At 47.1% G+C, this 132735-nt stretch overlaps 2 protein-coding genes and 2 non-coding genes across 4 annotated transcripts; all 4 read right to left on the bottom strand.

Annotated features, from left to right (window-relative positions):
- Window positions 1-8023: 8023 nt before the first annotated feature.
- LOC133339059 (nuclear factor 7, brain-like) lies at window positions 8024-14079 on the bottom strand. Its single transcript, XM_061547180.1, has 5 exons — window positions 13519-14079; window positions 12608-12703; window positions 11552-11785; window positions 10424-10446; window positions 8024-8573 (listed from the first exon to the last, which is right to left on the bottom strand). The coding sequence occupies exons 1-5, from the start codon at window positions 14077-14079 to the stop codon at window positions 8024-8026; spliced, it is 1464 nt and encodes a 487-aa protein (XP_061403164.1).
- Window positions 14080-41943: 27864 nt separating this feature from the next.
- Window positions 41944-107833, bottom strand: LOC133339074 (E3 ubiquitin/ISG15 ligase TRIM25-like). The gene is made up of 8 exons (XM_061547196.1): window positions 107586-107833; window positions 107267-107465; window positions 74722-74817; window positions 70401-70505; window positions 66632-66865; window positions 65486-65508; window positions 64817-64911; window positions 41944-42494 (listed from the first exon to the last, which is right to left on the bottom strand). The coding sequence occupies exons 1-8, from the start codon at window positions 107831-107833 to the stop codon at window positions 41944-41946; spliced, it is 1551 nt and encodes a 516-aa protein (XP_061403180.1).
- On the bottom strand, window positions 67815-67886 carry TRNAA-AGC (transfer RNA alanine (anticodon AGC)). The gene has a single exon. It is a non-coding gene; the product is annotated as a tRNA-Ala (tRNA).
- TRNAA-UGC (transfer RNA alanine (anticodon UGC)) lies at window positions 70854-70925 on the bottom strand. Its single transcript has one exon. It is a non-coding gene; the product is annotated as a tRNA-Ala (tRNA).
- Window positions 107834-132735: the final 24902 nt, after the last annotated feature.

Here is a 132735-nt window from a genome sequence, read left to right as displayed (position 1 = left end):
GCTCGCGTTACCACGCCCCATCATCCCTGCGATTCACCATCATCACCCCCTCATCACTATTATCATCACCACCATCATCCCCATCAACACCCCCATCATTGTAATCACCAGTCATCACTACCTCCATCATCACCATCATCATTACCACCATCATGATCATCAGCATCATTGCCATTACTCCATTTTAATCACTATCATCACCACCACTCTATCATCATCAATATCATCACCAACATCATCAACATCATTATCCTCATCATCACTACGACCACGACCATAACCATCATGAACCACCATCACCACCAACACAATAAACACCATAATCATCACCATTATCACGTCCATCACTATCTATACCACCATCATCATCACTACCAACACTGCCACGATCATCACTACCATCATCGTTACCACCACCATGATCACCACCATCATCATCACAATCACCATCATTACCATCATCATCAACACCACAAAAACACCATAATAATCACCATTATCACATCCCCCATCACGACCATCATCATCACTATCATCACCGTAAAACCCACCATAACCGTCATCATTATCACCATCTCCCTCATTCCCATCACGACCACCACAATTATCATCACCACGACCATGATCAACACCATCGTCATCATCACCACCGACACCACCACCACCATTATCACCATCACACTTCTTACCATCACCATCACTGCAATCATTATTACAATAACCACCAATACCATCATCACCATTTCACCATTATTACCACCACTACCACCTTCATCACACTCATTACCATCACCATTACTATCATTGTCACTAACATCATCATCATTCCTCCTTCGCAAAACCCTTCTCTCCACAAGAAACATTAAAGACATAATACACACCACGTACTTTCTGCCCCCCCCCCTTCTCTCTCCCCCCCCTGCAGCCGATCTCTCAGATCTCTCCAAGTGCTGCCGCGGGGTCCACTTTCTGCCCAGCCCCCTCTCTCTCTCCCCCCGCCGCCTCTATCCCCCCCGCCCCCTCTCTCCCCCCACCTCCTCTCTCTCCCCCCACCTCTCTCCCCCCCGCCCCCTCTCTCCCCCCACCTCTCTCCCCCCCGCCCCCTCTCTCCCCCCGCCCCCTCTCTCCCCCCTATTGCCGAGGCCGATATAACCTCGTGCCACGGCAGGTCTCTCGCCTACTTCAGCAGTTTTTTTCTTGCCGTGGTTGTCCCACCTGATGACGGTTGCTTGTGTTGCGATCGAAACGTCGTGATCTATTATTTTTCTACCTACGTGACTTCAGCGAAAGAACTAAAGAGTATGGATTCCTGCAGTCACGAAAGCTTCAAATCAAGATTGACACCACGTATTGTTTTACTCATCCCGTCAGTCGCAGGCACGGCCTTCTGGGAGTGCCTAATTGAAGCGGCATTTGGTTCAATGCAAGCAACACTCTGGGCCAGTCAGTCGCGTGAAGCAATGTATGGATGTTGAACTTATTTCGCACCGTACGTAGCCAATGTACGTAGCCAATCGTACTAATCGGAGGTGCAATCTTGGCGAATTGCCCAGATGTTCATAGGCAAGGACAGGTTCTGACGTTCTGTTTCTCATCAGCAGAAGTCAGGCTTGGCTTACACCAAGGCTCACAAAGTATTTGCCGACTGGATTCCTGGCCGCCTGCCTGTATGTACTGTATGTATGTTGAGATTATATTGCAACGAATGTAGCCAGCTGGGCTAATCAGAGGTGCGGGGTAAAGGACAACAAACTAAGCACAAAAAACACACACAGGCACGGACAATCAGGTACAAAGGCCGTGCGGGTTGCTCGTGTTTGATTAGAAAATAAAAATGGTCAATAAAAATCGAAGGTAAAAAAGAACACAGCACGTGTCATTGTCTTGAGTATTACTGTTTATTTGAAGTGACTATAGAAAGCAATAAACGTACAGCGACACAGACTAATTTCACGTGAGTTTGTGTGTGACCAGACCAGTACTCGCTGTATCTGATTCAATACAAATCCTATTGTAGTGCTCGTTCTGTTTATCAACACAAATGTGCCAAGTCTACTGCACGGTGAAGGTGAAAGAGTTAATACATTAGCACTTTGATAGATTCACTCAGACCCATAGACTCACCACACAGAGACACAGACTCACTCAGAGACACAGACTCACGAACAGGGACCCATAGATTCCATCACACATAGACCCAAGACTCACAACTGAGATCCACACTCACACAGAGACCCATACACACCCACCGAACCAGACTCAGAGACCCATAGACTAAGACAGAGACCCATAGACTCACCACACAGAGACCCATAGACTCATGACACAGAGACCCATCGACTTACACAGAGACCCATAGACTCACACAGAGACCCACAGTCGGTTCTGCCTCCACTGCTGCTGTATTTGTTGTTAATGTGGTTGTTGATGTTGTTTATGTTGTTGATGTCATTCCACGGGGATGTTGGGGCCTCGGACCATCGTGGGTCAGGGCTGGAGACGGCTTCCCTGCACGCGTTGCTGGTGCTGTGGAGCACAGCAGAGGCACGGAAGCAGGGCCAGAGGGAGTGTCATTGGTGGTGGTGTACACGTGTCTGTGTGTGTACGCGTGTCTATGCATGCGTGTCTGTGTGTGTACGCGTGTCTGTGTGTGTACGCGTGTCTGTGTGTGCACGTGTCTGTGTGTGTACACGTGTCTGTACACGTGTCTGTGTGTACACGTGTCTATATGTGTGTCTGTAATGTAGTGGTTAGCGTGCTGCACTAAGAACCCGGTGACCCGAGTTTGATTCTCGCTCAAGGCCAACACTGATGACGATTATTTGGTCCTGAGGCTCACCTAGGTCGACTCAGCCTCAAATGAGTACCTGGTGCAGTGGTGTGTAGTGAACATCGCCACCGGGGAGACAAAGGCGGCCGGGCGTGGATCTGGCCACCCACTCTCTCGTGTGCCACAGGTGCTACAACTCGCGAACAGCACTTGCCCCTAGAGTCTATTGGAGGCTACACGGGGGAGCTTTGTCTGTCTCTACAATGTGACAAAGCTCCCCCGTGTAGCCCACCCAGGCTGGAGGAGCAAGAGCTGTTAGTAGCGAGCAGCAGCAGCGCCTGTGAAGGCCGCCACTGTGGCACACGAGGGGGTGGGTGGCCAGCACCACGCCCGGCCACCTTTGTCTCCCCAGCGCTGATTTTTACACACCGCACCAGGTTCTGATTTGAGTCCGAGTCGACCTAGGGGAGGCACAGGACCCGGTTCTGATTTCACTCGCCACTGATGTTGGTCGTGAGCCGCGACGCAGCGCGCGCAACCGCTCCCCACACAACCGCTCCCCACACTTACAAACTACAACCATTAACCACCATCTTCTTGGTTCTTTCGGTAAAGTCACGTAGAAGGGAAGTAATAAAATAATAAAAATAAAACATAATAAAACAAAAAAATAAAAACAATAAAATAGTGAGAATTGTTTTATTATGTTTTATTTTTATTATTTTATTACTTCCCTTCTACGTGACTTTACCGAAAGAACCAAGAAGATGAATCCCTGCAGTCACGAAAGCTTTAAATCGAAACATTAACCACCAATCACACTCACAGTGTGGGTCTCTATGGGTCTGTGTGGGTTACTATGGGACTTTGGGTCTCTATGGTTTTGTAGGTGTCTGCGAGTCTATATGGGTGTCTGTGGGTCTCTGTATGGGGCTTTGTGTTAGGGTCTCCGAGTATGGGTCTCTGTGGGTCTGCATGGATCCCCGAGTATGGGACTCTGTGGGTTTCTGTATGGGTCTCAATAGGTCTCTGTGGGTTTCTGTATGGGTCTCAATAGGTCTCTGTGGTTCGATGGATGGATCTGTGGGTCTCTATAGGACTCTGAGTATGGGTCTATGTATGGGTCTTTGTGGGTTTCTGTATGGTCTCTGTGTGGGTCTGTGAGCACCAGAATCTGTATTTATACTGCAGGAGGAATCCGAAAATCTCTGAGGCTCTTTCATCACAGATGTCCAGTCGTGGGCTACGGGGATCAGAACGTGACAACACACAACGCGCGCACAAGACACGACGGGAGGGGCAGCGTACAGGAGAGGTAAACAAATCACTCAACACATTCCTGCGGAGGGAGCTGGTAGGAACGTTGGGTTGCTCGGTCAATGGCCAGGGTCAACGGCGGCGTGGTGTATTCCGCAAATATGCCCGACTGTGAGGGCGGGCACAAGCCGGCGTGAGTAGGTTAAACGTTGAGTTTTATAAGGGCACCACGGGGTGACCAGCCCCTCCCCACTCCCCACCCAGCCCCACCCTCCCCACCCAGCCCCACCCTCCCCACCCCTCCCCACCCAGCCCCTCCCCATCCTTCCCCACCCCACCCTCCCGACCCAGCCCCTCCCAACCCTCCCCACCCAGCCCCAACCCTCCCCACCCAGCCCCACCCCTCCCCACCCTCCCCTCCATCCCCACCCAGCGCCTCCCTGCACGACGGACACAATAATCCCCTGTGGGCTGGTGTAACCAGGAGGTTCCTACCACTAACAGATTGTCTACAAACAGCAGCGAGCCGCTTAAACACCCCCACCTCTCACCACCACCAACTCGTCGTCGCGACTTAAAGACACAAATATAAACAGGAGTAGATATTAAATGAAACGTTATTAAAGTTGTTTTCAATTTCCCTCCCCACCGCCGCCTACCGCGCGTGACCGGCATCGGCCTAGGCCGGCCTACCGAGCACCTCGCGCCTCGGCCGGTACGGATTCTATCTGAGGGGCGGTGTCTCTCGCGGCCTCGCCTCAGGGGGTGGTTTAAACGCCTCGGCCTTTTGGCGGCGGGGGGGGGGGGGGCTTCTTTGCCTGTCGCTCTCTCTCTCGAGGGGGGGGGGGGCGTGATGAAGACAAAGACGCCTGAGAGGCAGGTGAGGGACTCACGGCGACGAGGATTCGCAGGAAGCGAGGCTGCTTCGTCAGAGCCATTTCCTGTACACCTTGGGATGCGACAGGGAGTCCTCTTGCTCCCACATTATTTAACATCTATTTTGACCACGTAGTTCGTGAAGCCTTCAATAGCTGTACCGGAAGAATTTCCATCTGGTACAGATATAATGGGAGGCTGATCGATGCCCGGGTGCGGTCAAGGGATGACTCCCTATTACTCAACCATGTTACGTATGCCAATGATCTGGTGAATGCTGCTCACTCAGAGGAGGAGTTGGAGGCGCTGCTGCTGAACCTGGAGCGTGCCACCAGGAGTTGGGGCCTTACCATCAGCCCCACCAAAACGAAGCACCTGCCTGGGTATTTTGTACCATCGGACACTCCTCCCCCACAACTCTCAATTGGTGATGGGGCAGTTGTGGAGAGAGTGTAGAGTTTCCTATACCTGGGCAGTGTGCTCATTAACAGCAGAGGTCTCACTCCGAATCAGTCAAGCGGCATTATCTTTTCATTGGTTGCGTAACGGTGTGTGGGAGCTAACTTCAGTTCAGTTCATTTATTAGGTATAGCCATGTGAGCCATTCGGCTCTTTAATCGGGTGCAACCGCAACAAACAACAACATGAAGAAGAAACATCTTAAAGTAATTACGCGCAACATAAAAATCTAGGGAAAAAACAGCAAAGTCTCCTAGATAAAGCACCGTATATCAATGCTGTGTGCAAGAATCCCAGTGGGATGCAAGTCAAACAAAAACAACAATAAGACAATTTAGATTATGAGTCTAACTCTGTACTACAACAAACAAATATGGCTAAACCAGAACCTTTTCGAAATCACCAAAATTAAGCTACAAAAACAATGTAACAGTGATCAAAGGAACTGTGATTCCAATTTAACAATAAACGATACACATAACATGTACGAGCAAACTTTGCAACCATAGCTGGCTGCATGAGTCACTGCATAACAGCAGGAGTATCAGTAGGAATATCAAACATTTTCAATGTATCTTTAAAGATTAGCACACTATAATCAAAACACAAGATGTTACTTTGCAGCGGCCATCCGTAGCGATACATTTGATTTCAGGCCACTGAATAGCAGTGGCAGCTAGGGTTGTACAACTCCTTTAGAGCAGTTATGAGTGAAGATCTCATAGGTAGTGATTCAAGTTGCAGTTAATTGGAAATAGCATTCCAGACCCTGGGGGCTTTAATAACAACGGCACTTGCTCCAGTATTTGTACGGCAATAGGGAATGTGAAGCTGGTTAATGAGCGAAGACCTTAGGTCAAATTTGTTCCTTGAAACAGAGAGGAGATCCAGCAGGTAGTCTGCGGATTTTTTGTCGTCGTATGCATCATGAGATGCGGCGTCTTTTCATAGACAAGCAGTACATTGCACACCATTGGGTGGCAAAAACGTCGTCTTCCTCATGCTCACATTTCCCTCATGATGCATATTACGACCAACGAAGGTGGCGTCTCTCGCTCCGCACGAAGCTTCAGGTCTTCTCGGCCACAGTCATTCCCTTCCTTCTCTACGCTTGCGAAACGTGGACCCCCCTGATGGAGCATCTTCGCCAATTGTAAATATTTAGCCTGGCCTGCCTACGATCCATCCTGGGTTTAACCAGGCTGGATTGTGTGAGGAGCTCACGAATCCTTGAAAGATCTGGACAAGGCCCCATCCGTGAGCTCCTCCGGCAGGCAAGGCTGCGTTAGCTGGGCCATGTAGACCGCCTGCCCAGTCACCGCATGCCTAAACAGCTTTTGTTCGGCCTGATCAAGGGGCTAAACGGGCGCGGCACGGGCTCGAGAAGAGATGGAGTGATGTGGTACAGGAGGACGTGGAGCTGAGTGGACTTGCTGATGACTGGAACCAGCGGTGTCAAGATCGGCCTCAGTGGAGGAGGCTCGTGAAGGACGCTGCTGGGCAGTTGGAGGCAGTCGTCCTCCAACAACAATGGAGGGCGGATGAGTGACGCTCACAACAACGAGCGGAGCGCCGGGTGGCTAAAGCACAAGTTGGCACAGTAGGGGGCACAGGTGGTGGTACATCAGCCAGTTGTCTCAGTCAGTCGACCCGTGGCACCTGCTGGGTCTGCCCCGTGACCTCCTGCCAGCGGGCGTTCGACACTTCACGTGGCCTCAACGTGCACATGGCCTGGCACAAGCGTCGTGCTGACGTCACCGCCACTTAGTGGCGAATTGCGGTTGTTGTTGTTGATAGTGATGATGATGGGGTGATGATGATGTTGGTGATGGTGACGATGGTGCTGATGGTGAATCGCAGGGATGAGGAGACGTGGTGACGTGAACGCGCACTGCAGGCAAAGGAGCGGTCACACGAACCTGCGATTTGTTCTGCACCGGCAACATTGCTCACGCACGCCAACCTGAACCTCACCCTCCCCCGTCACCCTACCCCTCCATGCTCACCTCTCCCTTCCCTCAATTTTCACCTCACCCTCCCCTCACCCTCACCTAACCTCACCCTCCGTTCCACCTTCCCCTCACCCTTGCTTCACCCTCTCCTCACCATCCCGCTTCTCCAACGTTGATTGGGTTACATGTTGTTTATGCCATTTATTGTGAAAATTCCGTCACAGTTCCTATGATCACTGTTTCATTGCTTTCATGGCTTTATTTTGGTGATTTCGAAAAGTATATTGGTTTGGCCATGTTTGTGTTGTTGTAGTACAGAGTTAGACTGATGGCGTTAATCTAAGTTGTATTGTGGTTGTTGTTGGTTGTTTAACTTGCATCCCACTGGGATTTTTGCACACAGCGTTGGTGTACGGTGATTTTTTTCTGCAATGTTTTGCTGTCTTTTCTTGGATTTCTATTTGCACTCAGTCACATATTCACATTAAGATGTTTTTTGTTCATGTTTAAGTTTTTTGTTTGTTGCGGTTGCACCCGATTCAAGAGCCGAATGGCTCACAGGGCTATACCTAATACATGAACTTGAACCTAACCTCACCCTCCGTTTCACCTTCCCCTCACCAAACTTCACGCTCTCCTCACCATCCCCCCTCTCCTCCGTTTCTTGGGTTTCTGTCTCGGTTTATTGGGTTTCTATCTCTCTTCATCCTCAGGATGCACGACTCAGATCCACGATCTTCAATGGTTCATTATAATACTGCACCCACATCCCAGGGTAGAGAGGCTGCAAGAATCTCTGCCGAACCTCGTGGATCACCTCCATGGAGTCTGCACAGTAAAACGCCAGGAGCCCCCCCTCCCAGTGCAGGTAAAGCCCGATTCTGCCGGGGGAGGGGGCCCCCCTCACCGACAGTGCAGTTTTCACTCCACCATGAACCACTGAGAAGCTGTCGTCACATTTCTCTAAACACCAGGACGCGTCGCTCCCTCCCAGCCACTGTGCAGCACCACCACGTCCTTTCCGTGGGATCGTCCCGTACGCGACTCCAACCCGCCACCACCGTGCGTCCCCCACGTCCACCTCCCAGTAGTGGTGGCCCGACGAGAAGCTCTCACAGCACAGGGCTTGTGCAAAGTGATCAAACCGGTGTGGGTGATCAGGGCGACCCTGGGAGGCACGGACTGCTGTCATCGTCCTGAGATTCGAGGAGATTTGGAGTTTATTTTGAGCTGAGTTTGTGTCCAGAGTTGGTGAGCATCTGTCTGTGACAACAGCGATGACAACATCACTACAGAACACCGTCATCACCATCACCACCATCAACACCACCAACCATCATATTCACCATCAACAATAACATCACAGACATCACCATCACCAACCATCCTCGCCATCAATTTCAATGACAACAACATAAACATCACCATCACCACCACCATCATCAACACCATAAACATCAACAACATCACTATCGCAATAAGCAACATCACAACCATCACCACCACTAGCACCATCACTACCATCACCACGGCCATCACCACTTATCACCATCACCACCATCTTCATCACTATCACCAGCATCACCAACACGACCAGGATCATAACCATCACAACAACCATCAAAACCATCATAACCACCATCAACTACCATGATCACCATAACCAATACCATCACTACTACCATCAGGGCCATCAGCAAAACCATCACAACCATCACCACCTATATTATCGCCAATGTCACCATCATTACCATCACCATGACCGTCACTGACATCACGACGACCAACACCATCACCAATCCCATCACCATTCCCATAACTCACATTATCACTAACAGCATCATTATCTTTTTCTAGATTTGAAGCTTTCGTGACTGCAAGGATTCATACTCTTAGGCATTTTCGGTAAAGTCACGTAAGTAAAAAATCATTATCACCATCCTCATCACGACCACTATCACCATCATTATAACCATTACTAACATCAGGAACTAATGAGGCTTAAACTGCCTAGCAGAGACCCAGGACTGGATCAGATATCACCTGCCACTGATGTTAGCCATGGCGGGTAATCAAACCCAGGGAACTGGGTTCGTAGTGCAGTGTGCTACTGCTCCCCTCACGCATACACATTCACAGGCACTCACTGCATCTCAACATCACAATTACCCATGACTCATGCTGTTTATTTACCCAAGAACACCACACTGAGTCTCGTGGTGTTGTTCAGTAGGGTCCTGGAATGGGATGTGAACAAAGACTAAGATCCCCTGTGTAACCTTCACAGACTATTGGGACAAGTGCTGTCCGTGAGCGTCTATGAAGGCTGGCAGGGCACACGAGGTGGGTGACCAGCACCACGCCCGACCACCTTTGTCTCACTCGTGGCGATTTTGTTTACACAACGCATCAGTTTCCAGGATGTAAACACAGAAATATCCCCCGTGTAGCCTTTACAGACTGTTGGGGCAAATCAGCAACGTTGAAGGCTGGCACGACATACAATGGGGTGGCCTGCGCTACACCTGGCCGCCTTTGTCTCCCTAGTGGTGATGTTTATACAACTCCAGGTAATTATTTGAAGGCTGAGTCGACCTCGTGCACACACACCGGGGTAATTTATTGTCAAGATGGCCCCATCACCCATGATTCACACTGAAGAACTCACACAGGAGTTTGACTGCAGGTGTCTCCAGGACTTTAAGTGAGACTTGGCTGGGAGCTGAGGGTAGAGTTGCTGTAGCCCTCCCTGCCCTGTGAAAGCAGAACAGACATGGCCACTGTTTCACATAGAGCATTGTCACTCGCAGTATCATCACAGCTCCATCACGTAGATACTCATCAAACAAAGCATCATCACTCATCTCACAATTGCAGCATCACCACTCAGAATTACTATTACTACACACAGCATCACCACACACAGCCTAATCACACAGAGCCTAATCACACACAGCATCATCACTACATAGCATCATCACACAGCATCACCATCACATGGAATCATCACACACAGCATCCCCATACACAGCCAATGTCTCACTGCCCACACCCCATACTCAGTCGCATGTTGTCGTGTGTCGAGTCGTGAGTGATCGTCGTCTTTTACCTGCGCGTCTCTTCCAGGTGCCCCTATGGGAGAGAGAGAGATGCGTTACTGTTACTCTACCTCCAATCCCTTGTGATCAGTGGAGTTCCCACTGCAACACCGTGGAATATAAATCCCAAAGTTTTGGCTTTTGACCCCATGATCACCAACACTGACTTACGGGGCAAATGTTTCAGAGTGAGACCGTTTGAAAGTCAACTATAAACTGTTTTATTTTTCCACGTAAGTCCCACGGAGCGATAGAGCTCTTTTTCAGAAGCGACTTGGCCACAAATGATAGCTCAATGAAGTGGTTCATCACATGGAAATGCATAGCAGCCGAATACAAATGGGGAGGGAAAAACTGGAGGACCGGAGAAAAATGCATGCGATCATGGAGAGAGACATGAAAACTCCAAATATATAGGGATGTCAGGTTTGGGATCAAATCCACGACCTCCGGTATACCAGGCGAGGTAGTTAACATCTCGTCACCCCCATGAGGACCAACACTGAATTGCAGGGCAAACATTTCAGAGTGAGACCGGTTGATATTGATCTGTGTTGAAAGTATCTTAGGATAGGTAATTTCGGGCCTTACTATTGCACACGAGGCAGGTCTTGTAGAAGTGGATATTATTAATAAGCGTATGAGACCTCGTATTTATTTTAGCTTCACGAATATGAACACTGAAGGTCGCGCATCCAATAGGAGTCCCACAAAGTAAGAAGCAGAGATGACATCGGCTCGTGAGCAGGCGCTGGTGGATTGTTGCATCGCAGCATCATGAAATGTGGTAATGGCTTCATCAATAAGTGGATAGAGCATGGCTGATGATGATCATGAATACCGTGCACATTGTTGTTGTAGGATTTATTTAAAAAGTGCAAATCCAATAACATTTAGTTTATATTCACAATGAAACAAACTTAATGGGAATATGTTAAAGGACGGGAGAGAGAATTCATTTAACTGAGAAAATATGAGCTGGGCTTCCACATGGCAGCTACTGAAGCTGCGATGCGAGTCCATGAGTGGAGCTGTGTTCTCAGGCCCAGTGGATGCGAGCTCTCATTTAGAAGCCTCCCTCTGCTGCTGCTGGTGAGAGGGCTCTGTGCCAATAGCGACACTGTAGACTCATTGCTCACCTGCAGGAATGCGAGCGAGTCCCTCTCCTGTGCTAGGGCCTGCAGGCGAGTGGCTGCTGCCTGGAGCTCGCTGATCTCGCGCTGGTAGTGAGCGATCTTCTTCTCGATCTGGGTCAGCAGCTTGCGCCCTTTCTGCTCCGCTTGCTCTAAAGCCGCCTTCTCCTCTGCATCCAACGCTGCTCTCGCTCTGACGAATCTGACCGAGATTGAGGCCTTTTCATCTGTCACGGATCCCTGCAAAGAAAAACAAATGCCACCTCTGTTCATTAAATGTCTGGTCCTTTGTGAACTGACATTCAGGTCGGTGTGACCCGAGTGCAACTCGGAAGGTGTCCAGACAGTGATTATGAGTCTGCAGCACTGAGGCCTCCTTCTTCTGATAACGCCACTGTGCATTTTCACTACAACACGATTCGCCATAACTGGCGGGGTCAATGAGGCAATGAAATCATCAAATACCATAATGAGTACATTTAGCATCCATGCCATTATCATTGTGCAAGGTTATCAGGACAATGCTTTGTTGACCTTCGCATGAAGGGAAGGGAAATCTGTAAAGAGCCTTAATGAAATGGGAAGTTAGGCCAATTCCTCTTTAAATGCATGTTTTGAATGTGAGAGAAAACCACATGCATGGATGAAGAGAGGGGATCATGAAACCACATGCTATACTGCCACCTGGCAACCCTAAAGCCTGACTGGTTTTAGTAAGATGGTGTACAACAGCCTGGGTGTGATCCACCAACTCTGCCACCACAGAATTGGATAAGAGGTACGTACCACCTCATCTGACCAATATAGTTAACAGTCGTTGAAGTGGTAAGTTGTATGGAGATATGGGAATGTGGAATTAACCCATGATTGCGTTTCTCAGTGGAGATGAGAACCACCACTTTGCTCGTCCTGATTATTGAGGTGCATTGACCGTTTTGTCTTTAGTCTCACGATGTGTTTAGAGCCAATGGAAGTCCACGTGAATGAATGGAGTTGTCCTCCATCACAAACCCTACTCAGGGTGGAGTCATGGGGTCACCGAGTCCGGCCCAGACGCGGTACCTGCACGTCCCTACGAGCGGCCTCCATCTGTTTCACGGACTCCTCCGCCTCCCTCATCTTCTCCTCCACCACCCGCGTCTCCTCTCCCACTTGTTTCTGTGAGAGACGTCACCAGGGAAGACTCCACTCACTCTCTGAGCATCCCCTTTCACCCCCACTCCGCACAAACCCCTCCACAGTGATGGGGGCAAATTCGGTGGAGAGCATCTTGATGAAAACATAAATACGGTCATAAAATACTTGGTCTGTCAAAATCACGTGACATTTCTGGAACACCACGTCCAGTGACCCGGTAGCTGCTGTAGGGTGCGGCGCTAAACTGGCACAGACCGGCACGAGGCTACCAAGCGGTGAGCACTGCAGCTCACGCAGTCCCAGTCGTTTTACATTTCGTTAACATTTTGGGGAATGCTTCTCTCTACCACAAACGACATTGTGTATACAAACCACAGTATATGCACTCACGTAATTTTGAGAAAACATTGTACACATTAAAGTCCTTCAGTTTTATCAAATATACTAAGAGCACATTTATAAATTTGCCAAACAACAGGATTGATAATAACTTTCGGTTGTATTATTTTTAAAATATAACCTCAGCATAAATTATGATTGAAAGCTTTCGTGACTGCAGGGATTCATATTCTTGGTTCTTTCGATGAAGTCACGTAGAAGGGAAATGTTTAATATTATTATTATTGTATTATTTCCCTTCTACGTGACTTTACCGAAAGAACCAAGAATATGAACCTCAGCATACTTTATAGTAAAACAAGCTTGTTCAAATATGAAGGAACAATGGGCAGCTGAGAGAGGAATGATATTTAGTTGGATGTTATTGTTCAGTTTATACTGGGAAATTATAACTTCATGCAGGAGAGGCTCCCGCTCACACACGCAGACCGTCTCACCTCCCGTGTCTTGTGCTCATCCTCCAGCGTAGCCACATCGTGACCCTTGTGGTCTCCTGCGATGGTGCAGGTTGTGCAGACCAAGCTCTCGTCCTGTCGGCAGTAAAACTCGAGCTCCTTTCTGTGCGTCTTGCACTTGCGTTCTTCAGGATTCGTGGCTGGAGCCACCAGAATGTGATCCCTGAACTTCGGGTTCTCCTGATGAGGCTTTACATGAGTCACACAGTAGGAGGTATCACACTTGAGGCAGGTCTTCGAGGCAGCGGTCGTGTCATCGTTGCAGAAGTCACACAAGACCACGGTGGCCATTTTCTCTGCGGCACTGCGCTGCTCCACCAGGTTGGCGAGTGTGAAGTTCTTGCTCAGCTTGGGCCTCTGTGGGAAGGTCACTCGACACTGTGGGCAGGAGAAGAACTCGGCCGCATCCCAGGCGCCCTCCACGCACTTGAGGCAGAACGAGTGGCCACAGCTGAGCGTGCAGGGGCAGTGGAAGGCGCCCAGGCAGATGGTGCAGGTCAACTCCCCTGGGGCATCGATACCACTGGGAGCCGCACTCGCCATGGCCCTGTGGCTCCACTCAGAGACGGGGGCTGGCTGTAGCTCAGGCAGTCTCTGGTTATAGCACAGACAGTATATGGCTGTAGCTCAGACAGTCTGTCTGTAGCTCAGGCAGTCTGTCTGTAGCTCAGACAGTCTGTCTGTTTCTCATGCAGTCACTGGCTGCGTCTGAGACGCTAAACGTGGAACAAGCCACGTAACTAGGTGACAAGGAAGCAGGAAGTCTTTCAGTTTGATTTGCATATCACGAGGCGTGCCCTGTAATGTGTTGACGTGTGAGTGAGTGCAGACGTCCCGACTCCAGGGGTGGCTTAAAAAATAAGACTCGGATCACCTCGTCTCAAATACTTATCCTCATCTTAACTCATCACAACTCAACTCACCTCTACTCACCTCATCGCAACTCACCTCAATTCACCTCACCCCATCGTAACTCACCTCAACTAACCTCATCTCACCTCACCTCATCTCACCTCAACTAAACTCACCTCAACTCACCTCAACTCACCTCATCTCACCTCAACTCACCTCAACTAAACTCACCAACTCACCTCACCTCAACTCGTATCAGCTAAACTGGCAGGGGAACGCTGCTAGTAAACTCGTTGCACCCTGCCGCTTTACTCCACGAGATTGTTATCTATGTCTTCCGGCTTCACTTTTTGTTTTACGTTTAACACTTTAAACTACTTCATGAAAATAATGTGTTCCTGTTTCAAAGTCGCGTTCCAGTAGTCGAGCTGTGAGACACCGGTGGGAGTTGCCGCGTTTAACTCGGTCACGTGGCTGGGGCTCAGGGCCCAGTTTGTGGAGCCACAAACCACCGGGCGAGGCCCTTTGCTGAACCCGGGACCGTTACCTGCTCATGTGCGCAGGGGGCAGGCGCCCCAGGGGGGTCCGGCCGTAACACATCAACATCAGCGCGTAAAAAAAATAGGACCTTTTAAAGTGTGAGAAAATAACAATGATAGGTAAAAAAAATTCTAGCAATAAAATTGTTGTGTTAAGATGTTAAAACATCAAACAGAAACTTTGCAAGGAATAATGTCTCCATTAACCACACACAGTACTTGTGGTGCATATGCAAACAAAACATGCTCTGATAATATATAGGTATTGTATTTGAAACGGACACAGCAGCCTTCTTTATGGCCTAGTCTCACCACCAATGTTAGTAGACCAGAGGACACGAAAAAAACGATCAGTACAAAGGCAAGAGAAAGCAGTAAGGATCCATTTTCTTTGCCCTGCAATTCTCACAAATTTTCGTATAGGGCACCAGCGCAGATTTTTCAACATTGCTTTTGTAGTGGTTTAAACATGCGCCACGCACAGGAGATTGTGAGCACGTTTGCGCAGAGTACAGTGGGGGCATGAGGATGAGCGTTGTTGCCAGGGCTCGAACGGGTAGGCCAGAGACGGGTTGGGGGTATTTAAGGACAAGGGACCGTGATTGGCTGGTGGTTGTTGTTGTCATGGACTGGCGCCGCGGAGTCTGGAAAAAGAGACAAGTGGTGGCAGGGGCTAGCGGCGAGGGGCGGCGAGGGGGTCGCCAACTAATTAATTGGGAGTTAATTTGGTTGGGCATAAATACAGGGGTGTTGGGAGCTGAGGGGAGTTTGTGCCTGGGAGTGGATGAAGACGGTCGGAGCCGAAGCACTGGAGCGAGGAAAGTATAAGGTAGCAGTGGAGCGAGAGAAGTATAGGGTAGCAGTGGAGTGAGGGACACATAGCGTAGCACTGGAGTGTGACGGAGAAGCCGACAGAAAGCGGCTGGAGTGTGATGGAGGAGCCGATATAAAGCGGCTGGAGTGTGGCGGAGAAGCCACGGGTGAGCGGCTGAACTGTGACAGAGAAGCAGAGCGAGCGAGGCCAGCAGAACGCGGCGAGCGAGGGAGAGCATGCTGAAACGATGTTGAATTATATTGTGTTAGAGAAATAAAGTGACGACGGAAAAGCAAGAAGCTGTCATGTGAAGTTCAGCACTACACTTTAATGGCGACAAAAACAAGGACAATAATTGGATCAGGAATACAAAGAAACTTAACAAGATTTGGAATTGATTAACAATGCCTCGATTCGTCATGCACTATTGAAACACTTTGCTCAAGGACGCGAATCAACTGTGGCAGATAATAATTTATTGATAACCAAGTGCAACCAACTCTTCAAAAGTCTCGGAAACAGTAACAGCGCACGTTTACATAACCCCGTAAGTCCACCGGCTTAACGTGGCGACCCCACAGCGCGTCGACGATCGCAGAACTCCGCGGCGACCGTTCGCACCACAACCCTGACGCGCGCTCCCCTCCCGGGAGACGAGGCAACGCGGCAGAAGCCCACCAGCTTGGTGCGCAACATTCACTCTCGAGGTCACGTGCAGCCTCGGGGATCACCCCCAGGACCCAATGGTAGTGCAGCACTCGCAGGATTCAATGCAGCATCAACCTCAACATTGGCTCTCACTCCCAACGGCTCCCTTTAATGTATCCACGTTGGTTGCTCTCAACAGCGCTCTGAGTGACTTCACTCACCAGCAGTCTCGGTCACTGCCACGCCCACACGGCAGCACCGCATGCAACTGCTCCATGCACCAGCTGCTCAGGGCACCGACTCGCCCATTACAGCAGCAGCAGCAGTGCCAGCAACGACCCATCACGACAACGGTCCCGGCCACCGACTCGCCCACACCGCAGCAGCCGCTCCACTGTAGGAGCCCCCCTCCGCCGCCCGGCCCCGGTGAACGACGACCACCCCAGCTCCTCGTGCAGTAGAACCCCTCCTCTGTGTAGACGTGTCTTGTGTAGTGTAGAGTATAGTAGTGTAGTGTATAGTAGTGTATAATGGTGTAATGTGTAGTTTATTGTATTGTAGTGTATAGTGGAGTGAATGGTGTAGTGTATAGTGTAGTGTATTGCATAGTGTATAGTTTCGTTTATGGTGTACTGTATAGTGTATTGTATAGTAGTGCAGGGTCGTCATAGTAGTTCAGTAGAACCCCTCTTAACGGTAATTGAAACCACGAAACCGGTAGTTAATTAATTTGGTCATTAAGGGAGTAAAGTAAATTCACGTTAAAGGCTTAATTAATTAATAGCATCAAAAGTGACCCTTTTTCACCCAAAAACGTATTTTATAGTATTTAAACAATGGATATTAAAACATGAAGATACTAACAACATTATTAACACATACCTACAACAGCCCGTCGTCATCAGGGGAAAGGTCGATTAGCGAACACATTGTACTCTATGGAGACCCGTCGTTAAGTGATTAGTCGTTAACAGAGGTGATAGTTAAGAGGGGTTATACACTACACTAATTTACACTACAGTACTATACACTACACTACTATACACTACACTCCTATATACTACACAATACACCACTATACATGACACTAATGTAATAAAGGACTCCTTCACACGATGTCACTCTCCGTTGGTCCTTTATTGATGTTCTTCTCCTCCGCACCCCGCTGGCTTCCTTCTCGAACCAGCGTCGTCTCTCACGCGCCCCGCGCACTCTGCAGCCACCCCGCTGCTCCGTGTGCTCCCGCACACTCTGCAGCCACTCTGCTGCCCGTGCACTCCGCATGCTCCGTGCAACCTCGCACGCTCCGCTAGGCCTCCGCTAGCCCCATGCAACCCGCACGGTCCCGCTAGCCACTCTGCTAGCTCCGTGCAACCTCGCACGCTCCGCTAGCACTCTTCTAGCCCCGTGCAACCCCGCACGGCTCCGCTCTCTCTCCGCACACCGCTAGCTGGTGGTGTGCCAGCCTGTCAGCCCTGTGGCTGCTGGCACGGCGGCCACCCAACGTGGTCTCGCCTCTTCACTCCCTCGACTCCCCACATCTCTTCCGGGCTCCCTCCTATAACCTCTCTCCCATGTGACCCTGACTCCTCCCTCTCGGATCGTCACATCCGGCCTTCCCATTTACGCTCGCATTACACTACTATACATTACACTACTTACGCTACACTACTATATTACACTACACTACTATACACTATATGCTACACTACTATACACTATACACTGCACTACTATACACTACACACTGCACTACTATACACTACACTATACACTACTATACACTATACACTACACTACTATACACTACACTATACACTACTATACACTGCACTACTATACACGGGTATCGCTCACTTAAATATGCTAATATGGTCCTGCCCTCGCAACCTCTGTCAACCAACTTGCATGGCGCTGCCTTGGCTTCTGGAGATGGGGGGTTGGTGGATTTTACCCGCCCCCGACCCTCTAACCCAGGGGTCCTCAAACTACGGCCCGCGGGCCACATGCGGCCCGCCGAGGACATTTATCCGGCCCGCCGGGTGTTTTTGCCGCCGCTGCCTGTCACTTTTTTTCTGCATGAGAAGGACGGTCATTGGTGGAAGAGGGAGAGGGGGCGGAGTTTCCCCCAATCAGACTGCATTGATGGGCAGTGCAGTCTGTATGTCTCTGTGTGGGCAAAGTTATTACTGGTATATTGTTTTTGTAGCGCTGTATATATATTGGTATTTTACTAATATCAATTTTGACTCCCTAGGAAACAATGATGTCAAGAAAGAGAAAAATTGACTCGGAGTGTAGGATATTCAAAGAACAGTGGACTTATGATTACTTTTTCATGCAGTACAAGGAAAGAGCTGTGTGTCTGATATGCCAGAATATAGTGTCTGTGTTCAAAGAATACAATTTACGTCAACACTATAAAACTCAACATAAAGATAAATATGCTTGTTTGGTCGGAGAAGTGAGAAAAGATAAAATATTAAAACTGAAAAATACATTAACTCAGCGAAATAGTTTTGTGAAGCAGAAGCAGCTAAATATTTCATCACTGCGAGCAAGTTTTCAAGTTTCCAAGCTAATAGCATGCACTGGCAGACCATTCGTGGAGGGAGAATTTGTTAAAGAATGCCTTCTTTCTGTTGCCAAAGAGATGTGTCCAGAGAAGGCCGATTTATTTAGTACAGTGAGTCTTTTAGGACCTACAATTACACGGAGGATTGAAGAAATGGGAGACAATTTGCATCAGCATTTGCAAAACTCCACAAAAAAACTTTCCTATTTTTCCTTGGCACTCGACGAAAGCAATGATGTTCGTGATTCTGCACAACTTCAAATTTTTATTCGTGCGACGAATGACTATTTCGATATCACAGAAGAGCTTGCTGCACTGCAAAGCATCAAAGGAACAACTACAGGAGAGGATATCTTTCGATTTAAAGCTTTCGTGACTGCAGGGATTCATCTTCTTGGTTCTTTCGGTAAAGTCACATAGAAGGGAAGTAATAAAATAATTCTCACGACGTTTCGGCCACAACGCAAGCAGCCGTCCTCAGGTGAAAACCAGGTCTGTTGGGGAGACAGCGTCTGAATGAAACAGCACACGAGCTTGGAGCATATATATAAGCTGGGTTGGAAGCGGGGGAAAGAGCGCCTTGACAAAATAATTTCAATATCAAGAGGAATTTAGCATATTTATGGGAAATGCAGGAATGTGATTAGTACTACATATGCCCGTGCTGCATATGTAGTACTAATAACATTCCTGCATGTCCCATAAATATGCTAAATTCCTCTTGATATGCAAATTATTTGTCAAGGCGCTCTTTCCCCCGTTTCCAACCCAGCTTATATATATGCTCCAAGCTCGTGTGCTGTTTCATTCAGACGCTGTCTCCCCGACAGACCTGGCTTTCACCTGAGGACGGCTGCTTGCGTTGTGGCCGAAACGTCGTGAGAATGATTTTATTATGTTTTATTTTTATTATTTTATCACTTCCCTTCTACGTGACTTTACCGAAAGAACCAAGAAGAGAGGATATCTATGAAAAGGTTTGCCAAACTGTGAATGGTTTGGAGCTGAACTGGGCTAAACTAGCCAGTGTGACAACTGATGGTGCTCCTAGCATGGTGGGGTCTAAGAAAGGAGTAATTGCTCGCATTAACCAAGAGATGGACAAACATAACCATTCTCATCCAATAGCCATACACTGCCTCATCCACCAACAAGCGCTGTGTAGTAAATCACTGAAGTGGGACTCGGTTATGAAATTTGTGGTATCTTGTGTTAACTTCATTAGAGCTCATGCACTAAACCACAGACAATTTCAAGCATTTCTGTCTGAGCTAAATGTTGACTATGAAGATGTTCTGTATCACACAGAAGTCCGTTGGCTGAGTCGAGGGAGAGTTTTGAATCGTTTCTATGACTTACTTCCGCAGATTACAGCTTTTCTGCTTTAAAAAAAACAAAGAAGTACCATAGCTCAATGATGCAGAATGGAAATGGCACCTTGCCTTTCTGACAGATGTAACAGAGCTTCTCAACAGTTCCAATGTGCAACTTCAAGGAAAGGGGAAGCTCATCTGTGATATGCAATCACATGTCAAAGCATTTGAAGTAATATTAGGCCTCCTCATCAAACAAGTGAAGGAGGAAAACTTCTGCCATCTCCCCACAACTCAAAATCTGTTAGCGGAAAAACCATTGGTTGCATTCCCAAACAAAACGTGTGGATTCACTGGAAAAATTGCAAAAGGAGTTCCAATTTGGATTTAAAGAGCTTCATCTCCATGAACAGGACATACAGCTTTTCCGTAACCCATTTTCTATTGACATTGAAAATGTGGATACAATTTACCAAATGGAACTGGCTGAACTGCAGAATTGTGACTCTCTGAAAGACGCATTCAAGTCAAGCAGCCTTCATAATTTTTATGCATCTCTCCCCTCTGAGACATATCCTCATCTCAGGAACCATGCACTCAAAATGGCAACCATCTTTGGCAGCACTTATGTCTGTGAACAGACTTTTTCCAGAATGAAACATTTGAAATCTCCAACCAGATCTAGACTAATAGATGCACACTTGCATCACTTGTTACGACTAGCAGTGACAAATATGGAACCGGACATTGACCATCTCATTAGCCAAAAGCAGGCCCATAGTTCCCATTGAAATACTGCCAAGTTTGTTGATTTAACTTTACTTGTTCTTCATTTTAAATATTGTATTTATTCCCGTTTTGTTTCTTCACTTCAAAATAAGATATGCAGTGTGCATAGGAATTTGTTCATAGTTTTTTTTAAACTATAGTCCGGCCCTCCAACGGTCTGAGGGACAGTGAACTGGCCCCCTGTTTAAAAAGTTTGAGGACCCCTGCTCTAACCGCTCAGCACTCCTTATCTCATGTAACTTCAGCGACCACACTGGCTCACCCCGGGGCGACAGCATTCGTCCACCCGTTACACTATACACTGCACTATTATACACTACGCTACAGTAAGGGAAAACGTATTTGATCCCCTGCTGATTTTATACGTTTTACCACTGACAAAGAAATGATCAGTCAATAATTTTAATGGTAGGTTAATTTGAACAGTGAGAGGCAGAATAACAACAACAAAATCCAGAAAAACGCATGTTAAAAATGTTATAAATTGATTTGCGTTTTAATGAGGGAAATAAATATTTGACCCCTCTGCAAAACATGACTTAGTACTTGGTGGAAAAACCCTTGTTGGCAATCACAGAGGTCAGACGTTTTTTGTAGTTGGCCACCAGGTTTGCACACATCTCAGAAGGGATTTTGTCCCACTCCTCTTTGCAGATCTTCTCCAAGTCATTAAGGTTTCGAGGCTGACGTTTGGCAACTCGAACCTTCAGCTCCCTCCACAGATTTTCTATGGGATTAAGGTCTGGAGACTGGCTAGGCCACTCCAAGACCTTAATGTGCTTCTTCGTGAGCCACTCCTTTGTTGCCTTGGCCGTGTGTTTTTGGTCATTGTCATGCTGAAATACCCATCTACGACCCATTTTCAATGCCCTGGCTGAGGGAAAGAGGTTCTCACCCAAAGTTTGACGGTACATGGCCCCGTCCATCGTCCCTTTGATGCGGTGAAGTTGTCCTGTCCCCTTAGCAGAAAAACACCTCCAAAGCATAATGTTTCCACCTCCATGTTTGACGGTGTGGATGGTGTTCTTGAGGTCATAGGCAGCATTCCTCCTCCTCCAAACAAGTTGAGTTGATGCCAAAGAGCTCCATTTTGGTCTCATTTGACCACAACATTTTCACCCAGTTGTTCTCTGAATCATTCAGATGTTCATTGGCAAACTTCAGACGTGCTTTCTTGAGCAGGGGGACCTTGCGGGCGCTGCAGGATTTCAGTCCTTCACGGCGTAGTGTGTTACCAACTGTTTTCTTGGTGACTATGGTCCCAGCTGCCTTGAGATCATTGACAATATCCTCCCGTGTAATTCTGGGCTGATTCCTCACCGTTCTCATGATCATTGCAACTCCACGAGGTGAGATCTTGCATGGATCCCCAGGCCGAGGGAGATTGACAATTATTTTGTGTTTCTCCATTTGCGAATAATCGCACCAACTGTGGTCACCTTCTCACCAAGCTGCTTGGCGATGGTCTTGTCGCCCATTCCAGCCTTGTGTAGGTCTACAATCTTGTCCCTGACATCCTTGGAGAGCTCTTTGATCTTGGCCATGGTGGAGAGTTTGGAATCTGATTGATTGATTGCTTCTGTGAACAGGTGTCTTTTATACAGGTGTAACGTCTTAAATACTGCAGGAGACGAGTTGACGGAGGCAGCACGTATTTATTTATAACACCCTACAGAACAGTCATCTATACAATCTAGGAACACAGCCTACGGTTACGCGTGCCTGACACCGGCTACGGTCTCAGGTCCTCCGGCTATGTCCTTCCTAAAGGAGGCTATCTGACCCGACCTAGCCAGGGTACGGGTCACAACCACTGGCTCATCAAACCCGGCCCTGATAAGGACGTCTGGCCGTGAGTACCCAGGGTTTCACCACTGAGCCACACAGAGTCCCGGCCCTGATAAGGGCAGCGGGGCTAGGGGTCCCAGGGTCCTATGTAGCTTGCTCCGTCTTCATTCTTCACTGGCTTCAACAACTCCCGAGCGCTCATGCACATCGCCTTATATAGCTCTCTGCTCCCGGAGAGGCGGGGCTAGTGTGGACGTCGGTGTAGCCACCCATGTGTGGACCGTGATGTAGACACCGGCTACTCGATGGCTCGCTACATCCCGGTACATACCACCTCTACACAGGTAACAAGCTGGGATTAGGAGCACTCCCTTTAAGAGTGTACTCCTAATCTCAGCTCGTTACCTGTATAATAGACACCTGGGAGCCAGAAATCTTTCTGATTGAGAGGGGGTCAAATACTTATTTCCCTCATTTAAATGCAAATCAATTTATAACATTTTTGACATGCGTTTTTCTGGACTTTGTTGTTGTTATTCTGTCTCTCACTGTTCAAATAAACCTACCATTAAAATTATAGACTGATCATTTCTTTGTCAGTGGGCAAACGTACAAAATCAGCAGGGGATCAAATACTTTTCTCCCTCACTGTATATACTTCACTATAAACTGCACTATTAACACTATGCGATACACTACACCACTAAACACTACGCTATACACTACACCACTATACCAATACCCGCCATTCACCACTAATTGAAGGTGAAATCGCCATGGCGCATGTGCCACGCTGATTGCACTTTGAGAGGATGTGAAGTGTCGAAGGCTAGCTTTCAGGAGGTCACAGGACAGACCCAGGTGCCATGGGCTGGCTGACTGAGATGACTGGCTGATTCACACCTGGAGACCCTACTGTGCAAACTTGCTGTATTTTAGCCACCCGATGCCCCGCTCAATGTTGTAAGCGCCGCTTTTGTGCCATCAGTTGTTGTTGGAACGAGACCTCAAATTTCCCAGTAGTAGCGTCCTTCATGAGCCTCCTCCATAGAGGCCAATCTTGATACCGCTGGTAACAGTCTTTAGCAAGGCCAATCAGCTCCACATCCTCTTGTACCACATCCATCTATTTCTTCTCCAGCCTATGTTGTGCCCGTTTAGCCACCACTATGAGGCCAAACAGAAGCTGATTGGCCATGCTGTGACTGAACATGCAGGCTCCATGACCGATCCAAAACAGGCTCACCTGCTGGAGGAGCTCACTGGTGGGAATGTGTCCAGATCTTTGAAGGATTTGTGAGCTCCTCACACAATCCAGCCTGGTTAAACCCAGGATGGATCGTAGGCAGGCCAGCCTGAATGTTTATAACAGGCACAAATGTTCCATTAGGGGTGTCTACGTTTCACAAGTATAGATAAGAGAGGAGATGACTGTCGCCAAGAAGACCTGCAACTTTGCATGGAGCGACAGACCAGGTACTTTCCACACAGCATTACGCAGCTGCTGAAAAGTTAATGCTACCCGGCTGATTCGAAGTGACACCTTTGCTGTCAAACCGGAGCTGGTTATGGGCACACTGCCCATGTATGGGAAACTCTCCACTCTCTCCACATCTGCTCATCACCAATGGGGAGCTGAGGGGTGGAGTGTTTGATGGCATAAAATAGCCAGGCAGTGGGGCTGATGGCACACTCCAGGTTCAGCAGCAGTGCCTCCAACTCATCCTCTGAGAGCAGCAATCAGCAGATCAGCAGAATACGTAACATGGTTGACCCATAGGGAGCCATCCCTTGACTACATCCGGGTTCAAATCAGCCTCCCATTGTATTTATACCAGATGGAAATTCATCCGGTACAGCCATGGAACACTTCTCAAACTACGTGGTCAAAAATGATGTGAAATAATGTGGGAGCCAGAGGACATCCCTGTCGCACCCCAAGGTGAACAGGGAATGACTCTGACTCCTGGACACCATCATGAAGGCCCTTAATGATTCTGAACAGAATCAGGGACTGAAAGCACAAATAACAGTCCAGAGCCATGGCCTGTTGATGGTATCATAGGTCTTGTGCTAATTCTCTAGACCTCTGCTGTAGCACACGGGCAGAGAACATGGCATCCGTGCAGGACCACCTTAGTCTAAAACCACATTGGGGCCCTACATCCGCTGGTCAATAATTATATAGTCCGGCAGATGTTCTTGCTTGGACCCGGCGTGCATCCATGATGTTGTGTGGATGTGCTGATACCGGAACACCGTGTTCATAATTACAAGTCCATACGTTGCACAGAAGTCTAGCAGCCTCCTACCGTACAATTGAGCTAGTCTGGCCCATGCGTTCCGATGACTCCAACCCAGGTGTCAGCTTCATGACCCACTCGGGCATTAAAGTCACCCAACAGGATGACTCTATCCTGAGGGGCCACTTTAGCTATCACCTGGGACAGCAGGTTATAGAAGGCGCTTGACTCAGCATTGTCTGCATTCCTCCACTGATGTTCATCTTCGGTGGGGGGGTAAGCGACCGCCACCACCATTCCTCGCCTCTTGTTGATGGGGAGGCAAGCCCACAGTAGCCTGGGCCTTACAGCTTCCCACACCTACTGCCACGCTCCCAAACCACCTTCATTTTGTTCAAAAGAAGTGCCACTCCCTGTTGTTTCCTGCCCCGAGTGGAGAACTGTCCACCCTTCATGATGACTGGAGCCAGAACCGGTCAACCGGACTTCCTGTATTCCACAGAGGTCCAGGCGTTACCGGTCCATCTCGCAGCAGTGCAATGGCAGCCTCTCTCCCACAAGGAGAGTCCGAACATTCCACATGGCCAATCGCAGTGTTCTCCTGCACCACACGCACTAATCTGGCTACATACACACCCCTCACTCACACCACCACAGCCCACACACACACAGCCTGCACCACACACACAAAGCATGCCCCACACTGCACACACTGTAGCGCACTACATGCTGTGCTCTGCAAGCTACAATGCACCAGAGACTACAGTACACCACACACTACAGTGCATCACGCTATCGAACACTGTACAGTAACCCAGACGAGTGTGTACCGCACACTACTGTATACAGTACACCACTTTAAAAAGGAAACCATGCACACATAAACACATAGACACACAAACACACAGACACACAACAACCGCCATTCGCCACAAAGTGGCGGTGAGGTCACCACGATGCTTGTGCCAGGCTATGTGCACGTTGAGGCCACGTGAAGTGTCGAACGCCCGCTGGCAGGAGGTCACGGGGCAGACCCAGATGCCAAAGGTCGACTGACTGAGACGACTGGCTGATGCACCACCTGTGCCCCCTACTGTGCCAACTTGATGTGATTTAGCCACCTGGCGCTACGCTCGTTGTTGTGAGTGTCTCTCCTCCGCCCTCCATTGTTATTGGAGGGTGACTGCCCAGTAGCGTCCTTCACGAGCCTCCTCCACAGAGGCCGATCTTTACACTGCTGGTACCAGTCATCTGCAAGTCCACCTAGCTCCACATCCTCCTGTACCACATTATTCCATCTCTTCTCTAGCCCTTGCCGTGCCCATTTAGCCCCCTCTATCTGGCCGAACAAAAGCTGTTTAGGCATGCGGTGACTGGGCATGCGGGCTACATGACCCAGCCAACGCAACATTGCCTGCCGGATGAGCTCACCGATGGGACTTTGCCCAGATCTTGCAAGGATTTGTGAGCTCCTCACACAATACAGCCTGGTTAAACCCAGGATGGATCGTAGGCAGGCCAGCCTAAATATTTCCAATCGGCGAAGATGCTCCATTAGGGGGGTCCACGTTTTGCAAGCATAGAGAAGGAAGGGAATGACCCTGGCCGAGAAGACTTCAAGCTTCGTGCGGAACGACAGACCAGGTAGCTTCCACATAGCGTTACGCAACCGATGAAAATATAATGCCACTCGACTGATTTTGAGTGAGACCTCTGCTATCAACCTGGAGCCGGTCATGAGCACACTGCCAAGGTATGGGAAACTCTCCACTCTCTCCACAACTGCCCCATCACCAATTGGGAGTAGTGGGGGTGGAGTTTCCGATGACACAAAATAACCAGGCAGGTGCTGAGTTTTGGTGGGGCAAGCTCCAGTTTCAGCAGCAGCGCCTCCAACTCCTTCTCTGAGTTAGCAGCAATTACCAGATAATCGGAATACATCACGTGGTTGACCAATAGGGAACCATCCCTTGAATGCACCCGGGCCTCGATCAGCCTCCCATTGTATCTGTACCAGATGGAAATTCCTCCGGTACAGCCATCGAAGGCTTCACGAACTACGTGGTCAAATTAGATGTTAAATAATGTGGGAGCCAGAGGATATCCCTATCACACTCCAAGGCGAACATGGAATGGCTCCGACTCCCGGCCCTGTAGTTTTACCTGGGCCCGCTTAATGATCGTGAACAGTGGGTCAAGGACTCAGAAAGCACGAAGAACAACCCAGAGCCCAGGCCTACTGATGGTATCATAGGTCATATAAAGCAGAGATGTAGGTCTTGTTGGAATTCCCTACACCTCTGCTGTAGCAGACAGACATAACATATGGCATCTGTACAGGACCGCCTTTTGTGAAACTGCACTGGGGCTCCGCAAGCCTCTCCTCAACCTGCATGGCAAGGCAATGTTGAATAATCCTTACCAGCACCGTTCATGGCACACTGAGGAGTAAGATGCCCCTGTAGTTGTTACAGTCTGTACGGTCCTCCTTCTAAAAGAGGGGGACCACCAGGGCATCCTTCCAATTTTGCGGAACCCGTCCAGTGGTCCAGACTGTTGTTATGATGTCATGTAGGGCAGTCTGGGCGCAAACGCCACCCTCCCTCAGCATTTCGCTTGGGAGATCATCTCTGCCGGTGCCATTCCTGGTCTCAGGCTCTGGATCGCCTTCAGTACTTCTTCAATAGATGGCACCTCAGCCAGCCACTCTCAGGGCGGGACGTCTTCTTCCAATATTTGAAGCACCGCAGCCTCAGCAGGGTTATCCCCACTTTGTCCATCGATGTTTTCCAGGCTGAGGGATTCCCCTCCCCCAGGACCTCACAGAAATGGTCAGAAAATCTGCAAACCTGTTCCTGGGGGTCGGAGATTGGATCACCGTTCTTTCCCCTAATGATGGTGATAGGTGCGGCACTGTAGGTTACTTTTTTGATGGAATGAAAGAGCGATTTGTGATCATGGGACATTGAGGCAGACTCCATCTCCTCAGCAACCCGCCACCACCAACCATTCTTGCAGCGCCTAACGGCTCTCCGAACCTCCAAGCGAAGGCTGCGGTAAGCCTCCTCATGCTCTGACGTGGGATGCTGTAGACGATGAGAGTGGGCCTGTCGTTTTTTTCTCAGCCAGCCTGAACACCTCCTCTGTCAGCCAGGGTCTCTGAGGAGGTCTGGACAGTGTACCCAAAGCTGGCATTGCAGTTGCAGAGCCACAGTCCTATAAACCTCGCCCATTTCCCCTCAACATCAGGAGGAGCGGGGATGATGGTAACCCCAGCTGCAAGCGATGATGAAATTCTCGCTTGCAACTTTCAATAACTAGCTGAGACCATGCCACTATGGATTTGAATGGGGTTCTGGGTGTACACCCACCACCGGATTGGAAGAATGGCAGGCGCATCATACAGATGACAAGTCGATGGTCAGTGGCCAGATCAGCTCCACGGTAGGTCCTGGCGTCAAGGACATTGGCCCGCATTCGCTGTTCCGTCACTATGTAGCCCAGCAGATATTCTTGCTTGGACCTGGCATGCATCCATGATCTTGCGTGGATGTGCCGATGCCGAAACAGCATGTTGGTAATTACAAGCCCATGGGCTGCACAAAAATCTAGCAGCCTCCTGCCGTTGTTATTTAGCTGATCTGGCCCACACACAAACACATGTACACACACACAGACACTTGTACACACACAGACACGTCTACACACACAGACACGTGTGTACACACAGACATGTCTACACACACAAACACGTCTACACACACGGACACGTCTACACACACGGACACGTGTACACACAGACACGTGTACACCACCACCATTGACACTTCCTCTGGCCCTGCTCCCGTGCCTCCGCTGTGCTCCACAGCACCAGCAATTCTTGCAAGGAAGCCGTCTCCAGCCCTGACCCACGATGGTCCGATGCCTCAACATCCCCGTGGAACGACATCAACAACATTAACAACATCAACAATAAATACAGCAGCAGTGGCGGCAGAACCGACTATTGGTCTTTGTTTGAGTGTATAGGTCTCTTTGTGAGTCTATGGGTCTCTGTGTGAGGCTATGGGTCTCTGTGTCATGAGTCTATGGGTCTCTTCTTCTTGGTTCTTTCGGTAAAGTCACGTAGAAGGGAAGTAATAAAATAATAAAAATAAAACATAATAATATAATAGTGAGAATTATTTTATTATGTTTTATTTTTATTATTGTATTACTTCCCTTCTACGTGACTTTACCGAAAGAACCAAGAAGATGAATCCCTGCAGTCATGAAAGCTTTAAATCGAAATCTATGGGTCTCTGTTTAAAGGAGTATATGGGTGCCTGTGAGTGAGTCTGTGTCTCTGTGTGAGTCTATGGTTCTCTGTGGGAGTCTTTGGGTCTCTGTGTGAGTCTATGGGTCTCTTTGTGAGTCTATCTGTCTGTGTGAGGCTATGGGTCTCTGTGTCATGGTTTTATGGGTCTCTGTGTAAGGGAGCCTATGGGTCTCTGTGTGGTGAGTCTATGGGTCTCTGTGTGAGTCGATGGGTCTCTGTGTGACAGAGTCTATGGGTGCCTGTGAGTGAGTCTGTGTCTCTGTGTGAGTGAGTCTATGGGTCTCTGTGTGGTGAGTCTACGGGTCTTTGTGTGGTGAGTCTATGGGTATCTGTGTGAGTGAGTATATAGGTCTCTGTGTGAGTGAGCCTATGGTTCTCTGTGTGAGGTCTATGGGTCTATGTGTGAGTGTGGGTCTGTGTGTGAGTGTGGGTCTCTGTGTGAGTGAGTCTATGTTTGAGTGAGTCTGTGTCTCTGTGAGTGAGTCTTCGTCTCTGTGTGAGTGAGTCTGTGTTTCTGTGTGGTGAGTCTATGGGTCTGAGTGAATCTATACAAATGCTAATGCATTAACGGTTTCACGTTCACCATGCAGCAGACTTGGCACATTTTGTTGATAGACAGAACGAGCACTACAATAGGACTTGTATTGAATCAGACACAGCGAGTACTGGTCTGGTCACACACAAACTCACGTTTAATTCGTCCGAGTCGCTTTACGTGTATTGCTTTCAATAGACTGTTGGTTAAAGTCACTTTGTATAAACAATAATACTCAATCTTGATTTGAAGCTTTCGTGACTGCAGGAATCCATACTCTTTGGTTCTTTCGGTAAAGTCACGTAGGTATAAATAAAATAAATCACGACGTTTTGGGCACAACACAAGCGTCTGTCATCAGGTGGGAAAGCATAGTCTGATGCAGAGGCAGACTGTTTTTAAAGGTTTGAAATGGGCGTAGCTCAAGGGTTATAAAGAAGTGGCCGGGGCTAGTGATGTTAATGTGAGAAATTAGCATGTAACTGTAATATAGAAGAGCGACCTCCTAAACGAGGGCACTACACCATAGGGCCCGTTGCATCTCCGACCAGCACCACCTATTCAGTGAGTTGGAGCACGTACACCAAGTCCTCAGGATGAACAGATACTCGGACCGTACAATCCGCAAAGCTGTCTCCCCAGCCATGCGGAGACAACTTTCTGAGGATCCGACCAAAACCATCACTTTACCGTACATAGCAGGGGTCACCAAAAAGATTTCCAAATTCTTAAACAAACACAAGATCCAGGTTCGTTTCAATACAGTACACAAAATCCGTGATTTAATCCCATCTGTAAAATATGTGATTCCTGACATGTAATACCCTGGTGTCTACAAACTGAGCTGTGGTTGCGGCAGCAGTTACATTGGGGAAACAAAACGACATGTGTCGGACCGCGTCCGTAAACACAAGGCAGATCTGAAACACGGTAGGACCAACACCCCTGCAGTTGATAATCATTGTTTTAACGCAGTGGGCTCACACGAAATAGATTTTTGCAAGACGAAGGTACTCTGCAAACCTACCGGCTACCTTCAGAGATTTGTTCATGAAGCCATCCAGATATATAAACACAGACACAACTTCAACCGAGAGGATGGGTACAAATTGGGCAATCATTGGAAGGATGTTATTAACCAGGTAAAGTCTTAACTGACTGTGATGTTTACATCCAACCTGCATATGTCAGCTTGTTATTTCGACTCTCTGTCTCTCTCTCTATGCCTCTCTCTTAGATCTCTCATGCTCACATGTCCGTTGCATTGCACTATCTTGGCTTTGGATTGCACTCTCATTATCTCGGCCTCGCTGTGCGCTGTGTTGCAACACTATCCGAGTAGTTAATCTCGCATCCAATACACCTTCAGAGCCAGGGTGAACATCCGACTCCAAACGTAATTTATTGAATTGAACGAGATAAAACTGATGGAAAAACACAGCACAGATACAGCATATGTTAATACTTGGAAATATCAATACAATGAATGAACACCACAGAATCATAACATTGTCTTAGATAACATGAAACTCAACAATACATCCTGGATGGACCAGGCACCTACATTAGTACTGAACAGCTATACAAGAGAACAAGCTCCTGTTAAATAAAGGCACATCGTGTAATCATCACACTGCACCCCAATGTACAGCACTACACACAACACTGAGCTGTGGATGAGGCATTTCGTCATCCTTGCTCTCAAGATCGCAATATAGTTACTTGGGCACAAGTTTGACTCGACTTATTCAATTACAAGTAACATTGACAATAAGGCAAGTTGCAGGCTCGTTGTTAACTAGGCCTCGTATTTATCATAACAATTTAACGGCATTATAAAGGCATTAACAGCAATATAACTGTCATTCTAACATAATAACAGCATTCCCAGTATTATAAGAACATAAACGAACTTACAGACAATGCTTCTTAAAGAGCCACAATGTACAGTTACAGCTGTCTTCACTGGGACGCGATTTGTGCCACCATTTTGAACTCTGTGTGTAATGGCTGACACCCGCGTGGTTGAGCGGGAATCTCAAATCGTAACTTCCTGGTCACGTGACCAAACTCAACCTCAAAACAGGAAACAGGAATACGTGCGCCTTTTGGCGTCATCTGGTCCAACACCACGTGAGACTAGGCTTAAAGGAAAGCTGTGGACCAATCAACTTCAAGGACAGTGCAAACATTATCAGTTATGTTTTTGTTTGCATTACGACTGCAGGTATTGTGGTCTATGCAAACATGACTACTTGTAAAAAAGGTGTCAGTTTTGTTGCCAGATAAAAGGGTAAAAAAACTATTATCAGGAAATTCCTGTTAACACACACCCCCCATCTGCCGTGAGGCAAAACACCTGCCGTGAGGCAGAACACTCATGCTCACATGTCTTTTGGATTGCACTCTCATACTCACAAGCCCTTCGTTTTACACCCGTTGGGTTGCACTCCCTCGTCGAGGAGGCGCACCTCTTCTTCTCTTCTACAGTTACATGCTTATTTCTCACTTTAACATCATGCTAATCCCTCACATTAACATAGCCACTTCCGTGCCCTCTAATTTCTCACTTTAACATCATGTTAATCCCTCACATTAACATAGCAACTTCCATCCAGCCAGCTTACTTTTACATGCTAATTTTTCACATTAACATAGACACTTCCGTGCCCTCTAATTTCTCACTTTAACATCATGCTAATCCCTCACATTAACATAGCCACTTCCATCCAGCCAGCTTACTTTTACATGTTAATTTTTCACATTAACATCATGCGAATCCCTTGCATTAACATAGCCACTTCCGTGCCCTCGTATAGGAGGTCGCTCTTCTATCTTACAGTTACATGCTAATTTATCACATTAACATCACTAGCCCCGGCCACTTCTTTATAACCCTTGCGTTACACCCATTTCAAACCTTTTAAAACAGTCTGCCTCAGCAGCAGACTACGCTTTCCCACGTTATGACGGATGCTTGTGTCGTGCCCGAAGCATCGTAATTTATTTTATTTATACCTACGTGACTTTACCGAAATAATTTTTAATTGAAAATTTTCATTTTCTAATCAAACACGAGCAGCCCGCACGGCCTTTGTACTTGACTGTCCGTCCCTCCATCTCTCCCTCCAGCCAGCAAACATTTATTTACCTAATGTAGTTTGCTAGTATGATGATCTGAGTATGATATGACAGCGTGATGACAGATCCCACTCATTTGCGTTTGATGCATGCCCCTGCGGTGAATGGTGGATTGGGAGGGAGGGGGAGGGAGGGTTGTGAAGTCACCACTCGCTCGCCCACCCATCCGCCAAGAAGCCAGGCAGGCAGCCAGGAATCCAGTCAGCGAAACTTATGAACATATACATAGAGTAACGGTTATAATCACATTGCAGGATTGAACAAAGATGGTCACCATATCGTGTGGCGCTGTTAGAGGTGCTGCTTCTGCGGTCGTCTGGAACGCTTTTCCTTAAGTTATTATGAAGCAACTGGAGCTTTTTACTTTTAAATCGTCTAAATTGACAAACTAATTTCTTTAGAACTGCTTTTTGTGTTTAGTTGTCCTTCCCCCGCACCTCCAATTAGCCCAGTTGGCTACATACGTTGCAATTTAATTTCAACATACATACAGTACATACAGGCAGACAGGCAGGAATCTAGTCGGCAAAACTTTGTGAGCCTTGGTTTAAGCAACGCCTGGCTCTGCTGCTGATGAGGCACTGAACATCTGAACTGGTCCTTGCCTATGAACATCTGGGCAGTTCGTCAGCATTGCACCTCCGATTAGCATGATTAGCTATGTATGTTGGTTACGTATGGTGCGAAATAAGTTCAACATTCATACATTTGTAGTGGTGATAACTACTCGCTGTTCGCAAGCTGTGAGAGAGCAGTTAGTAAACAAGGTTTTCCCGCTCAATCAAACGGTTAGGGTCAAATGGGTGAGGTAGGATCCAAACGCCAGATTGGGAAGGACCAATCGGAGGGGTCCACGAGGTGGCCAGGGATTGGTCAACCCGGCCACGAACAGGTATAAAAGCCGAAGCGCTGAGAGCTCTTGGCCATCTTCTTGCTTCTTTCGGTAAAGTCACGTGGAAGGGAAGTAATAAAATAATAAAAATAAAACATAATAAAATAATTCTCACGACGTTTCGGCCACAACACAAACAGCCGTCCTCAGGTGAAGACCAGGTCTGTCGAGGCGACAGCGTCTAAATGAAACACCACCACGCTTGGAGCGTCAAATTAAGCTGGGTTGGAAGGGGGGGAAATGCGCCTTGACAAAATAATCTGCATATCAAGAGGAATTTAGCATATTTATGGGAAATGCAGGAATGCGAATAGTGCTAATTTGTGAAATGCGTAGGAGGTGGGCGGGGGGTTTTCAAAGTCATATTATGCCTATGCATTATGCAGGATTAGCAGCATAAAATGGAGGGGGTAGGGGTAGCATTAATAAAGGGAAGGAAAGTTAATAGTATGTAGCTGCAGTAACTAAACAACCACGTTACAAGCTAAAGTATAAACTACATAGTATCATTAGTATGCTAAATATACTCTCAATAAGCTGAGCTACCAACCGTAAGCAATACATTACAATTCTAGGTCACAAAAAATATAATGTGCTTCCAGCTAAACTTTTTAAACTTTTTCTTACATCACACGGGTCTATCCTGTACTATATGCTGCCATAGACAAACCCAACATTAAATCGTATACTGTATTACTATACACTACCCTATGTCTTAGAATAATACATAGTGTAATATTACACTACGTATTATTCTACCCACCCAACTGTATACCACACTGCTGTATATTCACTATACAATTACGATACTATATATTACATTATACATTTGTATTAAACATTACACTTTAATACTATTTATTATTATACAATATGCTATACACTATACCATTGACCGTCGCGTGAAAGGTACTAAGAGGAAGCAACGAAATATGTCAATGGGAGAGTGATGGTGGGAAGCTTGCAGCGGAGCAAAGAATCCATTCCCTGCGGAGAATACAAGATATATAGTCAATGTCAGTGAGTGGAACGCGGTCTGAAAGTCACCGTAAACGTGGACACAATCAGTTAAGATCCGAAATGGTTTATTACGTCCTTCCAATGATTGCTAAGCCGGAATCCATCTTCTCGGTTGAAATTGTCTCTGTGTTTGTATATGTGGATCGTCTCATGAACGAATCTCTCATGGTAGCCAGATGGCCGGCCTGCTCTAGACCAATTTCTCGACCACATCAATTCCATACACTCAGCCATCAGCTTCACCATGGAAGTCGAAAAAGATGGCAAGCTACCCTTTTTGGATGTCCTAATTAAAAGGAGACCTGATGGTTCAATGAGCCACTGTCTACAGGAAAGCCACCCATACGGATGCTTACCTAAAACCGGATTCCCACCACCATCCATCCCAGAAGAATTCCCTCATCAAGACTCTATACCATAGAGCCCAATGCATTTCCGACCAGGAACACATTGCCAGTGAACTCAAACATGTACGCCAAGCTCTTAAGGCTAATGGTTACTCCGACTACACAATCCGCAAAGCCATCACTCCAACCATCAAGAAGGATCCTCTTGAGGAGCCTCTCAAGACCATCACCTTACCCTACATTGCTGGGGTCACAAAAAAAATCTCCAAAATCCTGATTAAACACAAGATCCAGGTCCGATTCAACACAGTACATAAAATCCGTGATCTGGTCCCGTCTGTAAAAGATGTGGTTCCAGACATACAGTACCCTGGCGTCTACAAACTAAGTTGCCTCTGTGGTAGCAGTTACATTGGAGAAACCAAACGACATGTCTCGGACCGCATCCGTGAACATAAAGCAGACTTGAAACACGGTAGGACAAACACCTCAGCTGTGGCAGATCACTGTTACAATTCAGTGGGTTCACATGATATTGACTTCTCCAAGACAGAGGTTCTCTGCAAGCCATATGGCTACCATGAGAGATTCGTTCATGAGGCGATCCACATATACAAACACAGAGACAATTTCAACCGAGAAGATGGATTCCGGCTTAGCAATCATTGGAAGGACGTATTAAACCATTTCGGATCTTAACTGATTGTGTCCACATTTACGGTGACTTTCAGACCGCGTTCCACTCACTGACATTGACTATATATCTGGTATTCTCCGCAAGGAATGGATTCTTTGCTCTGCTGCAAGCTTCCTATCACCACTCTCCCATTGACATATTTCGTTGCTTCCTCTTAGTACCTTTCACGTGACGGTCAATGGTATAGTGTATAGCATATTGTATAATAATAAATAGTAGTAAAGTGTAATGTTTAATAAAATGTATAAGGTAATATATAGTATCGTAATTGTATAGTGAATATACAGCAGTGTGGAATACAGTTGGGTGGGTAGAATAATACAGTGTAATATTACACTATGTATTATTTTAAGACATAAGGTAGTGTACAGTATACAATTTAATGTTGGGTTTGTCTATGGCAGCATATAGTACGGGATAGACCCGTGTGATGTAAGAAAAAGTTTAAAAGTTTAGCTGGAAGCACATTATATTTTTTGCGACCTAGAATTGTAATGTATTGCTTACGGTTGGTAGCTCAGCTTATTGAGAGTATATTCAGCATACTGATACTATGCAGTTTATACTTTAGCTTTTTACGTGGTTGTTTAGTTATTGCAGCTACATACTATTAACATTCCTTCCCTTTATTAATGCTACCCCTACCCCCTCCCTTTGATGCTGCTAATCCTGCATAATGCATAGGCATAATATGACTTTGAAAACCTCCCGCCCACCTCCTATGCATTTCACAAATTAGCACTATTCGCATTCCTGCATTTCCCATAAATATGCTAAATTCCTCTTGATATGCAGATTCTTTTGTCAAGGCGCATTTCCCCCCCCCCCCCCTTCCAACCCAGCTTAAATAGATGCTCCAAGCGTGGTGGTGTTTTATTTAGATGCTGTCGCCTCGACAGACCTGGTCTTCACCTGAGGACGGCTGCTTGTGTTGTGGCCGAAATGTCGTGAGAATTATTTTATTATGTTTTATTTTTATTATTGTATTACTTCCCTTCCACGTGACTTTACCGAAAGAACCAAGAAGATGAATCCCTGCAGTCACGAAAGCTTTAAATCGAAGCTCTTGGCCAGTTCTGCTACACGAAGACCCAAGTCGGCCGAAGACAGCTAGGACCCTGGACCAAGCCTTCCAGCCCATGTCAGGGCTGGGGCTTAGTGTAACCAGTGGTCAGGGGAGATAGGTCCTGGATAGGACCCTGGCTCCCAGCCTTCCCGCCCTTGTGAGGGCGAAGGTCTTGAGCGACCAGAGGTCGGGGACCCGCCGGGCCAGCGGCGGGTCAGTGTGCCTCCCCTAGGTCCCAGCCGGAGGACGCTAGGCTAGCGGGGAGATTAGATAGCCGGCAAGTCCGGAGGCTGTAGCTCCTTAGAATAGGAGCGAAGTGTGAGTGTGAGCTGTGCAGGGTCGGAGGCTGTACCTCCTCAGGTTAACGGGTAAGAGGACCTATCTTAACTTTGGAGCTTTCGTGACTGCAGGAATTATTCTTTGGTTCTTTCGGTAAAGTCACGTATAAAGAAAAAATAATAAATTAAATAATAGCATACGACGTTTCGATTGCAACACAAGCAATCATCATCAGGTATAATGAAATAGCGACATAAAATCTAACCAGAAAAAATTATAGACAGACATGTAAGCAGACAGATATCACCAAGATACACAGAGCGGGCAACACAGGTACAGAGAGGGGTGATCGTCTCTGTGGGGTGGCCTTAAATAGACAGAGGGGGGCGGAGGCAGCGAGAGGGAGGGGTTAGAGACAAAATTTACATGTCAATGAGTACAACAAAAAGAAGTGAGCAGGCTTATGGGGAGAAAGAGACACACTAAAATTAAATAACCTATCAAAGTATCGAAATGTTATGTAAAACGACACAGAGAGTCGGTCAACACACAATTAACGCCGCCCCCCTGTCTATTTAAGGCCACCCCACAGAGACGATCACCCCTCTCTGTACCTGTGTTGCCCGCTCTGTGTATCTTGGTGATATCTGTCTGCTTACATGTCTGTCTATAATTTTTTCTGGTTAGATTTTATGTCGCTATTTCATTATACCTGATGATGATTGCTTGTGTTGCAATCGAAACGTCGTATGCTATTATTTAATTTATTATTTTTTCTTTATACGTGACTTTACCGAAAGAACCAAAGAATAAAAGGGTAAGGGGACCGTATACCCCTTGTGTGTTAGGGACTGTGTAATTAAGACAATAAACTGTGTGTGCCATAAAGACGTTTATTAGTCCGTCCTTTACAACACTATACATTGCTTCATGCGAGACTGACTTTGCTGCTGATGAGACACTGAATGTTCGAAACCGGTCCAGAGTGTTGCTTGCGTTGAACCAAATGCCGCTTCAATTAGGCACTCCCAGAAGGCTGTGCCTGCGACTTATGGGATGAGTAACACGATACGTGGTTTTGATTATGTCTTCAATGTTTCAGGCACACTGCAGGTGAAGGAGTGGCCACACGGACTCTGAGGCAGCGCTGATTCTCCACTCAGATTTCATTCAAATCCCTCATACTTCCGCACCGGCAATTTGTACTGCACCGGCAAAATCGCTCACGCACACCAACCTGAACCTCACCTTCCCCCCTCACCCTCCCCTTCTCATGCTCACCCCTCAATTTTCACCTCAACCTCCCTTCACTCCACCCTCCCCTAACCGTCTCCTTAGGGGCCATCCATTTAGTATGTACGCAAAAATCTGTCAAAACTTGACCCGTCCCCCCTCCCTGTAAGCACGCGTACTTTTTACACCACCCACCACCTGCATATGTACGCTTGTTGCACCCCCCCACCGAATCCTATAGAACAGCCGATAGTTAATCCATGCAGAAACGATCAAGGATTAATCATATTAACGTGTTCTTGTTCACTAGCTTTACACACAGCATTGTACAACTAGTTATACTTGAGCGTGTTATCCATCCTGACTGGTTATTCAAAGACACGTCTATTATGATCTTAAAACACAATTTAAACTCGGTGAACTAGTCTCTATATAAAGTGTGTCAACTGAACATCTGCTGTGAGAGTAGACCGATGTACAGACCAGTGTTAGTACTGAAGTCCGGGTAGCAGCAGCACCAACAGAGCACTGCGGAAGTTAAAATCTTGAGCCAGCGGCAGTCTGCTGTGAGGCCAGATTGAAGGATGTGTAATCCATGGGGAAGGCCGCCAGACTATGTCAAACTCACTGCTGCGCTACGTGATAGCTAGCAGTCAGCTGTATGGTAGCATATGAGTGTAATGAGTGACTTCCACGACATGTCGTGTAGAGGGTTCTCTTCTTTATTCCACGTACGGGCACAGCGCAGGCCAACGGTATCGGCTTCCTCTCCAAGTACATACTTAGCTATTACGTTCTACAAACTACACACACGGTTGTACACACGGCGGGTTCCACCCGTCCGCTCCCGGTCTCGCCGCTGGCTGACGGCGTGCCAGCAAGGATGGTGGAGCTACACAGGAGATCCGCCATGTGGCCGAATGACGGGGAGAGATGACGGCGAGCAGCGATGCAGTCCAGACACAAGACTCCCCATACCAACTCCGAGTCCGGAGGGGGAGCCCGGGTAGGCTCCCCCTCCGGCCACGCCCTCTTGTGGAACTTTCTAGCCGGTCCTCGGAGTTTCTCGGCCGGCCCCACCCTTCACCTTTGGCCCAGATACCTCTACCTTTTGGGATTGGATAATGTTTATAGTGGTGCCTGTAACTGTGCTTCCCTTTTCCAACCAGTAGATGTCACTATCGCATCACACAAGTGACACCTCATACTCTTTGGTTGTTTTCTCGGTAAAGTCACGTAGGTAAAAAAATTATGAAATAAATTAAAACTAAATTAAATCACGACATTTCGGGCGCAACACAAGCGTCCGTCTTCAGGTGTGGACAACGCAGCGAAAGTACAACCGCTTAAGTGTGTCTAAGAGATGGCTGTGACGAGGCATTATATAGTTGTGGGGAAGTAGGGGGGGAGGGGGCATGGTGAGTGTGGGGGTGGGGTGTGGGCTGGGAGGTGACGCATGGAGTTCACGGAGTTCAAACTGAAGCTTTGTGATGCAGGGGCGGAAGTAGATAAGAAAGCTAAGTTAAGCCGTCCTTTGTTATGCTGCAGGAGGGTAAATAAGAGTTAAAACTTGCACATTAAAACAATGTGTGGCAAATCTTTCAAGTGATGGGAATAAGCTGGGCTTGGAGTCAAATTTCATAGAGATGGTAGTGTGTAAAGCTGTGAGTAAAAGACTGGAAATATGGATATGAATATGAAAATAAATATAAACTGGCTGCCTTGAAGTAAACTGAACGGCAGCTAAAGTTTAACTTGGTAAAATTTTCAAGTGATGGGAATAAGCCGGGCTTGGGAGAATTTAACATTGGAGTCTATGGGAGAATTTAACATTGGATTCTATTGGGAATTTAACATTGGCGTCTATGGGAGAATTTTAACATTGACGTCTATTGGATATTAACACTATGAGACCTCCTTTACTAGTGGCAAAGTATAGTAGTAGGTTTTTACCCTTTAAACTGGTACAAAACTGACACCTTTATACGCCTTTTGGCGTCATCTGGTCCAACACCAATGGAGACTAGGCTCTAAGGAAAGCTGTCTCGGGTGTGGACCAAACAACTTCAAGGACAGTGCATATAATTACCATTATCAGAGTTGTTTCTTTTTGTTTGCATTTTGACTGCTTGTGTTGCGGTTATTGCAAACATGATGCCTTGTATAAAGGTGTCAGTTTTGTACCAGTTTAAAGGGTAAAAACCTACTACTATGTCTATTGGATAATTTAACATTGGAGTCTATGTGAGAATTTAACATTATAGTCCATGGGAGAATTTAATATTGGCGTCTTTGGGAGAATTTAACATCGTAGTCTATGGGATAATATAACATTGGCGTCTATGGAATAATTTAACATTGGCTTATTTTCATCACTTGAAAAATGTGCCACACGTTGTTTCTAGCGCGCAAGTTTTAACTCTAATTTACTCTCCCTGCAGGATAACAAAGGACGGCTTAACTTAGCTTTATTATCTACTTCCGCCCCTGCATCACAAAGCTTTATTTTGAACTTCGTGAACTCCATGCATCACCTCCCAGCCCACACCCCACCCCCACACTCACCATGCCCCCTCCTTCCCCACAACTATATAATGCCTCGTCACAGCCATCTCTTAGACACACTTAAGCGATTGTACTAACGCTGCGTTGTCCACACCTGGAGACGGACGCTTGTGTTGCGCCCGAAACGTCGTGATTTAATTTAGTTGTTTTCATTTATTTCATTTATTTTTTACCGAAAAAAAAACAAAGAGTATGAATCCTTGCAGTCACGAAAACTTCAAATCTAGAAGTGACACCTCCCCCACAGTCCTACTTCTCTGACAGCTGAATAAACGGAGCTGTGGCTCATTTTAAGGCTAAATGTAGACAAATTATTATCGAGGCTTCACACCCCCCTCCCCTTTCCTATACGTACGTACATTGTCATAGACCCCCCCATATGCAAGCATATGCATTTGAGTTAACCCCCCTCCCCCCTCCATGTATACATACTAAATGGATGGCCCCTTACCTCACCCTCCTCTAAACCTCACTTTACCTCACCCTCCCCGAAAGCTCAACTTACCTCACCATCCATTCCACATTCCTTTCCCTCCTAAGCCCTCTCCATGGCCTCCCCTCTCCTCCTAAGCCCTCTCCATAGCCTGGCATCTCCTCCCCCTCCCTCTACCCCCTCCTTCCCATCCTCTCCTCGCCCTCTCCTCACACTCACCTTACCTCACCCTCCATTCCACCTTCCCCTCGCCCTCACTTCACCCTCTCCGTTTCTTGGGTTTCTGTCTCGGTTTCTTGGGGTTCTAGCTCTCCTCATCCTCAGGATTCACGACTCAGATCCACGATCTTCAATGGATCATTACAACATCCCACCAACATCCCAGGGTAGAGAGGCTGCAAGAATCTCTGCCGAACCTCATGGATCACCTCCATGGAGTCGGCGTGGTAAAACGCCAGGAGCCCCCCTTCCCAGTGCAGGTGAAGCCCGATTCTGCGGGGGGAGGGGGCCCCCCTCACCGACAGTGCAGTCGCCACTCCACCATGAAACACTGAGAAGCTGTTATACCATTTCTCTAAACACCAGGAGTCGCCGCTCTCTCCCAGCAGCTGTGCTTCACCACTTCCTTTCCGTGGGATCGTCCCGTACGCGACTCCAACCCGCCACCACTCCGCATCCCCCACGTCCACCTCCCAGTAGTGGTGGCCCGACGAGAAGCTCTCACGGCACAGGGCTTGTACACAGCCATCAAACCGGTGTGGGTGATCAGGGCGATCCTGGGAGGCACGGGTCAGCATCATCGTCCTGAGATCCGAGGAGATCTGGAGGTAGTTATGAGCTGATTTTGTGTCCAGAGTCGGTGAGCGTCCGTCTGTGACAACAGCGATGACAACATCACTACATTATCACCATCATCCACAATTACCACCATCAACATTACCATCACCAACCATCATCTTCACCATCAACAAGAACATCCCAAACATCACCATCACCAACCATCCTCGCAATCAATATCATCAATGACAACAACATAAACATCACCATCACCACCATCAACACTTTGAACATCAACAACATCACTCGCAATAAAAAAATATCACAACCATCATCACCACCACTAGCACCATCACAAACAATCACCACCGCCATCACTACCGTCACCACTATCCCTATCACTACCATCTTCATCACCAACATGACCAGCATCATAACCATTACAACGACCATCAAAAAACCATGATCACCACCATCACTACCATGACCACCATAACCAATATCATCGCTAATACCATCAGCAAAATCATCACCACCTATATTATCACGAATGTCACCATCATTACCATCACCACAACGGTCACTGCCATCACCACGACTAACATCATTACCAAACCCATCACCATTCCCATCACTCACATTATCACTAACATCAGCATCATTACCACCATCTTCATCACGACCACTATCACCATCATTATGACCATTACCAGTGTTGTAGATATAGGCCTTTTTCCAAAATTGATATTAAGAATAATTCTTCCAATATTTGTTTCATAATTGATCGGGGTGAGCATGGGACATGAAAGGGTGAGGCACATCAGCTGCCCTTCACTCCGACCAAGCCGGAGATAAGCCATACAAAGTAATAAAAAAAACCCAAAACAAAGAAAAGAGAGGGAGGGGGGATTTCTAATGAGATTCTGGGGAAATCTCGACATGGCTTCAAAAACACACACTAAGCTTTCACAGTTGCTTAAGAACTTGCGAATACAATTTACAAGTTTTTGAGAGTGAGTCCCAGCTCCCACGAGCAGCTGCAGCTCGAGTTGAACTGACGAGCAACGTCAAGCAATCAAACTCGAGAAAGGGCGGAAAGAGCCAAGCATCGTCCAAGCCAGCATCGCAGAGAACCAGCTGCACGCGCAATCGTGCGCTGCCAGAGAGCACGGAGCAGGAGAGCACGCAGCAGCGCCACCGAGCGCGACCGAGCAAAGAGTGTCAGCTGCCAGCGGACAAGCGACAAGCGTTGTGCCGACTCAGCTCATCCAGCAGGAGAAAGAGCCTGACCAGCCGCCCATGAGGAATAGGAGAGCGCCGGCGAGAGCGCCGTGGGTTCAACCCACACACACACCAACCAGCACCAGCTGGGAACCAAGACAAGAGTGAGGAATGGCGACCAGCAAACGAGCTGGTGCATCGCCAAAGAGCACGGGGCAGGAGAGAGCACGGGGCAAGAGAGAGCACGTGCAACCAGCTCCATCGAACAAGGGTGTCTGCCACCAGCGAACGAACTGCGAGCGCATCGTTCATCGCCAGAGAGCAAGGGGCAGGAGAGAGCACGTGCAACCAGCTCATCCAGCAGTGGAAGGTGTCTGTAGCTGCCAGCGGACGAGCGGCAAGAGCAAACGAGCATCTTCAAGGACAAGCATCGTGCCGACGCAGCTCATCCAGCAGTAAAAGGAGCCGGCAGCTGCCAGCAGACACGCCCCGAGCGAGAGGGAGCAACGAAGCCGTTTGTATGACACGCCCACCCTCACACGCTCACTGCTCCGCAGGGAACAAACTAAATTTTGGTACAAGGAATGCCCAACCTCGACGTCTGCTTAACGCAAATTCCAAAGAACACAGGATGAGATGTTACTATCCTTTGTGCAAGCACTTCCAAGAGTTCATGAACAGTGAGCCTGGTGAAATTTGGGGAGCGCATCGTCAGTAGTGACCCTTTGGTTCCTAGGGTGTTTCGGCCTTTCATACTATACACCCTCCCCAAAGGCGGCCAGCGACAGGGTGATCAATCCTACGCTTGCGTCCCATTCCCAATTAGTCATAGGAGTTGCCTTGTTGTTGGTAGCCAACATCCCATGGGACTATGCATGGCAGGGGCGTCCTCCTCCCTGAGTCAAGCATTGTTGACTGCATACCTCCTGGCCCTCTCACTTTGGGGCCCAGCTGGGGTCTTTCCTCTTCATCCAGAGCCACTGACTGCTGCCTTCTGCCGCCTCCGATACAGCTTTGATTGCCGAACGCTGGCTATGGCCCTTAATTGCCAGGTCTCTAAGCAGTCTGGTTGTAGATGTTGCCACAAAACCTCTGCAGCCCACCTCCACTGGTCGGACTTCTGTGTTCCAGCCATGATGCCGTGCTTCGGCAGCTAGATCGGCATAGCGCAGATGTTTTCGCTCATAAGCCTCATCTACTGAGTCCTCCCAGGGTACTGTGAGCTCAATGATGAAGACCTTCTTGAGCGAACGGGCCCAGAGCACCACGTCAGGTCTTAGGGTGGTGGTTGCGATCTCCGGAGGAAACACAAGTTGCCGGCCAATGTCAGCTAGCATTTTCCAGTCGCGGGCCAAGCGCAGCTGGTCTCGCTCTATTGGTGTAGAGTCGCTCTTCGGTGGTTTAGCCCCTTCGCGGACAAAGGTCGTCCGTAAGGGGTATGATGCTGCTGGGGGTGGTAGGGAGTTGGTGGCAGCCCGCTTGTCCTCCAGGGCGGATGCAAGGTTTTTAAGGACTTGGTTGTGACGCCAAGTGTAGCGTCCTTGGGTGAGGCTTGTTTTACACCCTGTGAGAATGTGCCTGAGGTTGGCTGGCATGGAACAGAGGGCACAGTCCGGATCTTCACCATACCATTGGTGAAGATTAACTGGTGTTGGAAGGATGTCATATGTTGCTCTGATGGAGAAGCTCAACCGCCTCGCTTCCGTGGCCCACAGATCCTTCCAGCTGATCTTCCTCTTCTCCACACTGTCCCATCGAGTCCACTGTCCTTGTTTGGCAAGAGAGACTGCCTTGGCCCACCTTGCAGCCTCCTCCTGATGGAGTACTTCCTGCACTACCATCTTCCGCCGCTCTGGTGCAGTGGCCTTACTCCAAGCAGCACGGCTAGTTAGCCCAAGGCCTCCTCTCACTTGCTGAACATGACCCACAATGTCAGCATGTCTGAGGGCTGCTGTTGCCTCCTGGACTGCTTTTCCTGGCCTCCATTTGCGTCCAGTTGCCAAGGTCGGCGCGTTGTTGCTCACCACTGGGTCTCGAGATTCATTCAGTGTCATCTGGAGCCTGGTTTTTGCACACTTGAATTCCTCGGTTAGACTGGTGAGGGGCAGCTTGAGGACACCATCTCCATAGAGGCCTATGGTGGTAAGGCATCGTGGAACTCCGAGCCACTTCTTTAAGTAGCTCGTGGCTCCTCTTTCCATCTTCTCCACTGTTGAGATTGGAACCTCATACACTGCTAGGGGCCACAACACCCGGGGTAAGAGACCAAACTGCAGACACCAGGCCTTTAACTTTCCAGGTAGCTGGGTGTTGTCGATGGACTGTAGGCTACTACTGATGTCTTTGCGCAGCTGTTGCACCTGGTCTTTGTCCTTCAGGCTTGCATCATACCACCTTCCAAGGCTTTTTACCGGCTGCTCAGACACTGTTGGGATTTGGTCATCTCCGATGAAGAATTTCAGGTCACAGAGTACTCCCTTCACAATCGAGATGCTGCGTGACTTGGATGGTTTAATCTTCATACGGGCCCAGCTGATGTTCTCCTCGAGTTTTCTGAGCAGTCTCCTGGTGCATGGGACAGTGGTGGTCAATGTTGTAATGTCGTCCATGTAGGCTCTGAGTGGAGGGAGGCGAAAACCAGAGTCGACTCGCTGTCCACCAGCAACCCATTTTGAGGATCTGATGATAACCTCCATTGCCATTATGAATGCCAATGGAGAAATGGTACATCCCGCCATTATACCTACATTCAGGCATTGCCATGAGGTGGTGAACTCTGAGGTGGTGAAGCAGAACTGCAGATCCTGAAAGTACGACTTCACCAGGGTTGTGATGGTGTCCGGTATGTGGAAAAATCTGAAGGCAGACCACAGGAGTTCATGGGGCACAGAGCCAAATGCATTGGCGAGGTCGAGGAAGACTACATGGAGGTCCCTTTTCTCCACCTTGGCCATTTGGATCTGGTGCCAGATCATGCTGGAATGTTCCAAGCAGCCAGAGAACCCTGATATTCCTGCCTTCTGTACAGATGTATCGACGTACGCATTCCTTTGCAGGTACTCGGCCATCCTCTGGGCAATGATCCTAAAGAAGATTTTACCCTCGACATTCAGTAAGGAGATTGGGCGGAATTGGCTGATGTTCACTGCATCCTTCTCCTTAGGGATCAGGACCCCGCCTGCCCTACGCCACACTTTTGGTATTATCTTCTTTTGCCAAGCTGTTCTCATAAGCCTCCAGAGGAACCTCAGGACGTCTGGTGCTTTCTTATACACTTTGTACGGGACTCCATTTGGCTCCGGGGCTGATGCTGTTCTTGCCCTTCGAACTGTGTTTTCCACCTCTTTCCATGTCGGAGGGCTGGTCTCAATATGATGTTCCGGGGGTTCAATGGGTGGGATATCTGATGGGATGGCCAGATGTTCATGTCGCTTTGAGTCAAAGTTTGTTGTTCTCAGGTGCTCTTCTAGGTCTTTCTTTGTTGTTTTTAGAACTCCACTTTTTTCCTTCGTGAAGAGACTTTTAAGGAACTTGAAGGGATCTTTATAGTTCTAGTTTGTTCTTTCTTCCTTCTGCGCTTCCGTAGGTTCTCTGCTCTACGGAGGGATGCCAACCGGGTTTTGATGTCAGCCTGAAGTGCCTCTATGCCCTCCTTTTCCACTTCCGAGGCTTTCTTCCACTGTTTCTTAAGCTGTCTCCTTTCTTGAACGAGGCGCTTGATTTCTTGTTGCCTCCTGGAAACTGGTGGGGTTGGAACCTTTCTCCCGCCTTTTGCCTCTTGCACTCCAAAGCTTTCTGCCCCGTACTCATAGATGATGTCCCCCATCCTCTCCAACTTCTTCTCCACAGTGCCTCGAAGTTTCTCGAGGGTCAAGGTAAGGTCAGTATTCACTGTTTCCCACAACTTCTTGTCACTGGCGCCAGGCCACTTCACATACGGTCTGTGCCCTGGTAGTCTCCTCTCGATTGCAGGTCTCGGAGGCTGGGTGAGTTCCACTCCTGTTGTTGGTTCCACCTCAGTTGTTACTTCGGTGCTTGAGTTTACGTCCTCCATGACAGTGGTACTGATGCACTGCAAACTATGGTTTGCGTCCAGTTGCTGTGCTTCATTCGACTGATTTGATCGCTTTCGCAAAAAGTAATCAATGCGAGGCCTCTGTCTCTCTTTACCCAAACACCCCTTCTTCCCCTGGTGGATCCTCAACCCATGGTGTGATGTAACTTTCCTCCAACCACAGACACATACCTGCATCTGTTTGTGGCCTGCTGTTGCAGCGGAACTTGTGACAGTTGCTGTGGTGTTCTCTTGTGCTGTGCTCTCATTACTCGTAGTCGTTTCCGGTCCAGTCGTTACCATGTTGTCAGTCAATGAGTCATCTTCCACCCCCGCTCTCGCAGACTCTAGGGGTATTCTCGTATGTTGACTTTCTGTAGCTAAATCGGGTGTTTCCAACATACTGCGAAGCATGGGAAACTACAGAAATGGGAAGCTAACCCATGACTGTCCCAGTGGGGTCTATTCCCTCCTGTCAGCCGTCTCTCCGTGCCGCCACAAGGACTTTCCCCTGTTGTCAGCTGATCTTTCTCAGCAGTCACTGGACAAGTCCAGATATTCAGATTCCAAAGAACACAGGATGAGATGTTACTATCCTTTGTGCAAGCACTTCCAAGAGTTCATGAACAGTGAGCCTGGTGAAATTTGGGGAGCGCATCGTCAGTAGTGACCCTTTGGTTCCTAGGGTGTTTCGGCCTTTCATACTATACACCCTCCCCACAGGCGGCCAGCGACAGGGTGATCAATCCTACGCTTGCGTCCAATTCCCAATTAGTCATAGGAGTTGCCTTGTTGTTGGTAGCCAACATCCCATGGGACTATGCATGGCAGGGGCGTCCTCCTCCCTGAGTCAAGCATTGTTGACTGCATACCTCCTGGCCCTCTCACTTTGGGGCCCAGCTGGGGTCTTTCCTCTTCATCCAGAGCCACTGACTGCTGCCTTCTGCGGCCTCCGATACAGCTTTGATTGCCGAACGCTGGCTCTGGCCCTTAATTCCCAGGTCTCTAAGCAGTCTGGTTGTAGATGTTGCCACAAAACCTCTGCAGCCCACCTCCACTGGTCGGACTTCTGTGTTCCAGCCATGATGCCGTGATTCGGCAGCTAGATCGGCATAGCGCAGATGTTTTCGCTCATAAGCCTCATCTACTGAGTCCTCCCAGGGTACTGTGAGCTCAATGATGAAGACCTTCTTGAGCGAACGGGACCAGAGCACCACGTCAGGTCTTAGGGTGGTGGTTGCGATCTCCGGAGGAAACACAAGTTGCCGGCCAATGTCAGCTAGCATTTTCCAGTCGCGGGCCAAGCGCAGCTGGTTTCGCTCTATTGGTGTAGAGCCGCTCTTCGGTGGTTTAGCCCCTTCGCGGACAAAGGTCGTCCGTAAGGGGTGTGATGCTGCTGGGGTGGTAGGGAGTTGGTGGCAGCCCGCTTGTCCTCCAGGGCGGATGCAAGGTTTTTAAGGACTTGGTTGTGACGCCAAGTGTAGCGTCCTTGGGTGAGGCTTGTTTTACACCCTGTGAGAATGTGCCTGAGGTTGGCTGGCATGGAACAGAGGGCACAGTCCGGATCTTCACCATACCATTGGTGAAGATTAACTGGTGTTGGAAGGATGTCATATGTTGCTCTGATGGAGAAGCTCAACCGCCTCGCTTCCGTGGCCCACAGATCCTTCCAGCTGATCCAGGAGACAAAACCACCAACACACACACATATCGGGACTAATAACAAGAAGACTAATCTTCTTGGTTCGTTCGGTAAAGTCACGTAGAATGGAAATAATAAAATAAGAAAAATAAAACATAATAAAAAAAATTCTCACGACGTTTCAGCCACAACGCAAGCAGCCGTCCTCAGGTGGAGAACAGGTCTGTCGAGAAGACAGAGTCTGAATGACACGCCCCAGGCTTGGAGCGACTATTTAAGTTGGGATGGAGGGGCGAAGAGCGCCTTGACAGAAGAATTTGCATATCAAGATGAATTTAGCATATTTATGGAAAGTGCAGATATGCGATTAGTACTACTTGTGAAATGCGTCGGAGGTTTGGCGAAGAGTTTAAAGTCATTATGCCCATGCATTATGCAGGATTAGCAGCATCAAAGGGAGGGGATAGGGGTAGCATTAACAAAGGGAAGGAATGTTAATAGTATATAGCTGCAGTAGCTAAACCACCACATAAACAACTAAAGTATAAACTACACAGTATCATCAGTATACTAAATATACTCTCCAATAAGCTGAGCTACTAACAGTAAGTAATACATGACAATTCTATGTCGCAAAAAATATAATATGCTTCCAGCTAAACTTTATTCTCTTACATCACACGAGTCGACACCGAACTATATACTGCCATAGACAAACCCAACATTAAATTATATACTGTATTGCTATACACCACCCTATACTTTATACATTGTAATATTACACTATGTATTATTCTACCCACCCTAATGTATATCACACTGCTGTATATTCACTATACAATTACGATACTATATATTACTTTGTACATTGTATTAAGCATTAAAATGTTATACTATTTATTATTATACAATCCGCTATACACTGTACAATTGCCGTCGTGTGAAAGATACTAAGAGGAGGCAACGAAATATGTCAATGGGAGAGTAGGGAGAGAAGACTTGCAGCAGAGCAAAGAATCCATTCCCTGCGGAGAATACAAGATATATAGTCAATGCCAGTGAGAGGATTGCGGTCTGAAAGTCACCGTAAACGTGAACACAATCAGTTAAGATCCGAAATGGTTTATTACGTCCTTCCAATGATTGCTGAGCCAGAATCCATCTTCTCGGTTGAAATTGTCTCTGTGTTTGTATATGTGGATCGCCTCATGAACGAATCTCTCATGATAGCCAGATGGCTTGCAGAGAACCTCTGTCTTGGAGAAGTCAATGTCATGTGAGCCCACTGAGTTGTAACAGTGATCTGCCATGACTGAGGTGTTTGTCCTACCGTGTTTCAAGTCTGCTTTATGTTCAGAATGCAGTCCGAGACATGTCGTTTGGTTTCTTCAATGTAACTGCTACCACAGAGGCAACTTAGTTTATAGACGCCAGGGTACTGTATGTCTGGAACCACATCTTTTACAGACGGGACCAGATCACGGATTTTATGTACTGTGTTGAATCGGACCTGGATCTTGTGTTTAATCAGGATTTTGGAGATCTTTTTGTGACCCCAGCAATGTAGGGTAAGGTGATGGTCTTGAAAGGCTCCTCAACAGGATCCTTCTTGATGGTTGGAGTGATGGATTTGCGGATTGTGTAGTCGGAGTAACCATTAGCCTTAAGAACTTGGCGTACGTGCTTGAGTTCACTGGCAATGTGTTCCTGGTCGGAGATGCATTGGGCTCTATGGTATAGAGTCTTGATGAGGGAATTCTTCTGGGATGGATGGTGGTGGGAATCCGGTTTTAGGTAAGCATCGGTATGGGTGGCTTTCCTGTAGACAGAGTGGCTCATTGAACCATCGGGTCTCCTTTTAATTAGGACATCCAAAAAGGGTAGCTTGCCATCTTTTTCGACTTCCATGGTGAATCTGATGGCTGGGTGTATGGAATTGATGTGGTCGAGAAATTGGTCTAGAGCATGCTGGCCATGTGGCCAGATGACAAATGTGTCGTCTACGTACCTCTTCCATAAGGTCGGGCGTAGAGTGGCAGTCTGGATGGCGTCAGTCTCAAATTTCTCCATGAAGATGTTGGCTACAACCGGAGATAGGGGGGAGCCCATTGGGGTGCCCTCAGTTTGCTTGTAGAAAGTTCCATTCCAGGTGAAGTATGCATTGGTTAAGCAGTGTCTCACCAGGGGGGGTACCCCAGCATTCAGTCCTTGATGAACCAAGTCTTCAATGATTGCGATGGTGTCAGGTACAGGAACCTTGGTGAATAAGGAAACCACATCAAAACTGACAAGCAGGTCGTCTGGGGACAGGGCAATCCCCTTGATTGTCGATACCAGGTCAGTAGAGTTTAGTACCGCAGGTGTTTTTTTCCAGTGAAAGGCCGTAGGATTTCAGACAAAAAACGAGCCAATTCATAGGTGGGAGAGTTGATAGTAGAGACTATGGGACGACGAGGTGTATCTTCTTTATGTATCTTTGGCAAGCCGTATAATCTTGGTGGCCTGGCTGCAGAAGGTTTCAACGAGAACTGTTTGGTCTGATCAATTAATGCGGTTGAATCAGAAATGATTTGCTTGGTTTTTGAGACGAGGCTGTTGGTGGGGTCTTTTTTTATTTTTGTATAGCTGCCATCGTTGAGTAGTTCTTGGATTTTGTTGTTGTATTCTGTTTTGTCCATGCTGACAGTGGCATTGCCTTTGTCGGCTGAGAGGATGACAATGTCATCCCTCTTTTTTAATTGAGCTAATTCAAAACGCTCATCTTTGCTGATGTTGCTAGCTGACATCTTAGCGTTTTTTAGGGTTGCAGAGATTTCAGATCTTGCTACGTCTGCAGCGATGTGACTCAGGCCCTTGAGAGCTACATCTACTCGAGCAATTATATCATTAACTGGTATGTGTCTAGGTGTGACTGCAAAGTTTAGTGCTTTAGCTAAAACGGATTTCAGACCTTCAGAAATAGAACTGTTACGGCGATTAATTACGACTTTGTTAACATCTAGCTTTTCAATGTGTGGGTCCGGTTTCTTGTTTGAGAGGCGGTTGAATTTGGAAATCAAGTTGTCCTTACATTTAGTCGACATAGCGTCAGCTGAAGAGGCAGTCATTTTTTCTACATGTTCCCAATCCGATGTGGACATTGTTGCACTCAAAGATAAGTGTGATTTGTAGAGTGTCTTGTCTAACTGATCTAGTTCGGTGCGCGTAAGTCTGATTTTCTCTGAGATAAGAGCTAAGCTAGTTCTAGACAGAATTCGTTTCGCATTAGAAGAAGTTACAGCCGCAGATGTTAGTGTAAATGCGTTTGGTATTACCTTAGAGTCGCGGCATCTCTTCAGAAAGGTGAGAGACTCGATTAGCTGAGCCTTCTTATCACGGAGCCTGTTGAAGGATCTCAAAGTTATGTGGAAACCCTCCCCGTAGAGGCGGTTAAATTTCGATTTAAAGCTTTCGTGACTGCAGGGATTCATCTTCTTGGTTCTTTCGGTAAAGTCACGTAGAAGGGAAGTAGTAAAATAATGAAAAGAAAACATAATAAAATAAAATAATTCTCACGACGTTTCGGCTACAACGCAAGCAGCCATCTTCAGGTGAAGAATGAGACACTGCCAAGCTAGGAGCTTATATATAAGCTGAGTTGGAGGTGGAAGAAGAAGAGAGCCTTAACAAAAGAATGTGCATATCAAGAGGAATTTAGCATATTCATGGGAAATGCGTAGGAGGTGGGCGGGGGGGGGTTTCAAAGTCATATTATGCCCATGCATTATGCAGGATCAGCAGCACCAAGGGAGGGTGCAGGGAGTAGCATTAACAAAGGAAAGGAATGTTAATAGTATGTAGCTGCAGTTACTAAACAACCACGTAGAAAACTAAAGTATAAACTACATAAAAAACTAAAGTATAAACTGCATAGCACCATCAGTATATTTACTATACTCTACAATAAGCAGAGTTACTAACAGCAAGTAATACATTACAATTCTAAGTCCATCTAAACTTTATTCTCTTACATCACACGAGCAAACACCGTACTGCCATAGATAAACCCAACATTAAATTATATACTATCTTGCTATAAACCACATTTTAATATAACACTATGTATTATTCTACCCACCCTAATGTGTATCACACTGCTATATGTTTACTATACAATTACGATACTATATATTACTTTGTACATTGTATTAAGCATATAAATGTTATACTATTTGTTATTATACACTATACCATTGACCGTCGTGTCAATGGGTGAGTCGTGGGGGGGAAAATACTTGCAGCGGAGCAAAGAATCCATTCCCTGCGGAGAATACAATGCCAGTGAGTGGAACGCGGTCTGAAAGTCACCGTAAACGTGAACACAATCAGTTAAGATCCGAAATGGTTTATTACATCCTTCCAATGATTGCTAAGCCAGAATCCATCTTCTCGGTTGAAATCTGGCTATCATGAGAGATTCGTTCATGAGGCGATCCACATATACAAACACAGAGACAATTTCAACCGAGAAGATGGATTCTGGCTTAGCAATCATTGGAAGGACGTAATAAACCATTTCGGATCTTAACTGATTGTGTTCACGTTTACGGTGACTTTCAGACCGCGTTCCACTCACTGGCATTGTATTCTCCGCAGGGAATGGATTCTTTGCTCCGCTGCAAGTTTTTTCCCCCCCACGACTCACCCATTGACACGACGGTCAATGGTATAGTGTATAATAACAAATAGTATAACATTTATATGCTTAATACAATGTACAAAGTAATATATAGTATCGTAATTGTATAGTAAACATATAGCAGTGTGATACACATTAGGGTGGGTAGAATAATACATAGTGTTATATTAAAATGTGGTTTATAGCAAGATAGTATATAATTTAATGTTGGGTTTATCTATGGCAGTATGGTGTATGCTCGTGTGATGTAAGAGAATAAAGTTTAGATGGAAGCATATTATATAATTTTTACGACGTAGAATTGTAATGTATTACTTGCTGTTAGTAACTCAGCTTATTGTAGAGTATAGTAAATATACTGATGGTGCTATGCAGTTAATACTTTAGTTTTTTATGTAGTTTATACTTTAGTTTTCTACGTGGTTGTTTAGTAACTGCAGCTACATACTATTAACATTCCTTTCCTTTGTTAATGCTACTCCCTGCACCCTCCCTTGGTGCTGCTGATCCTGCATAATGCATGGGCATAATATGACTTTGAAACCCCCCCCGCCCACCTCCTACGCATTTCCCATGAATATGCTAAATTCCTCTTGATATGCACATTCTTTTGTTAAGGCTCTCTTCTTCTTCCACCTCCAACTCAGCTTATATATAAGCTCCTAGCTTGGCAGTGTCTCATTCTTCACCTGAAGACGGCTGCCTGCGTTGTAGCCGAAACGTCGTGAGAATTATTTTTAACACGTAGGCTTTCGCGACCAATGTTATTCATAATCAACGATTTTTGGGTTTAGATCGCGTTTATTTATAAATGTGTCGTAACCCTCCACCACCCGACACGGCCAATCAGTAAATAATGTGTCACGTTGACAAAGACAAATAGTTCACTGCTTTAGCCCACCGGTGTGTTGAAGCAACAAGTACTCAAATTGTGAATGTTGTTGCTTCAACACACCGGTGGGCTAAAGCAGTGAACTATTTGTCTTTGTCAACGTGACAGAATTATTTTATTTTATTATGTTTTCTTTTTATTATTTTATTACTTCCCTTCTACGTGACTTTACCGAAAGAACCAAGAAGATGAATCCCTGCAGTCACGAAAGCTTTAAATCGAAATTTAACCGCCTCTACGGGGAGGGTTTCCACATAACTTTGAGATCCTTCAACAGGCTCCGTGATAAGAAGGCTCAGCTAATCGAGTCTCTCACCTTTCTGAAGAGATGCCGCGACTCTAAGGTAATACCAAACGCATTTACACTAACATCTGCGGCTGTAACTTCTTCTAATGCGAAACGAATTCTGTCTAGAACTAGCTTAGCTCTTATCTCAGAGAAAATCAGACTTACGCGCACCGAACTAGATCAGTTAGACAAGACACTCTACAAATCACACTTATCTTTGAGTGCAACAATGTCCACATCGGATTGGGAACATGTAGAAAAAATGACTGCCTCTTCAGCTGACGCTATGTCGACTAAATGTAAGGACAACTTGATTTCCAAATTCAACCGCCTCTCAAACAAGAAACCGGACCCACACATTGAAAAGCTAGATGTTAACAAAGTCGTAATTAATCGCAGTAACAGTTCTATTTCTGAAGGTCTGAAATCCGTTTTAGCTAAAGCACTAAACTTTGCAGTCACACCTAGACACATACCAGTTAATGATATAATTGCTCGAGTAGATGTAGCTCTCAAGGGCCTGAGTCACATCGCTGCAGACGTAGCAAGATCTGAAATCTCTGCAACCCTCAAAAACGCTAAGATGCCAGCTAGCAACATCAGCAAAGATGAGCGTTTTGAATTAGCTCAATTAAAAAAGAGGGATGACATTGTCATCCTCTCAGCCGACAAAGGCAATGCCACTGTCAGCATGGACAAAACAGAATACAACAACAAAATCCAAGAACTACTCAACGATGGCAGCTATACAAAAATAAAAAAAGACCCCACCAACAGCCTCGTCTCAAAAACCAAGCAAATCATTTCTGATTCAACCGCATTAATTGATCAGACCAAACAGTTCTCGTTGAAACCTTCTGCAGCCAGGCCACCAAGATTATACGGCTTGCCAAAGATACATAAAGAAGATACACCTCTTCGTCCCATTCTCTCTACTATCAACTCCCCCACCTATGAATTGGCTCGTTTTTTGTCTGAAATCCTACGGCCTTTCACTGGAAAAACCACCTCTGCGGTAATAAACTCTACTGACCTGGTATCGACAATCAAGGGGATTGCCCTGTCCCCAGACGACCTGCTTGTCAGTTTTGATGTGGTTTCCTTATTCACCAAGGTTCCTGTACCTGACACCATCGCAATCATTGAAGACTTGGTTCATCAAGGACTGAATGCTGGGGTACCCCCCCTGGTGAGACACTGCTTAACCAATACATACTTCACCTGGAATGGAACTTTCTACAAGCAAACTGAGGGCACCCCAATGGGCTCCCCCCTATCTCCGGTTGTAGCCAACATCTTCATGGAGAAATTTGAGACTGATGCCATCCAGACTGCCACTCTACGCCCGACCTTATGGAAGAGGTACGTAGACGACACTTTTGTCATCTGGCCACATGGCCGGCCTGCTCTAGACCAATTTCTCGACCACATCAATTCCATACACCCAGCCATCAGATTCACCATGGAAGTCGAAAAAGATTGCAAGCTACCCTTTTTGGATGTCCTAATTAAAAGGAGACCTGATGGTTCAATGAGCCACTCTGTCTACAGGAAAGCCACCCACACGGATGCTTATCTAAAACCGGATTCCCACCACCATCCATCCCAGAAGAATTCCCTCATCAAGACTCTATATCATAGAGCCCAATGCATCTCCGACCATGAACACATTTCCAGTGAACTCAAACACGTACGCCAAGCTCTTAAGGCTAATGGTTACTCCGACTACACAATCCGCAAAGCCATCACTCCAACCATCAAGAAGGATCCTGTTCAGGAGCCTTTCAAGACCATCACCTTACCCTACATTGCTGGGGTCACAAAAAAGATCTCCAAAATCCTGATTAAACACAAGATCCAGGTCCGATTCAACACAGTACATAAAATCCGTGATCTGGTCCCGTCTGTAAAAGATGTGGTTCCAGACATACAGTACCCTGGCGTCTACAAACTAAGTTGCCTCTGTGGTAGCAGTTACATTGGAGAAACCAAACGACATGTCTCGGACCGCATCCGTGAACATAAGGCAGACCTGAAACACGGTAGGACAAACACCTCAGCCGTGGCAGATCACTGTTACAATTCAGTGGGCTCACATGACATTGACTTCTCCAAGACAGAGGTTCTCTGCAAGCCATCTGGCTATCATGAGAGATTCGTTCATGAGGCGATCCACATATACAAACACAGAGACAATTTCAACCGAGAAGATGGATTCTGGCTTAGCAATCATTGGAAGGACGTAATAAACCATTTCGGATCTTAACTGATTGTGTTCACGTTTACGGTGACTTCCAGACCGCGTTCCACTCACTGGCATTGTATTCTCCGCAGGGAATGGATTCTTTGCTCCGCTGCAAGTTTTTTCTCCCCCACGACTCACCCATTGACACGACGGTCAATGGTATAGTGTATAATAACAAATAGTATAACATTTATATGCTTAATACAATGTACAAAGTAATATATAGTATCGTAATTGTATAGTAAACATATAGCAGTGTGATACACATTAGGGTGGGTAGAATAATACATAGTGTTATATTAAAATGTGGTTTATAACAAGACAGTATATAATTTAATGTTGGGTTTATCTATGGCAGTACGGTGTATGCTCGTGTGATGTAAGAGAATAAAGTTTAGATGGAAGCATATTATATAATTTTTACGACGTAGAATTGTAATGTATTACTTGCTGTTAGTAACTCAGCTTATTGTAGAGTATAGTAAATATACTGATGGTGCTTTGCAGTTTTTACTTTAGATTTTTTATGTAGTTTATACTTTAGTTTTCTACGTGGTTGTTTAGTAACTGCAGCTACATACTATTAACATTCCTTTCCTTTGTTAATGCTACTCCCTGCACCCTCCCTTGGTGCTGCTGATCCTGCATAATGCATGGGCATAATATGACTTTGAAACCCCCCCGCCCACCTCCTACGCATTTCCCATAAATATGCTAAATTCCTCTTGATATGCACATTCTTTTGTTAAGGCTCTCTTCTTCTTCCACCTCCAACTTAGCTTATATATAAGCTCCTAGCTTGGCAGTGTCTCATTCTTCACCTGAAGACGGCTGCTTGCGTTGTAGCCGAAACGTCGTGAGAATTATTTTATTTAATTGTTTTATTTTTATTATTTTATTACTTCCCTTCTAGGTGACTTTACCGAAAGAACCAAGAAGATGAATCCCTGCAGTCACGAAAGCTTTAAATCGAAATGTCATCCCTCTTTTTTAATTGAGCTAATTCAAAACGCTCATCTTTGCTGATGTTGCTAGCTGGCATCTTAGCGTTTTTGAGGGTTGCAGAGATTTCAGATCTTGTTACGTCTGCAGCGATGTGACTTAGGCTCTTGAGAACCACATCTACTCGGGCAATGATATCATTAACTGGTATGTGTCTAGGTGTGACTGCAAAGTTTAGTCCTTTAGCTAAAACGGATTTCAGACCATCAGAAATAGAACTGTTACTGCGATTAATTACGACTTTGTTAACGTCTAGCTTTTCAGTGTGTGGGTCCCGGTCTCTTCTTTGAGAGGCGGTTGAATTTGGAAATAAAGTTGTCCTTACATTTGGTCGACATAGCGACAGCTGAAGAGGCAGTCATTTTGTCTACATGTTCCCAATCTGATGTGGATTGTTGCACTCAAAGATAAGTGTGATTTGTAGAGTGTCTTGTCTAACTGATCTAGTTTGGTGCGCGTAAGTCTGATTTTTTATGAGATAAGAGCTAAGCTAGTTCTAGACAGAATTCGTTTAGCATTAGAAGAAGTTACAGCAGCAGAGGTTAGTGTAAATGCGATTGGTATTACCTGAGAGTCGCGGCATCTCTTCAGAAAGGTGAGAGACTCGATTAGCTGAGCCTTCTTATCCCGGAGATTGTTGAAAAATCTTAAAGTTTTGTGGAATCCCACCCCGTAGTGGCGATTAAATTTTGATTTGAAGCTTTCGTGACTGCAGGGATTCATAAATAGTCGCTCCAAGCCTGGGGCGTGTCATTCAGACTCTGTCTTCTCGACAGACCTGTTCTCCACCTGAGGACGGCTGCTTGCGTTGTGGCCGAAACGTCGTGAGAATTATTTTATTATGTTTTATTTTTTTTATTTTATTATTTCCATTTTACGTGACTTTACCGAAAGAACCAAGAAAATGAATCCCTGCAGTCACGAAAGCTTTAAATCGAAAGAAGACTAATGATAAGGATGCGTCAACTATTAGTGATAACGAAGAACATTTCTGCCCATTGAGTTACGTGTATACGGTCGTTTAGAAGTATTTTAGTCGTTATTTTTATCTTTTATTACATAAAATTATAGCAGTGAATTCATCGATGAAAACTAAACGTTCAGAAACCTACGTTACGAACCTATACAATCGCAGAGAGAATATTGTATAAAATATTTCTTTTGATCACAGAATCTTGCCAGCGAATTTAATGAAGCATTAGCCAATTGATAAGCATCTGCTTAAGCAGGCACACTGCCGCACACCATTGTTCCAAGACAATTCGTTAAATGCATAATCTTACCGATGAATTCATTGACGCATACTTTGCCTTTGGGATATGTTTCTTTATTGCCGTTCGAATGAATATCGTCGCATGCATGTTTAAGGACTTTTTTCCAATCACCGTATATGCTCGCGTTACTCCGAGGAATTAATCGATTGTTCTGATTACCCAGTTTGACAACGTAATCATTGAGGGTTAAATGTACGGATCAATGAGGAGAACATCTCCAGGAGTACTGTGTGAACAATTCCAAGCATAAGAGTTCGCATATTAGAGTGTATGTTTTTGTTTAGAATTAAAGTTGCTTAACACAGAAGTGTCTGAGTGGTGCCTTCCTAAGTTCATGCATAATAATCTCAATTATAAGAACCGTATCCTGCGGTGAGATTTGAATTTGGAAACCTGACATTAACACACTAAGACTTAATCAGTAAATGTTAAAGCGAGAATAATTGTATTATCCCGATTGATAATACAACCCTAGAAAACGAAGCCGAGCTGAATTTAGCATAATTACATCACACTTGCATAACTTCATACAATTCATTGTATTATCCCGATTTAAAATACGACCCTAGACAACGAAGCTAAGCCCAATTATAATAACAGCATATAAACGTAACCACATACATTCGCATAACTTAATAAGAGTATCTCCCTAATTGGCATAGAGAGAGACAGAGGCCTCGCATTGATTACTTTCTGCGAAAGCGATCAAATCAGTCGAATGAAGCACAGCAACTGGACGCAAACCATAGTTTGCAGTGCATCAGTACCACTGTCATGGAGGACGTAAACTCAAGCACCGAAGTAACAACTGAGGTGGAACCAACAACAGGAGTGGAACTCACCCAGCCTCCCAGACCTGCAGTCGAGAGGAGACTACCAGGGCACAGACCGTATGTGAAGTGGCCTGGCGCCAGTGACAAGAAGTTGTGGGAAACAGTGAATACTGACCTTACCTTGACCCTCGAGAAACTTCGAGGCACAGTGGAGAAGAAGTTGGAGAGGATGGGGGATATCATCTATGAGTACGGGGCAGAAAGCTTTGGAGTGCAAGAGGCAAAAGGCGGGTAAAAGGTTCCAACCCCACCAGTTTCCAGGAGGCAACAAGAAATCAAGCGCCTCGTTCAAGAAAGGAGACAGCTTAAGAAACAGTGGAAGAAAGCCTCGGAAGTGGAAAAGGAGGGCATAGAGGCACTACAGGCTGACATCAAAACCCGGTTGGCATCCCTCTGTAGAGCAGAAAACCTACGGAAGCGCAGAAGGAAGAAAGAACAAACTAGAACTCGATTCTATTAAGATCCCTTCAAGTTCCTTAAAAGTCTCTTCACGAAGGAAAAAAGTGGAGTTCTAAAAACAACAAAGAAAGACCTAGAAGAGCACCTGAGAACAACAAACTTTGACTCAAAGTGACATGAACATCTGGCCATCCCATCAGATATCCCACCCATTGAACCACCGGAACATCATATTGAGACCAGCCCTCCGACATGGAAAGAGGTGGAAAACACAGTTCGAAGGGCAAGAACAGCATCAGCCCCGGAGCCAAATGGAGTCCCGTACAAAGTGTATAAGAACGCACCAGACATCCTGAGGTTCCTCTGGAGACTCATGAGAACAGCTTGGCAAAAGAAGATAATACCCAAAGTGTGGCGTAGGGCAGGCGGGGTCCTGATCCCTAAGGAGAAGGATGCAGTGAACATCAGCCAATTCCGCCCAATCTCCTTACTGAATGTCGAGGGTAAAATCTTCTTTAGGGTTATTGCCCAGAGGATGGCCGAGTACCTGCAAAGGAATGCGTACGTCGATACATCTGTACAGAAGGCAGGAATATCAGGGTTCTCTGGCTGCTTGGAACATTCCAGCATGATCTGGCACCAGATCCAAATGGCCAAGGTGGAGAAAAGGGACCTCCATGTAGTCTTCCTCGACCTCGCCAATGCATTTGGCTCTGTGCCCCATGAACTCCTGTGGTCTGCCTTCAGATTTTTCCACATACCGGACACCATCACAACCCTGGTGAAGTCGTACTTTCAGGATCTGCAGTTCTGCTTCACCACCTCAGAGTTCACCACCTCATGGCAATGCCTGAATGTAGGTATAATGGCGGGATGTACCATTTCTCCATTGGCATTCATAATGGCAATGGAGGTTATCATCAGATCCTCAAAATGGGTTGCTGGTGGACAGCGAGTCGACTCTGGTTTTCGCCTCCCTCCACTCAGAGCCTACATGGACGACATTACAACATTGACCACCACTGTCCCATGCACCAGGAGACTGCTCAGAAAACTCGAGGAGAACATCAGCTGGGCCCGTATGAAGATTAAACCATCCAAGTCACGCAGCATCTCGATTGTGAAGGGAGTACTCTGTGACCTGAAATTCTTCATCGGAGATGACCAAATCCCAACAGTGTCTGAGCAGCCGGTAAAAAGCCTTGGAAGGTGGTATGATGCAAGCCTGAAGGACAAAGTCCAGGTGCAACAGCTGCGCAAAGACATCAGTAGTAGCCTACAGTCCATCGACAACACCCAGCTACCTGGAAAGTTAAAGGCCTGGTGTCTGCAGTTTGGTCTCCTACCCCGGGTGTTGTGGCCCTAGCAGTGTATGAGGTTCCAATCTCAACAGTGGAGAAGATGGAAAGAGGAGTCACGAGCTACTTAAAGAAGTGGCTCGGAGTTCCACGATGCCTTACCACCATAGGCCTCTATGGAGATGGTGTCCTCAAGCTGCCCCTCACCAGTCTAACCGAGGAATTCAAGTGTGCAAAAACCAGGCTCCAGATGACACTGAATGAATCTCGAGACCCAGTGGTGAGCAACAACGCGCCGACTTTGGCAACTGGGCGCAAATGGAGGCCAGGAAAAGCAGTCCAGGAGGCAACAGCAGCCCTCAGACATGCTGACATTGTGGGTCATGTTCAGCAAGGGAGAGGAGGCCTTGGGCTAACTAGCCATGCTGCTTGGAGTAAGGCCACTGCACCAGAGCGGCGGAAGATGGTAGTGCAGGAAGTACGCCATTAGGAGGAGGCTGCAAGGTGGGCCAAGGCAGTCTCTCTTGCCAAACAGGGACAGTGGACTCGATGGGACAGTGTGGAGAAGAGGAAAATCAGCTGGAAGGATCTGTGGGCCATGGAATCGAGACGGTTGAGCTTTTCCATCAGAGCAACATATGACGTCCTTCCAACACCAGTTAATCTTCACCAATGGTATGGTGAAGATCCGGACTGTGCCTAAAAACCTTGCGTCCGCCCTGGAGGACAAGCGTGCTGCCACCAACTCCCTACCACCCCCAGCGGCATCACACCCATTACGGACGTCCTTTGTCCGCGAAGGGGCTAAACCACCGAAGAGCGGCTCTACACCAATAGAGCGAGACCAGCTGCGCTTGGCCCGCGACTGGAAAATGCTAGCTGACATTGGCCGGCAACTTGTGTTTCCTCCGGAGATCACAACCACCACCCTAAGACCTGACATGGTGCTCTGGTCCCGTTCGCTCAAGAAGGTCTTCATCATTGAGCGCACAGTACCCTGGGAGGACTCAGTAGATGAGGCTTATGAGCGAAAACATCTGCGCTATGCCGATCTAGCTGCCGAAGCACGGCATCATGGCTGGAACACAGAAGTCCGACCAGTGGAGGTGGGCTGCAGAGGTTTTGTGGCAACATCTACAGCCAGACTGCTTAGAGATCTGGGAATTAAGGGCCAGAGCCAGCGTTCGGCAATCAGAGCTGTATCAGAGGCGGCAGAAGGCAGCAGTCAGTGGTTCTGGATGAAGAGGAAAGACCCCAGCTGGGCCCCAAAGTGAGAGGGCCAGGAGGTATGCAGTCAACAATGCTTGACTCAGGGAGGAGGACACCCCTGCCATGCATAGTCCCATGGGATGTTGGCTATCAACAACAAGGCAACTCCTATGACTAATTGGGAATGGGACGCAAGCGTAGGATTGATCACCCTGTCGCTGGCCGCCTTTGGGGAGGGTGTATATAGTATGAAAGGCCGAAACACCCTAGGAACCAAAGGTTCACTACTGACGATGCGCTCCGCAAATTTCACCAGGCTCACTGTTCATGAACTCTTGGAAGTGCTTGCACAAAGGATAGTAACATCTCATCCTGTGTTCTTTGGAATCTGAACCCTAGACAACGAAGCCGAGCTGAATTTAGCATAATTACATCACACTCGCATAACTTCATACAATTCATTGTATTATCCCGATTGATAATACGACCCTAGACAACGAAGCTAAGCCCAATTATAATAACAGCATATAAGCGTAACCACATACATTCGCATAACTTAATAAGAGTATCTCCCTAATTGGCATAATGTATACGCATAATAGCATACATTAGCATAATTTCGTCTAATTATGCATTTTTTTTTTATTTTCATGAAATTTGTATTATTTTTGTATTAATTTTTAAAGACCCGGCATATACAACACCAGCATCAGGAACTCATTTGAGGTTGAAACTGCCTAGCAGAGGCCCTGGACTGGATCAGATATCACCTGCCACTGATGTTAACCATGGCGGGTAATCAAACCCAGGTAACTGGGTTCGTAGTGCAGTGTGCTAACCACTATGCCTCCGCTCCCCCCCACACATGCATACACATTCACAGGCACACACTCCATCTCAACATCACAATTACCTCTGACTCGTAATGTTGATTATTTTCCCAAGAACGCCACATTGGCTCTGTTCAGTATGGTCCTGGAATGGGATGTGAACAAATACTAAGATCCCCTGTGAGGCCTTCACAGACTATTGGGGCAAGTGCTGTTCGTGTGTGTCTATGAATGCTGGCAAGGCATACGAGGTGGGTGGGCAGCACCACGCCCGACCACCTATGTCTCCTTAAGTTCCAGGAAAAAACAAAGACAAATATCACCCGTGTAGCCTTTACAGACTGTTGGGAAAATCATCACCGTTGAAGGCTTTCACGACACACGAGGGGGTGGGTGGCCTGCACTACGGCTGGCCGCCTTTGTCCCCCTAGTGGTGATGTCTATAAAATATCAGGTAATTATTTGAGGTAGAGTCGACCTCGTGCACACACAGGGATAATTTTTTTGTCAAGATGGCCCCATCACCCATGATCCACACTGAAGAACTCACATAGGAGTTTGACTGCAGTTGTCTTCAGGACTTTAAATGAAGCAAAGTCCTCTTGGCTGGGAGCTGAAGGTGGAGCTGCTGTAGCCCTCCCTGCCCTGTGAAAGCAGAGCAGACATGGCCACTGTCTTACGCAGAGCATCGTCATTCACAGGATCATCACAACTCCATCACACAGGCACTCATCAATCAAAGCATCATCACTCATTTCACATTTACAGCATCACCACACAGAATTACTATTAGCACACACAGCATCACCACACAACATCACCACACATAGCATAATCACACAGCATTACCACACATTACCACACACAGCATCATCACACACAGCATCACCACCACACAGCATCATCACCACACAGCATCATCACTCACAGCTTCACCACACAGCATCATCACTCACAGCTTCACCACACAGCATCATCACTCACAGCTTCACCACACACAGCCTCATCACACAGCATCATCACCACACAGCATCATCACCACACACAGCCTCATCACACAGCATCACCACACAGCATCATCACCACACAACATTGCTATCACCACACATAGCATCATCACACACAGCATCCCCTCACACAACCAATGTCTCACTGTCCGCACCCCACACTCAGTATCATGTTGTCGTGTGTCGAGTCGTGAGTGAAAGTCGTCTTTTACCTGCGCATCTCCTCCACGTGCCCCTGTGAGAGAGAGAGAGACAAAATTACTGTGACTCGACATCCAATCTCTCGTGATCAGTGGAGTTCCCACTGCAACACCGTGGGTGGAATATAAACCCCAAAGTCTTGGCTTATGACCCCATGATCACCGGTTGATAGTCAGCTATAAACCACTATTTAAATTTCTCCTCGTAAGGCCCAGGGAGCGAAAGAGCTATTTTTCAGAAGCGACCTGGCCACAAATGATAGCTCAACGAAGTGGTTCATCTCGTGGAAATTTATAGCAGCCCGATACTCTAAAAGCACGTTTCTAAATGTGGAAGGAAATTTTTGAGGACTCGGAGAAAAATCCATGAAACGATGGAAAGAGACACGAAAACTATAAATATATAAGGACGTCAGGGCTGGGATCAAATCCCCGACCATCGGTATACCAGGCAAGGTAGCTAACATCTCGCTACTCCTATGAGGACCAACACTGATTTACTGGGCAAATATTTCAGAGTGAGACCGGTTAATATTAATCTGTGTTGAGAATTTCTGAGTCCTCGTAATTTCTATCGTCAATGCCCACGTGGCAGGTCTTGCAGAAGGGGTGGTCAATACACAATGATATCATTAATACGCGTATGAGACCTCGTATTTATTTTAACTTCCATAATATGAACAATGAAGGTAGCGCATCCAAGAGGAGGTCCACAAAGTAGGAAGCAGAGATGACATTGGCTCGTGAGCAGGCGCTGGTGGATTGTTGTTTTGCGGCATCATCAGATGTGGTAATGGCTTGGGGAGGACTTCATCCATCAGTAGATAGATCATGGCTGATGATAACCATGAATACCATGTACATTGTTGTTGCTGTTGTTATAGGGTTTATTTAAAAGTGCAATTCCAATAACATTTAGTTTATATTCACAATGAAACAAACTTAATGGGAATCTGTTATAGAACAGGAGAAATAATTAATTTAACTGAGAAAATAAGAGATGGCCTTCCAAATGGCAGCCACTAGAGCTGCGATGCGAATCCATGAGTGGAGCTGTGTTTTCAAGCCCAGTGGATGCGAACTCTCATTCAGGAGCCTCTCTCTGCTGCTGGTGAGAGGGCTCTGTGCCAAAAGCGACACTGGAGACTCAATGCTCACCTGTAGGAAAGCGAGCGAGTCCCTCTCATGTGCTAGGGCCTCCAAGCGAGTTGCTGCTGCCTGGAGCTCGCTGATCTCCCGCTGGTGGCGAGCGATCTTCTTCTCGATCTGGGTCAGCACCTCGCGCCCTTTCTGCTCCGCTTGCTCTAAAGCCGCTTTCTCCTCCGCATCCAACGCTGCTCTCGCGTGGGCGAATCTGACCGAGATTGAGGCCTTTTCATTTGTCATGGATCCCTGCAAAGAGAAATGCCACCTCTGTTCATTAATGTCTGGTCCTTTGTGAAATGACATTCAGGTCGGTGTGACCCAAGTGCAACTCTCATGATGTCCAGACAGTGATACGAGTCTGCAGCACTAAGGCCTCCTTCTTCCTCTGCCTTTGATAATGCATTTTTACTACAACACAATTCGCCATAACGGGTGGGGGCTGTGAGGCATTGAAATAATCAAATACCATCATGAGTACATTTAGCGTCTGTGACATTCTCATTATGAAAGACAAAAGGGTTTATGCTTTGTTTACCTTTGCATGAAGCAAAGGGAAACCTGTAATTTGCCTTCATCAAGTAAATCCTCAATGAGTCTCATTTCAATTAAATATTGAATTGGGATGATAGGTCAATTCCTCTTTAAATAAGTGTTTTGAATGTGAGAAGAAACCCACCACAGATGTATAAATGAAAAAAGTGGATCATGAACCCACTTGCTTTGCTATACTGCCACCTGGCCAACCCACAGCCGAACTGGTTTCAGTATTATGGTGTACAACTGTCTGTGTGATCCACCAAATCTGCCACCAGAGTATTGCAACACGTTCCTTCGGAGTGGGCAGGTGGGAACTTGGTTGGACAGCGCATTTGTGCGATCCGTGTCACGCGGCGCAAGCTGCGTGGGGCGGCGCGTCACGTGGTGCTGAGCCTGCCCGAAGCGCTCTATGAAATACAAATCGAGGGCGTGGCTATGCACGACAGACAGACAAATAATCCCTGGTGGGCAGTGTGGAACTGTTGTTCCTACCTGCATTATGTGAACTCTTATCGACTACAACTTTGATTGTAGTGCTGTTCATTGCTGACCCTATGCCATGTTGGTCTTCTGGATCTGTGCTCAGCAACCAAAACGAATGAAAACAAGCCACGCATATTCCTTCGAGTAAATTGTCCACTGGCAAAATATCACCTCGTGGAGATGCCGGGGATTGAACCCGGGGCCTCACACATGCTAAGCGTGCACTCTACCACTGATCTACATCCCTATGGTGGTTCTATCTGGGCGAAGTTCTACCTTGGTACGGGGTGAAACTTCGTCATCAGCTTCTTCCTCTCCCTTTTCACCCCACTCACTCTCCTGTTGGCCCTGGGCCCTGAACCCATAGATTATGCACAGAGTCCAAGCAAAATAATTTTTTTTGAAACAAAAAAAAATATCAAGAATACATGTGGATGGATCCTATAATGCTTTCCCAATTTATTTATTCTGGGAAATATTACTGGTAGGTTACACCAGCCCACAGGGGATTATTGTGTCCGTCCGTCCATCGTGCATCCAAAAATGGGAGGGGTGGGGCTGGGTGGAGAGGGTGGGGAGGGGAGGGTGGCGAGGGTGGGGCTTGATGGGGGGTGGGGAAGGATGGGGAGGGGCTGGTCACCCCGTGGTGCCCTGATAAAACTCAACATTTAACCTACTCACGCCGGCTTGTGCCCGCCCTCACAGTCGGCCATATTTGCGAAATACACCACGCCACCATTGACCCTGGCCATTGACCGAGCAACCCAACGTTCCTACCAGCTCCCTCCGCAGGAATGTGTTAAATTCAGAAATAAAAAAAAGTGTTTTGGATACTTTTAAGCACTTGTTTTCATCTCCAAATTTTTTTATAAACCATTTGATAACTGTGTGCATCGCTAGTTATACAAATAGCAAGTTCCTGAAATCAACATCCGAAGGTATCGTTCATTTAGGGTAATATTAACGAAAGTTAATGTGCACCCCTATTACAGGGACATTGACACAGCCAATTGATTTTGGAAATCAACCTTTGTTGGAAACAAATTAACTAAACCCAGGGCCTCACACATGCAAAGCGTGTGCTCTACCACACTGGGTCAGTCTGAACCCAGTAACGTGACCTCGTTGTGTAAGGGGGCTATCGGGGTCATGGTTTGAGTTGAAGACTCTACTCGGAAATCTCGCAGATCTGTTCCTTTTCCCGGTTGTTAGATAGCAGCACTTGGAAGCAAGCATTACCTGGGTGACTTCTGAAAACCATGAAAGTTCAAGTTCAAGTGCAAGTTCATTTATTAGGTATAGGCCTGTGAGCCATTCGGCTCTTGAACCGGGTGCAACCGCAACAAAAAAAACCAAAAACATGAACAAGAAACATCTTATAGTGACTATGTGCAAACAGAAAATCCAAGAAAAGACAGCAAAATATTGCAGAAAAAGCACCGTACACCAACACTGTGTGCAAAAATCCCAGTGGGATACAAGTCAAACAACAACAACCACAAGACAACTTAGATTAAGGCCATCAGTCTAATTCTCTGTACTACAACAAACAAACATGTCCAAACCAAAAACCCTTTTCGAAAATCACCAAAATAAACCCATAAAAGCAATGAAACAGTGGTCATAGGAACTGTGACCGAATTTTCACAATAAACGACGTAAACAACATGTACTACCAAACTCTGCAGCCATAGCTGGCTGCATGAGTCACTCCACAACAGTAGGAGCATCAGTCAGAGTATCAACATTTTTCAATGCACCTTTAAGATCAGCACACTAAATCAAAACACAGATCATACTTTGCAGCGATCATCCGGAGCAAAACATTGTATTTTAGGCCACTAAATTGCAGTGGCAGCTTGGGGTGTACAACTCCTCTCCAGCAGTTTTGAGTGAAGATCTCATAGGTAGTGATTCAAGTTGCAGTTTATTGCCAATAGCATTCCAGACCATGGGGGCATCAATAGCAAAGGCCCTTCCTCCAGTATTTGTACGGCAATAAGGAATGTGAAGCTGGTAAATGAGCGAAGACCTTAGGTCAAATTTGTTCTTTGAAACAGAAAGTGACATCTCATCCACATTAGGGGTCATCAAAGAACACACGGCTAGATGAATATGGCCCAGTGGCCTAATGGATAAGTCACCAGCTTATGGTAGTTGGGGGATTGCGGGTTTGAGTCCCATCTGTGTCTTTAGTGTTTTGTTAAAAATTCAACGATAATATTTCTTCTTCAAATCACAATTTGATTTCCCATTCAATTACCTAGGCATAATTTACCTCGACTCTTTTCAAGAAAATTTCCCAAGTATCCTGATATAATTCCACTCGTTGAGTTCTCCTTCAGTGATGAAGACTCCAGACTGATTTTCGTCTCACTCACTCCATTCGACCACCACTCGGCAGGTCACAACACTTTTCTATCGGCTTCTTCCACGCACTGCTCGAATTTGGAAGTCCATGCGACGATTTCAAGTCTAATAATCTTTCTAATTTCCATAAATGTTAACTGTTATCGACAACTTTGGTTGTCGTGCTGTTCATTGCTGACCGTATGCCATGTTGGTCTTCTGGATCTGTGCTCAGCAACCACAACAAATGAAAACAAGCAGGCGTTTTTTGTCCAGGCCACGCATATTCCTTTGAGTAAAATTAGCCACTGACAAAACATCACCTCGTGGAGATGCCGGGGATTGAAATGGGGGCCTCACACATGCGAAGCGTGCACTCTACCACTGAGCTACATCCCCATTCTGGTTCTACCTGGGTGCAGTTCCACCTCGGTACGGGGTGAAACTTCGTCATCAGCTTCTTCCTCTCCCTTGTCACCCCACTCACTCTGCTGTTGGCCCTGGGCCCTGTACACATCTTTGAAACAAAAAGAAATAACAAGAATACATGTGGATGGATACTATAATGCTTTCCCAATTTATTTATTCTTGTAAATGTTTTATTCGGAAATAAAAAAGTGCATTGGATACTTCTAAGCACTTTTTTTCATCTCCAAATGTTTAAGTAAACAATTTGATCACTGTGTGCATCGGTAGTTATACAAACAGCAAGTTCCGAAAATCAAGACAAATTCATCCAAAGGTATCGTTCATATAGGGTAATATTTACGAGAGTTCACGTGCACCCCGATTACAGGGACATGGACACAGGCAATTAATTTTGGAAATCAACCTTTGTTGGAAACATAAATTAAAGCTTCCAACATGGAGATGCCGGGGATTGAACCCGGGCCCTCACACATGCAAAGCGTGCTTTCTCCCACTGAGCTACATCCCCACCACGCTGGCAGCCAGGCAGGTAGCCAACCCCCTTAACTATCGGCCCCTCCCCTTACCCCCCCTCCCTTAGGCCCCTCCCCCCACCCCCATTCCCTTAGGCCCCTCCCCTCCTCCCTTAGGCCCCTCCCCTGACCACCCCCCCATATCTTTAGGCCCCTCCCCTGACGCCACCTCCCTTAGGCCCCTCCACTGACCTCCCCCCTTCCTTAGGCCCCTCCCCTGATCCTCCTCCCTTAGGCACCTCCCCTCTCCGTACCCAGCAGTAGCTTTCCACCAATCAAAGAGCTGTGTATATTATATATTTATTCATGCACGACAGACAGACAGACAAAATATCCCTGGTGGGCAGTGTGGAACATTGTTCCTACCTGTATAAGAGGTGTGTACCACTGTTGTATGTGTTGGGATTATGAAATTTTGATGAAAATAATAAAAATTAATAATTTTCCGAAAATTGCGCAAATCGCATTAATTATGGTGGTGTGTGTATTGATATGCATAAATTATGATAATGCGTGTAATTATATGCATAAATTATGATAATCGTAGTAATTTATGCGGATGCTTGCGGTTATGTTATTGTGTGCAGTTGTGATAATTAGGCTTGGTTTCGTTTATCCAGGGTTATATCAATCAGGATAACACGATTATCATCGATTAAACATTTTCTGATTATCTTAGTGTGTTTGTTATTTTTAGGTCTCCAGGTTCAGATCTCATCACAGGATACAGTTATCAAGAATAAGATAGTTTTGCATGGACTTGGAAAGAAGCACTCGAACAGTTGGTGTTAAGCAATTTTAATTCTAAACAAGCACATGACACTCTAGTATGGGAAAGCGAGTATACGTCAATAAATTCATGGGCAATCTTATGCAATTAACGAAATTGAATGACTAAAAATACTTCTTCATTGGCGAAATTATGCAGTTAACGAAAATGAATGACTAAACATTTCTTATTCATGTAACTCGACGGCAGCAACTGCTTTGCACGATCAGTTGATATTGAACGCACCACCTCGAAATGGCAACCTTTTTTGAAACGCAAAGATCACTTTTTGAAAGTCTTATTCGTGTGCGTGCTGTGTGTGCGTTGTCCTCTCGTAATATTAATTGTGTCGTTAGCTTGTGTGGTGTAGGAGGATACAAACAGCGGCCAGGTGTTCCTCTCGATTGGGCGTGGCCGCCGCAAGCTCCTGCTGCTCCCTCGCTCGGACGCGTCTCTGCTTGTGCTCTCTCTTTTCTCCACTGCTGGATGACGAGTTGGCACGACGCTCGGTGACGCCCGGTGACGTCCGAGTCGTGCTGCTCTTGCGCTCTCTCTCCCTCTGCTGGATGACGAGTTGGCACGACGCTCGGTGACGCCCGGTGACGTCCGAGTCGTGCTGCTCTTGCGCTCTCTCTCTACTGCTAGATGACGAGTTGGCACGACGCTCGGTGACGCCCGGTGACGTCTTGTCTGTTTACATTGGTCTTTGGTAGGTGTGCCCTCAAACACACGGCGCATTTGATGGTGCTGTCCTCTTCCTCACAGCCGTTTGACCAGGCTTTCTCCACTGCTGGATGACGAGTTGGCACGACGCTCGGTGACGCCCGGTGACGTCTTGTCTGTTTACACTGGTCTTTGGTAGGTGTGCCCTCAAACACACGGCGCATTTGATGGTGCTGTCCTCTTCCTCACAGCCGTTTGACCAGGCTTTCTCCACTGCTGGATGACGAGTTGGCACGACGCTCGGTGACGCCCGGTGACGTCTTGTCTGTTTACACTGGTCTTTGGTAGGTGTGCCCTCAAACACACGGCGCATTCGATGGTGCTGTCCTCTTCCTCACAGCCGTTTGACCAGGCTTTCTCCACTGCTGGATGACGAGTTGGCACGACGCTCGGTGACGCCCGGTGACGTCTTGTCTGTTTACACTGGTCTTTGGTAGGTGTGCCCTCAAACACACGGCGCATTCGATGGTGCTGTCCTCTTCCTCACAGCCGTTTGACCAGGCTTTCTCCACTGCTTCGCGCTCTCTGCTTTGCACACTTGGTCGACGCTTGGCGATCTCCGCCCTTTTACAGGTTGATTGCTTGTCGTCACTCGTCACTCTCTCTGCTCCGTGCTTCCCTTGTTCATGCAGCTGCCAGCTTCACTCGCACTTAACTTCCTTCTGCGAGAAGCGACTCCGGCTATCGGCATCGGTGTCTCCACCAGCCGGAGCACGGCTGAAACCCAGCCCCGACCCAGGTTGAACTCAGACTTCTGCGACTCGAACGACTCCTCCTCGTTCCATCACTTCTCGAGGCACAACCGCCCCAGCTCTCTTGCGAGCCCCCGTCGCAACGCTGCGTCGCAAGCCGAGTTGCGAGACTGAGCGCGACTCGAACAGACTGCTCTCAGACTGTCACTTTAACGATGTCTCGTCGTTCCATCTCTCCTCGAGGCACGACTGCCACAGCTCCCTTGCGTGCCCCGTCGCAACGCTGAGCTCGACTCGGACTAGACTGCTCGTTCGCTGTGTGTGTGCCTAACTTAAAACGTGACTCCCTTCTCTCTGCATTCCTTGCGAGCGGGCAACCAAAAAAAAAACACAAACAGAGCGAGAAGAAGCAGACACCGGCGCGATCCCTCCTCGTGACCTTTTCCTAACCCTCCAAGCATTCCTGGGCCATCTGTTTGTGCTGCGGGGAGACAAAGGCGGCCGTGCTTAACTCAAACACGCGAGCACCCACTCCTCTCTCCGCGTCTCTTGCGAGAGAAAACAACCAATGTCAGCACAAACCCCCCCCTTTGTGACCTTTTTGCTCCCTCCTTGCTTGTCAGACCCCGCTGGAAGACAAAGGTGGCTGAGGAGATGTTTGCAATACATTTATGTGGTCCTGTGTGTTACATTTATTCTTGAATTATATTTTATGAGTTCCTTCGGTCTTAGTATCGTGGTTATCATTCGTCTATGTTTAATGAATATTCGTAATGCTCGTCACATTATTATTTTGGGGCTTCGCCCAGTTTAGTTCTCCAGAGATTGGTGTTTTATTCTGAGTTAATTTTTTTATGTCCTGAGGTTAAGTACATGCACTTAAGCTTTCTGGAATTCGTACTCTTTAGTTTTTCGGAAGGTCGTGTAGATAGGAAACATATACTTCTAAATAATATGTATGCGGTGAATATAAGGGAATTACTAATAATAATATTATTGTTTGTTGGTTAATTATCTATGTTAAGTTTCTACTTTTCGGTAAGGAAAACGTTAAGAAAACGCGAGTTTCAACCGTTGTTTGCTCTGCACCTTATCTGTACATCTCCAGATGTCTTTGGGAGGTTAGTCCATACATCTTTTGTCCATCTGGATGTCTATGACCTCTCTGTCACTGACTTCTTACCAGTTTATTGGCCGTTTCACAGATTCCTGGTGTGTTTGTAGTGGGTTGTTTTCATTATTTAATTAAAAGGTATATATAGATATAATAAAAAGAGAAATAGTTTTTTTTCTTAATTATTCTTAATATTAATAACGGAAAACAGGGCATAGATCCAACACCACCTCATCTGGCCAATATTGCTAACGGATGTTGAAGTGGTAAGTTGTATGGAGATATGGGAATTTTTAATTCCCACCACTGAATCAATTCCTTATTGGAGATGAGAGCCACCTTTTTGCTCGTCTGTTCATTGAGGCACATTGACCGGTGTCTTTAGTCCCACGGTGTGTTCAAAGCCAATGGAAGTCCACGTTAATAAATTGAGTTTACCTCCATTACAAACCCTATTCAGGGTGGAGTGACAGGGTCCGGCCCAGATGCGGTACCTGTACGTCCCTCCGAGCGGCCTCCATCTTCTTCACGAACTCCTCCGCCTTCCTCCTCTTCTCCTCCACCGCCTGCGTCTCCTCTCCCACTTGTTTCTGTGAGAGACATCACCAGGGGAGACTCCACTCACTCTCCGAGCGTCCCCTCTCACCCCCACTCCACTTGGATCCCTCCACAGTGACTGTCCCAGCTCCAAGCAGCAGCGGCCCCATGCAGTCATGGTGGCCGGGGGAGAGAGCGCTGCACGGAACTGATTTCACGAGGAGCTCAAACGCCTCCTGGAGCTCACGGAGCTCGAGTCCAGGACCCACTCACTCTGCACTCCAGAGGTTCACTTCACGTGCATTCAGTACCATTGGAGATTCACTGTCATGGTACTGGTATTTCCCCCCCTTAATTTGACATGGTAAACTTGCTGATAAAATGTGCATATTCTTAGTTAAGATTACATTTTAAGATTGTGTGTGATTTGAATATATTTATTCTTGAAATAAAATGAAAATCCAGCCTTTTTGTCAACCACTGCTGGAGAGAGCCTACCCACTCTGTATCCATCATGGGGATTGTTTTGCCATGAACTTCCAACCACGTCATCACTTTACAGCAACTCCTTCTGCAAGTTCCCAATGGATTAATATTCACTCAGGGTCCAAGCACTAAATAACGCCTGCAGCATTGCCTTCAATGTAGCCCTGAATGCTCGTTTGTCAAAACGCCAGGAAGTTGGATATACAAGCACCTCAGTAATAACTACTGCAGTAAGCAGTTATTACTCTAATCTCAGTAGCTACTACTGAAGAGTCAATTGATACTACTATAGAGTCAGCAAATACTACTGTAGAGTTGGTAGAAACAACTGTAGACTAAGTAGATACTACCATAGAGTCAATATATACTATTATAGAGTCAATAGTGATTTCTGTAGAGTCAGTAGTTATTACTGTAAAGTCGAAAGATACTACTGTCGAGTCAATAAATACCACTATAGATTCAGCAGATACTACTATAGTCATTATATACGATTGTAGAATCAGGAGTTCTACTATAGAGTCGATAGATACTACTATAGAGTCGTTAGATAATACTATAGAGTCTGTAGATACTACAGCCTCTATATATACGTCTATAGATTCAGTAGATACTGCTATAGAGTCAGCAGATACTGCTATATAGTTAGTAGTTACTACTAACGTCAGTGGATACTACTATAGAGTCAAGAGATACTACTATAGATTCAGCAGATACAATTATAGTAATTAAATACTACTGTAGAGTCAATAGTTACTTCTATAGTCGGTTGATACTACGACACTGTTGGTAGTTATTACTATAGAGTCATACTACTGTAATAAAAGGACTCGAACACTTCTCTCTGTCTTCGTGTCTTTATTCAGGTTCACGTCTTTACCCACACGGCACTCTGTTATAACTCCTGTATTTGTAGCCCCCGGCTATTCACTGCTATTATAGCTTCCTCTCCCCTCTGACTCTCTGTTTCATCTACTGTAACCTCTGTTGTATATGTTGGGTATGAAAATTTGTTATGTTGTATGCGTGCGTGGGTGAAATTATTATGTTGTATATGTGGGTTATGAATATTCAGTGGAAATAATAATAATTAAATGAAATTTGGCCAAATGTGTAATTATCCGGAAATATGTTAATTTATGTAATTACGCACATTTTAATTATGCCAATTCGAGAGGTAATCGTATTAATTATGCGAGTGGGTGTAATTATGATAATGCAAGTCGTTATGATAACCAGACCCCGGTTCACCCCGTTATCGCTTTAACATTTACTGAGTATGTATTAGTGTGTTTATTAAGGTCACCAAGTTCAAATCTCAACGCAGAAGCAGATCTTATGCATAGATTTCAGGAAAGAATCACACAACCACTTCTGTATTGATCAATTTATTACTAATTCAACCTTAACTATGATATAGTATGCGAACTCTCAATCCCGGAACGTCAATACGGCATCAATACAGTATCATCAACGATTGTCTGATTTCACTTTGACAACGGCACATGGATCCCGCATAACGCGATGGTTGTTAGTGAGAGAGAGAGTCGTTAAAACATGCAAATACTATGCTAAGAAAACCTTAACGTTAATGAATGATTATACTCAATATTGTTCACGCAGTACCGCACTCCTTATTGATCATACGCAACCCTTATCACGTTGTTAACACCTTGGGTCACGGAACAGTTGAATATTCTGTAGAGGATGCGAGTACGTGCGGCGATTATGACTGAAAGATACTTGAAAGATTATACGGCGATAAAAAAAAAATACAATCAAAAACAGTTATTATTCTTAAAGGCACCAATCTCAACAGATACATCGGCAGGTTATCTGACAACAGAACGGCTCGGAGTAAGGGCCTGCGACGGTGCTCCTTTTCCGAAGCTCGTTATCTTATACCAAGTTTACTAATTGGGGACCAGATCACCTGATAAGGATCCGGTGGGCCACCACTCCCCACGTGAGCGTGGCTCGGCGGAAGGAGGTGCCAAGAATCAGTTCGTATTGATGGATCTGTTGGGAATTTATGCGATTAAGAGTACAGCCCACTAAATATTAAAGATAAAAATTAAGAATACTCTTATAAACGACGGAGGGCCATCACTCGGTCTCGTTGTGATGCTTTCCAGCCACGGATGGCTTATGGGTTCGAGTGTTTTTGAGTGGTAAGAGTTGTCTTGAATAGTCAGTGTTCGGAGTCGATTCTTTAGGTCAAACAGACGCCTGGTGGTCGTGTGGTGAGGGGGCGGTGCGCGTCATACGTATCAGTCGATCCCGTGGCGAATTGGTTCGGATGGCTGTTGATACGCTGTCGCAGTTCGGAACCCGGTCGGTAGGTGGCGCCCACAACTCGCTCGTAGCGTGCAGCTCTAGGTTGTCGCCGAAGCGCGATGCTCACCACTCCGGTGGCAGCAGAGACCCCCGATTCGGCAGAGGTTGACGAGCTGAAGATGAGTCGAGCCGACCCGCTGGTCGCAGCTCGCTCCTGAGTCGACCCTCCCGGTCGAGCTCGCTCCTGGGTCGACCCGCTGGTCGCCCTCGCTCCTGAGTCGACCCTCTGGTCGCACTCCTGAGTGGACCCGCTGGTCGCACTCCTGAGTGGACCCACTCTGGTCGCACTCGTTCCTGAGTCGACCCTCCCGTCGCACTGGTTTCCAATGCTCAGGATCCTTTACTTTATGCCGAAAATTCCCCCTGGATCCCGCCCACAAGGCGGGGCTTCTTCCGATTTTTGCTGTGTCAGGATCTGTCCGTAGGCAGGTGTGTCCATGTGTCTGTCCGTATGTCCGTGTGTCCTTGTGTGCATCACTGACGGTATATTCGTTGTCACACTCCCTCCATAAACCCACGAGCAAACAATCAGATGTTACAAATTGCCTCGAGGTCGTCTCTCTGTCTGGGTGCAATATTATCTCTTGTCTGGCCTTCTTCATGAACCCAAAACACAGACGTTACAAATGTCTCATAGGCGTCTTTGTTCGTGTTGCACAACCTGGAGGGAGGGGCAACACTCTCTCCGACCCGGCGCACAAAGAAATGGTTAAAAAGTTTTAAGTTAACATTTGTCCCTTACTATTTCACAGTTATGATTCTGTATGTAACCTAAGGTCTGTCGTTTCCCATCGTGGTTCCCGACCCAAGTGTAGGTGTTTCCCCGAGCGTACACACACTCCTATCCCGCGCTGCGGGAATACAAAGACGGCCGGGATCTCCCTTTCTCTCCGACCCTGGGTTTAACATTGTTTTTTTTTATTATGTATTTATATTCGACCTGGTGGTGATTCATCCCGTTATCCTGGCTTTTCCATAAGTTTTACTTTTGTCTTTTCATGCATATACTTATTACTATAAATTTATTTCCGATATCTTAGGTTAAGGGGTAAGTTTCTTGATCCTAGGAATTCGTATTCCTTGGTGCCTGCATGGTTATATAAGCGGAATATAGTTTACGGTGAATAGCGTTAACATTGATGTTATGTGCGATATTATGTATTGTGATGTCTTTAACTTAACTTGTTTGTCAGGGCTTTACTGACACGAAGTTGCATTCCATAGCCCGCAGTCTTTGCCCCACCCTATCTCTGCTCGCCGTTGTTGTTGCCTGCCGTTAATTCAAGGCCTCATTAATTTCCATCACTCCTGAGTAGGTGAGGGCGGTTGAACCTTGGAGTCAGTTCTGGTTTTTGTCTGCCTGCTTCTTCTTGTGTCCCCTGACCCCGGGAGTTATTATTCTACTTTATGGCCTGTCGAAGCCCCACTCGCTGTTGCTGGGCTGGTGTTGTTCCCGGCTTTTTGCTTACGTTTGCAGTTCGCCGTGCTCTTGATTTCCTTCCCTCTTCAACCTTATATTGACTATTCGCTCCTGTCTGGGTGCGATTCAATTTTGACTTAGGAAGGTTCTGATTGTCATATGCTTCGGGTCGAATTGTATAGAAAGTATTGAAGTATGGAAATAACATTTCATATTGACTTAATAATGGTGATGGTTCAGTAGGCGTAACTTGTGGCCTGGTTTAATTGGAGTGGGTGTGAATATCAAACTTTAGCCTACCCTGTTGTTAAATTCCGACTTTAACGTTACTTTAATAGCAATACAGAATAATTGAGCTTTTTGTCTTAACTAGGCGAACGCGAACTTCTGGTGACCCCCGCACTGTCTCTGCCTCCCCCCCCTGTGCACACAGCCTTGAGCTGACCCACTTAATTTAATTCTTGGCCTTCTTGGGTTTATCTATGTTTCCTCAGCTGCAGGAGAACAAGGCGTGCTTCTACCTCCCTTTCTGTGTGCACGTGTTCTAATTAGCTCGGAATCCCTAACACACAATCAGTGATGATTCCTGGCTTTCTGTGGTTATGACTTAGACAAAGGCCCTCTGCTTCCTTTCACTGCCTTTGCCTTGAAGCAAGGTTGCAATTCTGTCATCCTAGCCCTCCTCTCGTTCATTACTTAACAACACCTGGTGTTTTGCAGTTTGGTGCGCTTTGGTGTGTTTCACTCATTAAAAAAAAACAAGTAAAAAGATAATATATAAAAATCATCAAATATTATTAATCTCAATTATGGAAGAAGGGTTAGGATACAACATTCCGCCCTTTTAAAAATGACCAGTGGTCAAATGGCCACGGGTTATTTTTAAAAAAAATGTATACCCTTCTTCCATCATGAACCATCGATTGTCCTCAAGTTTTGCTGCTATTCCTTACAACGCGCGCGTACGTGTCACAACTTAACAGGTTATATGTGACAAGAGAGAGGAAAAAAAGAAAAAGAAAAACAATTCTAAAGGAAGGTAAAACGATAAGGGAGGGAAAAATTATTCTATTGACTACGTGTTATAGGAGATATCGTTAAAAAGATAGTTTCTACGGTTACTCTTGGGTGGCATCATCAGGCCTTGGCTCCCTTCTAGCTTGGCAAGGTACGTTAGCAGGAGCGTGAGCAGGAGGGCTGCCATTCCCTGGAAAACATGTTACATATTATTGTAGTGTGATAAGCCCATTAGTTTAGTTCCCCCCCCTTTTCCACCTTTATTCCTCATCTCGCTCCACCAGCACAGGGTACGGTTTGATTTGGTTGATGTGCACCCACTTGTATTGCTGCTCTCTTCCGGTCTTTGTGATTTTTAGCTGATATACGACTGGGGACATTTTGTCAACAACCTCGTGTGGTCCTGTCCAGGAAGGCAGGAATTTCCTGCACTTCTGTTTCCTTTTCTCGTAATTGAGGTACCACACCTGGTCTCCTAGCTGGTATTCTGCGTGGCTGTCTTTTCGGTCATAGTATGCTTTGCTCCCCTGAGCCTCTACTTGCAACTGGTCCCTGACCATAGCGAATGTGCTCTGTAGGTGACTATTGAGTCCCGTCAGGCATTCAGTTGGCGTCATTGCCGTCGGGGTCTCGTCCTCCGCTGGGACATATAACAGGTGTACTGGGAGGGTCATTAGCCTCCCTGTCATGATCTCGAAGGGTGTCCTGCCTGTAGCTCGGTTGGGTGTGGCTCGCATGGCCATCAAGACTAGGGGTAGTTTCGTATCCCAGTCGCGGCCCGTGGTAGACACATATTTCTTTAGGAGGCTCACGATGGTCCTGTTGGCTCTTTCCACCTGTCCTGAGGATTGTGGATGGTATGCGACATGTAATTGTCTTTTTACTCCCAACATCTTCCACACTTCTGTGATGACCTCGGCTGTGAAGTGGCTTCCTTTGTCTGAATCGATCGTTGACGGTAGGCCCCATCTACTGAATATTTGGTTAATCAGTAGTATAGCGGTTGTTTCCGCGGTGTTGTTGGGTGCTGGTAAACACTCTGTCCATTTAGAGAATGCACAGGTCACAGTTGGCATGTACTTGTTCCCTTTGGTTGATCGGTTGACAGGTCCTATCCAGTCGATCTGTAGGTTGGACCAGGGATAATCTGCTCCCCTCCTCTGTAGGGGTGCCCTATGCTGTGAGGTCGTTGGCTGGTACTTACAACACACGAGACAGTTGGACACATGTTTGTGTATGTCTTCCCCCATTTTTGGCCAGTAGGCCACCTGTCGCAGCATCTGTCCCGTATTCACCTCGCATCGGTGGCCGCTGCACGGTTCATTGTGGGCGTGTTGTAACATTATTTCTCGATATTGAGAGGGGACTACCCATCTAGGTCGACCGTCTTTTCCGTTTGTGTATACCAGTAGCCCTTTTCGCATTGAGAACCTTTTGATTTGGCTATGCATGATCTCGAGCTCTTTGTTGTCATTCAAGTTGTCAGTAGTGATTGGTTTTCCTGCTGGATCTTGGATATGATCGGCGAGTGTCTTTAGTGTTTCGTTCTCTTGTTGCATTCTGATCAGGTCTTCGGATGGCTGGGCACTGTTCAATTGGGCTCTGGTTCCAGCTTCTGCCGGGTTCTTCCCACTTCTTGTGACCAGTCTTATCACGGCGATGTCTTGGTTCGTCGACTCTTGTTGTCCGTCTCTGTCGGTTTGGTCTTCTAGCTTCCACGGGGTGCCTTCCAGGCTTCCCACTTTTGCTATAGCATCTGCTTGGTCGTTCCCAGTTTTCTCTTGACCAGGTATCTTGGAGTGTCCTTTGACTTTCTTCCAAAATATCTTCATATCCTTGTTCTGAACCATCTTATCTATGGCCTCGAATAGTTCTCGATGGCGAATTGGTTTATTCCTATGGTTCTTCATCTCGTTTTTTTTCCATATGGGTAGGTGGTGCAGGAAGCTGTGCTGTACGTAGTTGGAATCAGTGCACACCACCATGGTCCGTATTTGGTTATCGGATGCCATCTGGACAGCGATGTGTACCCCGACCAACTCTGCACACTGGTTTGACTTTGGTCCCAGCTGAAATCCCTCTTGAATCCCTGCGAGTGGGCCAGTTTCCCAAATGACTCCTGACCCAGCGTGAAGCTTGTTCTCCTTCATCTTGGAGCATCCATCGATGTATACCACTGGTAGGTCGGCACATGTCTCCTTCCTGAAGGGCAGGTACCTGTTGTCCTCCGGAGGTATCTTTCCGTCCTCTGCTTCCATGCTGTCAAAGGTACAATCATGTAAATCGGCAAGACCTTGGGCCATTGGACTTTTCTTGTTCTTTGCGTATTTCACTGTGATTGGTAGGCCTTGGAGTGTCAGTGCCCAGCTGGCTATTCGGCTGCTGGTTACGCGGCCCTCTCGAATCTTCTTACTGTTGAGGTATGCCAAGGATTCATGATTCGTTTCCAGGATGATCCTCTCTCCGTTCAACAAGTTCCGAAAATGTTGTATGGCCCAGATGTTTCCAAATATCGCCTTCTCACACTCGGAGAACTTCATCTCCACTCCCCGGAGGGCTTTGCTGGCATAGGCAATAACTCGTTTCTCTGCTTCCTGTCTCTGGTACAGTACCGAGCTGATACTATGATCTGAGTATGCGGTCTCCAGGTAGTATTCTTTCCCTTTCTCTGGGTATGCTAGGCAGGATGCCTCTGTGATCTGTCGTTTTAATTCTTTTTCTGCGGCTTCCTGTTCCTGTCCCCACTCCCATGGTTCGTCTTTTTGCAGTAGTTTAACTAAGGGTCGAACGATTCCTGCGTAGTCGTCCACGAACTGTCGAAGGTAGTTGCAAATCCCTAAGAAGCTCCGAAGGGTCGTGACTGTGGTGGGCGATTTGAGTGCGAGGAGGGCTTCAAGTCTTTTGGTTTGGGGTAACATTCCCTCAGTGCCGACCTGGAGCCCGAGGTAGTCCACCCTTTTGCGTGCCCACTGTCCTTTTTGTATTGAAATCTTTGCGCCTGCTTCCTTTAACTGCTCGAGGGTGTGCTGGAGGCTCTCGAGGTGTTCTTCCCATGAGGAGTCCTTGACTAGTATGTCGTCGACGTAGACGATGGTGCCTCGCTCTTTTGCGTCGCCCATCGCCTTGTGGAGGAATATGTTGAAGTCTGCGGGTGAGTTCGAGTATCCGAACGGGCAGCGATTCCAAGTATACTGTATTCCGTCGAAGGTGAAGGCCAACTTGTATTGATCGGTTTCTTTTACTGGCATGGTCCAGAAGCCATTTGCTAGGTCCATTGTGGTGAGTACCTTTGCGCCTTTTATTTGGTTGAGACCGTGGTCGATTTCTGCCATTGGCCATCGAGATAGGGGAACTGTTTTATTGAGTTGTCGGTAGTCGATCGTGAGTCTCCATTTTCCCGTGGGTTTTAGTACTGGCCAAATGGGTGAGTTGTAGGTCGAGTTGCATTCCCGGATTATGTTCTTTTTGAGTAGGTTCTCTAGGGTTTCTTGGATCGATTCATAGGCGGCCAGTGGAATCTTGTATTGTTTCACGTATACCGCTGGTGCTCCCTCCAGTGTGGGAATAGATACCACATGTAGGTCGGTTTTGCCACAATCATAGGAGTCTTTGGAGAACAGGGAGTTGTATTTTTGGAGCAGTTGTCGTAGCTCGTCTCGTTGAGTGTCGCTCTCTAGGGCGTCTGCTGCTTCAATTTGTTGTTCTATTTGTTCTTCTATTGTAAGGACTCTTTTCTCTTGGTTTGGATCTAGGGCCTTCGTGGTTTCGGGCGGCTCAATTGAAAGTTCCTTTTGCGTTACTATCGGTTGAGTTGCCTTGGCTTCATCCGAGGGTAATACGCTCTTGCCCTTGTGTTCTCCTTCATCAGTTTGCAGTTCGTCGGTTTGGCCTCCAGGGGGCAGTATATACTCCATGAGGGGACGGTCATTTGGTGATACTGACTCTAAGTCGGCTTCCTTTCGGTCTTCTCTCAGTCTGTTAGTCATTAGCTGAGTGATTCGAATTCCTGCTGGGAGCTCGTCTTCGTTCCTGATTGTCGTTGATAGGTCGTCGAGCTCTTGTGTTATCACTTGGATTCCCGTGGAGTCTCTCATAACGTCTTCATCTTCTGAGTCCCTTTGTTGCTCCGGCATTGACTGTGCCCAAATTTGTCGGGATTCAAGGTTCATAATGGGTTTCAGGCGATTCAGTAGTTCGATCCCAATAATCAGTTCTTTTCCTGGGTATTGTACGACATATAGGGGATGGTTCATGTTGATTTTGTTGAACGTCAACTTCGTCATAACTTTGCCCAATGGTCACATGTGGGTCCCTTCACATCCTGAGTAGGTAAGTTTACTTGGCATCACTTGTAGTGTTTCATTCTTCCTCTGGAGGGCAGTCTGGAGTTCGTCAAATAATTCTCTGGATATCATGGATATTTCTGCTCCAGTATCACAAAGGCCTTGGCTGGTCAGGGTGTCTTGCAGTATTACTTCCACGTGGACTCGTCCGACAGGTCCTACGGGAATCAATTCCCCCAGATGGTACCCTTTTCCCTCTGGTACCACTTCGGTGATTGCTTCGAGGCTTCTTGTCTTCTCTACGTTCACTTGGGCTACCTTTGCTCTGGGTGTGTCCTCCTCCTGTGTGGGTATAGTTGGTATTCTTCCCTTTGCTACTTGCATGGGAGTCTTCATACTCCCTAGGAGCTCTTTTTCCATCCTAATGTGGTGAGCATATCGATTCCTGTTAGCTAACGGTGGTCTATGCTCTATTGTTAGTGGAGGCGGCAGTGGGGGACGATATGGTAACTGGTTTGGTGGGCGTCGGCCTCCGCGGGGTAGGTATGGCCCGTCACTCGCTCTTCCTCCTCCATAATTCCAGCCTCCGCCCTCTTCTGCATTCCATGGTGGTGGCGGTTGTGGGTACCAGGTTCCTCTGGCCTCGTTCCTCCCCCCACGTGGAACGTTATTCAGCGTGTTGTGGACGGGTGTTGATTCTATTGGGTTAGGCGCCCTCTCCTGGGGGAATTCATGTCCACCCCGTGTGGCGCTAATATTATTCCTTGGAGATTCGCTTCCCTCCAGATCGAGGCATTCTTTATCTCTGGTGACGATGTGGGTTTTGGCTATGCCAGTGGTTTTCCGTCCGTTCACCCAGGCCGTGTGGGCCTTGCTTTCAATCTGGCGTAGGGAGGCAGTCTCGGGGTCCAACATCATTCCTACTATTCTCACTATTTCAGGTCTCAATGATTGGAAGAACATCACTTTTAAGACTGTCTTATCTCCCTGGGCATTGTCCACGTCCCCTGCGTAATATGCTTTCTTAAGGCGTAGGAGATAATCTCGTGGGTCTTCGTCTACACGCTGGGTCATCAACTTTGCCGCGTTCAATCCTTCGGATAGTGTGGAGTATTCCCCAAATCTCTTAACTACTGCTCGGCTCAATTGTTTAAAGTCACTCTTCACCCTATTTGGCAGGGAGGCTACCCATGGTCTGGCGGGTTCATGTAGGCTCCTTGATAATAAACATGCCTTTTCTGCTGATTTACCCAGACCCCGGATCTTAGCCTCCTGTTCCACTGTAGCTATGTGAGTGTGTATATCCCTGTTCTTGTTATGTGGATCAAAATAGGGAATTCTCACGAGTGCTTTGTCCATTAGTTTTAGTGTCTTACTGTTAAAAGTGTGTTGTTCGTCATCAGTGGTGTCGGTTCCTGAGGAGTGCTCCCTTGAGCTACCCCTGTATCCACTATCACTGTTGTCATGTGTCCCGTGTCCGTGTCGTGATCTCCCTCTGTCCGAGGATTCGTATCTGTCCCGTTGCTTGTGTCTCTTGTTTTCCTTATGTGGGTCTTGTGATTCGTGCTTGTGGGTTGGTGTGCGTGATCTCCTTGAGCGGTGTCTATGTGGTGAGTGTTTTTGTCCTCGACCTTCATGCTGCCTACTACGTGTGTGGTGCCTGCTAGGTGAGGTGTTGAATTTATGTTTGTCTCGTGCTTCATGGTTATCAGGATTCCTGTCTCTGTGATTTTTGGTGCGGGTGGTTTTGCGTGGGTGATTTTTACATGTCATGCGTCCCTCTGGTGAGCTCTCTCTGGTACCCATGTCGTGTTGGTCATTGTCAGAGGAGTCAGTGTCAGATGAGCCGTCACCATCACGGTGGCTCTGCTTAACATAACTTTTGTAGTGCCTTTTGCACCTGTTACGTGGGTCAACTTGGCTCGGTGATTTCTGCTTATCCCATGGCTCATGCTTGTGTGATGTGCGTCTCTCTGGTGAGCTCCTGTTACGTGTGTCGTGTTGGTCGTGTTTGTGCGAGGTGCGTTTCTCTGGTGAGCTGTCTCTGTCATCTGCATCATGTCGGTCATACTTGCGTAGCGTGCGTCTGCCTGGTGTGCTGTTTATGTCATGTTTCCCGTCTTGCACCAGCTCCGCCCTTTCCCGCTCTATCATTACAGTGTATCCTGATGACTTAGGGTTAATTATTTGTCTCTCTCTAACGTTGGGGTGGTCGGCCTCATGTTTTCCCGTTTGTATTATTATTTCCTCTTCTCTCTCCTCGATTTGCGAGGGTGTTACTTTATCAAAATTGCTTTGCATAGTAGCCATACTCATTGTGGGATCTGGCCCTGGGCTACGTCCACGTGGCTCGGAGTGTGGTAAATTGTTACTCCCGTATGTGTTCTGTGTATCAACGTCTGGGTGTTTCACTGGTGCATTTAGTGCGGATTCTTTCTCTCTCACGAGGGCGTGCAGACGCTCTACCTGCACCATTAAGGACAGTTTCTCTTGTCTCTCCCTTTCAAATTTTTCCTCATTCCATAATCTTTCTCTGTCTGTCTGTGCGAGGAGATACGAGTCTACCCTCGCTATTTCTGCAATTTTTACGTCACGTTTGGCTTTGCCACATTTCATCACGTCCTTAAGTAGTTTCCTTCTATGGGCCTTAACATCTTCTGTATGGCTCCCCTCCCATATATCTCTCTGCTCCGTCTGCTGGCTAGCAGTCCGTCCAGTACGTTTTAACACAAATTCCCGATATTGTTTTTCCATAGATTCCATCTCCTCCTCAGAGGTCCACTCTGTATCAGTGTTATGCGTTGGTGTGTCAAACTCAGAATGTTGTGGATCCTGTGTCATCTCTATTATGTAGTGTGGTTAATAGACTTAAGAGTGTATCTTAATTCTAACATCTCATGTGCGTCGTGAGTTACTCTAGAATTCCCCTTCAGAGCACATATAAACAATTGTATCACAGGATGCGTCAGTTCAACTCGAGCAAATAATCTCAGCCCAGCTGTCTTTGTTATACTCTGCTACTCTGGTACCTCCCTTCAGAGCGCGTTTTGTTTGTATACCCCCGTTTACAATCACAAGGCAACGTTAGTTCACAACACTTTGATTAACACATCAGTGATTCGTTCCTGAATTCATGCATAAACTGTCTGCGAGAGATCCCGGAAGACGAGCCCCCATTATGTTGTATATGTTGGGTATGAAAATTTGTTATGTTGTATGCGTGCGTGGGTGAAATTATTATGTTGTATATGTGGGTTATGAATATTCAGTGGAAATAATAATAATTAAATGAAATTTGGCCAAATGTGTAATTATCCGGAAATATGTTAATTTATGTAATTACGCACATTTTAATTATGCCAATTCGAGAGGTAATCGTATTAATTATGCGAGTGGGTGTAATTATGATAATGCAAGTCGTTATGATAACCAGACCCCGGTTCACCCCGTTATCGCTTTAACATTTACTGAGTATGTATTAGTGTGTTTATTAAGGTCACCAAGTTCAAATCTCAACGCAGAAGCAGATCTTATGCATAGATTTCAGGAAAGAATCACACAACCACTTCTGTATTGATCAATTTATTACTAATTCAACCTTAACTATGATATAGTATGCGAACTCTCAATCCCGGAACGTCAATACGGCATCAATACAGTATCATCAACGATTGTCTGATTTCACTTTGACAACGGCACATGGATCCCGCATAACGCGATGGTTGTTAGTGAGAGAGAGAGTCGTTAAAACATGCAAATACTATGCTAAGAAAACCTTAACGTTAATGAATGATTATACTCAATATTGTTCACGCAGTACCGCACTCCTTATTGATCATACGCAACCCTTATCACGTTGTTAACACCTTGGGTCACGGAACAGTTGAATATTCTGTAGAGGATGCGAGTACGTGCGGCGATTATGACTGAAAGATACTTGAAAGATTATACGGCGATAAAAAAAAATACAATCAAAAACAGTTATTATTCTTAAAGGCACCAATCTCAACAGATACATCGGCAGGTTATCTGACAACAGAACGGCTCGGAGTAAGGGCCTGCGACGGTGCTCCTTTTCCGAAGCTCGTTATCTTATACCAAGTTTACTAATTGGGGACCAGATCACCTGATAAGGATCCGGTGGGCCACCACTCCCCACGTGAGCGTGGCTCGGCGGAAGGAGGTGCCAAGAATCAGTTCGTATTGATGGATCTGTTGGGAATTTATGCGATTAAGAGTACAGCCCACTAAATATTAAAGATAAAAATTAAGAATACTCTTATAAACGACGGAGGGCCATCACTCGGTCTCGTTGTGATGCTTTCCAGCCACGGATGGCTTATGGGTTCGAGTGTTTTTGAGTGGTAAGAGTTGTCTTGAATAGTCAGTGTTCGGAGTCGATTCTTTAGGTCAAACAGACGCCTGGTGGTCGTGTGGTGAGGGGGCGGTGCGCGTCATACGTATCAGTCGATCCCGTGGCGAATTGGTTCGGATGGCTGTTGATACGCTGTCGCAGTTCGGAACCCGGTCGGTAGGTGGCGCCCACAACTCGCTCGTAGCGTGCAGCTCTAGGTTGTCGCCGAAGCGCGATGCTCACCACTCCGGTGGCAGCAGAGACCCCCGATTCGGCAGAGGTTGACGAGCTGAAGATGAGTCGAGCCGACCCGCTGGTCGCAGCTCGCTCCTGAGTCGACCCTCCCGGTCGAGCTCGCTCCTGGGTCGACCCGCTGGTCGCCCTCGCTCCTGAGTCGACCCTCTGGTCGCACTCCTGAGTGGACCCGCTGGTCGCACTCCTGAGTGGACCCACTCTGGTCGCACTCGTTCCTGAGTCGACCCTCCCGTCGCACTGGTTTCCAATGCTCAGGATCCTTTACTTTATGCCGAAAATTCCCCCTGGATCCCGCCCACAAGGCGGGGCTTCTTCCGATTTTTGCTGTGTCAGGATCTGTCCGTAGGCAGGTGTGTCCATGTGTCTGTCCGTATGTCCGTGTGTCCTTGTGTGCATCACTGACGGTATATTCGCTGTCACACTCCCTCCATAAACCCACGAGCAAACAATCAGATGTTACAAATTGCCTCGAGGTCGTCTCTCTGTCTGGGTGCAATATTATCTCTTGTCTGGCCTTCTTCATGAACCCAAAACACAGACGTTACAAATGTCTCATAGGCGTCTTTGTTCGTGTTGCACAACCTGGAGGGAGGGGCAACACTCTCTCCGACCCGGCGCACAAAGAAATGGTTAAAAAGTTTTAAGTTAACATTTGTCCCTTACTATTTCACAGTTATGATTCTGTATGTAACCTAAGGTCTGTCGTTTCCCATCGTGGTTCCCGACCCAAGTGTAGGTGTTTCCCCGAGCGTACACACACTCCTATCCCGCGCTGCGGGAATACAAAGACGGCCGGGATCTCCCTTTCTCTCCGACCCTGGGTTTAACATTGTTTTTTTTTATTATGTATTTATATTCGACCTGGTGGTGATTCATCCCGTTATCCTGGCTTTTCCATAAGTTTTACTTTTGTCTTTTCATGCATATACTTATTACTATAAATTTATTTCCGATATCTTAGGTTAAGGGGTAAGTTTCTTGATCCTAGGAATTCGTATTCCTTGGTGCCTGCATGGTTATATAAGCGGAATATAGTTTACGGTGAATAGCGTTAACATTGATGTTATGTGCGATATTATGTATTGTGATGTCTTTAACTTAACTTGTTTGTCAGGGCTTTACTGACACGAAGTTGCATTCCATAGCCCGCAGTCTTTGCCCCACCATATCTCTGCTCGCCGTTGTTGTTGCCTGCCGTTAATTCAAGGCCTCATTAATTTCCGTCACTCCTGAGTAGGTGAGGGCGGTTGAACCTTGGAGTCAGTTCTGGTTTTTGTCTGCCTGCTTCTTCTTGTGTCCCCTGACCCCGGGAGTTATTATTCTACTTTATGGCCTGTCGAAGCCCCACTCGCTGTTGCTGGGCTGGTGTTGTTCCCGGCTTTTTGCTTACGTTTGCAGTTCGCCGTGCTCTTGATTTCCTTCCCTCTTCAACCTTATATTGACTATTCGCTCCTGTCTGGGTGCGATTCAATTTTGACTTAGGAAGGTTCTGATTGTCATATGCTTCGGGTCGAATTGTATAGAAAGTATTGAAGTATGGAAATAACATTTCATATTGACTTAATAATGGTGATGGTTCAGTAGGCGTAACTTGTGGCCTGGTTTAATTGGAGTGGGTGTGAATATCAAACTTTAGCCTACCCTGTTGTTAAATTCCGACTTTAACGTTACTTTAATAGCAATACAGAATTGAGCTTTTTGTCTTAACTAGGCGAACGCGAACTTCTGGTGACCCCCGCACTGTCTCTGCCTCCCCCCCCCCTGTGCACACAGCCTTGAGCTGACCCACTTAATTTAATTCTTGGCCTTCTTGGGTTTATCTATGTTTCCTCAGCTGCAGGAGAACAAGGCGTGCTTCTACCTCCCTTTCTGTGTGCACGTGTTCTAATTAGCTCGGAATCCCTAACACACAATCAGTGATGATTCCTGGCTTTCTGTGGTTATGACTTAGACAAAGGCCCTCTGCTTCCTTTCACTGCCTTTGCCTTGAAGCAAGGTTGCAATTCTGTCATCCTAGCCCTCCTCTCGTTCATTACTTAACAACACCTGGTGTTTTGCAGTTTGGTGCGCTTTGGTGTGTTTCACTCATTAAAAAAAAACAAGTAAAAAGATAATATATAAAAATCATCAAATATTATTAATCTCAATTATGGAAGAAGGGTTAGGATACAACACCTCCTCCCTGCAGACTCGCTGCTACCCCTATGCAGACTCCCGCTGCTACCCCTATGTGCAGACCCTCTGGCTGTCACTGTATGCAGACCCGCTGCCCACCCTCTCTGTGCAGCCCCGCTGCTGACTGCAGCCTCCTCGCTGCTTCGGGTCGGTCACCGCTGGCCAACGGTGCCGATCCTCGCTCCCCCCGTGTTCGTGGCGATCTCGCCACACCCCGCTTCGCCCTTCGTGGCCTTCCTCTGTTCCTGGTTCCCCGTCACTCCCCTTGCTCTTCCGGTTCCCCTCCTTCTATACTCAACCCCTCTGCCCTCCACGTGACCTAACTCCTCCCCCCCTGACGGCGCCTCAGAAGGGCCGTTTACAACCGCATTACATCACCCTCCCCCCTAAAGAAAATCCAGCCGACCTCGGCTGAATTGCAACCTGAAAAGCAATGCGGGTGTAAAGGGCCAACACGCAAAAAGACACGAAGCATTGAAGAACATTATAACAATAACACAACACAACACAATCTAACGAAACGTGAGGGATTTCGAGCGAGTACGGGTAGCCGGGCCGTCCCGGACGGTCGGCGGCCCACCCGCCGAGCGGGAACGTGGAAGGGTTTTAGGGGCGACGGGCGCAAGTTCTTCCGTCGCCATTGGAGGCCCGCCACTGTCCCGCTCGCGTCCAGAAACATCCCGTACTCGCGTCCGCGGAGGGATAGGAAGAGCTGCAGGTCCCGTGGGTTCTGCGGCTCCGGTCGGCGTCCCACAAGCGGAAGGTCCTCCTCCCTGCGCTGTCACGGCCGGATTGTCTGTGCCGGAGGGTCTTTCTTTGGGACGTCCGCGATCGAGGCCTCCTGCTGGGGCGGCCCCGGAACCCGGGCCCAGCAGTCCCTGGCATAGTGGCCCCGACGGCCGCAGCGGAAACAGTCGACGTCGGGTCGGCGCGCAGCAGGCACCCCGTCCCGACGTGGCCGCGCCGGCGGCGGAGCCCGCAGCCCCGGCCCGCTTCGAGCCGGCCACGGAGTGGAGGCGGCCGACAGCTCCTTTGGGCCGGTCGCATCCGGCACGTACACGGCCTTTGTAGGGTCCCACCCTACGGCCCCCCCCATCGACGACAGGACCGCCCGTCCACGCCGTGACTTGTTTCCAGCGGCGGAGATTGAACTGGGCGTCCAAACACTTGGCCGCGGTCCGGGACGTGAGTTTCTCGTGACCGCACGCCGGCATAGGAATGCCCAGATCCCGGGATAACTCCAACATCTTCCCCAAGATGAGAGGTTCCAGCAGGTCAGGCTCCGTCTCCGGGTAAGCGGCCATCGCGAGTTCCAGCACGGCGCCCCTGTACGCTACAGGCGACTCCTCCGGTGCGCGTTGCCGCTGCACGAAGCGGCGATGGGCGTCATCCGGTGGCTCGTACGCGTCCGCCATTTCGTCGAACACTCCACGCAATGTTTTCTTCTTCGCAGCTTTTATAGAGCGAAAAAAACGAACAGACTCATCGTCAAGGAGAGTCGGAAGCACCTCCAGCGCCTCGGCGTCCGTCCACCTTGCCGTTCGTACCGCCGCCAAAAATCGACAAGCGAACGCACTCCAATCGCCCCCGATGGAGAACTCCTTAACAGTTGTAAGGTGACGACTGCGGCTCCTTGGCCTGCTTCCGTCCGTCACCGACTCTTCCGGCGGCAAGTTCAGCAAGGCGTCGCAACGCGGTGTCGCCAAGATGGCGGACGATCCTCGTGGCGGCCCCAAAATGGCGGCTTCCCGCCTTCCGTGGTGCGCCACGCCCAAGATGGCGTCTTCACGCCGCGTGGCCGATGGCGGCGCCATCGAAGACGACCCGGGCTCCTGCCGATCACCACCATCACCTTCCAACGCCGCCCTTGGCGTGACAAGGTCACACAACTCCGTGATGACGGTTTTTAGGGTCGCCAGTTGCTCCGCCATCCGGGTCCATCTTAAATCTTCGTCCTTCAACGCAGATGGGTCGGACGCAGCGGCAACCTCCTCCACACCCGGGCCCTCACGGATCTCTCCCTCCGCCGAAGTGAAGCCGACCTCAGGAGGAAGATCGTCGTCGTCCGATGATGAAGCCGACGCCGGAGATGGGATATTCTTCTTCCTCAGTTGTTTCGCCATGCCGTTTCACTTCTGACTCCAGTGTAATAAAAGGACTCGAACACTTCTCTCTGTCTTCGTGTCTTTATTCAGGTTCACGTCTTTACCCACACGGCACTCTGTTATAACTCCTGTATTTGTAGCCCCCGGCTATTCACTGCTATTATAGCTTCCTCTCCCCTCTGACTCTCTGCTTCATCTACTGTAACCTCCTCCCTGCAGACTCGCTGCTACCCCTATGCAGACTCCCGCTGCTACCCCTATGTGCAGACCCTCTGGCTGTCACTGTATGCAGACCCGCTGCCCACCCTCTCTGTGCAGCCCCGCTGCTGACTGCAGCCTCCTCGCTGCTTCGGGTCGGTCACCGCTGGCCAACGGTGCCGATCCTCGCTCCCCCCGTGTTCGTGGCAATCTCGCCACACCCCGCTTCGCCCTTCGTGGCCTTCCTCTGTTCCTGGTTCCCCGTCACTCCCCTTGCTCTTCCGGTTCCCCTCCTTCTATACTCAACCCCTCTGCCCCCCACGTGACCTAACTCCTCCCCCCCTGACGGCGCCTCAGAAGGGCCGTTTACAACCGCATTACACTACTACAGTCAGTAGATACCGCTATTGAGTTAGCAGATACTGCTAGAGTTATTAGTTACTACTATAGTCAGTGGCTACCATTATACAGTCAGTAGTTACTACTATAGAGTCCATAGATGCTACTGCAGTCAGTAGATACTACTGTAGGGTCAGTGTATACTATAGTGTCAGTGGATACTAATACTATAGAGTCAGTAGATTCTGCTGTCAGTAGATATAACTACGGTCAGTAGATACTACTATACAGTCAGTAGATACTATAGTCGGTAGATACTTCTATACAGTCAGATACAACTGTATAATCACTGGACACGACTGTATAGTCACTAGATACTATTGTAGATTCACTAGATGCTACTTTAAAGTCAGTAAATACTATTAAACAGTCAGTAGATACTACTGTAGTGTCATTAGATACTACTATAGAGTCAGTAGTTACGACTGTACACTCGGGGGATACTACTGTATAGTCGGTAGATACTACTGTTGAGTCAGTAGTCACTACTGTAGGGTCACTAGATACTAACGTAGAGTCATTAGATGTGACTGTAGAGGCAGTAGTTACTACTGTAGTCGGAATATACTACTGTAGGGGCGGTAGATAGTACTGTAAGAGCAGCTTTCTTATACCAAACAAGTAAACCCGTAAAAACAAAGTTTTTCACTATAAATCCTTTATATGCGTGGCGGCTAGAGTCCTCTCGTCCTCTGGCTTGAGATGGCTGCCACCTATGTGTCAGATTCCAAAGAACACAGGATGAGATGTTACTATCCTTTGTGCAAGCACTTCCAAGAGTTCATGAACAGTGAGCCTGGTGAAATTTGGGGAGCGCATCGTCAGTAGTGACCCTTTGGTTCCTAGGGTGTTTCGGCCTTTCATACTATACACCCTCCCCAAAGGCGGCCAGCGACAGGGTGATCAATCCTACGCTTGCGTCCCATTCCCAATTAGTCATAGGAGTTGCCTTGTTGTTGGTAGCCAACATCCCATGGGACTATGCATGGCAGGGGCGTCCTCCTCCCTGAGTCAAGCATTGTTGACTGCATACCTCCTGGCCCTCTCACTTTGGGGCCCAGCTGGGGTCTTTCCTTTTCATCCAGAGCCACTGACTGCTGCCTTCTGCCGCCTCCGATACAGCTTTGATTGCCGAACGCTGGCTCTGGCCCTTAATTCCCAGGTCTCTAAGCAGTCTGGTTGTAGATGTTGCCACAAAACCTCTGCAGCCCACCTCCACTGGTCGGACTTCTGTGTTCCAGCCATGATGCCGTGCTTCGGCAGCTAGATCGGCATAGCGCAGATTTTTTCGTTCATAAGCCTCATCTACTGAGTCCTCCCAGGGTACTGTGAGCTCAATGATGAAGACCTTCTTGAGCGAACGGGACCAGAGCACCATGTCAGGTCTTAGGGTGGTGGTTGTGATCTCCGGAGGAAACACAAGTTGCCGGCCAATGTCAGCTAGCATTTTCCAGTCGCGGGCCAAGCGCAGCTGGTCTCGCTCTATTGGTGTAGAGCCGCTCTTCGGTGGTTTAGCCCCTTCGCGGACAAAGGTCGTCCGTAAGGGGTGTGATGCTGCTGGGGGTGGTAGGGAGTTGGTGGCAGCTCGCTTGTCCTCCAGGGCGGACGCAAGGTTTTTAAGGACTTGGTTGTGACGCCAAGTGTAGCGTCCTTGGGTGAGGCTTGTTTTACACCCTGTGAGAATGTGCCTGAGGTTGGCTGGCATGGAACAGAGGGCACAGTCCGGATCTTCACCATACCATTGGTGAAGATTAACTGGTGTTGGAAGGATGTCATATGTTGCTCTGATGGAAAAGCTCAACCGCCTCGCTTCCATGGCCCACAGATCCTTCCAGCTGATCTTCCTCTTCTCCACACTGTCCCATCGAGTCCACTGTCCTTGTTTGGCAAGAGAGACTGCCTTGGCCCACCTTGCAGCCTCCTCCTGATGGCGTACTTCCTGCACTACCATCTTCCGCCGCTCTGGTGCAGTGGCCTTACTCCAAGCAGCACGGCTAGTTAGCCCAAGGCCTCCTCTCCCTTGCTGAACATGACCCACAATGTCAGCATGTCTGAGGGCTGCTGTTGCCTCCTGGACTGCTTTTCCTGGCCTCCATTTGCGCCCAGTTGCCAAGGTCGGCGCGTTGTTGCTCACCACTGGGTCTCGAGATTCATTCAGTGTCATCTGGAGCCTGGTTTTTGCACACTTGAATTCCTCGGTTAGACTGGTGAGGGGCAGCTTGAGGACACCATCTCCATAGAGGCCTATGGTGGTAAGGCATCGTGGAACTCCGAGCCACTTCTTTAAGTAGCTCGTGGCTCCTCTTTCCATCTTCTCCACTGTTGAGATTGGAACCTCATACACTGCTAGGGGCCACAACACCCAGGGTAGGAGACCAAACTGCAGACACCAGGCCTTTAACTTTCCAGGTAGCTGGGTGTTGTCGATGGACTGTAGGCTACTACTGATGTCTTTGCGCAGCTGTTGCACCTGGTCTTTGTCCTTCAGGCTTGCATCATACCACCTTCCAAGGCTTTTAACCGGCTGCTCAGACACTGTTGGGATTTGGTCATCTCCGATGAAGAATTTCAGGTCACAGAGTACTCCCTTCACAATCGAGATGCTGCGTGACTTGGATGGTTTAATCTTCATACGGGCCCAGCTGATGTTCTCCTCGAGTTTTCTGAGCAGTCTCCTGGTGCATGGGACAGTGGTGGTCAATGTTGTAATGTCGTCCATGTAGGCTCTGAGTGGAGGGAGGCGAAAACCAGAGTCGACTCGCTGTCCACCAGCAACCAATTTTGAAGATCTGATGATAACCTCCATTGCCATTATGAATGCCAATGGAGAAATGGTACATCCCGCCATTATACCTACATTCAGGCATTGCCATGAGGTGGTGAACTCTGAGGTGGTGAAGCAGAACTGCAGATCCTGAAAGTACGACTTCACCAGGGTTGTGATGGTGTCCGGTATGTGGAAAAATCTGAAGGCAGACCACAGGAGTTCATGGGGCACAGAGCCAAATGCATTGGCGAGGTCGAGGAAGACTACATGGAGGTCCCTTTTCTCCACCTTGGCCATTTGGATCTGGTGCCAGATCATGCCACCATTAAGCAATTGGTAATTAAATATTTAATTTGTTTTCCTAAACAGTGTAAAATTTTGGATTTTTTTTTCACGAAAATTAATTGTCACACACAACGAGTCTGTGTGGAAAATGTCAGCTCGATTGGATCACGGGAAGTGGGTTAAAAAACGACCGAAAGATTTGCACGGTCCTAAGCAAGCAAGCGAACTTAATATAAAGGATTTAAAAATATATTCGCCTGTGGAGGACGCGGGGATCGATCCCGCGACCTTCGGCATGGGAAGCGAGGGCGCTACCAACTGCGCTACTCCGCCACGGCCTGTGGAGGGGTTACGCTCTGGGCTCTTACACTCTGACGTTCAGCCAAAGCCATGAATGCGTTCTATTTGAATATATGCAAAATATTTTTTTTTGCCTAAAAAGTGTAAAATTTTGGGAATTTTTTTTCACGAACAATAATTGTCTGGCACAACGAGTCTGTGTGGAAAATGTCAGCTCGATTGGATCACGGGAAGTGGGTTAAAAAACGACCGAAAGATTTGCACGGTCCTAAGCAAGCAAGCAAGCTCGCAAGCAAGCAAGCACGCGGACTTAATATAAAGGATTTAAAAATAAGCTACGCCTTAACTGGGGGGAGCAATAAGTCTGACGCTTGTTTGAGGTGTTTTAAATCAAACTGTTTCTTTATTTCTTTGTTGCACAAAAACGAGTGATTTCGAAAGTTATATCTTTGCCTGTTTATGTACTGTATCACGTTGTCGCAAGGTCAAAGACTGTGTCCACTCGCTCCCTGCCTGGCTCTTCTCCTAACTTCCCGTTTATAGTCAGACCGGAAGTGACGTCATGGGTTCAACCAACGGAGCGTCTAACCACAGGGGGGTTCTAAACAGTTGGAATATTCCAAATAAAATATGCCCAGTCTGTCAACAAATGTGTAGAGTAGTTCGGGGATGTTATGTCACGCGCACCTTCCAGTGCGATGACGTCATAGGATGTGACGTCATCCGTGCCATTCGGTGCGATGACATCATGGGAAGTGACGTCATGCGCGCTGGGCGGGACGATGACGTCATATCTCCTCGGGGTACTTAAGGTAGAGCCCGTGACAAAAGCGGGGTCGTTGTGGGAGCCCGGGAAGGTGAACGGTGGAAGAGTTAAACGGGGGTAGGGCTCACGGAGTCTGGCTGATCCCCCAGCCGACGCAGAGGACAGAGCCCGGGAACTAGCCGAGCGACGAAATAGACAGAGTATGGGTCCGGGTGAAGGACCGAGCATAGGACCCCTACCCCTGGGGAATAGTTCTTAATCCCTTAATAAATACTGACGTAAGCCCTTAATAAACAACTGGCGTAAGCCCTTACAGAAAATCTGCCTCTGAGTCGTCTTTTGCACCTTAACAAATGTATGACAGATGGACATCAAATGTATACGCAGAAATAACACATTCACTTTTTGTCTTATGGCTCTTACATTACATACCAATTACTCTTAACATTAACCTTAAGAGCCACAAAATCATAAATAATAAACTTTACTTGTAACAATAATAATTTCTTGTATTTCTGCCACTTATTGGCTTTTTTTAGCTTTATCTTATCCGTACACTTTCATGCTGCTTCTGGTAACAGACAAGAGCTTTGTAATAGGTCACTCTAGTGTGTTGAACTTCGTTTTAACACACGCGTGATGGAATGGAACCGTCAATAGATAATACTGTACAGTCGGTAGATACTAGTATAGAGTCAGTGGATACTACTATAGAGTCAGTACATACTACTACAGTGAGTACATAGACTATAGAGTCAGTAGTCACTTCTATAGAGTCAGCAAATACTGCTATAGAGTCAGCAGATACTACTATATAGTTAGTTACTACTGTAGTGCCTGAAAGTACGCGCCACAAGCGAGAGTGGGTATACGCGCGAGTGGAGTACAGTGGGAGCAAATGAGGTCGAGGGGTTGTTGTTGCTAGGCGTAGGGACAAGGGAAGAGACGAGTAGGGGGCAACTAAGGACACAGGGCACTGATTGGCTGGGAGTTGTTGTTGTCCATAGGAGGTGACGTGCTGTCTGAGGACAGTAGCAGGTGGTAAGAGGTAATTAAGGACGCAGTGTGCTGATTGGCCGAGGAGTTGTTGTTGTCGCTAAGTGGTGCCGCATTGTCTAGGAAAACATGCTAGGTGCCAGCGGGGGCTGGGGGCGAGTTGCGTCGCGGGAGATGCCTCAGATTAATTGGAGATTAATTGGTTGGGGGATAAAGAGAGGGGGTTTTGGAGCAGACGGGAGTTCGCGCCTGGGAGGAGACAGAGGATGTTGGAGTCGAAGCAGCGGAGCTAATAGCAGTGGAGAAGTGTAGGGTAGCAGTGGAGAAGTGTAGGATAGAAGTGGAGAAGTGTAGGGTAGCAGTGGAGATACCAGCAGAAGCGGCTGGAGTGAGACGACGAAGCCAGTAGAAAGCGGCTGGAGTGTGGGAAGAGAAGCTGATAGAGATACGACTGAGTGTGACGGCGGAGCCGATAAAGAGCGGCTGAACTGTGACAGGGAGAGTGGAGAGGAGAGTCGACAGAGAGACGTGGAGCGAGTGAGGCCGGCGGAATGCGGCGAGCGAGCGGAGAGTGCGGAGGAGAAATTTTGATCGGTGTTAACTGGAGGAATGTTGATCGGTATACGCGAAATAAAAGGAGAGAGAAAAGCCAGAAGCTGTCGTATCAAGTCGAGCACTACACTACTATAGTCAGTGGATACTACTATACAGTCAGTAGATACTACTGTAGTGACATGGGTGCTCCTTCTCGTCACAGATATTCGGCGCATGCCCCACTGGGTGTCACCGGTTGTGCTAACCGGATGTGGACTTGAAGGGGGAGTGGGAGCACCTGTTCATCACTCCTGCTCTACCAGTTGTTCTCTGAAGTTGGACTTGAGCCAGGCGGATGGACCAGCAACTCGGACACGCTCTAAGACACCGCATTCCTGATTTATGCGCATCTGCCGTTCTTGCATGTCGGTTACCGTTGTTGTGCATTGCCTTCCATTCCTTAATTCTTTCTTGCTTGTTGCACGGAGGACGGGCCGGTGTTCCATACCGGATCCTAATCCCTTCCCTTTCGTTAATTGTGTTTGTCGTTGTACTCTCCGTTGTGTCTGGTGTGATTCCTGATTGTGATGCCGTCGCTCGCATAATTTTATCCTATTGCAGCCGGGACGGCTGAATTTTTCATTGGGGGGGGGGGGGGGGGGGGGGTCATGTAATGCGAGCGTAAATGGAGTTGCTGCTGGGCTCTGGCCCAATCACACGGCCCGGGGTATTGGGGGGTGGAGCCCGGTATGGGGGGTGTGTGGGAGGGGCCGCCATTCACCTTGGCTCCAATGGGAAGCGAGGTGAATGGCGGTGGAGCCAGCAGGGCAGTATGGGAAGGCCGGATCTGATGATCCGGAAGGGGAGGAGTCAGGGTCACGTTGGGGAGAAGATATAGGTGGGAGCCCGGAAGGGATCGGGGGAGTTGTTGGAGTGAAAAAGCAGGACCACGTTGGGTGGCCGCCGCGCCATCAGCCACGTGGCTGATGGGGCTTCGGCACACCGTCGGCCAGCGGTGTGCGGAGCGGGGAGGAACGGAGCGACTGACGGGACAGCGTGTACGGGGCGCTCGCGAGAAGGAGCTAACGGAGGAGCGTGCGCGGCACGCGAGAGGAGCGTGCGCGGCGCGCGAGAGGAGACGCTGGTCCCTTGTCAGGACCAGCGGGGTGTGAGGACGAGTGGAGGAGCTGAGGAGGAAGCGCGTGTGGGGCGCGCGCGAGACAACGCTGGTCCGTGGAGGAGACCAGCGGGGTGAGGAGAAAAAACTTAAATAAAAGACAAACGGAGACCAGCAGTGCCTGACGGAGTCTTTTATTACGCTACTATAGAGTCTATAAATAATACCGTATAATCAGTAGATACTACTATAGAGTCAGTACATACAACTAGTCAGTAGATATCACTACAGTGAGTATACACTGCTTGCAGAGTCAGTACATATGACTATAGAGTCAGTAGTAACTTCTATAGAGTCAGCAGCTACTACTATAGAGTTAGTAGTTACTACTATAGTCATTAGATACTACTTTACAGTCAGTAGATACTATAGTCAGTATAACTACTGTAGAATCAGTAGATACTACTATACAGTCAGTAGATACTACTATACAGTCAGCAGATACTACTATACAGTCAGTACATACTACTTTAGAGTCAATAGATCAGACATGGCAAGCAGTCAATGTGTAATAAAAGGACTCGAACACTTCTCTCTGTCTTCGTGTCTTTATTCAGGTTCACGTCTTTACCCACACGGCACTCTGTTATAACTCCTGTATTTGTAGCCCCCGGCTATTCACTGCTATTATAGCTTCCTCTCCCCTCTGACTCTCTGCTTCATCTACTGTAACCTCCTCCCTGCAGACTCGCTGCTACCCCTATGCAGACTCCCGCTGCTACCCCTATGTGCAGACCCTCTGGCTGTCACTGTATGCAGACCCGCTGCCCACCCTCTCTGTGCAGCCCCGCTGCTGACTGCAGCCTCCTCGCTGCTTCGGGTCGGTCACCGCTGGCCAACGGTGCCGATCCTCGCTCCCCCCGTGTTCGTGGCGATCTCGCCACACCCCGCTTCGCCCTTCGTGGCCTTCCTCTGTTCCTGGTTCCCCGTCACTCCCCTTGCTCTTCCGGTTCCCCTCCTTCTATACTCAACCCCTCTGCCCCCCACGTGACCTAACTCCTCCCCCCCTGACGGCGCCTCAGAAGGGCCGTTTACAACCGCATTACATCACCCTCCCCCCTAAAGAAAATCCAGCCGACCTCGGCTGAATTGCAACCTGAAAAGCAATGCGGGTGTAAAGGGCCAACACGCAAAAAGACACGAAGCATTGAAGAACATTATAACAATAACACAACACAACACAATCTAACGAAACGTGAGGGATTTCGAGCGAGTACGGGTAGCCGGGCCGTCCCGGACGGTCGGCGGCCCACCCGCCGAGCGGGAACGTGGAAGGGTTTTAGGGGCGACGGGCGCAAGTTCTTCCATCGCCATTAGAGGCCCGCCACTGTCCCGCTCGCGTCCAGAAACATCCCGTACTCGCGTCCGCGGAGGGATAGGAAGAGCTGCAGGTCCCGTGGGTTCTGCGGCTCCGGTCGGCGTCCCACAAGCGGAAGGTCCTCCTCCCTGCGCTGTCACGGCCGGATTGTCTGTGCCGGAGGGTCTTTCTTTGGGACGTCCGCGATCGAGGCCTCCTGCTGGGGCGGCCCCGGAACCCGGGCCCAGCAGTCCCTGGCATAGTGGCCCCGACGGCCGCAGCGGAAACAGTCGACGTCGGGTCGGCGCGCAGCAGGCACCCCGTCCCGACGTGGCCGCGCCGGCGGCGGAGCCCGCAGCCCCGGCCCGCTTCGAGCCGGCCACGGAGTGGAGGCGGCCGACAGCTCCTTTGGGCCGGTCGCATCCGGCACGTACACGGCCTTTGTAGGGTCCCACCCTACGGCCCCCCCATCGACGACAGGACCGCCCGTCCACGCCGTGACTTGTTTCCAGCGGCGGAGATTGAACTGGGCGTCCAAACACTTGGCCGCGGTCCGGGACGTGAGTTTCTCGTGACCGCACGCCAGCATAGGAATGCCCAGATCCCGGGATAACTCCAACATCTTCCCCAAGATGAGAGGTTCCAGCAGGTCAGGCTCCGTCTCCGGGTAAGCGGCCATCGCGAGTTCCAGCACGGCGCCCCTGTACGCTACAGGCGACTCCTCCGGTGCGCGTTGCCGCTGCACGAAGCGGCGATGGGCGTCATCCGGTGGCTCGTACGCGTCCGCCATTTCGTCGAACACTCCACGCAATGTTTTCTTCTTCGCAGCTTTTATAGAGCGAAAAAAACGAACAGACTCATCGTCAAGGAGAGTCGGAAGCACCTCCAGCGCCTCGGCGTCCGTCCACCTTGCCGTTCGTACCGCCGCCAAAAATCGACAAGCGAACGCACTCCAATCGCCCCCGATGGAGAACTCCTTAACAGTTGTAAGGTGACGACTGCGGCTCCTTGGCCTGCTTCCGTCCGTCACCGACTCTTCCGGCGGCAAGTTCAGCAAGGCGTCGCAACGCGGTGTCGCCAAGATGGCGGACGATCCTCGTGGCGGCCCCAAAATGGCGGCTTCCCGCCTTCCGTGGTGCGCCACGCCCAAGATGGCGTCTTCACGCCGCGTGGCCGATGGCGGCGCCATCGAAGACGACCCGGGCTCCTGCCGATCACCACCATCACCTTCCAACGCCGCCCTTGGCGTGACAAGGTCACACAACTCCGTGATGACGGTTTTTAGGGTCGCCAGTTGCTCCGCCATCCGGGTCCATCTTAAATCTTCGTCCTTCAACGCAGATGGGTCGGACGCAACGGCAACCTCCTCCACACCCGGGCCCTCACGGATCTCTCCCTCCGCCGAAGTGAAGCCGACCTCAGGAGGAAGATCGTCGTCGTCCGATGATGAAGCCGACGCCGGAGATGGGATATTCTTCTTCCTCAGTTGTTTCGCCATGCCGTTTCACTTCTGACTCCAGTGTAATAAAAGGACTCGAACACTTCTCTCTGTCTTCGTGTCTTTATTCAGGTTCACGTCTTTACCCACACGGCACTCTGTTATAACTCCTGTATTTGTAGCCCCCGGCTATTCACTGCTATTATAGCTTCCTCTCCCCTCTGACTCTCTGCTTCATCTACTGTAACCTCCTCCCTGCAGACTCGCTGCTACCCCTATGTGCAGACCCTCTGGCTGTCACTGTATGCAGACCCGCTGCCCACCCTCTCTGTGCAGCCCCGCTGCTGACTGCAGCCTCCTCGCTGCTTCGGGTCGGTCACCGCTGGCCAACGGTGCCGATCCTCGCTCCCCCCGTGTTCGTGGCGATCTCGCCACACCCCGCTTCGCCCTTCGTGGCCTTCCTCTGTTCCTGGTTCCCCGTCACTCCCCTTGCTCTTCCGGTTCCCCTCCTTCTATACTCAACCCCTCTGCCCCCCACGTGACCTAACTCCTCCCCCCCTGACGGCGCCTCAGAAGGGCCGTTTACAACCGCATTACAAATGCAAGAACGGGCGGCTACGGCTCAGACGTTGGCGGCTAATTTACAGACTCAGCAACATTTTTTCACCTACAAACTACGATTCAAGAGTCAACTACCAAGGCAAGTTTGTTGGTGGCATTCGAAATAGCAAAGGCTAGCAAGCCTTTCTCCGAAGGCGAGTTTGTAAAAGAATACATGGTACAGACAGCAGACATCTTGTGTCCGGAGATTAAAAGCAAACTTGAAAAAGTCAGTTTATCACAACAGGACTGTGACTCGCCGTGTGGAACTGATTGATGAAAATATAGCCAGTCAATTAAACAAAAAGTCCGATCCCTTTGAATTATATTCACTAGCACTGGATTAAAGTACGGACGTAAAATACAGTGCACAGCTCCTCATTTTTTCCGAGGCATTGACGACAGTTTTGCGATAACAGAGGAGTTTTGACCATGGAGTCCCTGAAAGGAACAACGCAGGGAGAGGACTTGTATAACCAGGTATCTGCTGTCATCGATAGAATGAAGCTACCTTGGAGTAACCTTGTCAATGTCACAATGGATGGATCGCCAAATTTAACTGGAAAAAATGTTGGGCTGCTGAAAAGTATCCAGGATAAAGTGAAAGAGGAAAACCCTGTCCAGGATCGTATTTTCCTTCCTTCACTGCATCATCCATCAGGAATCCCTGTGTAAGTCTGTATTGCAGCTTAATCATGTCGTGAATCCAGTCGTAAAACTTGTGAAATTTATACGAGCAAGGGGACTTCAGCACCGTCAGTTTATTACATTCCTGGAGGAAACTGATGCAGATCATCAGGACTTGCTGTACCACTCTCGTGTCCGCTGGTTAAATTTGGGGAAAGTGTTACAACGAGTGTGGGAGCTGAAAGAGGACAGCATCGCATTTTTGGAGTTGATGGGGAAATCTGACGAATTCCCTGAGCTAAGCGACAAGAACTGGCTTAGTGACTTTACGTTTGCTGTGGACATATTTTCACACATGAATGAGCTGAATGTGAAACTGCAGGGGAAAGATCAGTTTGTTCACAACATGTACAAACATGTGAAAGCCTTCAAATCAAAGCTCACTTTGTTCTCCGGATAAATTGCGAACAAATCTTTCGCTCATTTCCCCACACTTGCCATGCAGGAAGAGGCACCGTGAAACGCAAAAAAATACAGCAAATCACTTGAGGACCTGCACGGAGAATTCTGCCATAGGTTTTTTGATTTCGAAAATATTGAACAGTCACTTCAGCTGGTGTCCTGTCCCCTGTCACAAGACCCTGAAACAGCACCACAGGAGCTGCAGTTGGAACTGATAGATCTTCAGTCTGACTGTCCTAAAGGAGAAGTTCAACTCTGTTAAACTGAATTACTTTTATGCTTCACTGAACAGCCACGTTTCCAAATCTCCGGAGGATTGCACAGAAGATACTGACTTTGTTTGGCTCGACTTGTGTATGAGCAGACATTCGGCGTCATGAACGCCAACAAAGCCCGTCACAGATCAAAGTTAACAAATCAGCACCTCAGATCTATCCTGAGAATTGCCACAACCAAAATAACTCCAGACTTGGATGCACTGGCAAAAATGGGAGATCAACAACACTGTTCCCACTGAAACTGAAAGTGATGATGTGTTGCTGCAGCGAAGATGGAGCCAAATCTCTGACACACAGCCTGCGTGGCTGCTCTAACCTGTTAATGTAGATAATGAAGAAGTTCAAGTGAGGTAATTGGCTTGGGCGCAGGCCTCAGATATTTTCATGATGTTTGATCAGTCACGTTACGACATGTTTTTGTATTGTTCATGTTTGTGCAATTGGTTAAATTGCCTTGCAAATAAATGCTTTGCTACCTGTTAAAGGCCAAATCCTTTCATGTAATGATTTTTACATGTCATTTATATTAGTTCACACAAACACTCCATCCATCTGTTCCTGGCCCAGCCCCTCTGTCAAATTTTAAAACCCATTGTGGCCCGCGAGTAAAAAAGTTTGCCCACCCCTGCACTAGATACTACTGTAGTGACATAAAATAAGTAATGTAGCAGCATAGCACTGGCTGCTGGTGGGGAAGGGGATCTGCGGCTTACAGCAGTCCTGACATCAGAAGGCCAGGTGATATACCAGAGAAGATATTAGGGGGGAAGGTTACAGAAGGAGGACAGGGGGAAGCTCCGGGAACGCGCTGGTAGGTTCTAGAGAGGGGGCGTGGCCGGGGCGGAGCGAAGCCACGCTGGGAGCATAAAAGGGGGCCCTGATCAAGAGCTCAGGGTTGTAGTATGGATTGGGATCCCCGTCGTGCTGTTGAAGATCGTCGCCATCGACACTGTCATCTCGTCGCCATCATTGCTGTCGTCTTCACTCGATATTGCACTGCTAGACGGTCGTTGGCTGTCTCGGTTCAGCGCTGTCAGTGTTAGACGGCTAGTGTTGTGTATAGGCTAGCAACCAACTTAAGGTTGTGTATAAACGAGCGACAGAAGAGTGTGTATCAGCATTGGGTGTGTATTGCGCAAAGGGTGTTCGGTTCAATAAAATAAGTTCCCACCACTCTTAGCGCCTCCGAGTTCAGTCACTACACTACTATAGAATCACTAGATGCTACTTTAGAGTAAGTTGGTACTACAATAGTCACTAGATACTGCTGACTCAATTGTTTGAGGGTGTGTAGGTATATAAGCCTACAAAATACAAATTGGCTGGAGAGGGGGGGTTTAAAGATTTTTGGAGGGGGTCGACAATTTTTGGAAACCTTTTAGATCAATTATTTACCCCCAACTTACTATTACTTTTTGATTCAGGACTTCTGCAAGCCTCTTGTAATTTTGTTGAGGGACAAATGGACAGACAAACAGAACGCCGGGTTTTCACAATAGCTTTGTATTTGTGTATGTATATTTTGTGTTTTTTAAGAGAAGACATGTTTTGAAATACATTTTCCCCCAGGCAAAGCCGGGGACTTCCTCCTAGTAAGATGTATACAATGTTATTTTAAAAAATATAAAGAAGTAACCCGACTTTAACTCCAACATATACATTATTGGATTAAGCTCATAGAGGTACTGTAAAGCGCACCTGCTCTTGACACATCATAGGACATGGGGATAATTCATGAACTCAGAGGGACACTGAGACTCAGAGGGACGCATGGACACACATGGAGATACTGAGACTCAGAGGGACACATGGGGGACACTGTATTTATGTGGAATGTTGTCAATGTACTATGAGTCTACCCTTCAAACACTCGTTTGAAAAATAAATTGACGGGCATGTCAAATATTAAATCCACTTAAAATGAGTCTGAGCCACCTCCTCCTCACCTTTCGTTTATCGTGCTCCACCTTCAGAGTGACGAGCTCGTGCCCTCGATGATCCACAGAGACGGTGCAGTCCCTGCAGACGAGGCGTCCGTCGTTAATGCAATAGAAGCAGTACTCGTCACCATGCTCCACGCACCGTCGATTCTCCAGGTTCACACCGGGCGACACCAGGACGTGGTCACTAAACTTTGCCAACTTCCTGTGGGGCGCGACGTGGGTCACACAGAACGACGTCTCACACTTAAGGCAAGTCTTCACTGCGAGCTTCCTGCAATGATCGCAGCAAACAGCAGAAGCAGCAGCATCGGCAGCCATGGACTCATCCACTCGCAGCTGCTCGATGAGGTTGGTGAGTGTCACGCTCTTGTTCAGCTTTGGCCTCCGAGGGAAAGTCACTCGGCACTGTGGGCAGGAGAATAACTCTGCCGTATCCCAGGCGTCCTCCACGCACTTGAGGCAGAACGAGTGGCCGCAGCTGAGTGTGCAGGGGCAGCGGAAGGTGTCCAGGCAGATGGGGCAGTTAAACTCCCCTGGAGCCTCGCTATCACTGGCAGCCACACTCGCCATGGCCCTGTCGCTCCACTCAGAGATGGGCGCTGGATTGAGCTCAGGGAGTATCTAGCTGGAGCTCCGTCAGTCGCTGGCTGTAGATCTGGCAGTCTTTCTGTAACACAGTCTTCCTGTAGCTGAGGGAGCTTCTTAATGTAGCTCACGCTATCTTTGCCTGTAGTTCCGGCAGACTGGCTGTAGCTCCGGCAGTATCTAGCTATAGCTCACGCAGTCTCTGGCGACATCTGAGACATTAAACCAGGAACAAGCATCCTAAATATGAGGCAGGTTAAAGTACAAACTCTTTTAGTTTTTTTTGCATATCATAAGGCGCGCCCTGGAATGTGTTGACTGTTGACCAGGCAGAGACGTCTCGGTGCCAGAAGTAGCTAAATAAAGACTCAGCTCACCTTATCTCAATTTACCTCATCTCAACTAACCTATTTTCAACTCACCTTGTGTCAACTCATCTCATTCTCAACACACTTCTGTAAAGGTTGGTCCATCTTGGACATAACAAAATTCCTTCTTGTAGTCCACATAGCTGCACTCACAAGAAACAACTACCCTCCAATTAAACAAACTCATGCAGAGATGAGGTAGGTTGTCCCCTAACAAAGTTTAATTCACCTAGCAAACTCCAAACAATCGTGACCCAAAATACACAAATATCAGAACAGTTGAGCAAACAATCCCGGCGCTTCTCGTACAGACAGTCCAGAAAGGACGTTGGAGTTTCAGTTTAAAAATTCCCTCCAACCTCACGTCTGCTTTTCCGTCCGGTCTTAAACAGATCTGCAGGGTTCACGAAGTGTGTCCAAAACATTGGCCACGAGTAATAAGCCTGGCCCAGTGCACAGCCAGGGACTCGCAAACCAAAGCAGGTGGCACCGCAGGTGTCCTCAACAGTCTGAAATGAAAAGAGCTGCTGCAGTTGTTGTGGTTGGGTTTCTCGCACATTCAAAAACACCCATTTGAAGAGGAATTGTCTGAACGTCCCAAAACAATAATTCTTTAATAATAGACTCATTGAGGCTTTACTTATTGAAGGACAATTTACGCAGATTTCCCTTTGCTGCAAGTGACAGATACGTTATAAAAAATGGCGACCTCTAGGGCAGGGGCGTCGCCATCCACGAGTCAAGCGGTGGCTCCAGCACTGCCTCGGTGAGCCTCGCTACATCTGTTAACAGCAGTGCTCATCTCAATGTTGTATATGTCGGGTTATGAAAAATGTATAAAAATTTTATTAAGATTGAAAAAATGCGTAATTTTCGGAAATTATGGTTCATGCACTCTTCTAATTAGTCTTCTTATGATTGGCTCGGTTTCATGTGTGTGTGTGTTGGATTGTCTCCTTGATAAATTCTTGTGTTAGTCCGGGTATGTATATGTGTGTGTGGTGTTTTGGTTCCCTTGATCAATTCTTTGCGTTAGGCAGATGCCGGCGATGCGTGTTGGCGTGCGAATGCGGGCGTGTCATACGAACGGCTTCGGAGAGCCCCCTCTCTTGCTTGGGGCGTGTTTGCTGTTAGCTGCCGTCTCTCTCCGCAGCTGGATGAGCTGCGTCGGCACGATGCTTGTCCTTGAAGATGCTTGGTCGCTCTTGTCGCTCGTCCGCTGGCAGCTGCCCTTGTTCGATGGCGCAGCTGACACACTAATGCTGGCTTGGTCGATGTTTGGCGCTTTCCGCCCATTCTCGAGGATGATGCTAGAATTCTCGTCAGCTCAACTCGAACGGCAGTGGCTCGTGGGAGTCGGTACCCAGAGCAGAATGACTTTCTAGCGATACTTCTTCTGTTGGCGCTGAACTCGCACCGGGTAGCACATCGCTACTCAGCGAGCCTCGCCATCCTGGTTGATTGCTGGCTCTTCTTCTGCTGGGATCTTCTTCTGCAGGCTGGCTTCTTCTGCTGGAGTCTTCTTCTGCTGGATTCTTCTTCTGCTGGCCAGCTTCTGAAATGTATGGGCCGAGTCTCTGGTTAAATCTGAAAAATCTCTCCCCTTGGCATGCCTTCTTACAAAGGACCGGAACCATTCTTTGTGTTTGCTCCCCGCCTGTGGAAACAGCTGCACGTGTGTCCGTGTGTGTGTGTTCTGATTTTATTGAGGTAATATATGTTCAAAGCCTGCTTTCTATCGCCTTCATCGGTTATCCTGGTATTAATAGAAGCAGCTGTCCCAGATTGCCCCCACGTGCGTCCTTTCAGCCCCCTTCACCCTCTGTAATAATTAACCTGGAAGGAGGGGGGTTTCCCCGTCTTCGCCCGCTCCACTGTTGGATCTATGCCCTGTTTTCCGTTATTAATATTAAGAATAATTAAGAAAAAAAAATATTTCTCTTTTTATTATATCTATATATACCTTTTAATTAAATAATGAAAACAACCCACTACAAACACCAGGAATCTGTGAAACGGCCATTAAACTGGTAAGAAGTCGGTGACAGAGAGGTCATAGACATCCAGATGGACAAAAGATGTATGGACTAACCTCCCAAAGACATCTGGAGATGTACAGATAAGGTGCAGAGCAAACAACGGTTGAAACTCGCGTTTTCTTAACGTTTTCCTTACCGAAAAGTAGAAACTTAACATAGATAATTAACCAACAAACAATAATAGTATTATTAGTAATTCCCTTATATTCACCGCATACATATAATTTAGAAGTATATGTTTCCTATCTACACGACCTTCCGAAAAACTAGAGTACGAATTCCAGAAAGCTTAAGTGCATGTGCACTTAACCTCAGGACATAAAAAAATTAACTCAGAATAAAACACCAATCTCTGGAGAACTAAACTTGGCGAAGCCCAAAATAATAATGTGACGAGGATCATGGCGAATATTCATTAAACATAGACGAATGATAACCCCGATACCAAGACCGAAGGAACTCATAAAATATAATTCAAGAATAAATGTAACACACAGGACCACATAAATGTATTGCAAACATCTCCTCGACCACCTTTGTCTTCCAGCGGGGTCTGACCTCAGAATGACCCACCCAGGGTAAGCAAGAAGGGAGCAGAAAGGTCACAAAGGGGGGGGGTTTGTGCTGACATGGTTTGTTTTCTCTCGCAAGAGACGCGGAGAAACGAGAGGGTGCTCACGCTTGAGTTAAACACGGCCGCCTGTCTCCCCGCAGCACAAACAGATGGCCCAGGAATGCTTGGAGGGTTAGGAAAAGGTCACGAGGAGGGATCGCGCCGGTGTCTGCTTCTTCTCGCTCTGTTTGTGTTTTTTTTTGGTTGCCCGCTCGCAAGGAATGCAGAGAGAAGGGAGTCACGTTTTAAGTTAGGCACACACACAGCGAACGAGCAGTCAGTCCGAGTCGAGCTCAGCGTTGCGACGGGGCACGCAAGGGAGCTGTGGCAGTCGTGCCTCGAGGAGAGATGGAACGACGAGACATCGTTAAAGTGACAGTCTGAGAGCAGTCTGTTCGAGTCGCGCTCAGTCTCGCAACTCGGCTTGCGACGCAGCGTTGCGACGGGGGCTCGCAAGAGAGCTGGGGCGGTTGTGCCTCGAGAAGTGATGGAACGAGGAGGAGTCGTTCGAGTCGCAGAAGTCTGAGTTCAACCTGGGTCGGGGCTGGGTTTCAGCCGTGCTCCGGCTGGTGGAGCGTCGTGAGGACACGAAACACCGATGCCGATAGCCGGAGTCGCTTCTCGCAGAACGAAGTTAAGTGCGAGTGAAGCTGGCCGCTGCACGAACAAGGGAAGCACGGAGCAGAGAGAGTGACGAGTGACGACAAGCAATCAACCTGTAAAAGGGCGGAGATCGCCAAGCGTCGACCAAGTGTGCAAAGCAGAGAGCGCGAAGCAGTGGAGAAAGCCTGGTCAAACGGCTGTGAGGAAGAGGACAGCACCATCGAATGCGCCGTGTGTTTGAGGGCACACCTACCAAAGACCAGTGTAAACAGACAAGACGTCACCGGGCGTCACCGAGCGTCGTGCCAACTCATCATCCAGCAGTGGAGAAAGCCTGGTCAAACGGCTGTGAGGAAGAGGACAGCACCATCGAATGCGCCGTGTGTTTGAGGGCACACCTACCAAAGACCAGTGTAAACAGACAAGACGTCACCGGGCGTCACCGAGCGTCGTGCCAACTCGTCATCCAGCAGTGGAGAAAGCCTGGTCAAACGGCTGTGAGGAAGAGGACAGCACCATCAAATGAGCCGTGTGTTTGAGGGCACACCTACCAAAGACCAGTGTAAACAGACAAGACGTCACCGGGCGTCACCGAGCGTCGTGCCAACTCGTCATCTAGCAGTAGAGAGAGAGCGCAAGAGCAGCACGACTCGGACGTCACCGGGCGTCACCGAGCGTCGTGCCAACTCGTCATCCAGCAGAGGGAGAGAGAGCACAAGAGCAGCACGACTCGGACGTCACCGGGCGTCACCGAGCGTCGTGCCAACTCGTCATCCAGCAGTGGAGAAAAGAGAGAGCACAAGCAGAGACGCGTCCGAGCGAGGGAGCAGCAGGAGCTTGCGGCGGCCACGCCCAATCGAGAGGAACACCTGGCCGCTGTTTGTATCCTCCTACACCACACAAGCTAACGACACAATTAATATTACGAGAGGACAACGCACACACAGCACGCACACGAATAAGACTTTCAAAAAGTGATCTTTGCGTTTCAAAAAGGGTTGCCATTTCGAGGTGGTGCGTTCAATATCAACTGATCGTGCAAAGCAGTTGCTGCCGTCGAGTTACATGAATAAGAAATGTTTTAGTCATTCATTTTCGTTAACTGCATAATTTCGCCAATGAAGAAGTATTTTTAGTCATTCAATTTCGTTAATTGCATAAGATTGCTCATGAATTATTGACGCATGTTTGACCTGCATGCTAGAATGTCACATGTTTGTTTAGAATAAAATTGTTATCACAGAAGCGACTCGAGTGTTCCTTCCAAGTCCATGCAAAACTATCTTATTCTTGATAACTGTATCCTGTGATGAGATCTGAAACTGGAGACCTAAAAATAACAAACACACTAAGATAATCGGTAAACGTTTAATCGATGATAATCGTGTTATCCTGATTGATATAACCCTGGATAAACGAAACCGAGCCTAATTATCACAACTGCTCACATTAACATAATCGCAAGCATCCGCATAAATTACTACGATTATCATAATGTATGCATATAATTGCACACATTATCATAATTTATGCATATTAATACACACACTATCATAATTAATGCGATTTGCACATTTTTCGGAAAATTATTAATTTTTATTATTTTCATCAAAATTTCATAATCCCAACACATACAACATAATGGGTGGCTCGACCGGGATCTCTCGCAGACAGTGTTTTGCATGGATGAAGGAATGAGTCACTACGTGTTAAACAGAATATCGTGATCGAACATTGCATGGTGATTGTAAACGGGCGTAAAAAAAAACGCCCTCTAAGGTTAAAATCCAGAATAGCAAGTTGAAACAAAGACAGTGGAATTTAGATAAATCATATCGAACCGATTGTATCCTGTGATAAATGGTGTTAGAGGTACGCACTCTGAATAGGAAAATAACAGAATAGATCGAGCAAAAACTGACCACACTCTGTGAAATAACTGTTTTATATGCACTCTGAAAGGAAATGTCAAAGTAACTCTTGCCATACTTAAGATGCTAGGATTAAGAATAATATTTGAATGGGTTACGGGATACTGGGAACTCGTATTGAAACATACCGACCGATCTGTTACAAAGCAGTACAGTCAGAGAGACATATGGGAAGGGAGCTGTATCGATAACACGAACACACCTCGGGGGAAACTAATTGACTGGATAAAATGTAACGAAGGCGAACACGATGTAAAAACTGCAGAGAAGGCAGGACAGGACTCATACCTTCTCACACAGGCATACAGACAGGGATTGTGGAATGAGGAAAAATTCGGAAAGGAAACAGGAGAGAAATCGTCTCTAATAAACGAGGAGAAATGTCCCCACACCCTCGAGAGGGATGAGAAATCAGTGCTCGCGACACCAGCGAAACTCACAGACGTTGATCCACAGAATAAATATGGAAGTAACATTAAATCACACTCTTGGGTACGTGGACAGAGTCCAGGGACTAATCGCACAAAAATTATGGATATCGAACAAAACATCCTTGACAAAGGGAAACCCTCACAATTCTAGAGAAGGGATGGAGAGATACATATGCAAACAAAAACATGTGAGACTGACAACTTCACAGATAGAGGGAGGAAAAATGTTAAAGTAAAGTCGACAGGACATGCTCCACTAAGGGCAGAGGCAAAAACTGAAGGGAAATGGCAACACGAGCGACACGGCACTGGGCGCGCACACAGAAAATGCACACCGCTTAATCACGCCCGACACAGTACAGATCAAAGTGACAGATTGCCTGATGATAACTTGTTTGATGACGCTGTCGGCAATCAACTTTCGGAATACCTATTCACCAGTAAAACCCTTAAATTGATGGACAAGGCTCTAGTTAGAATTCCCGATTTTGATCCACACAACAAGTCTATGGATATCCACACACATATCGCAACAGTAGAAGAGGAGGCAATGATTAGAGGGCTGAGGAGACGGGATGAAAAAGCGAGTTTGTTGAAACGGAGCTTACATAAAGAATCTATCCCATGGGTAAATTCACTACCACACAAGGTTAGAAATGATTTTAAACAACTGAGCCTGGCAGTGATTCGGAAGTTTGGAGAATATTCGACACTCAGAGGGGTTTTATGCTGTAAAATCGATGACTCAGGGCATGGACCAAGACCCACGTGACTACCTTTTACAATTTAAAAGAGCGTATTACGCAGGCGATGTGAAACAATACCACGAAGGAGATAAAATGTTCAAAATTATGTTTTTTGAATCCTTGAGCCCAGAGATTACAGAAAGGGTGAGAATGGTTTTGAATCCAGAAACCGCATCCTTACACCGCATAGAGAGCAAGGCGTACATGGCATGGTTATACAGAGCTAAGAGTCATAATTCGGATCCAGAACACAGGGAGAGGGATAAGGAACCCAGCCTCTCAGAGAGAAATAAAAATCACCGAGCAGTCCCACGATGCAGGGAGGAGCAAAAACGCAAGCACACATGGCAAAATAAACCAGAGAGAGGTTGGCACGAGAATGAGAGCGGCACAAAGCCGAACATTCAGGAGAATCACAGAATGTGGAGGCCAAGGGCAGAATCATATCAACACCCCATGCCCCGACATGCGCAAGGTCAAGATTACCCACAGGGATGGCGAAGTAACAATCCAGGAAAAATTTGGCACCCAAATGGGAAAAACACTGGGCCAAGGGTGTACGAGAATCGTAGGAGGGAGAGGTTCAGAGCAGAACCATATCAACACCCCATGCCCCGACATGCGCAAGGTCAAGATTACCCACAGGGATGGCGAAGTAACAATCCAGGAAAAATTTGGCACCCAAATGGGAAAAACATTGGGCCAAGGGTGTACGAGAATCGTAGGAGGGAGAGGTTCAGAACAGAACCATATCAACACCCCATGCCACGACACACGCAAGGTCAAAATTACCCACAAAAATGGCGAAGTAACAATCCAGGAAAAATTTGGCACCCAAATGGGAGTAACACTGGGCCAAAAATGTACGAGAATCGCAGGATGGGAGGTCAAAAACAATCAGTCCAATTACGACCAATTCCTCCACCGGCTATACCAGGAGGGAATAGAGGAATAACACAGAATGCGGTCCAAATACATGATAAACAACCCACAGTGAGCGCGAGCGAGCGGCCAACACGCGCCCCACCCGCCGAGGTTTTGTTAAACCCGGAGCTCAATGGGAAATACAGGCAGGCTGCAAGTGACAGGGCGGGCAAAAACGTGGACAGTGCTCCCGTAAATGACGCGCGGATCGAATACAAGGACAGGGTTGCATTGAAGCGTGATCGGACAGTACAAAAACAGACAGCAGGGACACGCCCTGAGGAGCGCAGGCATGAGCCTTTGAATGGAAAATATCCAAGGGAAACCAAAAATTACGTGGATCGGAGTGCTAAAATGGAGACGAATGTCCATGACGTATCGGGAATGGTGTTGAAATCCAACACACTCGTAAAAACAAAGAGGGCAACATTACGAGGGACAGAATTAAATCGACACACTGACTCGGCAAATGTGCATGTAATCGCAGAGAGAGCGAATGCCTCGAACCAAGTGTCAAAGTGGGTCGTGTGCGCGAATTCTGGTTATGTGCAGCACCATTTTTCACCACACACTCCCACGACGCGAGAGAGTGAGAGAGGAAACTACAAAAACGAACCCGAAAACCGTGATCGAATTATCAAAGTGATAAGTGGTAAACGAGGCAACATGAGGAAGGTAACGCATAAATGCGTTCGAAACCGCTACCTAGCGTTTCCCAGGATTTAACAAAAACAAAAATGAATATTCGTCGGAGTTATGATGTATGAGAACCGATGTAACGCAATATCGATGTTTAACGTTTGTTTAATTTTCTTTGCTCAATTCAAATGTAACCATGTTAAGCAAAAACAAAAATGAATATTCGTCGGAGTTATGATGTATGAGAACCGATGTAACGCAATATCAATGTTTAACGTTTGTTTAATTTTCTTTACTCAATTCAAATGTAACCATATCAAGACTGTAATACGTGCACGCGCGTCGTAAGAAATAACCGCCGAGAGTGAGGGCGGCTGATGGATTTATAACGAAAAAACAGGGCATTTACTTTGTTTAAAAATTCGCCAGTGGCCGAATCGACCACTGAAAATTTTAAAAGAGGGCGGATTGTTGGATCTATGCCCTGTTTTCCGTTATTAATATTAAGAATAATTAAGAAAAAAAAATTACTTCTTTTTTTATTATATCTATATATACCTTTTAATTAAATTATGAAAACAACCCACTACAAACACACCAGGAATCTGTGAAACGGCCATTAAACTGGTAAGAAGTCGGTGACAGAGAGGTCATAGACATCCAGATGGACAAAAGATGTATGGACTAACCTCCCAAAGACATCTGGAGATGTACAGATAAGGTACAGAGCAAACAACGGTTGAAACTCGCGTTTTCTTAACGTTTTCCTTACCGAAAAGTAGAAACTTAACATAGATAATTAACCAACAAACAATAATAGTATTATTAGTAATTCCCTTATATTCACCGCATACATATAATTTAGAAGTATATGTTTCCTATCTACACGACCTTCCGAAAAACTAAAGAGTACGAATTCCAGAAAGCTTAAGTGCATGTACTTAACCTCAGGACATAAAAAAATTAACTCAGAATAAAACACCAATCTCTGGAGAACTAAACTTGGCGAAGCCCAAAATAATAATGTGACGAGGATCATGGCGAATATTCATTAAACATAGACGAATGATAACCCCGATACCAAGACCGAAGGAACTCATAAAATATAATTCAAGAATAAATGTAACACACAGGACCACATAAATGTATTGCAAACATCTCCTCGACCACCTTTGTCTTCCAGCGGGGTCTGACCTCAGAATGACCCACCCAGGGTAAGCAAGAAGGGAGCAGAAAGGTCACAAAGGGGGGGGGTTTGTGCTGACATGGTTTGTTTTCTCTCGCAAGAGACGCGGAGAAACGAGAGGGTGCTCACGCTTGAGTTAAACACGGCCGTTTTAAGTTAGGCACACACACAGCGAACGAGCAGTCAGTCCGAGTCGAGCTCAGCGTTGCGACGGGGCACGCAAGGGAGCTGTGGCAGTCGTGCCTCGAGGAGAGATGGAACGACGAGACATCGTTAAAGTGACAGTCTGAGAGCAGTCTGTTCGAGTCGCGCTCAGTCTCGCAACTCGGCTTGCGACGCAGCGTTGCGACGGGGGCTCGCAAGAGAGCTGGGGCGGTTGTGCCTCGAGAAGTGATGGAACGAGGAGGAGTCGTTCGAGTCGCAGAAGTCTGAGTTCAACCTGGGTCGGGGCTGGGTTTCAGCCGTGCTCCGGCTGGTGGAGCGTCGTGAGGACACGAAACACCGATGCCGATAGCCGGAGTCGCTTCTCGCAGAACAAAGTTAAGTACGAGTGAAGCTGGCCGCTGCACGAACAAGGGAAGCACGGAGCAGAGAGAGTGACGAGTGACGACAAGCAATCAACCTGTAAAAGGGCGGAGATCGCCAAGCGTCGACCAAGTATGCAAAGCAGAGAGCGCGAAGCAGTGGAGAAAGCCTGGTCAAACGGCTGTGAGGAAGAGGACAGCACCATCAAATGCGCCGTGTGTTTGAGGGCACACCTACCAAAGACCAGTGTAAACAGACAAGACGTCACCGGGCGTCACCGAGCGTCGTGCCAACTCGTCATCCAGCAGTGGAGAAAGCCTGGTCAAACGGCTGTGAGGAAGAGGACAGCACCATCGAATGCGCCGTGTGTTTGAGGGCACACCTACCAAAGACCAGTGTAAACAGACAAGACGTCACCGGGCGTCACCGAGCGTCGTGCCAACTCGTCATCTAGCAGTAGAGAGAGAGCGCAAGAGCAGCACGACTCGGACGTCACCGGGCGTCACCGAGCGTCGTGCCAACTCGTCATCCAGCAGAGGGAGAGAGAGCGCAAGAGCAGCACGACTCGGACGTCACCGGGCGTCACCGAGCGTCGTGCCAACTCGTCATCCAGCAGTGGAGAAAAGAGAGAGCACAAGCAGAGACGCGTCCGAGCGAGGGAGCAGCAGGAGCTTGCGGCGGCCACGCCCAATCGAAAGGAACACCTGGCCGCTGTTTGTATCCTTCCTCCTACACCACACAAGCTAACGACACAATTAATATTACGAGAGGACAACGCACACACAGCACGCACACGAATAAGACTTTCAAAAAGTGATCTTTGCGTTTCAAAAAGGGTTGCCATTTCGAGGTGGTGCGTTCAATATCAACTGATCGTGCAAAGCAGTTGCTGCCGTCGAGTTACATGAATAAGAAATGTTTTAGTCATTCATTTTCGTTAACTGCATAATTTCGCCAATGAAGAAGTATTTTTAGTCATTCAATTTCGTTAATTGCATAAGATTGCTCATGAATTATTGACGCATGTTTGACCTGCATGCTAGAATGTCACATGTTTGTTTAGAATAAAATTGTTATCACAGAAGCGACTCGAGTGTTCCTTCCAAGTCCATGCAAAACTATCTTATTCTTGATAACTGTATCCTGTGATGAGATCTGAAACTGGAGACCTAAAAATAACAAACACACTAAGATAATCGGTAAACGTTTAATCGATGATAATCGTGTTATCCTGATTGATATAACCCTGGATAAACGAAACCGAGCCTAATTATCACAACTGCTCACATTAACATAATCGCAAGCATCCGCATAAATTACTACGATTATCATAATGTATGCATATAATTACACACATTATCATAATTTATGCATGTTAATACACACACTATCATAATTAATGCGATTTGCACATTTTTCGGAATTTTTTTTTTTTCTCAAAATTTCATAACCCAACACATACAACACCACCCCTTCCCTCGCGGTGGGTGTGACATTATTATTTGGTTCTTTCGGTTAAGTCACGTCTAAAGATAAAATAATAAATTAAATTAAATAATAGAATACGACGTTTCGATTGCAACACAAGCAATCATCATCAGGTATAATGAAATAGCGACATAAAATCTAACCAGAAAACTATAGACAGACATATGCAATCGAAACGTCGTATTCTATTATTTAATTTAATTTATTATTTTATCTTTAGACGTGACTTAACCGAAAGAACCAAATAATAATTCCTGCAGTCACGAAAGTTCTAAAATTAAGGGTGTGACATTTTTTGTCTCACGCAAGCTTTTCAAGTTGTCCTGTTTTACTGTTTGGAAGTTAGAATAAAACTCATTTTACCTCTTATAGTATTACTTTGTATTTCTGATTCTGTAAGTGACTCGAGGTATGTTTGTAGTCGTGTTCACCGTATTTCCATCGTGATTTGATTTATTTTATGGGGAGATGTTCTTTACCTGTGTGTGCAAATCTTGCTATCACGTGCTGCGGGAAGACAAAGGCGATTGGGAGGCTCTCTCTCTATGGAATACATTATTTTTTTTGTCCTGTGTGGTTGGGCTATTTCGCCTCATCCCTCGTGGATGACCTTCGATCTAATACTTCATAATTATTAATTGGTTCATTTTTATCCAATATTTCATTCTTTGGTTCATTTGGCCAAGCCGTGTAGATGGAAGGATAATAATAGTATTTAAGGTGAATAACTTTAGTATTACGATAATGAATGAGAAATAAGTATAACTAATGCAGATTTTAGCCTGGTTCTTAATTGGAGTGTGAGGATCTATGATGTTTATTTAATCTTTGTCGCTAAGTTTTGAACTTTTACCGTTGTTAGAAGAAACATGAAAAAAACGGTTAACCAAAAAAAACGTCTGTTTCGGCACCCCTCGTCCGGGGTGTGTGTGTGTTATTCTATTTATGTGCGGCTCCTTCGCGGGAGGGTGTCACATTCGTCTTTCCTTTGGTGGTTTTATTGCTACCACATGTTGCTGGGAGACAAAGGCGGCTGGGAGGATTTCTCTATGAAATACATTTTCTCTTGGTTGCACATGGTTGACCTACTTCGCCTTTTAATATTTCTGGATGACCCTCGGTCCAATACTTCATAATTATTATTTGGTTTGTGATTTATCGTGGTTATTACCACATATTCCTAGGGTTTATTAACATTTGTGGTCTATCTGTATCCAGGGATTGTGCTGTTTTACTCGAGTTATATTTTGATGTCTTGAGGTTAGATGTAACTACGTTTTCACTTAAGCTTTCTTGACTGCTGGCATTCGTATTCCGTGGTTTTTGGTGAGGTCATGTAGATAATAAGATACGACAAGAGAATATGTGAGGTGACTGGGAGTAAAATAACTTGTCTGTTCGCTTTTCGCCGCCCTGTTTGGTGGCGGGTCTTTGAAGTTGTGGTGAGTCCTCCCAGAATCTCGTTCGCAAACTTCGAACCCTCTATCCTTTGTACCGGGGTTTTTATTTTATTATCTTTTATGGTTCATCTCCGGCTCTTTGTTTCGAGTGTGACAAAGCAGCTGCTCGTGAGGGTGGTTGTTACAATTTTTGTTTGTGCCTCGTTTGATTATAAAAAAAAAATTGGCCGAATGATTCTTAATATGATTTTCGAAAAAGGCCCATTTATACAACATCAACAACTTGTTTTATATTTATAGCACACCTTTTCTCAATGTGCTTGACATAGTAACATGGTTACGTAATACAATGAAATGGATGGTAGGGGCGTGTTAAAGGCTGAGGAATGGGTGACAGCGATAGGGGATACTTAGAGATCATGAAAGAGTAGGGGGAGAGAAGAGTAAGAGTGTGACGGTGCGTAACCAACTCTAGCGTCACTACATTAACACCTCCACCATGGTGAACTATTTTGCAGGCCGGTCGGCTCCACAATGCGGAATAAGCAGCAACACCCATGGACCAGGATTTTAAGCGATGAAGCAATTTTACTTCTGTGCTTAGGCCAGGTTACAAACAGTAGGGTGAGATGTGTGTATGCCCACCAACATGGCCCCACAGCCCCAGAACACAATTCATCACAGACACACGGTTCTATCTAAACCCACTCACGCCTATGACTCTGCATAATTCCGACACACACACGCACAGCCTCTGTAGTGGTGGTCGTTATGCGTTTCACAATTTCACACACAGCACCAAAACCAACTCCACTGTCCACATGCACTTAAGACAGTCTGCAGACATCCTTGAATAACCGTACCACATATTCAATCCACTGGACTGGGAAACCAGCACCGCGGTTTTAGGCATGAGTCCAAGAGGCCTACAGTAGGCTGGATCTTGAGTCCTGCCTTCTCCCTTCTGATCCTCACAACAGGCTGTGGGTCGTTGCTTCCACCCCAGTGTGAGCTGCCTTGCGAGCTCAGCTCACTGCTGCTGGTGCTGCTGCTGCCCCCGCTGGTGCCACTGCCTCCTCCACTGTTGCTGCTGCTTATTTTGCTGGTGCTGCTACTAACAGTGAACCCCCTTGTATACTGGAAGGTGCCAATGGGTTTTGGTTACCCGGCCCCTTAATGATGCTGTAAAGATGGCAATGATGGCTTGCTTATGTCAACCCTTGAGCCTACAATTAATGAAATCATGCACATTCCGATCCAACAACAGTATATGTAATGAAAGGTTGATAGCACCCAGCACGAAGCACGGCTATTACAATTAGAATAACGATCAACCCGACTTCAAAGTAGTTAAATTACATTTAGAACAAGATAATGTGTGTACTTTAACGTGTTTAATTATCGTATTTGTGATCGTTAAGTACTGCACTGTATGGAAGCTGGTAAGATACATGTAGACTGCAATGCTATATCAATGCACAACAGTGCATATTGCGACAATGTATTCATCGTGCATAAATTTAGCACTTTAATTTAAAGCATTTATATCAGCAATCAGAATTAGAACATTTAGCCAATAAACATAGCGATAACATTATATTTAATTCAAGATCATGGATCTCACCTGCTCACTCAACTTCAGCATAACCAGGTTGCCCTCAGCGCGTAGGCACGGGTGGCATTACTATTTAATACGCTTATAACTATGTAATTATTTTAACAAGAGCAATAGCAGTAATTATTATTGTTGGTCTCGCCCTAAGGAATAGGAAATTACAGCAGCCGCTCCGGCGCCATTACGAGCGGCGATATAAGCTCGCCTTTCATTGGTCAGAGGCTCCCCAAGTACAGCAGCCGCTCTGATTGGACAAGACGTTCCCCTCGTAGCTGGGCGCGACCATTCGTGATTTAAAATGGGGGGCGGGGCGGAATGTATTATTTTTTATGACAAAAATTTAGTAAAAAATACGAAGAGGGCCATTTAAAGAACCTGGATCGGTTCTTTAAGTAGAATCTTGAATTGTCACGCGAGACGAATCTGTGTAGAACATTTGAGCTTGTTAGACTTCGTAAAAGCGTCAAAGATTTGAAATAACATAAACAAACAACAGGGCGTTCAATGAAAGTGTGTAAAAAATAAACCTGTCACGACCTCGGCGGCTTACCCCGACTGAGCAAAGTAAATTTCAATCGCGCCAAAACATGTCCACCATTTCCAGTGGTACATACAATAACTTAAAATAAATCATATGAAAAGCAGTTTAACACGTAGACTTTCGCGACCAATATTATATATGAGATATGTTGGGGTTAGATCGTGTAAATATAAATTAGTCGTTTCGCCACTAATTACAACCATCATGTGGAGGCTGGTTGTGATGACCGGCGAATCGTGTAATTAACTGATGATTCGAGGTCTGGGGCAGAGAGGAGTGGGAACAATCCTCGGAGTGTTCAGAGGAGGTAGAGACCTGCTCTGACTGTAGCTGCAACCTGCGAGCGCACGGCCAAGCTTTGATCGAACAACACACCGAGGTTGCGTCATTTGGATACAGGGAGAGGGCGAGCTCTGCTAATCAGTGGAGGATCGAAGTGGCCCTGCCATGCTCTTGGACTCTGCTCTGAGTCAACAATCAAACACTGTCTTGTCCAGGTTTAACTGCAGCCAGTTTTGCTTCAGACAAGCATTCTGAAATAACAGAGATAGCGGCGTCTGGATCTGACATACATTGAAAACTAATTTCCTTGGAACTGATGTTTGTGTTTGGTTTGTTGTCCTCACCCCACACCTCCGATTTTTTACTAACAAATTACAATCGGATATTAATGCTATGAATTTTCGATTTAAAGCTTTCGTGACTGCAGGGATTCATCTTCTTGTTTCTTTCGGTAAAGTCACGTAGAAGGGAAGTAATAAAATAATAAAAATAAAACATAATAAAACAATTCTCACGACGTTTCGGCTACAACGCAAGCAGCCGTCTTCAGGTGAAGAAATGCTATGAATGTTTAAACACTAAATGCAAGTGTGGGCAATTCAGGAAACAACAATAGTCCCTGATCACACGAAGACAGCACACAGTCTCTCAATAAAATTTACATTAATATTGAACTATTGATACATGGATATGGTTCAAAGTTCCAATCACATTTTAAAATGTGGCTGTAGCCAGCACAATTCTTCTGCTTCAGGACATTTATTGAAGGCAGATCTATTATGTTAAAAAAGGAAACAAGGTTTTTCCAAAACGTTGGTGCTGCAACGGTAAATTTGTTGTCACCTATTTCAATTCTCGTTGTTGGGATAGTTAACAGGCATTTATATGAACGTCTTAGGTTTCTTGGGTTTGACAGTGGGCTTCATGATTTAGCTAATTAAAGCACAGCTTTGTCAATAAGGGTTTTACGGATGAACAGGGCCCAATGCAGATTTCGACTTGCATCAAGTCACGTGAGATGGGATTTTAAGTCGAGGTCAAATTGGTGGGTCATGTATAGTACATCCAATACAAATCGAAGATTAGAATGACAAATGGGGTTTAGTCTGTTCAGTGTTACATTAGTAGCTGATCTGTATGCAGCGTCACAGTAGCCACCAACCTTGTGGGACGCAATTTGTTATTTTAATATATTTGGACGAGATTTTACCATGATGTACATTTTGAGAATGGTCTGAGAGGTACCTTTATTATACTGTCTGAAAATGTAAGTTGACTGCGTCGTGTGAGTAGAATATTATGGTCAACAGTATTAAAGGCTTTTGACGAGGCAATGAATCGTGCACAGAAGTGCCTTTATGCAGGTTACTGAAGAAAAAATAATTATCCATCATAGCTGTGGTGGCACAGTAATCCTCATGGAAACCAGACTCTTTATTGCGCGGGAGATTGTGGGTTTCAGGTCGCCGTCTATTATTTTTTTCGAATATTGTTGTAATTGTGAAAGAATAAAAATTGGTCTATAATTATTCTTACAATGTCCGCCCTAACAAAACTGCCCACATCCAGTTCAGCAGTAACTGTGCAGGGTGCAACGATCACATTCTAAAGGTGATTGTAAATCTTTCCTTATCGCATGCTGTCACATATTCTTAATCTAGCATACAGCTGCTTATCTTTGAAGTACAATAAAACATTTCCCCACGTTCAAAAGTTTGCACTTCATTGGTGCGGGGTAACCTATTTGTCCATAAAAATGCAACTGGCAGTTTCTAAAAACGTTCACATAACATCCGACTTTTTCACATAGCCACCAATGATTCAGTCCCAAGCGAGTCGGATATGCGACGTTGGACTGTAAAAATAAAAAAATGCTAATTTTGTTACAACTTTGCATCACTGTTTACAATCTTTAAGCACGGAGGTAATTCCTCAAATCCGTACTTATACCACACGACTATTGTGTATCCTGAAACGTGGTCAAATAACCCCCACGACCCGCACAGCGTGCAGCGGCCTTCACCAAACAGTGGACTGACAAAAGGGCTGTACATGGACAGTTTATCGCATTGTAGTTAGAATACGGGATCAATAATTAATGTACGTATGTTGAACTTGTTTCACACCGTACGTAGCCAACTGTTCAAATCGATACGAACTGTGCTCTGTGAAAAATACAACTTGACATAAGTTAAGTTCGTCTTACACCCAAGCAATCATTTGCGTGCAACTTGGCAACTCGGGTGTATGCAACTGAATCGCTTCTACGTGGATGTCTCTGCAAAATTTTGCTCACAGTGTAACGAGACTACTTTCAAGCATCGATCTCCTTAGCGAATCATAGCAACGTATTGCATCATCACGTGCTGTACAGTTCCGAATTGTGATAAAGTTACAATCGAGATGCAGGTGGGAGGTTGTGGTAACCAGAAAAGGGGGCAGACATTTTAGTCACTGAGACTTGTCTTTTGTTGTGCAACTTCTCGCACGGATTTTGCCAAAACAGCTGCAGGTGACTAAGTCACACGATTTCGAGTGATTTGGTTGCGCAACTCGTCTCTAAGATGTGGACTTGGATTTAAAAAAATGTGAGACAATCCGTTTTGTAATTTTCCAAATTCTATCATTCAATCCGTGTCCATAATCATCAGCATTGTCCATAGCACCGAAACATTTATTATCAGTAACACGTTACCTTGAGGATACAATACTGCGATAGAACCAGGAAACGCCGATTTGTAGTTAATTTAAGCGGCAAAGCTGACGGTAATGTACCTGGACACATCTGTCACTTTTTCCTTAAAGTAGATCTCCTGCGCAAAAAGGAGACAAACGTAACCCACGAAGCGTCAATGCACTTAACAATAACGCTGGCATACGCTCACATACAGCATGATGGATAAGATAAGGAGTTTTGTCAACAGGGAAATACTCCACATATTCAAGGGCCTCTCCATCGACATAGTTGGGGGATGTTTGGCTGGTCCAATCACGGTTCTTATCTATCTTAATTAGATTTATATAGCTTCTTTACGAAGGTGTTTTACAGCAATTCTAAAATCGTATATAGCTTGATGAATTAAATGAAGAATTGGGTTATTGTAAAGTGCTGGTGTACTTTTGATGACAGTAAAAAAATATGGATGGATAAGGAGGGGTTTTGATAGGCCGGGTCGTAGCTGGGGGGGGGGGGGTGACAGAAAGCTTGGGGGGCTGAAAAAATAATGAGGCATCGTTGTATTGAGAAGACAATGGGGGTGGGAAATGGGCTGGAGCCAGGAGGGAGAAGGGGGCCACCGCAGCGCCGAAGACGTCCACAACGTCTGTGCAGTGCAGCAGCGCAGTTCTGGCCGGACCCACGACGAGGTAGAAGGCGCAGCTTCAGCCCAGCTCGCTTGTCATGGACACGAATCTTCCCGCCATGCCCGGCATGCTGACATGGTGAAGACTCTTTCAGGGACGGGAGCTCGACCTCCCATCCGGCCACGTGGGATGGCGAGGAATTCGCATGGCGCCGGCGTGGCCCGGCAGGCGACCGCCGGCAGCCGGGCCACCAAGAGGACGCGTGGTGGGCGTGGGGGTCAGGCAAGAGATGCGGGAGGGGAGCAGCGCTGATTGTAAAGAGCGGAGAGGAAGCCACGAGGTGCCGGCGATGGTGCGGCCCAGCGAGGAACCGCTGGCAGCCAGGCTGCTGTGAGGACGCTCAAGGGGCCGTTCATAAATGACGTCACGCGATTTTGGACAATTTCTGACCCCCCCCCCCCCACTCGTCATACGGCGTCACAAAAAGTCCAACTCCCCCTCAAATATGACGTCACAAAGCTCTGCCTTCCCCTCCCCTACCTCGCTCTCCTTCTCTCTTCCCCTTCTTCTTCTTGCCGTCCACCACTATCATTTGTTTTACTTCTTATTTTGGCGCCGCTTCCTGATCACGTCTCCTGCCTGCTCCCGCCCCCATTAGGGGCCGTCCATAAATGACGTCACGCACCTGGGGGAGGGGGGGGTCAGACATTTGTGACGATGTGTGACGAGGGGGGGGGTTGAGAAATGTGACGTCACATAAAAATGCGCAACTTTAAATAAATAAAGAATTGTTATAACAACACTAATTGTTATAACAACACTAATTGTTATAACAACACTCCTACAACATCAGAGTGCAGCGCCACATTAAATACGCACTACAATGACAATAGTTTAAAGCGATTTGAAGCGTGTTTTATTTTTAAAATGGAAATGTGGTTTTGGGGGAGGGGGCAGAGCTTTGTGACGTCATATTTAAGGGGGGGGGTCTGACTTTTTGTGACGCCGTGTGACGAGGGGGGGGGTCAAAAATGATCCAAAATCGCGTGACGTCATTTATGGACGGCCCCTGTTGACACATACGCGCACGAGAGAGAATCATCCGTGGCTGTGTTTGGTTGTTCCATTGAGAGAAGTTGGACGACCGTCCGCGATCTGTGATCGCAACGAACGTTCACGTTGCATTCCCGAGGAGCAAGGCGGTCCATCATCCCACTGTGACCTGCATCCACACCCAAAGGTGGCTTCATCAGAGCTCAACGCTGACCCACGCAGGACACGCCCCCCTCCCTCAGGCCCCGCCCACCTGCCCTCAGGCCCCGCCCACCTGCCCTCAGGCCCCGCCCACCTGCCCTCAGGCCCCGCCCACCTGTCCTCAGGCCCCGCCCACCTGCCCTCAGGCCCCGCCCACCCGCCATCAGGCCCCGCCCACCCGCCCTCAGGCCCCGCCCACCTGCCCTCAGGCCCCGCCCACCTGCCCTCAGGCCCCGCCCACCTGCCCTCTGACCCCTGATTTTGGCGGGAAACCAACATCAGATTGGCGGCAGTGATGTTGCTAAGCAGCGAGGCGGTGAGACACGGGCTGAGGTAAAAGTTTTACTTCTTGCGTACAGGCACGTGAGGTAAAGTCACTGTGCTGATTACATTTACTGTGCTATGAGGTAGGGAACAGTGGTGTAAGGTTACGACTTGTCCAGATAGAGTTACGTGATTAAGAATGTAACACAACTCTGTAGCATTCTGAGGAAAATCTTTAATAACGTATTTTGGATTTAAGCTGCGAATGTTGACATTTATAGCAACATAGTTACATTGCTTAGGTTATTCTCAAAACTCGTTTGTAAGTGTGACTTGAATCAAAAGCAGTTATGATAGGTAAAAATGCTGTATTAACATTATTGACGTAAATAAATCCATACTCTTTGTTCTTTTGGTAAAGTCACGTGAAAAAATAGAAATAACAAAAATGTAATTATTTGTATTTTTTGTTTGTATTATTTCTTCCACCTACGGTGACTTTACCGAAAAAAACCAAAGAGTATGGATCCTTGCAGTCACGAAAACTTAAAATCTAGAGTAAATAAATCGAGTATTTAAAGCTATAAAAGTTTATAAAAGCATATTAAATGTTTAATATGTATATTTAAGCATTCAAAATAACGTAGTTACGTAGCTTACATGATTCTAACAACTCGTGTGTAAGTGTGCGTATGATTACAAGCAAACGCGACGTGTGAATGTGCTGTAATTGACGCTACGCAGCGCCCCCCTGTGATGACAACAGCAGAGCTCCGTGACAATAAAACTTGCAGAGAGCGCGGAGATCTTAAACTTTGATTTAAAGCTTTCGTGACTGCGGGGATTCATATTCTTGGTTCTTTCGGTAAAGTCACGTAGTAGGGAAATAATAAAATAATAAAAATATAAAACAATTTATTGTTTTATGTTTTTATGTCTATGAGTCCATAAGTGTGTGTGATATTTTTATTATTAAGTAATAATGAAATAAATTGTTTTACATTTTATATTTTTGTTATTTAATAATAATAAAATTAATTGTTTGATATTTTTTTTAAACAATAAATTGTTTTATATTTTTATTATGTAATAATAATAAAATTATTTGTTTTATATTTTTAATATAATATGAAACAATAAATTGTTTTATATTTGTATTATTTTATTATTTCCCTACTACGTGACTTTACCGAAAGAACCAAGAATATAGCGCGGCGATCGTCGTACAAACCCTCACGCTCGCTCCACTCTTGGGTGAAGGGATGAGGCAGCGCAAGGCCGTAAATATAATGTACTAGTGGTAAGTACCCGGCGTTGCCCGGGCGATAAAGGCAGACACACACATCGACCTACACACACAGACATTGGCCCACACACACAAAGACATCGACTTACACACACACTTATGGACTCATAGACAGACATCGACTTTAGACACACACACATGGAGTTACACACACAGATTGACTCACACACATACATACATAGACTCACACACACATGGACCTACACACACACATGGAGTTACACACACATATCGACTCACGCACACACATACATAGACTCACACACACATGGACCTACACACACACACATGGACGTACACACACACATATCGACACATACACACACATGGACTGTCACACACATACACACATTGCTGTACACACATCAACTGACACACATAGACTCACACACAAAGACACATCGACTCACACACACACATAGAGACACACAACAACAACCGATATTCACCACTAAGTGGCAGTGATGTCACCACAACGCTTGTGCCAGGCCATGTGCACCTTGAGGCCACGTGAAGTGTAGAACGGCCGCTGGCAGGAGGTCACAGAGCAGACCCAGGTACCACAGGTCGACTGACTGACATGACTGGCTGATGCACCACCTGTACCCCCTACTGTGCCAACTTGCTGTGCTTTAGCCGCCCGGCGCTCCGCTTGTTGTTGTGAGCGTCGCTCCTCCGCCCTCCATTGTTGTTGGAGGGCAACTGCCTCCAACTGTCCAGTAGCGTCCTTCATGATCCTCCTCCACAGAGGCCGATGTTGAGACTGCTGGTACCAGTCATCGGCAAGTCCACTCAGCTCCACGTCCTCCTGTAACACATCACTCAATCTCTTCTCCAGCCCGTGCCGCGCCCGTTTAGCCCCCTCGATCCGGCCGAACAAAAGCTGTTTAGGCATGCGGTGACTGGGCATGCGGGCTACATGACCCAGCCAGCACAGCCTTGCCTGCTGGAGGAGCTCACCGATGTAACTTTGTGTCCAGATATTTCAAGGATTTGTGAGCTCACACAATCCAGCGTGGTTAAACCCAGGATGGATCATAGGCAGGCCAGCCTAAATGTTTCTAACCGACAAAGATGTTCCATTAGGGGGGTCCACGTTTCGCAAGCGTAGAGAAGGGAGGGAATGACCGTGGCTGAGAAGACCTGAAGCTTCGTGCGTAGCGATAGACCAGGTAGCTTCCACACAGCGTAACGCAACCGATGAAAAGACAATGCCGCTCGACTGATTCGGAGTGAGACCTCTGCTGTGAAACCGGAGCCAGTGATGAGCACACTGCCCAGGTATGGCAAACTTTGCACTCTCTCCACAAGCGGCCCATCACCAATTGGGAGTTGTGGGGGTGGAGTGTCCGATGGTACAAAATACCCAGGCAGGTGCTTCGTTTTGGTGGGGCTGATGGCAAGGCCCCACCTCTTCGTGGCAAGCTCCAAGTTCAGCAGCAGCGCCTCCAATTTGTCCTGTGAGTGAGCAGCAATTTCCAGATCATGGGCATACATAACATGGTTGAGCAATAGGGATCCATCCCTTGACCGCACCTGGGCATCGATTAGCCTCCCATTGTATCTGTAGCAGATTGAAGGCTTCACGAAGTACGTGGTAAAAATAGCTGTGAAATAATGTGGGAGCCAGAGGACATCCCTGTCGCACGCGAAGGTTAAGAGGGAATGGCTGCGACTCGCAGCCATGTAGTTTTACCCGGGCGACAAATAATATGAAATAATGCAGTCACGAAAGGTGTAAGTGAAGATAAGTAATGTAAGAATAGGAAGGTGATATGTAAAAATATAGGTGTATTTGAACGTGAGTTGACACAACAAGAAAGAAGATATGTTAACATGAGTTGGCACAATAATAAAGATGAAAGCAATGGCCAAGTTATAAGCCAAAAAAATAGGTGTACGATTTGTATGGTGTGCATGGCATTGTGACAAATGCAAAATTGTTAAAAATGTTTGTAGCTACGTGACGTAACAGAAAGAGGCAAAGAATCTTAAATCCTGCAGTCACGAAAGCTGTAAGTGAAGAGAAGGAATGTAAGAATAGGAAGGTGATATTTTTTTTAAAGTATGTGTATTAGAACGTGAGTGCACACAATAATGAAGATGAAAGTAAAGGGCAAGTAATAAACCGAAAATAATCGATTTGTATGGTGTGTATGGTATTGTGACAAATGCAGATATTATTTAAATGTTTATAGCTACGTGACGTAACAGAAAAAGTCAAAGAATATGAAACCCTGCACGGATGAAAGCTGTAAGTGAAGAGATGTAATGTAATAACAGGAAGGTGATATTTGTAAAATAGGTGCATTAGAACGTGAGTTAACACAAGAATTAAGATATTTGAACGTGAGTTCAAACAAAATAATGATGTAAGTATTGGGCAAGTAATTAACAGAAATATTTTTGAGTGATTTGTATGGTGTGTATGGCATAGTGAGAAAAGCAAAATGTATTGAAATGTTTGTAGCTACCTGACGTAACCGAAACAGGCAAAAAAATCGGAATTCCTGCAGTGACGAAAGTTGTAAGTGAAGATAAGTAATGTAATAATAGTAAGTGATATTTGCATAAAGAGGTGTATTTGAACATTAGTTGACAGAATAAAAAAGATGAAAGTTATGAACCAAATATATATGTTGTGAGCACAAAAACAAAATAATATTTCCAAGGTGATGAATAAAACAACAGTTTTGTATGTACGTGATTGTAGCGTAAGGAGCAAGGAAATGTGTACTTACCATAGGCGTGGTGAGGCCTAGTACCGTGCAGAGCCCCCGTCCTGGCGTATATTGCCGAGGCAGGGGAGGTAGCATGTTGGCAGGCTGGGGGCTGGGCCGCTACCCACATACCCATCCCCCCGCCCTTGCAAAAATAATGGTATCTGAGCACTTTAATAATATATCTACGGACTCTGTAGTATTAACTGGACGCATCGTGTTAGGGGGGGGGGCGAAGAGCGTTATGTGTGTATGTATTGCATGTAATACGCGTAAAAGAAAATGTCCCCCGTGAGCTCAAGCGAACGCGCATCACTTGGCAGGGTCCGCCCCCCCCCCAGGCAATTGTCGTCAGTTGATACGGTCGATGTTGTGCAACAAGTAAATAATCAAATAAATTGCACAAATGTGTTAATTAAACTACGTCAAAGTGTACAGACGGGAAAACGGAATAGCCTATTCTACGTGAAGCCCACCATCCGAGAGCCAAATCCCTCGCAAGGGCGCACTTTTATATATAAGAAAAAAAGAGAAAGAAAGATATTAGGGGGGACACATCCCCCCCAATATTCAAATATGCTCAAAATGTCCCCCCCAATATATTGCGATAAAATAGATTTTTGTTTATATGATTGTGGTTATGGTTGTACTTTATTAATCCCTAATCTCTGTCATTACATACAATTAAACAAGAAAAGGTAAAAAAGAA

Source organism: Lethenteron reissneri, unplaced genomic scaffold (genome assembly GCF_015708825.2).
Source record: "Lethenteron reissneri isolate LAM-NWPU_2019-01 unplaced genomic scaffold, ASM1570882v1 scaffold_1640, whole genome shotgun sequence".
NCBI lineage: Eukaryota > Metazoa > Chordata > Hyperoartia > Petromyzontiformes > Petromyzontidae > Lethenteron > Lethenteron reissneri.
The sequence above is the reverse complement of the archived record's forward strand: the minus strand, read 5'-3'. Positions and strand labels throughout refer to the sequence as shown.

Coding starts and splice junctions, on each gene's coding strand:
- LOC133339059 (XM_061547180.1), bottom strand. CDS start 14,079: ATGGCGAGTGCGGCTCCCAGTGGTATCGATGCCCCAGGGGAGTTGACC. Junction 11,786..12,607: donor CCGCTCGTAGGGACGTGCAG/GTACCGCGTCTG, acceptor TTTTCTTTGCAG/GGATCCGTGACAGATGAAAA. Junction 10,447..11,551: donor ACTCGCTCGCATTCCTGCAG/GTGAGCAATGAG, acceptor TCTCTCCCATAG/GGGCACCTGGAAGAGACGCG.
- LOC133339074 (XM_061547196.1), bottom strand. CDS start 107,833: ATGGCGAGTGTGGCTGCCAGTGATAGCGAGGCTCCAGGGGAGTTTAAC. Junction 74,818..107,266: donor TGGAGCACGATAAACGAAAG/GTGAGGAGGAGG, acceptor TGTCTCTCACAG/AAACAAGTGGGAGAGGAGAC. Junction 70,506..74,721: donor CCGCTCGGAGGGACGTACAG/GTACCGCATCTG, acceptor TTTGTTTCAAAG/ATGTGTACAGGGCCCAGGGC.